The sequence below is a fragment of the Cervus canadensis genome, chromosome 11 (genome assembly GCF_019320065.1).
Source record: "Cervus canadensis isolate Bull #8, Minnesota chromosome 11, ASM1932006v1, whole genome shotgun sequence".
Classification (NCBI taxonomy): Eukaryota; Metazoa; Chordata; class Mammalia; order Artiodactyla; family Cervidae; genus Cervus; species Cervus canadensis.
In genome coordinates, this window is record NC_057396.1 from 44,121,655 (window position 1) to 44,264,305 (window position 142,651).

The following is a 142,651-nucleotide window of genomic DNA, read 5'->3' on the forward strand; positions in this document are numbered from 1 at the left end:
TCAAATGCCTGACACCCTGAACTACAGAGTAGGACGCCACCCAGGGTGCCCCTTTAAGTGCTTGATGTGTCGATCTACAGAGTAGAAAGCCCAGAAATAAACCCATGAACCTATGGTTATCTTCTTTTTGACAAAGGGGGCAGGAATATGCACTGGGGCAAAACAGTCTCTTCAATAAACTGTGCTGAGAAAACTAGACAGCTACATGTAAAAGAATGAAATTAGAATACTTCCTAACACCAAACACAAAAATAAAATTGATTAAAGACCTAAATATAAGACCAGAAACTATAAAATTCTTAGAAGAAAGCATAGGCAGGACACCTGATGGCATAAATAAAGCAAGATCCTCTATGACCCACCTCCTAGACTAAAAGAAATTAACACAAAAGGAAACAAGTGGGACCTTATTAAACTTAAAAGATTTTTCACAGCAATGGAAACTATAAGCAAGGTGAAAAGACAAGTCTCAGAATGGGAGAAAACAACAGTAAATGAAACAATTGCCAAAGGATTAATTTCCAAAATATACAAGCAACAAGCAAAATATACAACTCAATGCCAGAAAAACAAAAAACCCAATCAAAAAATGGGAAAAAGACCTAAACAGACATTTCTCCAAAGAAGACAAACAGATGGCTAACAAACACATGAAAAGATGCTCAACACCTCTGATTATTAGAAAAATGCAAATCAAAATTACAATGAGATATCACCTCACATAGGTCAGAATGGCCCTCATCAAAAAGTCTAAAACAATAAATGCTGGAGAGGGTGTGGAGAAAAAGCAATGCTCCTGCAATGTTGGTGGGAATGTAAATTGATACAGCCACTATGGAAGACGGTATGGAGATTCCTTAAAAAACTAGGATTAAAACCACCATATGACCCAGGAATCCCACTCCGAGGCATATACCCTGAGGAAACCAAAATAAAAAAAGACACATGTATCCCATTGCTCCTGCAGCACGATTTACAATAGCCTAATTGTCTATTGACGGATGAATGGATAAACAAGTTGTGGTATATATTAGTTCAGTTCAGTTCAGTTCAGTTGCTCAGTCATGTGCGACATTTTGTGAACCCATGGACTGCAGCACGCCAGTCCTCCCTGTCTATCACCAACTCTGGGAGCTTACTTAAACTCAAGTCCATTGAGTTGGTGATGACATCCAACCATCTCATCCTCTGTCATCCCTTTCTCCTCCTGCCTTCAATCTTTCCCAGCATCAGGGTCTTTTTTAATGAGAAGTACTTCGCAGCAGGTGGCCAAAGTATTGGAGGTTCAGCTCCAGCATTAGTCCTTCTAATGAATATTCAGAACTGATTTCCTTTAGGATGGACTGGTTGGATCTCTTTGCAGTCCAAGGGATTCTAAGAGTGTTCTCCAACACAGTTCAAAAGCATCAATTCTTCGGCACTCAGCTTTCTTTATGGTCCAACACTCACATCCATACATGACTATGGGAAAAACCATAGCTTTGACTAGATGGCCCTTTGTTGGCAAAGTAATGTTTCTTCTTTTTAATATGCTGTCTAGGTCATAACTTTTCTTCTGAGGACTAAGAGTCTTTTAATTTCATGGCTGCAATCACCATCTGCAGTGATTTTGAGCCAAGAAAAATAAAATCTGTCACTGTTTCCATTGTTTCCCCATCTATTTGCCATGAAGTCATGGGACCAGATGACATGATCTAAGTTTTCTGAATGTTGAGCTTTAAGTCAACTTTTTCACTCTCCTCTTTCACTGTCATCAAGAGGCTCTTTAGTTTTTCTTTGCTTTCTGCCATAAGGGTGGTGTCATCTGCATATTTGAGGTTATTGATATTTCTCCCAGCAATCTTGATTCCAGCTTGTTCTTCATCCAGCCATTTGCTTCTCATGATGTACTCTGTGTATAAATTAAATAAGCAGGGTGACAATGTACAGCCTTGCTGCTGCTGCTGCTGCTAAGTCGGTTCAGTTGTGTCCAGCTCTGTGTGACACCATAGACCACAGCCTACCAGGCTCCCCTATCCCTGGGATTCTCCAAGCAAGAACACTGGAGTGGGTTGCCATTTCATTCTCCAATGTAGGAAAGTGAAAACTGAGAATGAAGTTGGTCAGTCACGTCCAACTCTTGTGACCCCATGGACTGCAGCCTACCAGGCTTCTCCGTCCATGGGATTTTCCTGGCAGGAGTACTGGAGTGGATTGCCATTGCCTTCTCCATGTACAGCCTTGATGTACTCCTTTTCCCATGTGGAACCAGTCTGTTGTTCCATGTCCAGTTCTAACTATTGCTTCCTGACCTGCATGCAGATTTCTCGAGAGGCTGCCAGGTGGTCTGGTATTCCCATCTGTTTCAGATTTTTCCACAGTTTGTTGTGATCCACACAGTCAAAGGCTTTGGCATAGTCAATAAAGCAGAAATAGATGTTCTTCTGGAACACTCTTGCTCTTTTCAATGATCCAATGGATGTTGGCAATCTCTGGTTCCTCTGCCTGTTCTAAATCCAGCTTGAACATCTGGAAGTTCATGGTTCATGTACTGTTGAAGCATGGCTCAGAGAATTTTGAGCATTACTTTATTAGCATGTGAGATAAGTGCAATTGTGTGGTAGTTTGAGCATTCTTTGGCATTGCCTTTCTTTGGGATTGGAATGAAAACTGACCATTTCCAGTCCAGTGGCCAATGCCGAGTTTTCCAAATTTGCTGGCATATTGAGTGCAGCACGTTTATATACACAGTGGAATATTACTCAGCCTTAAAAAGGAACACGTTTGAGTCGGTTCTGATGAAGTAGATGAAACTAAAACCTATCATACAGAGTGAAATGACTCAGAAAGAGAAAGATAAATATTGTATTCTAACATATATATGCAATCTAGAAAAATGGTACCAAATAATTTATTTACAGGGCAACAATGGAGATACAGTCACGGAGAAAAGGCTTCTGGACACAGCGAGAGAGGAGGAGAGGGTGAGATGTGTGTAAAGAGTAACACAGAAGCTTACATGACCATATGTAAAATAGATAGCCAATGGGAATTTGCTGTATGGCTCAGGAAACTCAAACAGTGGCTCTGTAGAGGGGTGGGATGGGGAGGGAAATGGGAGGGAGGTTCCAAAGGGAGGGGCTAAATGTACACCTGTGGCTGATTCCTGTTGTGGTTTGACAGAGAACAAAAAATTCTGTAAAGCAAGTATCCTTCAAAAAAAAAATTAATTAAAAAAATATGTGCTAGTAGGACAAAGCAAATTTCGTGTTAACTTATCAGAAAATAAAAATTCATAATTATATGTAAGCTTTATAATTAGATTAGCCATATTACATAATTTTAGCTCTCTAGTCCTATGCCTTTGATAATGCCTAATTATCCTGTAAAAATAAAGAGTATTAAATACACAGAAAAATAATTAATATACCCTGAAGTTGTGTTAGCTCACAGGTCCCATCACGTTTAGTGTAATCTTTATAGTCTTCTCTTTAGGATAAAAAGAGAGGGTGTTAGAGTCCCTCAGGCCCTAATTATTTACCTCTTCTTGGCATTGAACAACGGCCCCTGGGGGGTGGGTGGTGGGCGTGTGGGGAAAGAACAGGGAATCAGCCTATCAGTCTTTTTCTTCCATCTCCCCTTTTTTTCTTGGGTTTATATGTCTGGTCCTCTTGCAGATTTTTTGTGTGTCTATCACCATAATCTCTGTGCTCTGCACTTGGCCCAGTAACCAAACTAGGTGAGTGCTGGTTATTTGAAGAGGTTTGGTTGTAAATATGATTTTGAGAGAAAGAGAGAGTGAATGAAAAACTCAAGGCTCCATTTTCTAGGAGCCATGGACTGAGTGCTACAACTTTTTCCCTGAACAACTCAGATTTTTAAGCTGAATTGATGGTCTCCTGTACTTGGATACATGCTTCAAGTGATTAGAAAGATAAACTGCTGGATTAAGGATGGCCAAGGTAAGTATTGTTCTGGTCATTTCTGTTAGATGTGTGGCAAGAACCCATAGCCTTAACTTGAAGAGTGGGCTTAAGTATGTGGACATTCTTGTTTTGAGAGTCTACTGCTACCATCCTTCTCTTGATCTCAAATGAACAGCTCATGTTTATTCCCACCTGGGAAGTGAATCATTTTTTAATACAATTTTCAATGGTTACACTTCATTTACAGTCATTACAAAATATTGGCTGTATTCCCCCTGTAGTACAATATATCCTTGTAGCCTCTTACACACAATAATTTGTACCTCCTACTCCCCGACCGCTGTATTGCTCCTTACCCCTTCTCCCCCCTGGTAATCACTAGTGAAATCTCTATATCTGTGAGCTAGCTTCTTTTTCGTTATATTCAGTAGTATGTTGGCTTTTTCTTTTTTTTTTTTTTAATATTCCACATATAATTTATATCCTACAGAATTTGTCTCTCTCTGAATTATTTCACCAACTTAACACCCACCAAGTCCATTTATGTTGCTGCAAATGGCAAAATATTGAGGACATAGTCTTTAAAAAATTAACTCAAGGGTATATATTTTGGGAAATTACAAAGAAAATGGCAATGAGACAATTCTGTCATGAAATACTTTGTGTTTTTCGTAGTGTATGTGTGTATGACGTGCGCCTTCATGGGTGAGAGCAAAAAGGGGGTTTGTGTAAGATTGTGCTCAGTCTCTCAGTCCTGTCTGACTCTTTGTGACCCGATGGACTGTAGCCCGCCAAGCTCTTCTGTCCATGGGATTCTCCAGTCCTTGGGGATGCTCCAGGCAAGAACACTGGTGTGGGTTGTCATGCCCTTCTCCAGGGGATCCTCCCAACCTTGGCTTGAACCCAGGTCTCCCACATTGCTGGTGGATTCTTTACTGTTTGAACCACCAATGAAGCCCAAATCAAACACAACCCTAATGCACTGGCTGGAAATCAAACTGGGATCTCCTGCGTGGGAGGCAAGAATTCTACCACTGAACCACCAATGCCCGTATTGTGTAAGATTGCGTGTGGGTAAAAATAGGATGGTAAAATGTATGAAAGAATGAAGTATAGATCAAGGGATGCTTGAGAGTTTAAGAACTAAAATCTCGTCTGTGTGTATGTAAGAGTCATTATCCTGGAGCCCATGTGTTTATCCAATAGAATATGTATTTGCAAAGAAATAATTGTACATTTGGACAGAAATCTTGACCAAAATTGTTAAGTGTAAAGCATTAGGATACCACACAACTATATAGTTTACAGAGTGCTGGAAAAAAGTATTTTGGAGGAGCAAAATTTAAATTTAAGTTATACCTGCTTACCAGTATAGCATGGGACTCAGGCAGTACTGGCTAAATTGAATTAGGTTTTTGAATGGCAAAAAAGTGTATGGACCTCACAAATAGAAGAACAGCAGTCATCATGAAATTGAAAAAGGGTGAATAATTGCTGGGGGCAGAGACTGATATTCAACAGTGACAGAGGAAGCCAATATTAACTACTGATGTCCATAATATCATGTGTACTGTAATCCACCAACCCACAGAAAAATATGTCCTGGAAATTGGTAGTTTGTAACAACAGTATACTGTGGATAAAAAGTGATTCATGTCAGTATGGAATACTGCTTGGAAAAGCTGTGTAAACCATCAGAGGCAACCAGAGTGAATAAGATAAACTCTTTAAGGGAATGACTGTACTTTCCAACATATATGAGACAACCTGGCTCCTGCTGGTACCCGCTATCTTCATAACAATCTTTCTTCATACAAAAGTGTCTCACTTTGAATTATAATTAGACAGCCACTTTATTTTGGGGGATATATAATAAGCTGTTGGAAGTGAGAGTGACTCAAGCGAGCCTAACATTTATCCCCCTCTGTCCTCAGGAACTAGGACTTGTGCCATCCTGGTCTGCTATGGTCCTTTTCAACCTGAGCAGTGACAACCCAGGACCCTTCATTCTGGTGGGGATCCCAGGCCTGGAGCACGCCCATGTGTGGATTGGGATTCCCTTCTGTATCATCTATATTGTAGCCATTGTGGGAAACTGCATCCTTCTCTACCTAATCTTGGTGGAGCGCAGCCTTCATGAACCCATGTTCTTCTTTCTCTCCATGCTGGCCATGACTGACCTCACCTTGTCCACAGCTGGTGTTCCTAAAACACTCAGTATCTTTTGGCTTGGGGCTCGAGAGATCACATTCCCAGGGTGCCTCACACAAATGTTCTTCCTCCACTACAGCTTTGTCCTGGATTCAGCCATCCTGATGGCCATGGCATTTGACCGCTATGTGGCCATCTGTTCTCCCTTGAGATACAACACTATCTTGACCCCCAAGACCATCATCAAGATTGTGGTGGGAATCTCCTTTCGTAGTTTCTGCATCATCCTGCCAGTTGTATTCTTGCTCACACGCCTACCTTTCTGTAGGACACGCATCATACCACACACATACTGTGAGCACATAGGTGTTGCCCGGCTCGCCTGTGTGGACATCTCCATCAATATCTGGTATGGCTTTTGTGTTCCCATCATGACAGTCATCTCAGATGTGATCCTCATTGCTGTTTCTTACACACTCATCCTCTGTGCTGTCTTCCGCCTCCCCTCCCAAGAAGCCCGCCAGAAGGCCCTGGGCACCTGTGGTTCCCATGTCTGTGTCATCCTCATGTTTTATACACCTGCCTTTTTCTCCATCCTTGCCCACCGTTTTGGACACAATGTCTCCCACACTTTCCACATCATGTTTGCCAACCTCTACATTGTTATCCCACCTGCCCTCAACCCCATTGTTTATGGAGTGAAGACCAAGCAGATCAGAGAAAAGGTCATCATTTTATTTTCTATAAAGGGTACATTATAGTGTTCCACTGTGCAATGGAAAAGTTAGGAGAAGTTTTTAATGTATATTAATGTGTAAGAATTTTTTAAAAGGTAAATGTTATTTAAAGTAAGAGCAGATTTTGTGTTTTATGAATATGTTATGATTTATATGAAAGAAAGATTTTTATGTATTAAAATACTCCTTAATGACCTGATTGTTTTTGGAATATGAAATTGCACAGGATACAATCTGGAAGAAGGAGGGGAAAGCAGAGTGCTGAGTTAGTTTAAATAGAAAATAGCAATAACGATTTAGAAATTGAAATTTGTAGTTATGGAGAGAGAAAAATATGTGAAATGGAACAAAGACTCTGAAGAAAAGAGATTAAAACTGAAAATATAAAATTGAACTTTGTTGCTTAGGGGGTTATTAGATGGATTTAGGACATTTTTAATAATACAAATTCTAATTATTGTCCATGTTATGTTTATGTAGTTCACTTTAAATGCCCAATCCTTAGATACCAAAGACCTTCTAGTACAAGTCTGTTATAAATAATGAGTTCTATCAACATTGCTATAATAGGAATAAGAGAAAATACTTATCAATGCCATGGTTTTTGGGAAGGGAGAGTAGCTTTTAGGCTCCAAGACATACTAATAAAGTGAACTTCAGAAATAGTGCTCAGGAAAAATGACTCCCTAAAATAACTGGAGATCTGAGAAGAGGGCTGGACTTCTTACAACATTCCTACAATACATAGGTGAGAACTCAAGCCAATATGAAAGTAAAACAAAACAAAAAAACAACAACATTGGCTGGAAGACTTGTGGAGTTCTTATCTACAGAGTCTATTTCCTTGATCAAAAGACTCAATAGCAAAATACATTTCTTTGGTGAGGTGTCGGGATGAGAATGGGAAAGCTACAGTAAAGTAATACATTCAAGGTAAGATGCACCCAAATGTCGTAAGTATTAGAATTGAGAAGGTATATGTTGTAATCAAAGAAAGATGTGGAGTTCTTTCCATCTGTTTTTTTGAAAATTGTCTTTTCAACCAGGAGAATCCCAGGAACAGAGGAGCCTGGTGGGCTTCTGTCTATGGGGTCGCACAGGGTTGGACACGACTGAAGCGAGTTAGCAGCAGCATTCAACCAGGAATTGCTTATTTAGTACCTAATATAGTTCAAGTTTTGTCCTAAGCATTCAGGATTAATAATATGGAAGAGGCTCTGCTTTGCTTCTCTGGAGCTTATTTTCCAGGGAGAGTAACAAATAAGGAGCAAGAAAATAAATGTGTTACTTTCAAATAGTAATATAATCAATAGAAAAACAAAATCAAATACAATGATAGACTAAAACTTGATGAGAAAGACAATGGCAGAGAGAACAGAACATGCAAAGACATGCAAAGGCCCTGGGGCTGAAAACAGCTTGACATGATCTGAGGCTAAAAACAAGGTCTGTGTGGTCACAACAGAGTGAGGTGGGATATGAGGTGAGGGATTAGGGGCAGGACCATATCCCGTGGGACTGGAATCGTCCAGACCTCATTTTTAGAAGAGGAAACTGAAGCTCTTAGAGGAAAATGACTTTTCCAAAGCACATGGCAAGGGAGTCATAAATATGGAGCTAGAAAAGAATCTGCTAAGTCCTACTGATAGTCTCACTGAACATAACATAACCTGACTCATGTGAAAGCAGACTCCAGAGGAAGGTAAAAAAAAAAAATTATCTAGGAGAATCAGAGCCGATTTTTGTTGTTTTTGTATGCTAAGTTGTGTTCGACTCTTTGAGACCCCATGGACTGGAGCCCTGTCAGGGTCTTTTGTTCATGGGACTTCCCAGGCAAGAATACTGGAGTGGGTTGCCATTTCCTTCTCTCGGGATTGAGCCCTGGTCTCCTACATTATCAGGCAGATTCTTCACCACTGCGCTGCCTGGGAAACCCATTATTGTTTTTGTGAACTATATTTATCTTCAATTAAGCCACAGTTGACTGAGTATTCTGTATTTTTGTGCCAGCTTGCTAAAACTGCTGTTGGATATCAAAAGAGATGATCTCTTATTCTTCTGGTTATTTACATCTCACTGAGAACATGGATTTTTCCAAGAGATGATATTTTAAAAAGTTTACTGATGGAAAACTAAATAAATAGAGACTGAGCTGGGATCATTTAAAAATACATACTTCTTTCATCCTGGAATCTGCGGTTATTCACTGACATGCACAAATGGCTCCCTTGGAAGCTTAATGACCTAGAAAAAACAACAAAGGAAGCGACTGTCTCCCCTTCCTTCTCCAGCCCTCTATCTTTGGGCTAGTTATCTATTATAATTTTTCTAGCCTTCTCAGGAGAGTTTATTTCTATGACTTTATGGCCTCTTTGCTGATAACTCTATATCTTAGTTTTCATGTGTAATCTTTCTGATAAATTTCAGTGCTTTCTTACCTCATAGGGTCAATACCAATATTAAAAGCAAAATGTAAGTAAGTGTGCTTTGCAGATTGTAAAACATCATTCTAATGTTAGCTGTTATGTTAGTATTTTCACTAATTACCACTAAGATTCTCATGTCAGACTCATCCTATTCAAACCCAAGCTCATCATTGTTATTTAAAATCCTTCCCTTTACTGTTCATAAGAGGAGAAAACTGGCTAAACCCTGATTTGCTCTTCCTTTAAGTTTAAATAGCTGCTAATGTCTCTTTCTGGTGAGGTTGATTATGAATATTCTATTCCATGTCAGACCATGAATGAAATTACATGTTCTGGTTTTAATGAAAAAAGAATAATTATACAAAAATCATCAGTGACTGTCTCACACATAAGTTGCCTTGTCCTATATCTATTCCTTTTTGCAAATTCCCATCTCTTATATTAAAGATATCTGAAACTAGCACAACATTGTAATGCAACTATACTCCAATAAAAATATTTTAAAATGACATTACCAATAGAGGCATTAGTTATTTTATCTTCCTACACTCAGAATTTAGAACTGGACTCTACAAATTGTTTAGTTGTTAGGCTATATCCGACTCTTTTGCGACCCCATGGACTGTAGACCACCAAAACTCCTTGTCTGCGGGATTTTCCAGGCAAGAATACTGGAGTGAGTTACCATGCCCTCTTCCTGACCCAGGGATCAAACCCACAGTTCCTGCATTGGCAGGCAGATTCTTTATGGCTGAGCTACCAAGGAAGCCCACTCCACAAATAGTAGGAATTGATAAATGTGTCCCTGACACCTTTAATAACTTAAATTATTAAGTAAATTTACAAATGATTTATGTCATATTTTCAATAGCATTCACAAAGTACATGTTATGTGAAAGGAAATACATATAAACTGGGAGTAGAGACACTGACCAAGTACACAACCTGCTAAAATCAAGAAGCTTATAATTTAGTAAAAGGAGTAAATCACATAAATAGGCAATTTACTCAGATAATCTTATGTATCACAAGGTACTGCAATGATTAGGTTAAAGTGCTAAGGAAGCATAAAGAAGCAAACTCAGTTAATTGGAGTCAAAGACAGCTTCCTGGAAGATTTCTGTAACTGTCTTAAAGGAGAGTTCATTTCTGTGATTGCCTTAAAGAACACAAAGAAAGTGAACCTCAAGGATAATGGGAATTGGATGTGCCTGACAGAAGGGATGGTCTGAGCCTACATGGGAAGCCATGTGTTCCAAAGATCTGAAAGTGTAAATTGATGGAGGCATCATCCCTAGTGGTGATGCACTGCTCAGGGGCTGTAGGGGTTGTGCAGTGAGAAATGTGGGAGCTCATAAACTAGTCTTCAGTGAATGTAGGGGACTGATCGGAGTACCAGCAAATGAAGAACAGTCCTGTAGCTTGATGCTATAATCGGTATTTGAAAATTAAAAATCAGTCATACATTTGCTACTTCCTTTTGCAACCTAGTTGATAGATAAGCATAGGAGTCAGATGGATATAGAAGTGTGAGCTTTATTTTTGGTAGTGTTGGATTCAAGAATATGGTGTGACTATATATTCAGACTGGCTTTTACTGTTTTATCTCCAAGTCTAAACTTGGGAGGACACACCATGAATGAGTCAGAATTCACAGAACAATAATTCTAGCTCAGTTGGCTGCAGAATCATGAATGTGGATGTACATATATGAAGACACATGTAGAGAAAGACCTCTAGATCAGCTCTTCTCAAAATGTCAGTGAGGAGTCACCACTTTTTTAATGCCCCCAAACTGTAGATTAATACTTTTGTTAAGTACAGTAAAATTAATTAGTAGAAAAATTTTAAATGTGTTGAATATAGAAGCCTTGTTTTTATTATTATATTCAAAAGGCATAAAATATATTACAATGCATAAAACCAGAAAAAAATAAAGAACTTACAGAAATTGTACACACTGTTTCTTGAAAGCATGCATACAGGTGACTAATGTAGAGAACTTAAATTATTTCATGAGATTTTGCCATTCTGCAACTATAGTTAAATGAAAGTTATAAGTGAAAACTGAAAGCCTCATACTTGTCAAGTATATCAATATTTAAATTTTTAATGTATTAAATGAGCTTACATTGATTTTGTTAATTTATCTAACAGGTTTGATTGATGACAATACTACTTCTAGGAAATAATTTCTGTTTAAATCATATTTTGTGTGTTGGTTTGATTAGTTTTTTTTGCTAATGTGAGTAGTCAGAAAACCTATCTGACAAAGGTTTATTAAGTAAAATGGCAGAGATAATTTTATAGCAATGACACCACTATAATTACATTTGCTTATCTTTTATTTATTTATTCAAGCAAAGCTATGCTTTCATTATTTTATCTTCAGTTTTATTAGTAGTCAGTTTCAATAATTTATCCTATACTTTACAGTTGAATTCAAATGATCTTTCAGTAGAAAGAGTAAATTCTGAATCCTGGAATTTCCTATGTTCCTGGAGTTTCCTATGTTGGATTTTGTTTTGATAAAAAAATAAAATTCAAAACATTCTATTAAATGTGTAAGGTATTCAGTGATAGTCTTTGTAGATGTGCAATATATAGCTCATAACTTATTGAAAATTATTGTTACTTTAATGATTATGTTGCAACATTCTGGAGACACTTTGACCTCCCAAATTTCTAACTTCCATATTTGCCTCTAAAACTTACCTACTATTGGAAAGTATGTTGCATAAAAGTATTAGAATGTTAATATTGCCATAGAGAGTCAAGTTAAAAAAAATCTGTCTGTCCAGTTTACTTCCTTAAGAAGTTGGACCAAAAGGTCATCTTATGGTAACGACGACCCTATATGTGAGACAGCAAAAGAGGCACAGATATAAAGAACAGACTTTTGGACTCTGTGGGAGAAGGCGAGGGTGGGATGATTTGAAAGAATAGCATTGAAACATGCATATTACCATATGTGAAACAGATGACCAGTCCAAGTTTGATGCATGAAACAAGGCACTCAAAGCTGGTGCCCTGGGACAACCCAGAGGAATGGGGTGGGGAGGGATGTGGGAGGGGGGTTCGGGATGGGGGACACATGTACACCCGTGGCTGATTCATGTCAATGTATGGCAAAAATTACCACAATATTATAAAGTAATTAGCCTCCAATTAAAATAAATATTTTTTTTAAAAAAAGGTCATCTTCTTTTGCAGAAACAATGAAAGTTCATTCCATAGTTCAAACATCTCAATAGAGCTTTTCACTACAATAGCCATCATTCCTCATAGGCAGAAACTTGTTTTTGATCAGCTTCCATACTATCACACAATAAAGAGAATAACCTTGAATTTAACACAGTAAGTTTTATACAGTTCCCTATTTTGATTATCTAAACACATCATTCAGTTTAGCTTTTATTTTCCCTAGCAAGCCTTTAGGTTTACATTCTGATGTAATTAAGCTCCTTAATCTTGCTAGCTACTCCAGTGTGTTTGCCCATACCTATCACTGTTTCTATCAGTCAGTTCAGTCTCTCAGTCATATCTGACTCTTTGTGGCCCCATGGACTGCAGCACGCCAGGCTTCTCTGTCCATCACCAACTCCTTGAGCTTGCCCAAACTCATGTCCACCCAAGTCGGTGATGCCATCCAACCATCTCATCCCCTGTTGTCCCCTTTTCCTCCCTTCAATCTTTCCCAGCATCGGGGTCTTTTCCAATGAGTCAGTTCTTCGCATCAGGTGGCCAAAGAACTGGAGTTTCAGCTTCAATGTCAGTCCTTCCAATGAATATTCAGTACTGATTTCCTTTAGGATGGACTGGTTGGATCTCCTTGCAGTCCAAGGGCCTCTCAAGAGTCTTCTCCAACACCACAGTTCAAAAGCATCAATTCTTTGGTGCTCAGCTTTCTTTATAGTCCAACTCTCACATCCATACATGACTACTGGAAAAACAGAGACAGACATTTGTTGGCAAAGTAATGGCATCACCGACCCGATGGACACGAGTTTGAGTAAACTCCGGGAGTTTGTGATGGACAGGGAGGACTGGCGTGCTGCGATTCATGGGGTCGCAAAGAGTCGGACATGACTGAGTGACTGAACTGAACTGAACTGAATGTCTCTTCTTTTTAATATGCTGTCTGTCTAGGTAGGTCATAGCTTTTCTTCCAAGGAGCAAGTGTCTTTTAATTTCATGGTTGCAATCACCATCTGCAGTAATTTTGGAGCCCAAAAAATAAAGTCTGACACTATTTCCACTCTTTCCCCATCTATTTGCCTTGAAGTGATGGGGCCGGATGCCATGATCTTAGTTTCCTGAATGTTGAGGTTTTTTTTAAGCCAAGTTTTTTGCTCTCGTCTTTCACTTTTATCAAGAGGCTTTTTAGTTCCTCTTCACTTTCTGCCATAAGGGTGGTGTCATCTGCATATCTGAGGTTATTGATATTTCTCCTGGCAATCTTGATTACAGTTTGTTCTTCATCTAGCCCAGCGTTTCTCATGATGTACTCTGCATATAAGTTAAATAATCAGGGTGACAATATATAGCCTTGACATACTCCTTTCCCTATTTGGAACCCTATTTAGAACTCCAGTTCTAACTGTTGCTTCTTGACCTGCATACAGATTTCTCAGGAGGCAGGTTTCTATCAGGACATATTTTTACACCAAGCTTAAACCCTAAACTACATATTGTATCCTTTGTTCATAGCTTTATATACAGGTCTAAGTTGGTTGTGTTTGTCAACAAGAATGCTAAAAAATGATTATTCCTTCACATCACTTTCATATTTAAATCATGCATAAAATAATTATCATGCTGGTAATATCTGTATATTCAAGTTGCAATTACAGAAGAAAAATTTTCTGGCTTTATTTGTCCTGTGATTTGGACTTCCATATCATTAAACTCTTAAATATACAAGATGATGTCTGACAAAAGGGGAACCTGCTTAGAGCAGGTGCTCTCACAAGAAGTAGTGAAGTTTGGATTCCTCACTCAGAAGTCATGTCTCCTTTGCACAGCGGGCTTGTTGTTTATGGTTTCCGGGCCATAACTTAGTAACTGCTTTCAGACACTCCAGGTTAGAATGTGTATGAACATGCTCCACAAGGAAAAGACCCAACATGAAATGATTTTTCTGGAATAACAAAGAACACAAGTACAATAGTATATAATATTTTGTATTATTGATAAACTGAATTTTTTCTTTAATTGTATAAACACAAAATAATTTTATGTAAACTAAAAACAAATATAAACTGTATGTGAGATATTGTGAAATACCTTTCATTACTACATTCTATTGGGGTTTCCTAGGTGGAGCTAGTGGTAAAGAACCTGACTGCCCGTGCAGGAGACATAAGAGACACTGGTTCCATCCCTGGGTTGGAAAGATCCCCTGGAAGAGGGCATGACAACCCACTCAAGTATTCTTGCCTGGAAAATTCCACAGACAGAGGATCCTGGCAGGCTACAATCCATAGGGTCGCAAAGAGTTGGACACAACTGAAGTGACTTAGCATGTGCTGCAGTCTATTATGTACCTCTGAATGGAAGGATGCGTTTTTTTGAGGAGGGGAAACATTATGAAACTAATAATGTTTATTATTAGAGTCCAAAAGTGATGTGGATCCAACAGAGTTTTTCCTCAGGATGACTCTAAGCCACACAGCCTTGAGTAATGCTGTATTAATTCTCCTTAATTAAATCACCCTACTAGGTGATTTACTCCTGTTACTATTATCTTCACAACCACTTCTTTGGGAAGATACACCAACCATCACAGCACAAAGGAAAAAAATCAAGATCAGAAGATTTAAGAAACTTGTTCAAGGCTACTTAGCCATGGAATTTTATTCAAACCAGGTCTGCCTGATTCAAAATCCCAAGCTCTTTACACCCAGCTGGTTTGTTTGTCTCTTTATAAGGGTAAGGCAGAAACAATGCTAAATTCAAAATGACTGTCCTTGTCCATTTCTAGATGATAACTAGGTTTGTCATTTTTGTAGAGCATTTTCGTATAGCTCATCTCCATCTGAGTTTGCTGCTGCCCATCCAGTGGATTTTCAGAGACCTCTCTGCTCAGTCTCTACCTATGCCCAGGTTCTGAATGTGCGGGGCATATAAATCTGGGGACCAGGAGAGTCAGCGGAGGTGATTACAGATCTCTGCTAATTCCTCATTAACACCTCACAGCTGTGACTAGCAGGTTCTCAATCCCTGTAGGGGCTCAGGGTCCATGGCCCTCTGAGGGGCACAGAGAAGAAATTCATAAATCCTTCTCATCCCCACCTGCTCTCTCCCAGGCTGACCATAGGAGCATCTTTGGAATCTCCTAGGTTCTGAGTGTGCTGACTGCTGAATGGACAAGCTGGAGCAGCAGGGACTGAAGAAGCGTTGGGTAGAGGGAGGCTGGATGCCTGGTCCTAATCTTTAACCACTGTTTCACAACAAAGAGGTAAGAGAGTCCTGTTCCATCAGTAGCATGAATTCATCAGCCAAGATCAGTCACATCCTAGAAAGAGTTTGGGGGCTCTTGAAAAGGTGTCTTTATCCCCTATCCAGATTTACTACATATTAAGCCCAATACTGAAAAGTCCCACTAAAGTGCCCATCCTGGAGGAGATGCTCCCAGAAGCCCCTTAGTTTTGATGGGAATGAGGTGTTCAGACTTTTTCTCAGAAAACAACTTTGGGATGCACAGGAGAGTACCCCACAGCAGAAGGCCAGTGTGGACGTCAAGTTTGAGGACTGGGACTAAGGGACCACCACTCCCTTTCTCCCGCGCACCATTCCTGAGCCAGAATAAAGTGAAAATGGGGAGGTGAGGGACGAGGAGTTGGATTAGAAGACAATGCTGTCATATTCCTCATTTTATTTAGAAATGGTCTTATATTCAACCTCTTTTGCTTGGGTCTGCTACTGGCAAAGGAAATTTTTTTTCCTTTGGTCTAATCAGATCTAATCTGAATCTTTCAGTCTTCTTTTAGCCATCCGCCCCGCCCCCCCCCCCGCCCCGCCCCACACCGCCCCGCCTTTTTTTTCTAGATTTAAGACCATTCTACTTTCAAATAGCCTTAGTTCAGTCCCTGCTCACCTTATTTTTTTAAGATTTGATAAAGGACTTTTTGTCAGATTGTGAAATTAAGAACTAAGAATGCAGTAGAAAGGACCATGAGAAGAATGGATTCCAAGAATTACAAGAGGGTTAAGGATAAAAATACCAGTACTGCTTAACATAATGCTGGGTATTTACTGTGTTTCAGCTACTACTGTACCTTATGTTATTTCTTTATATATGCTAATTTTTATCCCTGATTTAGAAACAAAGAAACTGAAGCATAGAGAAGTTGAGTATTTTGTTTAAAGTCACAGAGCTTTCGTGTGGCAGTACAAGGATTGGAGACTGGGTAATCTGGCCTCAGGGTAATTAATCACTGTGCTCAAGTGGGAATAAAGAGAAGCAAGGAAAATGTGTTTTCCTCTCACTCTTATCTCCTCACAAATCAGGAAGGGGATTACAAACTGTTTAAAGGAAGTTTCAAAGTGATTAATCAATTCACTCCCAAATCATATAAGAAACCTGTTGTTTGAGTTCACTTCTTGAACTCTTTTGCACTCTGCCTTCTTTTTTTCTTAATGCTTCCTGCTACATTTTATGTTTTTTGATGTTCTACCCTTTGCTGGAGGGAATACCCTGTTATAACTTGGAGATGAGGAGCAGGACTTGGCAGGCAAAGCAGAGCAGTCAGACGGAGGATAAGAAGGGTGGAGCTGTGCCCACAGAGAACCCGACACAGTGCAGAGGATGAGGCTAGAGGGAGTCCCCGGCTTCCTCCTCTTCCCCTTCACTTAGCCCATTAAAGGACATTAAAAGGGTAGAAGTGTGGGCTGCAGACGTGGAGGGAATGGCGTCTTTGGGATTTTTTCCAAGAGGAAGTGGGCTAGTAGGGCCCACAGATCCTAAGTATAGGACTTTCTTATAGGGCCCCCATCTGGGAATGGATTGTGCTTGCTCTGTGGTTTTGTGAGAGATGTTCTCAGGCCCTGAGGGAGTTGACATCCTCCTTCCCTTGTCAAGGCTGAGAATGCCCTGTGGGTCCTGGCAGAAGTTTTCCAGGATCTAAAGGAGCCTGCAGGGACCCCACCATATCAGTTCAGTTCAATTCAGCTTGGAGTTTCAGCTACAACATCAGTCCTTCCAATGAACATTCAGGACTGATTTCCTTTAGGATGGACTGGTTGGATCTCCTTGCAGTCCAAGGGACTCTCAAGACTTCTCCAACACCACAGTTCAAAAGCATCAATTCTTCGGTGCTCAGCTTTCTTTATAGTCTAACTCTCGCATCCATACATGACTATCGGAAAAAACAGCTTTGACTAGACAGACCTTTGTTGGCAAAGTAATGTCTCTGCTTTTAATATGCTGTCTAGGTTGGTCATGGCTTTTCTTCCAGGGAGCAAGTGTCTTTTAATTTCATGGCTGCAGTCACCATCTGCACGGATTTTGGAGCCCCTCAAAATAAAGTATGTCACTGTTTCCATTGTTTCCCCATCTATTTGCCATGACGTAATGGGCCTGCTCCATGGTGAGAAGTGAAACAAGTCCCCTTGACTTGGCAAAGCCTCATCTTTCAGGAGAAATCTCTGGTTTATACACAGCCAAGACTTCCATGTGGGAAAGCCTAGCCTGGTTTCTCACCTGCCTCTAATCTGCAGGAGTCAGTGTGGGGATGTGAGAGAATGTCCAAGAGGCATATTGCAGAGAAAGTTAGAGCAAACACAAATGGTGTGGAGCTTGACAGCTTCGCCCAGGGTCAAACTTTGTTCTCTGCTAACCTGACTGAAACTCCTCAGTCACAGGAGCAGGTTAAGATACCAGTCACTATGTCTCATAAAATTCAAGGGTAAAACTTGGCCTCAGTCAGAACACGCAAAACCCAAGCTTGGCTCCTTCTTCCAGATTGTTCTTTACCCACTTAAACCCCAGTAAGTAAAATCCTCCTCCCTCCACTATTTTAATGTGACTACTAGTTGCCTTGTGGCATCTGATCCCGGTCCCTTCCACTGCAGCCCAAACTTGATGCTCTGCCGTGTCCTCAGTCAGATCAGAATTCCTCCAACTGAGTTTCTGTAGAACCAGAGGATGTTCCCCTGGACAAGGGACAGAAGAAAGAAGAACCACAAAGCAGAATCAGGGCATGGATATCTGCCCTGGTCAAAGAAGAAATTAAGTTCCATGAGCCAGGTATACACAGTTATGGTACATCAGAGTTGGGAGTGGGCGGAGGCATGCCAAAGACCTTGGGCAGCTGGGAAAAAGTACTAGACAGACTGGGAGGAGTGTGATGTTGGGAGAGTGGGTCTGAGCTAATTAAGTGTCCTCTGGAAAAGGATCTAGGAAGATGAGTTTTATCTAAGCATTTGTCACAGAATGGAGCAGAAAATGGCCATTCCATATTTCCTTCCTTCTGATTAATATCTCCCTCAGGGTGGAAGGAACATGATGCTTAATCCCTTTAACATCAGTTAATATTAAAGGGATTAGGGTTAGATGGCTTCCCTAGTGGCTCAGACAATAAAGTGTCTGTCTGCAATGCTGGAGACCTGGGTTCGATCCCTGGGTCGGGAAGATCCCCTGGAAAAGGAAATGGCAACCCACTCCAGTACTCTTGCCTGGAAAATCCCATGGACAGAGGAGCCTGGTCGGCTACAGTCCATGGGGTTGCAAAGAGTCGGACACGACTGAGCGACTTTACTTACTTACTTACTTACTTAGGGTTAGAGAACAGAAATGACTTTTTCTGGGACAGGTGATCAGGAAAAGCATATTCCAACATCTCCCTGAGCCTGGGCTGATGAGGAGACATTTGATCCAGAGAAGACTGTTGGAAGAGCATCATCTTTAGTCAGATGCGTTTTGATTCAAATTCCAGTTCTTTTATGTACCAGATGTATGACTTGGAATAAGTTTTTTAGCTTCTCAGAAACCAATTCCTTGATCCGTCACACAGAGGGGAACATTGAAAAACTCACAATTAGGGAATTTGTAGGTCAGTGTATGCCAAAGCCCTAGAACAGTGCCTGACACAAAGATAGCTCTCAGCAAATGCTGTAGCATCCTCAGTCCCCATCCTCACCTCCACCTGTCTAAAATCTCTGTAGACCTGGTGATTACCTCGGAAAGATCTCTTTTGTTTCCTGCAGTGACAGAGCGAAGTGGAACCAGGAGATGGGGCTGGATCCCACACTGCCTGCTCTCAACCAGACCTGGCTCAGCTCGGGGCCTGGGACCTTTGTCCTGCTGGGGGTACCCGGAATGGAGGCCTTGCATGCCTGGCTTTCTGTGCCTGTGTGCCTGCTGCACATGGCAGCTCTGGTGGGCAACGCCCTTCTTCTGGGGCTGGTGGCAGCTGCCCAGGCACTTCGGAGACCCATGTACCAGCTACTGGGGCTTCTGGCAGCAGCTGACTTGGTTCTGGCTACATCCACAGTGCCCAAAGTTCTGGCTGTGCTGTGGGGCCTGTCAGGCGAGATCTCCTTCCAGGCCTGCCTAGCCCAGCTCTTTGTTGCCCACGTGGCCTTCATTGCTGAGTCCTCCGTGCTGCTGGCCATGGCCGTGGACCGCTACGTGGCCATATGCCAGCCTCTGCGCTATGCGGAGCTGCTGACTCAGCGCGTGGTGGGCATCGTGGCGGTAGCTGCTGTGACCCGTGGGGCCTGTGTCATGGCACCCCCGGTGGCCCTGCTCTGGAGACTGCCTTACTGCGGGCAGCGGGCCCTGCCCCACACCTACTGCGAGCACATGGGCGTGGCTCGGCTGGCCTGTGGCGACACGCGCCCCAACGTCTGGTACGAACTGGCCACCACGCTGCTCACTCCAGTCCTGGACCTAGGGCTCATAGGTGCTTCCTACGCCCTCATCCTCCGCGCGGTCTGTCACCTGCCCTCCCAAGGCGGCCGGCGCAAGGCCCTGGGCACCTGTGGGGCCCACGCCAGTGTCATCACCCTCTTCTACACACCCGCCCTCTTCTCCTTCCTGGCTCACCGCTTCGGCCGCCACACGGTGCCCAGCCACGTCCATATCCTCCTGGCTAACCTCTACGTGGTGGTGCCCCCTGCCCTCAATCCCGTGGTCTACGGAGTGCGGACCCAGCAGATCGCGCAGAGGCTCAGGAGCTTGTTTCGGCTCTGCTGGGCAGGACCGGTGAGGGATGTGGGCCCTGAGAGGGCCTCCCCCAGGAACAAATGAGCACCCTGTTTTCTGCAGCATTTTCCCTCAGTTGGTCAAACTGGCCTGCAGAGCCCATCAGGGCCGAGCTCTAAGCAAGGTGTCTCCATCATCTGCCACTACGGGGCGCTATGCCCACCCCAGCCCTCTTCCCATAAAGGGAGAGCGGATGGTACTGAGGGCAATTGAACGGACCTCTCCCGGCCTGAGGCTTCCGCGCCAAGACTGTTCCTCCTCTTTCTAACCCTGTGTGGTCTCCATAGATGCATGGCGCACATTGGGCCTGGATTGTGGCAGACAGGGAGGCCCAGGACTCAGGCTGGTCATCGGGTCTTGTCTTTTTCTATCACTCTGTCCATCCAGAACCAGATGAGTGAAAGGTGGCTCTGAATGGGGCCTGTGTACAAGGTGTGACGCTGAGCAGGAACTCTGTGTTGGCTGAAGGGATGAAGTTGGGGGAAGCTGGGGAAATGTCACAACAGGAATAAAATAGACCTCAACTCAAAACTGACACAGTTTCTGACCTGGGTGATTCATATCTAAATCTTGAGAGACATTGTCTCTGGGGGCAGAAGGGAATGGACAATATTGTGGCTGTCTCCCTAAGGTGTTTCTTCACTTTACTCAGAGGCTTCTTCTGCTTTTCTATCTAGTACCACACATCAGCTTTAATTGACTAAATATAGGGAGATGACCCAGCGGCACAAGTTGTCCTATTTCACATGCGATTTCTTCTTCCACTTTTCCTTCCTCCCCAAAGCTCTATTAACTTAGACACTGATTCTGGGTAGGTTTCCCACTCCGTGTAACTTAGAGCTTTCAACTCATTTCTCTTTTATCTTCCTAACCTCTATGGTCCCTCTGGACCCCATGGTTATAGCAAGGCCCAGCCAGGGGAGTTGATGGAAGATGGATCCCTGGCCTTGATCAGAGAACCAGAGGATGATAATCTGTAAGTGAGATTGAGGGTATGATCCCTCATTGAAGATTTCCCAGCAGAATCCTGGGCGTATCTTTCTGGAGTTATACATTCACCTAAGCTCTTAGATCCTTTCCTTAAAAGGGGAAGTGGTTTCTCCATAAGCTAAAACAGTCTTCCCAGACATGCAGCTTGGCCCTCATCCAAGAGTGCATGGCTAAGTAAATGAAGTCAATAGGAAGACCATAATCTCCTCTGAAAAGAACCCATCTCAAGGCCCCCACAGGATGTCTCAGGTTTGCCTTAATCTGTTTGGGCAGGAGGGCCCAGCAGGACTGGGCAGATCTCAGCTTGGAATGGATGAGAAAGACTATGTTTTTAGTGAGAAACTCACTCCCACCCTATCTATGGAGGCACCTGTCTGGCTGTCACAGCCCTATTCTTCCACACCCTACCCCCAGACCCTCCCCACACCCTCACTTACTCTCAGTGCCTTCAGATGCCCAAACCTGGACCCCTCCTTCTGGAGGGGTTTACTGTTTCCTCGGACCAGAGATAGAGTCTGGGGAAGTTCGAAGGTCTTACTCCACTCCTACACCTAGTGCAAGATGCAGCCTATCCCAGCCCTCCTGACCATGATGCTGTAGCTGCCCCAGGTGTCCCCAGGACAGCCTCAGGTATAGGTGGAGGGGAGAACGTCATGAGCAAGTAGAGACAGGGCTGTGTTTTGGGATCGCTTTCTTCATTGCTCTGAACCTTTTCAAGAAGCTTTGTGGGAGAAAGTGAAGGCAGAGAGACCTAGGGACAGGTGGAAGGGATATGAGATACCCTGCCTCCTCTGACTGTCCCTTGGTTTGGGTGGGCACAGGGTGAGAGAGGGAAACAAGAGGGAGGGGACGGAGAGAAGGATTCTGCTGTGTACCCCTGCCATTTTCTGAGGCCCTGTCTTGCAGAGGTCTGCCACCCCTTCCCTGAGCTCAGGATGCTGGACATAAAGGAGGCTCCCTGGGCTATTGTAGGCTATGTAACCTCTGCTTCATTATCTGAAAAAGCCAAGCTCCTGGGCTAGGGTTATAAGCTGAAGACATAGCCAGATTAACTACCAGGACCATAGAAGCTTTGGGTGTGACTATTCAGAGAGCAGTGGCCACACATGTTAATTTTTAAAGATTCTGTAAGGAAGCTCCAGCTGGCACCACAGGCCTAACCAACAATTTGGGAAGGAGTCTTCCATCCAGTGCTGGTCCATCTAGCTTCAAAGTGAGACTGGAGAGATGAACATAGGGAATTATAATAACTAACATAAATGACTTCAGAGACTTTTTTAAAATTGGAGTATACCTGCTTTACATTGCTGTTAGCTTCTGCTGTCCAACAAAGTGAATCAGCTATATGTATACATGTATACTCTCCATCTGAGATGGCCCCCCTCCCCACCCCACCCTTCTAGATCATCACAGAGCACAGAGCTGAGCTCTTTGGGCTATGTAGCAGGTTCCCACTAGCTATTTATTTTACAGAAGGTAGTGTATTTTCTCGATCCCAATCTCTTAATTTGTCCCACCCTCCCCTTCCCCCATTGTCTCCACATGTCTATGTCTCTATTCCTGCCCTGGAAATAGGTTCATCTGTACCATTCTTCTAAATTCCATATATGTATGTGTCAATATATGATATTTGTTTTCCTCTTTCTGACTTACTTCATTCTGTATGACAGTCTCTAGGTTCATCCATGTCTCTGCAAATGGCACAACATTGTTCCTTTTTATGGCTAAGTAGTATTGATTGTATATATGTACCACACCTTCTTTATCCATTCATCTGTCAATGGACATTTAGGTTGTTCCCATGTCCTGGCTATTGCAAACAGTGCTGCAGTGAACATTGGAGTAAATGTGTCTTTTGGCGTTATGGTTTTCTCAGGGTATATGTTCAGTAGAGAAACTGCTGGGTCATATGGCAGTTCAACAAACATAGTCTTACATACATTTATAATTCTGAAAATAAAAGTAATCATCCTCATTTACACACAAGGACTGGAGCATAGAGAAACTAAGTGATTCACACAGTGTCATGGAGCCAGATGTGGAACCCAGTTGAACTGGCTCTGGAGTCAGTGGGTTTGGACTCTTAGTGACAATGTAAGTAAGATCATAGGCAAGGGAGAGAAGACCTCTAGATATGCATCTCTCATCACTAGAAACTTCTCCTCTCTCCCTTTTCTGCTGAGGCAAGAGAGCTGCCTCCCACACTCACCATGTCTGCTACATCACACACCTCCCTTAACAGAGGTTGGGGCTCTGCTCCTCAGGAGTAAAAGTACAGGGCCTAGACCTGGGGGCACCTGTAGGCTTGTCACCTACTAATCATGTGGTTTAGTAAAGCTGCTTTTTAGATTCTCAGCACCTCAGTTCATTCAGCTATATAACGTCAATTACAAGTCATACCTCGTCACCTTCTTGTGAATGCTAAGTGTTGCACAGACTCTGGGGCCCCATGGTGCTGTTAATATTCACTTTCCTGCTTTGACAATATAGAACTCCTGCCATCTTCAAGACAAAGTGAAGTTGTGGAAGTGTACTAAAACTCTATAATGGGGTTGCTGGAGCCCTTACACTTGATAACTTTCAGTGAATGGTGTTGGATTCATGATCTTTGAAGAAGAAGATTTAGATTTAGCTTCAGGACCAGGGACCAGACTTGGTCACTCAAGAGCTTTTGTGTAGCAGAGTTTTATTAAAGTATGAAAAGAGACAGAGAAAGCTTCTGACATAGACATAAAAAGGGGGCCAGAGAGTGCCCCCCTTGCTAGTCTTAGTAAGGGAGCTATATACTTTTTAAAATTGGTTTTTACAGTAAATCAAGACTGTCTTAAGTTTGCAAAGGTTTTACCAGACCCACTCACACAATATAAATTTTAAGATAATGGGATTAGAACTAACAATAGAAAGACCTTACCAGACCCCCTCACACAACATACACTTTAAGATGACAGGATTATTCAGAAGGTTCTTAAGAAGAAGAAAAATGTCCTCGAGCAGGATACATTGTTGTCATATAATCATTGGTACAGAGTTTAAGGGAAAACATATCCTTGAGCAAGGTGAGTTGTTTTGTTGTGCAATCACCAGCTCTGGACTTACCTTTCCCTTTCTCCTCCTTGAGAACTCCAGACCCCTATCTCCTCCCTGAGAGCCCCAGACCCCTTTCTCCACCTTGGGGACCCCAGATTTCTTATCAACCTGTCTAGGAATTGACTCTCTCATACTGGTCCCCTAAAACTTTTCTTTAGACCAGTTTTCCACTCAACTACAGAGCATCAGGAAAAAGTCTGCTTCCATTATGTGAAGATCCAGCCAGTACATGAAGTAGGGTGTGGGTTGCCCTACCAATAAAATCTGGAAGGGAACTGCACTTTAATTCCAAGAAATCAAGGCAAGGACCTCTCAAACCCATGACAGAAGGATGCCTAGATAGTCAAGAGCAACTTCCTATGCAGAGAAAGTTCTCAGGCACTTCAGAGCAGGGTCAGCCTTCTCTCCCACTTTTTTATGTTTAATGCACTAGTGGCCATGTTTTACAATGGCTGAGTAGTATACCAGTCTGTGTGGATGAGGATGGCTTATGCCATGGTGTGGTTTAGCTGCCGAACTACCCCATTCATCTGCAGCAGCTGGAGCAGCTACAAAGTACAGCCCAGAATCTATAGGCATGTATGAGCAGGCGCTGTCCAAGGTGAGTGCTGGAGCTTTGAGCTGGGGCTGCCAAACTGTAAGTTATACAAGCACAGCCTCTCCTGCATGGATCTTCTGCATCCAGCATGGGTATGAGCCTGGATGATAGAGGAAGAGCTGAGGATGGATCCTGAGTACTGTTTTGGGATCCTCACTGGTCATATTTTATAGAAAGGCTTATGCAACAAGTACTTTCTATGTTAATGAATAAATTAATGGCTAGAATCCACTGGGAAATGGAAAGAGCTTATAGAACAAGAAGAGACTTGGAAATGGAAGGACCGGTACAAAGCAGGGGCTTCCCTGATGGCTCAGATGGTAAAGAATCTGCCTGTAATGCAGGAGACATGGGAGACAAGAAAGTTTGAGCTGAAAAGTAAAAATAGGGGCAATATGTCAAGAGACTTGTGAGCCAGGCCAGTGAGCTTGGAATTGATGCTGTGAGGATGGGTGAATAAAAATATTGCATCAGCAGTGTGATATTGGCAGTCGCTTTCTGTAATGGTTACTTGTGGACCTTCTGGGAAAGGCTGCTGGAATAGGATCAGATTGCAAGCTACGAGTCAGTGCATTCCTGAGAGTGGGGCTATAACCAGATAAAAGAAGAGACAATGTGGGTGGTGCAGGAGCAAGAGCTTTTTTTTTTTCTTTTTTTTTCAGTGAAAAGAATATGAGTGTCCTCAGCTATGAGATGGGGATAGCACCTTGGGCTCACCTCAAGGGCTCTTATTGGAAGCAAATTAGGTGGCAGATATAAGGGTATTTTGTAGACTGTGTGGCACCAGGAGGATGAGCCACAGTGTTCATCCCCCCATGTCCAGGTCAGTGAGCATGCATTTGCCACTGAAGATCAGAGTAACCAGGTCTTGGAGATGAACCACATCCTAGAACCCAGGAATCCTGTTGCCCTTGCTGCTTGCTGTGAGACTCCAGCTTTCATTCTGCTGTGCCTGGAGCTGGAGGGAGCTCAGGAGTTGGTGATCCAGCTTAAAGTCAGGGGAGAAGTGGGTGGGACTAGGGATCTCCTCTATCATCTGGAGAGCCAAGTATGTGGATGGATGAATAAATGTTTGTTGCCTCTACAGCCTTCCATTTTATCTAATCTCAAGAATCTGCCAATTTCCAAAATCTCTTCTTTCTGGGGAAGAAAACCCTGAGCTGAGAAAGAAGGGAAACTGAGTTCAGTTCTGAGTTAACACTCTGTGACCCACATCCTTGGCTTTGCATTTCTACAGGTAGCTAATGTCAACTTCACACTCAGGCTTCTGGCTGACTCTGACCAGTGAACCTTTCATGCTGTCCACCAAGACATGGATGTCCTTGAGAGCCAGCTAAGGGAGTGTGAGAGTGAGAAGGAACAAGAAAAGACCTCCAGACACCTTGGTTCACCCCTGCACCCTAGCGAGGCCTCAGACTGAATTTCCCAAGGTCTCCTGACCCCAAGAGCAGAGTTGGGGATGCCAGGTTCACTATGGTGTACTGAGGGGGCTGAAAGGTGGGCAGTAAAGATCCTGACGGAGAATAAAGCTTTCATTTCCTTGTTTGGTATGTCTCAAAAGGATGCAGACTGAGACAGATGCACTCTTGAACGTAGGCATACCCATACACAGACATATAAACACACCCATAATTAAGAGTTGGACACAACTGAGTGACTAAGCACAGTACAGCAATCAGACATACACACTAAACTTTATTCTTGCAAATCTTTTCTCTTATACACATGTAAATGCATTCAAGTATATGGACACTCACTCAAATGCACACGTAGTTTTGATACTTTCATAGTCTGATTCCAGTGTGCTATATACTTCACTCCTAGTTCATACCTTACCTGAACTCTTCTCTAGGTTCCTGTGCCCACAGAGGCCTCCAGAAAGTCAGCAAACCCCTTGTGGTAGTGGTTTAGTCACTAGGTCGTGTCTGACTCTTGTGACCCCATGGACCTTAACCTGCCAGGTTCCTCTGCTCATGGGATTCTCCAGGCAAGACTACTGGAGTGGGCTGCCATTTCCTGCTCCAGGGGATCTTCCTGACCCAGGAATTGAACCCGGGTCTCCTGCATTGCAGGCATATTCTTTACCAACTGAACTATGAGAGAAGTCTGTCAAACCCCTTGTGGTACAGCTTAATTGGAGCGATTTCTTGTACAAGTGCCTGGGGCCGAGACTCAACACCCAGCCCAAACTCTTCCTTCTACTGGGTGGCCCCTCTGGGTGCAGATGCCAGGTGAGTCCAGGATAATTTCTCTTCTGCAATCAGGTTTATTCCAAAGGAGTCCTACTATACCCTAACAGGTTTCTTTGTAGCCCCAGTTCAGCTTCCTCTTTCTATTTTAAGTATGCCCCTGGATAGTCTTGGCCAAGACCTGACAGGTCACCTCCTAAAGCTCCTTTCATGGGTTATGGATGGTGCAGACTGCCCCAAGCTTCCTTTATAAACCCACTGTGTGGAATTTCTAATCCCATCATAATCCAAAGCAGTTGTATCCCCAGCCTGGTCTTATCTCAAGAACAAATTTTTCTATACCCAGGGCTCTTTAAACTTTCCTTACAGTGCTTTTACTATAATTAAATGAGATAATGCATGTATAGTGCCCACTGGGCATCATTGCAGTTGATTTTACTATTATTACTGTTACATTTCTTTCTTTTTTTTTTTTTTTTTACAGATATATGTTGTCATAATATATTGTAAGTAAAAGAAGAGAGATTATAAGTCAATTCTGGTTGACTCCCAAAGCCCCGACTGTTAGGACACTCACTTGGTCTTTTTATTTTTAGTATTTTATTTATTTATTTAGTTGCATTGAGTCTTATTTGGGATCTTTCATTGTGGCGCTTGTGCTCAGAAGTTGTGGTGCACAGGCTTAGCTGCCTTGGGGTAGGTGGAATCATAGTTCCCTGACCAGGGATCAAACCCATGTTCCCTGCATTAAAAGGCAGATTCTTAACCACTCGACCACCAGGTAAGTCCCCAGCTTCTCTATCTCTCTCTCTTTTTTTAAAAACCTTTTTTAACCCTGATGATCTTGGTGTGAGGCTTGGCCTAGGTGCTTTGACTACTATTGGCTATACAAATCCTACGAAGATCTGATGCTGCTGCAGAACTATGAGGAGAGGAAGATGGGCTCCGGCGATGGCAGTGGCAATACTTTGTACAAGAACTTCACGTACTTTAACTCCTATGGCACAGCCGACATGGCCAAGGTGGGCCTTTCTTCTAACATCCTGGAGCTACCGTGTCTGCTGTCCGGTGCCACCTACAACAGCCACTTCTCCTACGCGGGTGTGCCCTGGAAGGATTTATATTTTGCTAGTGATGATAAGGGGCTGTGGGTGCCCTATGCCACCGAGGTGGCCGCAGGTTACCTGGTGTGAGTCATTTCAATGCCAGCACTCTGCAGGTAGAGAAAACCTGGCATGCCAGCCAGTACAAGCCAGCCACGTCAGGGACCTTCGTGGCCTGCAGGGTGCGAAATGCCTTACGCCCACTGAGCACCGGCCAGGAGGAGATTTTTTATGCTTTTGGTACCACCACGGAGTGGGAGTGCCGTCTCAGCATCATGCTGGATAAAATTCTGGAAACACCTTAAGGCATTAATTACTAACCTTCTGGTCACAGGTTCTATGTCTACAATGATGGTTTCCTGATTATTTATGACCTCGGCTTCCTGGAACTGCAGCATAGGTTACCAAGACCACCAACCCAAAGGCCCTTTGGGGCTTGGGCCCCTCCCAAAGCTGTCAAACTGACAAAACCCTCCAGTCCCTGAGACCTCAGGGCAGAGGATTTATAGAAGTATGGCCTTCTCCTCACCCTCCAGGTGGACCATTCCTCAAAATGGTCATCAGCTCTAATGATTGGGATATATTGATTATATCTAGTTAGTTCTTGACAATAAATATCTCAATCAGCATATTAAAGTTCTCTTTAATAGTGATCTGGGGCGATCTGATTGAAGTTTCATTGGGAAATGAAATGTTAGTTGGGCAATGTTACCCCTCTTTACCAGAAACCTAGTGTAGGAGCTGGATTCATAGTTTTTAAAATAAGTTTTCATAGTTTTGAAAACTGTGATTCCAACTCTTTCAGTTGTAGGAGTCTGTTGAGCTAGGTTTAGAATTCTTTATGTCTGAGGCTGAGATCCTCTGGTTCCAGTGCTGAAGATACAAGGGAGTTGATCATTAAAGTGAGATGTGGAAGTTTCTTATCTTACCCCCAACCTCCTATGGTGTACCTGGGGAGAAAAAAAGCAGTATCTTTGTGTGAAAATTAATGTTTCACTGCCCTGATCAATTTCACTTTGAATGCAGTTGAGCGAGGGCCTTAGACCTGAATCCTGCTCTAGGAATTAAGCAATGGAAGGCTGAGACATGAAGAACTCTGACATGGATTGGGCTAAAGGTCCAGACCTCCTTTATCAGGAATCATTTGATATGATAGCAGAAAGTCTGCTGGCTGACTGTCATTAGTTTCTTTGCTCAGGCCAAGACTGTCTGCTTGTACTTATCTGATGTATATTATCTGATGATGATATGATGTACCTCCTGTCCATGCAGGTACATGGAATGTTCAAGATTTTAGACCCTGAAGTCTTCTCAATCAACAGAGCATACCAGAATACTTCACACACAGTCTCATGCTTACACTTTCACATATACATACATTTACAAATATTATATCCAAATTAGACATGCATTCCCACTCTTCATATACAATATTTCCATCCATACCCAAATATCAATAAACATAAAAATGTTTTAATATGTCCTTTAACAGAAAATTCATCTGCTAGCCAAATAAAAAATAAAAGATGTTGGCTTTTAGATGCCTAATCCTGCCCTGTTAGGAATTTCACTGCTAAGTCAACTCTATGCTCACCTCTTGATTTACAGACAAATTTCCCCCTTAATGAGAGCCTCAGATGGTAAAGCGTCTACCTACAATGTGGGAGACCTGGTTTTACTCCCTGGGTTGGGAAGATCTCCTGGAGAAGGAAATGGCAACCCACTCCAGTATCTTGCCTGGAAAATCCCATGGATGGAGAAACCTGGTAGACTACACAGTCCATGGGGTTGCAAAGAGTCAGACACGACTGAGCGACCATGACTAAGCAGTCTGTACTTTTAATAGTTGTATTCTGAGAACTTTGCCCTCTATTTCCTGTAAAAGCATCTTATTTTCTTTTATTATGAAGACCCAGACTCCCCAGATAGGTTTCCTTTCCCAACTAGTTCAGCCAGAGACTGTGAGGCTTGGGTTGACATCACAATATCTCTTTTCTCAAGAGCTGTGCTTTTGGTGGGTGGGGCAGGGGGAGGGGGACCCTGGCATGAGTGATTGCCACTTAGCCTACCTTATATCAAGTATGAATTAGTAGCCACTATGGGCCTCAGCTGGGCCATATCTGGAGAACTGGGGTGGGGGTACAACATCACAAAACACCTGGCCCCAGTCTGGTCACCCATCCCCTTTGGGGCAACAAGGAAACCAGCCTGTGGCCTGAGAACTCGACACCTGAAACGGAGGCCAGAGGAAGAATTTGCCTGCCCTCACCCCTCTGCCCCTGCTTCCACCCCATCTGCCCACCCTCTAAGATCCATGCCGCATGTCATCGCTCGAACACCCAGGATGGCCCAGTGTGGGCATCATTCAGGGCTGCCTGCAGAGAAGATCTCTCCAGGTGTCACTCGGGTGATAGTGCAGACACCAGGCAAGCAGGAAGACTTTGTGATAGCCAGTGATACCTCAGTGAGGCAGTTCAAGGAGAAGCTATCGGCTCACTTTAAATGCCAAATGGACCAACTAGTGCTTGTCTGCATGGGCCACCTTCTCAAAGACCATGATGTGCTGAGCCAGAGGGGCATCCTGAACGGTCACACCATCCACGTGGTCATCAAGTCTAAAAACGGCTCCAGATCCCTAGCCCATTTCTCCCGGGACCTGTCAACCAATAAACCCTGCCACCAGGACAAAAACACCAAAGGAAACAGCAGTGGGGAATACCAATCTGCTGGTGTGGGTTACACCCCAGTGGAGTCAGCTCTCTCAGAGGATGCACCCAAGGTGCATACCCAGGACTTGAAAGTGGGTAGTCTAGAGCACATATCACAGATACTGGAGAATCCTAGCATCCAGCAACTGCTGTCCAACGCAGACTTCATGAGACAGTTCATCTCAGAACACCTAGACATGCAGCAATTGATGCAGCAGAACCCAGAGGTCTCACACATCCTTGACAATTCTGAGATCCTGTGGCAGACTCTGGAGCTGGCCAGGAACCTGGCAGTGATTCAAGAGATAATGCAGATCCAGCAACCTGCACAGAATCTTGAGAGCCCACCGAACCCACAGTCATATGTAGGCTTAGAGAGTGTCCCAGGATGGGACAATGCCTCGGGTCAGAGTTCTGCTGATTTCAATCATCAGATGCTCAACAGCGCACAAGATCCATTTGGGGGCAACATTTTCACAGGTCTCCTGGGAGGACAAGTGCCAGAGCAAGTCCAGTTTTCACTCCCGTCTCCACCACCATCCCAGGAATGGCAGGAACATCTCCCACAACCCCCTACAGCCAGAGTCATCCATGCTAGTTCTCGAGGTGTATCTTCAATCACTTCAGCCAATTCTACCCCCAACATGGCAAATCATACTTCCAGGGCCAGTACTTCTAACTCCACTAATGGTCAGAGTCATACTTGTGCAGTGGAGCAGCCAATTGGGATACCAGACTTACCTAGCAGAGAGCTCAACCAGCTGCCCCAGGCAGAAGACAAAGATGCCACCATTTCTATAGATAGCTCTAACCAGAAATTAGATGATCTCCAGCAGTCAAATGAGCAGACCAGCTCCCAGATCACAGGAAGCATGATGCAACTGCTTTTGAACAACCCTTCCCTGGCAGCCCAGATGATAATGTTCATGAGTGCGCCCCAGCTGAGTGAACAGTGGAGGCAGCAACTGCCTGCATTTCTGCAGCAGACTCAGTTTTCCGATATGCTTATAGCTCTAGCCAACCCTAAAGCATCACAAGCAATACTGCAGATTGAGCAGAGTCTGCAGCTGTTGGCCACTGAGGCTCCTATTCTTCTACCCTGGGTTGCCTCCTACTTATGGGGCCTGGGCTGGCTTCCTGCACCCAGCTGCAGCTACCCTGACACAGTGCCCTGGGCCTGGGATGTGCCCAATATGGCTGAGCCTAAAGGACCTGAGTCCTGTCCAAAATCGGGAACAGTCCTACAGAGGCTACAGTCCCTAGCTGGAGACCCTTCCCACCTTCTACAAACCCCTGAGACTCGTTTCAGCAAGCAAATGGAGTATCTCCAGGCCCTGGGATTTGCAAACCATCATGCCAATCTTCAGGCCCTCATTGCCACCGAGGGAGACACCAGTGCTGCCATCCAGAAGCTCAGGAGATCCCAGGGATCCTAACCACTGGGTCTACATATTTGCTTGGCTACCTGCCTGCCAACCCGTTTGACTACCTCATCTGCCTTCATCTTTTCTGGTGCTTCTGGTGCTTCAGGAGAAGTCCTAGAATGGGGAAAACCAAACAGTGCTTTCTTTACTGAATAACAGACCATTGGCCATAGCTGAGAGATCTGTCAATAAAATGGCTACATCAACTTGACCCCATCTGAAGTTTGGCCATTTTTTTCCCCCCAGAAAAGGCAATTGTCAATGTGTAATAACACTACTTCATGTACCATACATGCATGAGCACACACACACACACAATCACATGCATATATTAAAATAGAAAAGCATATTTGCACCCATAGAATTACATGTACAGACATCATGCCATGCTCATATATTCAAGAACATGCACATATAATCTCAAACACATATGCACACATGGCTAACAGCCAAAGATTCATATATATAGGCATATAAAGTCACCACACAGTACACACAATCATGTGTATAGACAGCTGCACACCAATACTTAGAGACCCAAAACAGACCCACATGTAGGGAAGACAGTCATAACATATGAAAAGAGGGAACTACATGTATGTGTGTTCAGTGGTGTCCAACTCTTTGCAACCTCATGGACTACAATTTGCCAGGCTCCTCTGTCCATGGAATTCTTAAGGTAAGAATATTGGAGTGGATTGCCATTTCCTACTCTAGGAAATTCAGCTGAATGTATAGCTACATGAGGTGTTGATAAGTGCTATAAAGAAAAATGTGGTGGATAAGCTGTTCTGAGTGGGGCATCATCAAGGAAGGCCTCTCTGAAAGGAGACAGTTGAGTAGAAATCACAAGGACTTGGGAGAGCAAAACATACAATTCCAGGCAATGTTCCAGGCAGAGAAGGCTGCATAAGAGGAAAAGCTGTGAGATAACAGTACTCTTGTTGTGTTTGAAGAACGTGGGATGGTGTAGCTGGAGAGGAGTGAACTTAAAAATGAAGGGGGAAAGAGAATTATTAGAAATCATGAAAAGCTTTGTAGATCTGGTGATCACTTTGGATTTTACTATGAATACACAAGAAAATTATTGCTAGATTTTAGCAAAGGGATAGAGTAGTTCAATGTGTCAGTCTGGCTGCTGAGAGGGGAATACCGTTGGAGAAGAGAAAGCTGGAAGCAGGAACACTAGTTCTAGCATGTGAGAGACAGTGGTGTCTGGGGCAGGAGCAGAGGATGAAGTGAGAGATATTCAGATTTGTGTTGTCCTCACAGGTCACCCATCTTTCAGCCCCGATGTAACCATCAGCAAGACTAACGGAAGCTCCATTAAGCTCCCAGTGCTTCAGTAAATCTGCTGACAAAGATCCCACTCCACCACCATGACCTATCAAAAAGAAACAGGTCAAAGAAATGAAGTGAAGTGATAGACACTCAGTCATGTCTGATTCTTTGTGACCCATGGACTGTGGCCAGCCAGGCTCCTCTGTTCATAGAATTCTCCAGGAAAGAATACTGGAGTGGGTAGCCGTTCCCTTCTCCAGGGGATCTTCCTGACCCAGGGTTTCCATCATTGCAGGAGGATTCTTTTTTTTTTTTTTATTTAATTGCAATGTTTATTGTACCAAAAGGATTCACAAAGGTGCAATGTCTCTCATTTTCTTTTTCTCTCATCTTTAAACCAACGATAAATTATCTCAAAGGCAAATCTGAACCTTGGATGAAAAAAGATAAGGTATACACCTGGAACTGAATTTAGCAAGGAGCTGTATGAATCAATGGATAATTATTATGAAATTATGCATTATAATAAGCCCTTTGTTATAAACAAACATTAAAGTATGAAAGAAACAAACATCCCAAGAGCCTTTATTTTATTTTTTTTTGCAGGAGGATTCTTTAACTATCTGGGCCATCAGGGAAACCTGACTCAGTTGGTAAAGAATCTGCCTGCAATGCAAGAGACACAGGAGATGCAGGTTCAATCCATGGGTAGGGAAGATCCCCTGGAGAAGGAAATGGCAACCCACTCCAGTAACCTTGCTTGAAAAATCCCCTGGACAGAGGAACCTGGTGGACTTTAGTCCAAAGGGTCACAAAGAGTCAGACACAACTGAGTGACAAAGATTCAGAGTTGGAGAAACGCAGGGCAAGTTCTAATCTAACTGAGAATACTGGAACGGATTGCCATTTCCTTCTCCCAGAGATGAAACCCGGGTCTCTTGCATTACAGGCAGATTCTTTACCATCTGAGCCACAGAGAAGTTCCCTCAAGAAAGAAAACTATAGCTAGAAACAGATTTTTCACCTCCCCATTAAGATCTCTCTATTAATCCAATTAAATCTTTTATCCTCAGTTTACATAAGGAGCCCAAATTCTCCAGATTATCGTCCTGATTCTCTCAATATGCTCTGAAATTCCCTCATCTGACTCAGTTTCCACTTGTCAGTTTTTCCCACCCTACCGTTTAGGATGCAATGTAGCAACAGTGAAACTCATACCTACAACCTTCTCTCAATGTTCCCTCACCTTTTTGCTGTGACTAATATCTGGATGTTCACTAAGAAGACTGCTTCTCCAGCAGTGATGACTCTTTCTTTCATTCTCTGTGGACTTAGAATCAGGGTACATGTCCTCCATGTACCTACTTTAGGTTCCCAAACACAGTTTTCTAGCTTCAACACTACTCAGTCTATAATAATTATTCTGATATAACACCCACCTGGCAAACTCACAAAGGTTATAACAGTTATATCCAACCCTGCCTAATCTCTGTGTAGGCACAGAAAATCATATAACAGTGCTGATTAGTCTTCTTTAAATTTATTACCAAGGCTTTAGTTGGTCCATTTGTATGCCTAATACATTTTCTTATTTTAATGCTTTTTTCTAGAATCTGCATCAGAAACCACCTGGAGGGTGTGTTAAAACCCCGATTTCTGAGCCTCATTCCAAGGGTTTCCAATTCTGTGGATCTACAGGAAGGCCCCAAATTCTGCATAGCTGACAATTTCCAGGTGATGCTGATGATACTGATCTAAGGACCACACTTGGAGAACCAATGCTCTAGCCTTATTCTTTGAGATGATTCTTTCATACCTTTTATGCTCTTCTAAAACCTTCAACAGACCTTTAATATCTATTCTCAGTCTCAGATGATATTTTCCTTATGCCAACAAAAAATAAAAGTTTATTTCATCCTGAACCTCTCTTTTATACTCTACATCTTACTTATCAGAAAGTCAATATGTTGATTGATGTATCATGGCTAACGATGAATCAGAGAGGACATAGGAATATAACAATGCCAAGAAGAGGCTCAACTAGCAAGTAGCTGAATTGGGGTCTTCGTGGGGACATAAGGGCTCAAGAAGCCTTTCTTAATTGTCCAACCCCTGTCTGAGTATCCACATACCACCTACCAGGTTGTGTGAAAGCAGAACACTTGGCTTGTGAGGGAAGGGTCAGCCCAGAACTCTCACTATAAAGATGGCAATTGAGATAAAGGAAGCAGAAGAGTTGAAGGGTGGGGGGAGATGAAGCCCCCAGGAATCCCAAGTACCTTGGAGAAGTCTCAAGAATCCATTGTATGAGGCCATGATGTCAGTGCTGAGGTCACAGAGGTGACCCGGTAGAGTGGGTTCTGGTGTAGAAGGCTTCAGGGGTGGCTGTTCAGCAAGATGAGGGCAGTTTGGAGTCCTATTTAAGAGGAAGGACGGGGCCACAGCTGATCGGTATGTATTCCCCAAACCAGGTCCTTCAGGCTGCCCTTGCCCTTCATTCATCAACTCTCAACCTCTTTCCTAGGGCCTCAGATTTCCCTCCCATGATCATCAACATTTCTCCAACCCTGAATCCTCCCAAGGCATCCTATCCCATGCCCTCAGAGCCCCTTCTGTGTGGACTCTCTGGTTCCCCCAACCTGAGCCTGCAGATCCTCCCCCTGCTCACCTTTCCTTTCACCATTGCCCAGAAGGATGATTTCTGTCTCCCCTCCCCCTCCCCCCAGCTGTGTCCCCACAGACCTGGGCCTGCTGCTGCCCACTATGGCCAAAAGTGGAGAGGCCCTGCCGCAGGGCAGCCCAGCGCTGGTCCAGGATCCCCACCTCATCAAGGTGACAGTGAAGACGCCTAAGGACAAGGAGGATTTCTCAGTTACAGACACTTGCACCATCCAGCAGCTGAAGGAAGAGATATCCCAGCGCTTTAAGGCCCACCCTGATCAGCTGATCCTAATCTTTGCCGGCAAAATCCTCAAGGACCCTGACTCGCTGGCACAGTGTGGGGTCCGGGATGGCCTCACTGTCCACCTAGTCATCAAGATGCAGCGTCGCACCATGGTCAACGAGTGCCCAGCTGCTTCAGTCCCTACCCCAGCCCCGAGCCCTGGGTCCCTCCCTCAGCCAAGCTCCATTTACCCAGCAGATGGGCCACCTACCTTCAGCTTGGGTGTCCTCACAGGCCTCAATGGGCTAGGCCTGACCTTGGGTGGTTTCCCTGACCAGCCAAGCTCCCTGGTGTGGCAGCACGTATCCGTGCCTGAATTTGTGGCTCAGATCATTGACGACCCCTTCATCCAGGGTCTGCTGTCTAACACGGGCCTGGTGCGCCAGTTGGTTCTTGACAATCCCCGTATGCAGCAACTGATCCAGCACAACCCTGAGATTGGGCACATTCTCAACAATCCTGAAATCATGCGGCAGACACTGGAGTTTCTACGTAACCCTGCCATGATGCAAGAGATGATGCGCAGCCAGGACCGGGCACTCAGCAACCTGGAGAGCATCCCGGGTGGTTACAATGTGCTCCGAGCCATGTATACAGATATTATGGACCCCATGCTTAATGCAGTCCAGGAGCAGTTTGGGGGCAATCCCTTTGCCACCACTACTACTGCTAATGCTACCAGCAGCAGCAGCCAACCCTCAAGGACAGAGAATTGTGACCCTCTCCCCAACCCCTGGACTTCCACATATGCAGGCTCAGCTGGCAGGAGGGGCCGGAGGCCTGGGGATCAGGATATATCTGAACTTAGAAATAGGGGTCCCAATATTCTGGGGAATATAGGCCTCTATGACTACCTCCAACAATTGCTTGAGATCCCCCAGTCCCTGGGAACCTATCTGCAGGGGATGGCATCTACCCTCAGTCCAAGCCAAGAACCACCTCCACCACCAGGAAGCCAAGTTCCTCCAGCTTCACCCTCATCCCAGGAACCTGAGTCAGGCCAGGCTCTCCCCAAGGAGTCAGTTGCAATCAAGGGAAAGCCCTCTTGCCCAGCCTTCCTGAGGTATCCCACGGAGAGCAGTGCTAGAAAAGACGGAGGTCAAGATGGTGCAGGGAACGGCTCCACTGGCCATAGCACCCACATGCCTGATCTTGTCTCTGGGTTGGGGCCTGCTGCCAATAGGACCCCACTCGTCCCTTCCCCACCTTTGCCCACAGCAGCTACTGCTGGAATCCCTGAGCATGTCTGGCTGCCGCCACCAGCTTATCCAAGATCTCAGAGGCCCACCAGCATGAATCAGGCCCCACAGCTGCAGGATGAGACGCGCTGGCAACTGCCACTGCTGCTGCACCTTCAGGCAGCCATGGTAAACCCACGTGCCGTGCATGCCCTGCTGCAGATTGAGCAGGGTCTGCAGATCCTGGCTACTGAAGCCCCTCGCCTCTTCCTCTGGTTCATGCCTTGTCTAACAGGGCTGGGAAGTATGGCGGGAGATACAGAGCCTCGAGAGAGTCCCCTTGTGCCTGGGGATCCTTCGCCTCCCCCAGCTCCTGAGGTTCCCTCAGCACAGAGCTCTATGGAGCTGGGCCTCCATTCCACCCCCTTCCTCCAGATGTTGCAAGCCTTGACTGGCACCAATCCCCAGCAGCCAACGCCCGAGACTCACTTCCGGGTGCAGCTAGAGCAACTGCGGGCCATGGGCTTCCTGAACCCTGAAGCCAATCTCCAGGCCCTCATTGCCACAGGAGGCGACGTGGATGCTGCTGTGGAGAAGCTGAGGCAGTTGTAGGAGCCGTAGTTGTTCAGACCGTATCTTACCCTCTGTGCCTTTCCCCCCATAGCTCCCTTCCCTAACTACCCCCACCCCCAGTCATTCTTGAATGCAGCTGCACTATGAAGCAAATTTACTATGATACTCTTTACTGCAGAGACAATGTTGTTCCAGAGTCAATGAGGAAGAATGAGAGCCAGAACAGGGTGGGGGTGCTATAAGTGACCCAACCACCCCTGTCACTGTACCATCCTGGGGTCACGGTCTGAGTTCTGCTAATGCCTAATGTGAGATGTAATTACATCCAATCTCCAATGCTGTCTGCTGCTTGAGTCTGATTCTTTGTGGGCTATGGGAAAAGAGGGACTGTATAGGAGGAAAGGTGATGATAAGAGCTATCTCTGCATGGATGGGAGGGCTTGGAGGGGAAATTGAAAGGTATGAGGTTAAAAGCAAAAGAGTCACAGGGAACACAGGAGGGTGAGCTGAGAACTGCAGCCTTCCATGTGTCCTTCCAAAGGTTCCCCAGATTTGGTGTCCTGTTGGAGCTGCCACCACAAACTCTGTGTTCTTTGGGGCTCTCTACCACCAACCAGACTGAAAAGTGGGCACAGCTTCTTATTTTTAATGTCTCTGAACCCTATCCCACAGTTGGCTCTCAATTTTTGGATTTGATCCTGATCCCTGAGACAGCGATAGAGCAGGAATCAGGCTGAGTTCTAAGACTCCCTGATCTCATTGAGTTTACAAAGCTACTGTCTTTGGTAGCCAGATCTGTAGTTGATTCCACTGCCATGGATCTAGCTTGTCCTGGGTTTTGTCTTTCTTATACTATTGCACTCAGAAATTGATTACCTAACCTATGCTAGGCATTCTGCTAGGGATTGGGAATTAAATGTGAGTAAAAGAGGCATGATACTGCCTTCATGAATTTATGATGGTAGCTGGAACTATTCAAACAGTACTCATTATATATAATCACAAGCTATGATAAGTGTTATAAAAGATGGGGATCTGTGAAATAGCAAAACAGAGGCTTGATCTACTCTATGAAGACCGGCAAGGCTTGTGAGTATGAACTCTAAGCTAAAAATCTAAAAGAGTGGTAAGAGTTAAGTAGGTAAAGTTTTGAGGATGGAGGGAAGAGTATTCCAGTAAAAAAGTCATTATGTACAAAGGAGCTGAGGGAGGGTGTGCACACAGGAGGTGCCTTCGGCCTCTCAGACCCATTTGCATTCAGGGATGCTTCCCAATACCCACATGCTTCTGGGGCAGAAGTGTTACAATTCACTTATCAAGTGGATGAACCGTGGCTTCTAGCCCATAAATGTGCCTGTGGGTTCACACGGGTAAATACATCATGGAGTAATGCACTAACACAAAATGCATATTCACACTTTAGTACACTTTCACATGGTCAAACTTTTGTGCATGTGTCTGAGCATACACACAAAACACAGTCTGTTAGAGTTTTATCATAGATGTGTTAAAAAAAAAAAGATAATGCTATATTCCTGTCAGGGCTTACCAGGTGGTGCTAGTGGTAAAGAACCCTCCTGCCAATGCAGGAGACATAAGAGATGCAGGTTCCATCCCCACATCAGGAGTATATCCTAGAGTAGGGCATGGCAAACCACTCCAGTATTCTTGCCTGAAGAATCCTATGGACAGAGGCACCTGGCAGGCTACAATCTGTAGTGTCTCAAAGAGTTGGACACAGCTGAGTGACTTAGCAAGCACACATGCATAATTCAGTCAAGGAAAGGAAAGGGTCTTTGAAAGAGAATATCACTATAGTAGAAAGTGGCCATGGTGTGTATATGTGTTTAAATGTCAGAGACTCAGTATTGGGAGTCTTTTTAGGGAGAAACAAAAACTCTGCCTGGAACCTAGGATACTTGGATCAACCTGCCTTTACCTGTTAGCTACTATAACGTGACTTAGAGATAAAATGAGTTTTGGGGGCAACTTTCTCCCTTTGTTTCAGGTTTCAATCTCCAGTGGAGCACAAGGCTTCAAGACTCCTTTCTACTCCCTCTCCACTCCCCATCAGTGGGGGGGTGGGGGTGTTTCTTGTCCACATCCAATGAACTGTTGTTTATGGTGGGACTGGGTGAAAGGCAGAGGAAAGTCTTGCTTCTTCATTTTCTGTAACTAAGAAGGCTCCAGGCTGCTTTTGACTGCCAGAGTTATACATTGTAATCTCTAATTTCAACCCTTGAAAGTCAGATAGGTCTGAGAAAAAACTCAGGGAGAGAAATGTTGCTTTTATCTGCCTTTCATATGGGCCAAGAAAAGCCTGAGGGTTCATGTGACATAAATTCCAGCTTACCAGAGAAGGCTGTAGGTGGAAATCTGGGTCTAAAAGTTCTGGGTAGGGAAGAGAGTTCTCATTTATTAGATTGTTTTCTTTTCCTGCACTATGGAGAGCCCTTTTCAGTTCACTGGGTGTTTGGAATCTTTGCTCGGGACTCATCAGAGACTGAACTCATCAGCCCTATGTTCTGCTCCATGGTGAGTCCAAAGAAAGCAGATTCCTGGGGTGGGGAAGGTCACTGTCCACCCAGCAGCTGATATTGGACTTAGTACATGGGAAACATTCAGTAAATGATTGAATAAATGAATGTTGAATGATGAGTGAAGAAGTGAATGACCAAATGATAAAGTGATTGAGGAGGTTAGGTAGATACGAATCAAATAAACAATCTTAGAGGATTTTCCCAGGCCTTCTGCTTGGGAAAAATAAAATTTTGGAGTTTAAGACAGAGGAGATGCCTGTAGGCTGAGGTTACTGAACGGGCAGGCCTCCAGAGATGTCATATTTATAGTCCCTGCTCTGACTCTCATGCTGCATCAGCTGCGCCTTGGAAGGACCCTACCTAAGAGGTTGGGTAGATGGAAGAGAAGCAGACTCATAGTTTTGGTTATACTGGGCCTAGTATGACCTGAATAGTCCCAAAGAAAAGGTACCCCTTCCTCAGACCAAGAGGTTTTCTAGGTCAAAGAGCAGTGAACCTTGAAACGCTGATCTGCATCATAAATAGCCAGCCAGATAGCTGGACAGCAATTTAAGAGAGAAGTATTAAAAACCAGAAAGTGTTTTTATGTATTTATGTTTTTTATTATTTGATGATGTTTCCCTAATATCTCTGTTATAAATAAATGGGTACATTTTTTTTCTGGATATCATAGGGTTTTACTACTTACAATTAATTTTAAATCACAGTTAATATTATTGAGGCTTTCCTCTAGCCAGCCCCTCTTCCAAGCTCTTTACATCTGAATCCACACAATTATCTTTTATTCTGAACTTCAGATGAGAAAAACGGAGGCATAGAGAGAGAGGAAGTACATTGCTTAAAATTGTACAGTTCTAAAAAAAAAAAAAAAAATGGTACAGTTCTTGCATAATAGAGCCAGGATTTGAAATTAGACAATGTACTTCCAGAGTCTACAATCTTAGCTGCTGCAGTAAATCAAGTTACTTAATACTTTAATTCTTACCCACGGAAAGTAAAAAGGGGCAGGATTTGTGGTCTTTGTTTGGAAATTTTACACCCCTGACTCCTGCAACTATCTACACTGGATTGAAATATTTTCATTACCGTATCCTGTGTATGTGTACATGTGTATTTCTGGTATAAAAAAAAAAATGAACAGCATGAGAGTTGCAAGATATCAAGGGACACAGCATTTCAGATGTTTATCACTCTGAGAAAATGCTCCAAAGAGGTAGGGGGAAGGCAAGTGTATATAGGTGATTTTGGTCAATGGGTGAATGGTGAATTTGGTGAATGGTACATGCAAAATCAAGAACATATTTGTACAGAAAGTCTCATAAGGGTTACTGCTAGTCATGAGGAGCAGACATCATCGTGAAGAAATTTAGTCCTTTTCTAGGTACGAGGAGATGCAAGAATTGGGCTAATTGGCTCCGGAAAATAGTTATCTGAAGACATGTCCTGCCGCTTTTTCCAGAGCACAGAGTGCCTCATTTCTGCTCTCCACCCTGAACTCCCTTCAGGGGCCATTGAAGGTTAGCAGCAGCACACAATTTAATCCTTGTAGAGGTAAATGACATGTGCCAATGGCAAGTGTCCATTTGTAGTTGAGTATTTTTGTTTTTAATTTAATCTGCTAGTTCTACATGAAAGCGTTAAAGTTTAAGCAGGCAGTCCAAGGCCCTTTAAGGAGGAGGTGAACATTCTCACTCATGCTTTCCCAGCTGTGTGAAGCAATGTATCTTACCCAAGAACTGGCCTTTCTTTAGCTAAGGTCACACAGCACACTAATGATCACACAGAACAATGTCTTACTCAGGGAAATGCTTCTCTTAGTCTCCATGCTAATGATTATAATTGTAACAACCCTTGCCTGGCAACCTGTTTCTTAAGACTTGTACCCATGATTACACAGCAACTGTATATCTAGCCCCGAAACATTGCCTGGACCCGTTCTCCTTGGCTAATCTTGTGCCAAAGTTATCTCAGGATGTATACCTTGGGAAAGGGTCTGGTGGAACTCTTACAGTCTTGAGGTATTCTTTTTATCTATTCTCAGCAGCTAATTGAAAAGCATAAAAGGGCCCGCTTAAACTAGTGAGGCAGGTACTCTCCTGCCCACTTCTGATGTCTATGTCAGAAGCTTTCTCGGTCCTGCCACTCTAAACAAAATTTTGCACACAAAGCTCTCAGTGACTGAGACCTGTCTTTGGTCTCGGAATTATATCTTCTTCAGAGATCATGAATCCAGTGGCATTTTCACTATTCACCATAAGCTATCATCTTGGGGACTCATCCAGGATCTTCAAGACAAGGTAAGACCACTCAGAGCTGGGACTCTTTTGCTCTTTTACTGCAAAGTCTCTACTAACTCAGAAGCATATAAACTGAACTTCTTTTACCCATCAGTTTTTCCTGGTTTCTCTGACCATTTCATAACTGCTTGGGGAATTAAAGTTACTGACCTAATGTGCCAGATTATAGACTTTCAGGGGACTTGCAATCCATGCTGTTATTGTGTTTTTCTAGCAAGACCCTCATTCCAAGTTTTATAGGACACTGAAGGCAGGAACACATTAGGGATCTAGCTGGAGCTCTAGTTCCAGGGACATCTCTCAGACCTGAAATCATCATCCTGACCCCAGAGACCCAGAGGCAAATTCTTGTCATGGCTATGCCTCCGGACTGTGTGGATGGAGACATTACTGGTGGGCATGAGATTCCTGAGGACACAGATCAGGGAACCCCAGATTTGGGCAGATTGGAAATGCAGCAGGCTTGTTCCCTTGGTAGCAGTAGCTCTTAGAGGACCACAGAAAGCCCTCCAGTGGCTCTTGTTTTAGCTCCTTAGGTATTCTTTTTGTACAATCTGCTGGACAGGAATAGAAAGATTGGCCTTGACACTTCATGAGCACGAAAGATTACTTTTTCCTCACAGGCTGGCCCTCTATCACCTCCTCTGTTATCACATAGACTCATGTGGCAACCCTCTCAGAAGGGACATCTTGGGTTTTCTCTTCTTCCCTTTGTAACTACCTTTTTGACTTTCAGCTTCTCCTGTGGTCAGGAATATGTTCAAAGATGTGCGTAGGCACATAAAAGACGGATGCTTCCCCTAGTGGTCTTAGCTTGGGAGACATTCCAGAAGGCTACTCTGTTCCACCCTGGGTGGCACCAGAGGAAAAGGGGAAATCAAGGCAAGGTTTTAATGGTGAGAAACTGGACATCAGTTTCAGTAAGAGGTAGGTTAACTTCGGCCAGGGAAGGGAGCTTAGGTGGAAGACCTGTCTCCACACCCATCTAGAGCAGGGAGGGACGCCTCTGGTAGAAAAAAGCCATGGCACTGAGCACCGCTTTTTTCTCTCATACAGATTGCAGCTAACAGTTCCAGAACCACCTCTTTGAATTGTATCTTAGAAAAACTGGGATAAGTTTGATCCCCAGAGCCTAAAAAGCCCCTTATATACAGGCTTTCTTTGCTATAAGAGAAGACCTCACCAGCCCAGAGAGACAATCCCTGCAGGTACAACATCTCATCAGTCAGTCTACCCCTGTCATCAGAGCCAAATTGAACACTCTCTGGTTTAAAAATTTTAGATATGAAATTATGACTACAAAAAGGAGGGATGACATTTTTGACATTGAATGGCCATGATATTCTTTAGCCTCTGGAGAAAACTGGTTAAAATGAAATCTTTTTGAAATTGAAAAGCTGGTTCTTTTTGCACATGCAATTAGGAAAAAACTGGCTTATTAAAATACTTTTTTTGGAGCTCCAACCCTGCCTGAGAAACAGAAACATACCTGGGAAAAAACCTGAAGTTAACTCTTATCATGTCCTTGAGATACACAGCCCACTCTCTCTGGGACTCCTGCCATGACCAAATTGGTAGAACTTCAAGCCAATGGGGAAAAAAAGGGGGTGGGAGGTGGTGCAAAGAGACATTTTAAATTTCAAGCAGAAAATTGTGAGGTCTCTGTCCAGATTTATTTGTGTCTTAGTGTGTCTCCATCCTTGGACAAAATTGCTAAGGGCTAATTGATCAGTGAGCTGTATTTAATTGGCCCAAAGAGAAGAGCTTAGAAAGCAAACAGTTATAAAATCAAGAAAACTAAACAAAATGAGTTTCAGTGTTATGTAAACTGGGAAATATTCACTATTGAATTGATACCTGGTATTGATATCTGTTTATTGATCTAATTAACACAGACATTGTAAAGATACTTTTATAAATGATATAACTTTGGGTAATTTATATTTACCAATCTACAAAATGACAATATAAAGTGCAGTTCATGGTTGCTAAAGGAAAGTAAGATGTGTGTTTTTAATAAAAAGGTATAAGGAATGGAATTACATTCTATTAAGGAAAAAGAAAGTAAGTCTAAACCTACAGGTGACTCATCTCTAAAATTGGCAAAGGATGTGATAAGTGCAGAAGGCATAAAAAAAGGTTTGTGACAAGTGGAAGAGTGTTCTGTGCATGGTCCATGTTTCTTAAGACGTTAACCTGAGCTTTGAACTCCTTTACTATTACTTTGACTAAGTGAATAACTATTGTTTCACAGTGAATGTAAGCTGGTACCAAAGTGGAATTTGGTTTTCTCTCCCTGTTAAAAGAACAAAGTTTTCTTGGAATAAGGCTTTTGGTAACAGACTATGGCACACATAGAAAAAACTCACTCTGCTTTTACAAAAATTAACCCCTCATCAGGGAGTTTAAAATGGATAAACAATGGCTATAAACCAAACAGCTGGGGCTATGGGAAATCCAAGACAGCCCCTTGGCTTTTCCCAGCTCCCTGACAAACTCACTTTTATTTGATGAGAAAAAGCCTTTCCTGGCTTCAGGGTTAATGTCTCACAATGGAGAAGACATGGTTAAAATGTGTTTTCTATAATCTCCAGTGATTGGAGCACCCACTTTGCTGGACAGGTCATACTGACATTGGCAAAAAAATCTTCACAAGTTTCTGGTAGACTATTGCTTTCACTGGCATACTCTGTCACTTGGGTTTGAGACACTTGGGTTCTGAACAGCCTCATCAAGGTAAAAAAGACTGTCTCCCAACATATACGGAAATCTCAAAGTATACTGGGAACCTCTAAAAGAAAAATCCACTCAACTGATGTCAGGCCAATAGCATCTATTAGTTTCACTGAATATTAAGTTCTAGTTTTATGAATCAAGGACAGCATTTACTAAGATTCACTTCTGAGTTCCTTGTGGTTCTGTTACATTGCTAAGAGGTTTAATTCAGTTGTTAAAAAGGACACTCTGAGTTTGTTTCTAAAGCTTATTTCAGTAACCAGTCTTTGAATAAAGGTCAGATACTCCAGGATCTACAACCAGGAGAATAACAGCAGGCTATAGTCATTTAACAAACTAAGTCAGATGACCTGGAGATGTCACTAGCCTGTACCTAAGTTCTTACTTTTGATTTTACTATTGCTGCTAATATATTGTTTTCTATATTGTTTGTTTCAAAATGTTGTCCCTTACATTATCAAGTATGTGACTGAGCCATTGATACAATGATGGTATACAGTTCCATATGAAATCCATAGCTATAATGGTGTGACTCTGTATATGAGAAGAAACAACAAGAGGGAATATTTTCCTGGACCAAGAGACTAGTGAGACAAGTGCTACCCAGAGACTTTTGCTACTCACAGGGCCTAGTCCAGTAACAGGACATTGAGTGGCCTATCAGTGAAATCTGTGATAGACTTGGGAATGAGCCTTCCCAGCACCAGATGGGACAGATGGTCATGAGATGCCCCCCAACCATGGTCAAACTCATGGCCATAAAGGGGCCCTGTGACTGGAAACTGGCACTTGCCATCTGCCTCTGCAAAGATTAACCATGGACACTACAGCTGCTGACCATCAACATCCCCTGAAAGGAGTTCAGGGTGAAAATCAGAAATTAGGCACTCGCTCTGTGTTCTGGAAAAAAATGGGCAAAGCAGGCCTTTGGATAGTTAGGTATTTTCAGATAAAGATTTTCTTGAACCCAAATTCTTCCATCTTCTCAAACTTAGAAATACACTAAATTGTTAATGGTGACAGCTACTTTGGCTAATACGTTAATACCACAATAAGAGGCTAAAGCCTACTTGAACAAACTTAGACAACTGGCTACCTGGCTATAAGTCTCCTTAAAACAGCTCTGCACATTGTGGTTCAGATTCATTCTCCTAAAAAGAAATGGTAAGATTTATTTTGTCTGTTAAGGCTCAGGTTGTCACTCTTTCAACTACTAACTGGGTTTGTTATACCTACATTCAAAATGTATATGAACATGCCAAATGGCTCCATTCTTATAAACAGGGTAGCCCAAGTGTTGACTGTATCTAGACCAAGATCAAAGTTACTATCAAATGTAACCTGATTCCTATTCTTGCTTGGACTGCTGATTACAATAATTCTGTTACTGATTTTTGGTCTTTGCCTTTTAATCTACTTGTCTAGTTTGTTCCTTATAAAGCATACAATGACTTCAAAGACAAAGTAATGGTGATGCAGAGATTCGGGTCACTCTTCAGAATGGACTCCCTTGATGTCCCATTCTGGTCACAGATGCAATCATGGTTTACAAGCTCTCCTTGGTGGAAAACTATCTTGAGTGTAGTAATTGTAATCATCTTATTCTTGCTGTTTGCCCCTTATATCTGTAATTGTATAATAAATTTTTATCTAAGCAGCATGAGGCATTTAAGTTACAAATAACTGTTAAGCTCTTACGATTGTCACAGGCTCCTCCAGCTATTACCTGGGGCTCCTGGATCAGAGATCCTCAATATAAGGGTAAGGAGAATATGCTGCCTCAACAATTTATTGTCTGTGTCCCTTACCAGCAGGAAGAAGTTATAGAATGATTTCTCTGCCTCTTTCCCTGGCAACCATATTCTCCTAAATAAAAAAAGGAGGGGGGCATGAAAGAGTTAAAGCCTAGGGAGGCAGTCCAAGGCCCTTTAAGGAGGAGGTGAAGATTCTCACTCAGGCTTTCCTTAAGCCTTGTGCAACAATGTATCTTACCCAAGAACTGGCCCTTCTTTCCCTAAGGAACTAATGATCACACAGCACAACCTCTTACTCACAGAAATGCTTTTCTTAGGCTCCATGCTAATGACTATAATTGTAACAAACCTTGTCTGGGAATCTGTTTCTCAAGAAGTGTACCCCTGATTACACAGCAACAGTGTATCTCACCCAGAGATGTTGACAGAACCTTTCTCCCTGGCTAATCTTGTGCCAAAGTTATTTCAGGATGTATGCCTTGGGAAAGGGTCTGGTGGAACTCTTACAACCTTCAAGTATTCTTTTTATCTCTTCTCAGCAGCTAGTTGAAAAGTATAGACCTTAAATTAGTGAGGCGGGTACTCTCCTGCCCCCTTCTGATGTCTATGTCAGAGGCTTTCTCCGTCCTGTCACTCTATACAAAATTTTGCACACAAAGCTCTCAGTGACTGAGACCTGTCTTTGGTCTTGGAGTTAAATCTTCTCCTTTGGAGAACATGAATCCAGTGGCATTGTTCACCGTTCACCATAAACTATCACAGACTTTAGTTTTAATTTTGAAATATTTAGTGACAAAATACTCAATGCTTAACTCATTATTCCTTTGCAAAATGCCATTGTCCAATTTTATTTTTGTAAATATACTCTATAGTAGCTGTCAAATTCCATATAAGACCAAAGGAGATCTTCACTGGCTTTTAATTACATATGAATAAATGAATATTAGAGAAGAATTGAGGGATTTGCAATAGACAATCTTTCCTTTTAAAATAAAGAATGTTTCCATTCAAGTTTCACTTGTTTCTCTTTAAAGAACTGTAATTTCTTCACATAAGTCTAGCTTGGGTATAAGCACTACATATTTGCAGTTTATTTTCAGAACAGATATTAGTGTGGTGAAACTACGCTGTAACCAGTACACTATAAATTATTATTTTAGTTTCTTTGATTCTTGTGCAAACATGTGCATCCTTGAAAAATAAAATTTCTACTCTTTTAATAATTAAACCTCTTTACTAGATTCATGACTTGTTTTCTCAGTTTAAAAGATATATATATATATATATATATATATATGTATATATGTGTGTGTGTGTGTGTGTGTGTGTGTGTGTGTGATAGAATGTATTATGCATAATATATATGCATATAGAGAAGGAAATGGCAACCCACTCCAGTATTCTTGCCTGGGAAATTCCATGGACAGAGGAGCCTTGTAGGCTACAGTTCATGGGGTCGCAAAGAGTCGGACACGACTGAGTGACTTCACTTTCACTTTCATATGCATATTAGATAATACAGATAAGTAAAATAAGAATATAAAAGTCAGCAATAATTCCACTACCCAGATAACACTGTTAACACCATGATGGTTGTCTTTCCACTTATTGTACAAAATTGTGATTGTATTGTGCATAATAATCTGCCTTTCCAACATGATACTATGTCATGAAATTTCTTTTCAAGTTATTAAGTAGCCTTTTGGAATTCATAAGTTTAATAAATACTCCCTAAACATTTCTTTTATGCCAAGAGTAGTAGAAATACAATAGTGAACAAGATATGTTTCCTGCTTTAAGGAGCTTACAATATAGTGGAGATAACAGACCTCCAAGAAAAAAGGAAGAGAGAAATAAAAGTAATACCTAGCACAGAGCACTCACTGAGAACTAGGCACTTTTCTATAGACTTTTATTTTATTTTTTTATTTTTAATGGGAGATAGTTGCTTTACAGTGTTGTTTTGCTTTCTTATATAGGCTTTATGCCTATTAACTCATTTAACTCCTACAGCGCTATAAAGCAGGTGTTATTATTAAACCTATTTGACAGATGAGTAAAGCAAGAAATAGCTATGTGGGTTTAGTCCAAAGTTGCACAGCTCGTAAATGATGGAGCTGGAGCTGGGATCTGAATCAGTGTTTCTAGAGACAACATCTTTTATCTCTATTCTACATCGATTTCTACTGAATAAATAATTATTAAATAACAATTAAAATTCATTTCATGAAGGGAATAAACAAGGCATATTGCTAGTGTATATAAGGGGGAAGGGATATATTTTTAGAAGGATGGTCAGAGCCTATCTCTCTGGTGGAAGTATTTATGCAGAGACTTGAAGGGTAGGAGGAAGTCAGACATCCAGAGAGCTGGGAGAAGAAAGTTTTAGGCAGAGGGGAAACTATAAAAGTTCCCTGAGTTTGGTTAGAGCCTGATACACCTGAAGAAAAAGGAAAGAAAGCCAGGGGTCCAGAGTAGAGACAATGAGAAGGCAAGTGTTTCAAGGTGAGGTGAGAAAGAGAGGTGAGTGCCAAATTCCCCAGGGCTTTGTTTCGAGTGTGGATTTTACTCTCATCTTATGTGGCACATGATCGAGAGGGTGGCTGGGGTGTCAGCTGAGTCAAGGCAGAAGACTCCTGCAGTCATTCAGCTGAGAGATGGTATTGGCTTAGATTAGTGTTCTCCACAAGGGCAGACGGCAAGAAGTGAACAACTGAAAACATGTTTTGGAGACTGAATTTATCATATTTTCTGATAAGATGGGGTCAGCTTCCTGGTGGCTCAGTCAGTAAAGAATCCACCTGCATCAGGTGACCTGGGTTCAGTCCTTGGGTTGGGAAGATCTCCTGGAGGAGGACTCGAAAACCCACTCCAGTAATCTTGCCTGGAGAATCCCCATGGACAGAGGAGCCTGGTGGGCTACAGTCCATGAGGTCACAAAGATTCAGACACAGCTTCGAGACTAAGTACACACAGCACAATAGTAATTAAACTCCCTCTCTATGGTGGAGTCCTGTCCTGTGTCTCGGTGATAAGAGGTGTTCTAGATCACAAAACCCTGCCTTCACAAAGCCAACAGAGAGGGGACAGTCGCCAAGTTCATATAATTTGAGCAAAAGGGAGACCCTAAGAAGAAACACAGGGTAAAGAGGAAAACTGACAATGAACTCTTCTAGGTTCTAAACAGGGAGACCATCACCCAAGAGAGCATTTAAGCAGAGATGTGAGTTAGCCAAAGCAAGAGCTCCCAGGGAATAGGGTCAACAATTAAAAAGCCAGCAGGAACAAAAATATAAGCAGGCTCCTGTGACTGGAGAAGGGTGCTCAAGGTGTGGGGTCAGGGAGACAGACATGAACCAGATTATTAGGGCATTTAGATTTAATTCAAATATAATAGGAAAACCTTTGGTGGTTTTGGGTAAAGAGTTGAGGTTAATTGATCTGTATTTTTAAAAGATCACATTGGCTACTTGTATTGTCAGCCCAACCAGGTTTTTTCTTTTACATTTTTAGTAATGCAAGTGCCTAATTGGGATTTTGGTTGCCCAGGCATCTAAATACAAGAGACGTCCACTTCAAATAAGGCTATTTCCCCCAAAACACATTGTTAGCTGCAGGACTACATAAAAGGCCAGGGTACATGCCCTCTGATATTCCTTTGTTTTAGATGTCATGGCTAAGGTGTAACATGGCATGTTACAAGATTTCTGTAACTGATCATTTGTGCCACTTATTTTTTCTCTTCCCATTATTTAATTTTTCTTAAGTTTTAAATCTACCAATAGTGAGCCCATTATGGTTGATTCATGTTGTTGTATGGCAAAAACAAACACAACCTTATAAAGCAATTATCCTCTAATTAAAAAAACAACAACAACAAAGAGTGAACCCTCGAAACCCTCTGTGCCCACCCTTGAGCCTAATAAAAGAAAAGCCCCATACTCATTTGCTCTCTCTCTCCCCTTGACCTTTTTTTATGGCCCCAAGTGTGCACATAACCTCCAGGACTTGTAAGAAACTTTGTCTCTTTCAAAACTCCCTGATGGCTATTGCTGAGGGCCTCTTGCAATCATAATAAGAACCACAAGGCCAAGTCCAGCCTCAACATCAGTGATAAATTGAGACTAGCACAAAACACTGCTGTGGGAATTAGTAAAAATGGACCAAGAAAGGAAGTAGGGAAACCAGCCAGGAGGCTGTGCTACTGCAGTATGGGAAGTATTAAGGTGAACAGATTCAGGATATACTTTGAAGAAAAAACTCATAGTACTTGGTGATACATAACTTCAATGTGAAAAGAAAGAAACTGAAGGTGATTCCTGTGTCTGGATGAATGAAAATTTTATGAGAAGAACAAAGAGAACTTGAGCAAATGGCAAGTTTGAGATCCTGTTCTGAAATAAACTGTCTTGGTTGTAAAGTTAATTGACATGAGAGAGACTAGGAAAAACAGGTTTGTGGAGAGAAATTCAAGGCTATATATTATTACTAAGTATTAGAAAGTCAATGCTATTCATTGCTATGTATTATTCCCCTTACTGTGAGAGCAAAGAATTCTAATATAGACCAGCTCCAGATTCATCTCATAGGAGAATAAAATTTGCCACCCAAAAATGTGTCTTTAACATGAGGATTAATTTAGCCTGATTATTTTTAAGAGACATGACTCAAGAATTTTTTCTTGTTACCTCCTCCTCAATTGCCCCAAATATTTAGATAAAGGGCCTGCTCCAGGAAGAAGAACTAGCAGCATAAATAACTAAAGGATAATATGAACTAGGTGTGGTAAACTTATGAACTGGTATACCTGGTACAATATGAACTAGATGGGGGAAACTTAGCAAGTCTTATTTGATCAAAACACCCACCTTGAGACACAAGTGTGTAACTGAGCTGGGGAAGGCTGTCAGCTTGAGCCAGAGATATTTAGGCACTGAAAATGGAGACTGTAGAAGAGAAAGGAAGAAGGACAGTTCACCTCAAGAGTATGAGGGAAAAAATCTCTCTGGAGCCATGAGATGCACAAATGTGATTCTGGACAATTGTTACCTGGCATGTTCTTCAACCTCAGATATACATTAATGTACTAGCTATGCTAGCGAAGGAAAAGCCATAAATGTTAGCTTGAATATCTGATTCTGCTGAGGGAAATACAAATGGAATCCCCAGTAGAAACTGGGTTTGGTACTAATATTTGTATAATAGAAATTTTCTTAAGGTCTGGACATTACCAGAGGAGGCCCACTAGGCTGTTGCTTCCAGCCAGCCATAAGGATCACTCTGTAAAATTTATTGGGACTGAAAATCTTTTTCAAAATGGCAACTTATCAGAGGCTTGATATGGGTTGGACGTCGAAAACATTCATTCATACTAACTGAAGCTTAAGAATACACCTTAATATATCGTAAGCAATGTAGTTTTAGGAGGATCTAAGTGTTCATGTTGCCCACATCTAACAACCTTCTAGAGGTGGGAGTCTAGGCAACCAAATCCTACCTTTGTAGTCGTTTGAAACTCTAGAATCAGAAAAAATGGTCAAGTATATAGTGGAAAAAGCCTCAGACAACTTGATGTAGCCATCTTTACAGTGAAAAAACATAATTATTCCAGGTATTAGACAGAATTTACTCTTGGGGCTCACCTGACTGTAACAAACAAAACAGTGTCTTAGACAGTCACCGTTACCTGCTTTTACAGCTGAAATATGTACCCTCCCCAGGCACAATTCTATTCGTCATATATACCTCAAATTACATAACTGTTAAGTCAAAGAGGAGGATACATCCAGTCCATCCTAAGGAAATCAGTCCTGAACATCCATTGGAAGGACTGATGTTGATGCTGCAACTCCAATACGTTGGCCACCTGAAGTGAAAAACTGACTCATTTGAAAAGACCCTGATGCTGGGAAAAATTGAAGGCGAGGGGAGAAGGGGACGACAGAGGATGAGGTAGTTGGATGGCATCACCAACTCAATGGACATGAGTCTGAGTAAACTCTGGGAGTTGGTGACAGACAGGGAGGCCTGGCGTGCTGCAGTCCGTGTGGTCACAAAGAGTTGGACATGACTGAGTGACTGAACTGAAATGAACTGAACTGAAGTAAAAAAGACCTAAAGTCAAATCATTACTTTTTCATTAATTTCTCTTGTTTTAGCTCTGATCCTCTGGAAGTTGAGATCATAGTTTATCTCTCTGGGAACAACTGCATTTCCAAGTTCTTTGCAAACATTATGCCGTCTTACTTAAAACCGTGTATAATAGATGGGTTACCCAGCCTGGGAAGCCTCAGAGATGCAAGCTGCCTCAAGACCCCTTTGAGGCTGGGTGGGTTAATTATACATATTTTGAGTCTCTTCATATAGAAACAGAAACTTTATGCCTGCCTAGGGCACAGGTAGTATATAGTGACTTAGTAGAAGATATGTGTGTGTGTGTGTGTGTGTGTGCACATGTGCATGTATGCTGAGTCTTGTACAACTCTTTACAACCCCATGGACTCTGTAGTCCATCAGGCTCCTCTGTCCCAGGGATTTTCCAGGCAAGAACAGTGGTTTGTGGGTTGTCATTTCCTATTCCCGGATATCTTCCTGACTCAGGGACTGAAGCCGCATCTCTTTTGTCTCCAGTATTGGCAGGTGAATTCTTTACTACTGTGCTACCTGGGAAGCCCTAGTACAAGATAGGTAACTAGGACTTCCTAAGTTAGTAATTAGACTAGTACCTTTTTGGCTGAGCTTTATTCATCTATCCAACTCCAGGTGTATGATTTTCAACAGTGAGATAGGCTGGCACAAAATATGTTTTTAGATGTGCTGCATGCTAAGTCACTTCAGTTGTGTTTGACTCTTTCCAGCCCTATGGACCATAGCCCTCCAGGCTCTTCGGTCCATGGGATCTTTCCAGGCAAGAATACTGGTGTGGGTTGCCATTTCCTCCTCCAGGGGATCTTCCCCACACCAGGGATGGAACGCACATCTCTTATGTCTCCTGCATTGGCAGGAAGGTTCTTTACCACTTGTGCCACCTGGGAAGTCCTGTTTTTAGACAGGAACATTTAAATTTTTTCTACTGTTTTTTAGATAAAATCTGATAGAAAGTCAACTTTAGACAGGTGGTAGAGACTACCACCCTTCCCCCATTCAGGTCCACCTCCCAACTGTGACCTCATTGCTGACATCATCTGCCCTGAGGCTGGCTCCGGAGAGGGCAGCTGCCACCGGGACTACACTTGGAGGTGGTGCCCACAGGACTTGGGTGAGAGGACATCACGGGCCACCTACTGGTCCCTGCGCTCAGGCGTGCTCAGTGCTACATCTAGATTTCTTAAGGTCCGCAGGGGGCCCTGAATTCTGCTCTCGAGGAAATATGTCACGGGCTAGGGAAGAAGCAGGGGACAGTCGGCTGGTGTCTGGTCGGGAGCCACCTTCACGTATCATCAGAGTGTCTGTCAAGACCCCACAAGACAGCCAGGAATTCATGCTGGCAGAAAATAGCAGCATCCGAGACTTTAAGAAGCAGATCTCCAAACGCCTTCACTGTGATACTGACCGACTAGTGCTCATCTTCACTGGAAAGATCCTCCGGGATCAAGACATACTGAGCCAGCGAGGCATCCTTGATGGCACCACAGTCCACCTGATGGTGAGGAGCCATGGGAAAGGCATTCTGCCCGGCCCCAGCACTCTGCCCAGCCCTGCTGGCCACTGCACCCATCGTCCAGATCCATCCACCTCAAAGAGTGCTAGGATGCTAGCCAGGCTGGGCCAGCTGGCCCGGACCTCTCCTGAATTAGCTGACTTCTTTGGCCAGCTGGCTCAACTCCTCATGGTTGTGCCTGAGTCCATGGGGCCATCATTGGGAGAGCCTGTGGTTCAAGGTCTGGCGAGTGAGAAACCAGCCAATGCCGGCTATGTTCCTGAATCCTCAAGGCCAGTACCGAAACCTGAGCCAGCTCTTAAGGCTCTGGAAAACTTGCAGACCCCAGCCCGGCAACAGGAACTCCTGCAGGTGGACAAGCGGGGGCTGGAAGCCTTGAAGGCAGTGCCAGGTGGTGACAATGCTATGCGTCCGGTCTGCTCTGATATCCAGCATCTCATGCTGTCCACTCTGGCCCCTCTGGTTGCCTCCGAAGGTCACAGCCCAGATTCAGAGCCTGGCAGAGGGGGCATCAATCCTCAAAGTTGTACTAACATCACCACCACGGCACCCACAGTTTCTGCACCTACCAGGCCATTGGCACAAGAAGTCATTGCAGGAGCAGCTGCTCAAGCCAGGGGTATAATTTCAAACCAGCCCAATGCAGTCTGTAGGACTGGACTATCAGACTTATACTCAGGCCAGGATCTTCCCTCCCAGGAGAGCCAGCAGCCCATCGGGAAAGCCACTCCAGCGAGTCAGCTGAGACCATCAACCTCTGTCTTGCGCAGAGCCTTACATGTCCTGCAGCAGAATCCAGCTCTGCTACACCAGCTGGCAACAGGCAGCCCCCTGCGACATCACATGCCACTCCTTCCCATTCTCACCAACCCCCGGGCACTGCAGGCATTGATCCAGATAGATAAGGGCCTGCAGGTACTGTCCAGGGAGGTACCTGGTTTGGGACCGTGTTTATGGTGTCCAGGTAGACCACACGGGGCCAGAGGAGTTTCTGAAACTAGGGGCAGAGGACAGGGTCACAGAGCAGACCCTGGGCAGCCCACCCTGGCTGTTCTTCAGCTCCTCCATGCTCTGGCCAATGCCTGCCCTCAGTTTACCCAGTCCTCATCGTCCTCATGTCCCCTCGCTGAAGACCGCTACCCGCAAGAACTGGAGCATCTGGAGGCCATGGGCTTTGCTAATCGCGATGCCAGTCTTCAGGCCCTCATGGCCACAGGAGGAGACATTTGTGCTGCCATTGAGAGGCTTCTGGGGAAACCGGAGGCCTAGGTGCCTCCAGCTGATGCGCCAATGCACCATCCCATGGAGAGGTGGGGGGAAAGGAAAGGGAAAGAGAGGGAGGGGGAGTAGCTTATTTTGGGAATTTCTCCTCCTCAGATCACGTGCATATTATACAGCCTCCCCTCACCTCCCAAGCCTGTTCTACATTAAAAAGGATTGCATGGATCTTGTGTGTTGTGTCAATTTTGGAGCAGGTGGGCTAAGAGAATGTTGTTTGAGGGAGGGATGGATCTGGGTCTGGGCTTCGCCTATTCTCATAACTGTAACCTCAGAGTAGGGGGAAATCCTGAGTTCTTTTTAGTATCTACTCCTGTTCAATGGGCAATGCAGTTTTCCACCAATATTACTATCATCACCACAATTCCAATTCCGTGGTGACTCTGAAGGAATCCTGACGTTTGCTCTCCTGGGAAGCCATGGGTTTCTTCACAGACTCTGAAAGCCACCTATTCTTTGACAGTGTTTCTCTGTCTTGAGGTCGTCTCCTGATATTGCAGAAAAGTTGTTTAACTTGCCTTTCAGTTAGGGCTTCTCCTTTGCTATCCACCTCAATGGAATGACAGGCCTTAATAGTAATGTTGGCAGTTCTCCTGGGAGCTGGACCTTGCTACCTCCAGGCTGGTAGCAGCTGCTGGTTTCTATAAATTAATTTCTCCCTCTAGGAACTGTTGCATTCTATCATTAGAATACTATTAAAACAACAGATTCCACGCCCCCCCCCCCCCCCCCCCCCCCCCCGCCAACAAATGCCTAAAAGCCTAAAAGAACTTCCAGGAGTAGAGTTTGCACCCAGGGCTGCAGAATCCTCCATCTGTTACATATTGTCTGTGAAAGCTGAACTTTGGTCAGAGATAGGAGACTATGGAGAACAGTCCTGTGCTACATCCACAAGACATCAGCCCAGAGTAAAGGCCATAGCTAGATCCCTGTCAGTCAGTTCAGTTCAGTCGCTCAGTCTTGTCCGACTCTTTGCAACCCCGTGAATCGCAGCATGCCAGGCCTCCCTGTCCATCACCAACTCCTGGAGTTTACTCAAACTCATGTACCCAACTATTAACAAGTGTGTGGTCCTTGCATCTCATATTATTTCTGTAGGTAAAACACGGGGAGGTGAGATGCTCCTGAAAAAGCCACAACTGGAGAAGAGGGTTGGATGGAGGGTCTTTGCTAAAACAATTCCTCCTTTCTGTAATATCAGTGTTGGAGTGAGATTAAAGATTTAGGGAAGGAGGAAGGATGGTGGGCAGAATGGGTGGATCAATTCCCACAATGTTCACATAAGCATATATCAATCCCCAGAATAACACAAGGAAAAATAAAGTTCATGAGATGTATAGTTGAATCCTAAAGTCAGACTAGAACACTTGGAGGATATCACATAGTCCTACCATCATAATACAGTAGAAAATAAGCATGATAGCCCTAAGCATAAATTTTCAGTCAGACATGAGAATTAGAGGCACAGAGATAAGTGATCTGTGCTCAGTACCAACTATTGATTGGATGTCTACCAGTTGTAGATGTGTATCACAAAATCACACACAATTTCAATCAGAGACACACAGCCAACACACAGACCTCTATTCACACACAGAAATGTAAAGAGAATTGAAAACCACAAATTAAGATAAACTGACTTTTCAGTTTTTCCAGGAAATGAAACTAAAATTATTGACTGTATTGCTTAATATAATACAGTTAAGGACTTAAATGTCAGTGTTAGCTTTCACTGGGAGTAAAATTTGAGAATTTCAGAAGTTACTCCTTGGATTTCTTTCAATGTAGAGTACTTGAGGGAGTACTCAAAACCCAGGGAGTTGGGGGATAAAAATAAAACTAGCAACCACTCTGTCAGAATGAGATGCCATTCACTTTTGAGAGAGTATAGCTATTCCTTTGAAATTCCTGAAAGATATGAAAGCTATTTTCATTTTAAAGCTAGAGAAACAGACTCCAAGGGGTAAAGTAACTTCCCACACACCTGTGGTTGAAATTCTAAGCTGATTTTCCTGATTCCAGCATCCTTATTCTGTGCACAGCATATAGTCAGATGATGAGAGTGTGGGATTCAGAGTGACCATTAAGAGAAAAAAGATCTGGTCAGATTGGAAAGGCTTGAATGTATTTTATTATTTTTAAATTAATATTAATTTTTATTTTATATTGGAGCATAGTTGATTTGCAATGTTATGTTAGTTTCAAGTCCACAGCAAGTGATTCAGTTATACATAAACATACATCCATTACTTTCAGATTCTTTTCCCAAATAGGTTATTACAGAGTATTGAGTAGAGTTCCCTGGGCTATAGAGGAGATCCTTGTTGAATATCTGTTTATATATATAGTAGAGTGTATATATCAATCCTAAACCCCTAATTTATCCCTCCCTGCCACATTTCTCCTTTAGCAGCCATAAGTTTGTCTTCAAAGTCTATGAGTCTATTTCTATTTTGTAAATAATTTCATTTGTATCACTTTAATCAGGGCGATGGAAAGACTTAAGTTTTTGCCCAGAGTGTGGAATCTTATGGCTGGTAAAATCAGTGGATCAGAGTTGTGGTCTGTGGAGTAACTTCTTTAGAAGGATCACTAGAAACAAGACAAAGGGTTGAGCAAAGAAGGACAGGTCTATCAAAGGAATGATGCAGAAGGCTGGAGTGGGTCAGCTACAGAAGGGAGCTGAGGAAAAAGTAAGAGATATATGTTGAACTTATTTAAAAGTATGTAGATATAGAAGTGAGAGAATATAATCCAAGAATAAAAGTGTAGTGATTAAAGAATTAAGATGTGTCTATCTCCCTGCTGTTCACTTCTATCTGCTCTATGTGGAGAATAATATATAGCCAGATATCTTCCAACTTGACTGTTTATATATAAAAAAAAAAGTCTACAGGGGCTATGCAACATTGGATAACAGAAGTAGACAGGAATGAAGCTCCAGATCACTGCCACTGGAGCAGATATACCTTATACAATTCACTCAATTTCTTGGATTCCACTGAAGTCAAAAGCATCCAGTTCCCATTCTACTGAGCTGCTGATTTTGCAGAAAATACAGTTTAATGATCACTATTTGTATCTCAAGCACTGCCTAAACATTTTAATATAGTTATATAGTATAATTATCACAGTAAGCCTGAGAAGTGATATAAAAAGTCTTAACTATGTAGCTTGCAATATTAGAGAGATTGCATAGTTTTCTCATATTTATTTAGCGAGCATTTTACATGTTAGACACTGTCTTAACTTTTCAACATTCATTGATTTCTCTATTCCTCACTGCAACATTGAAGTGAAGTGAGGTGAAAGTCCCTCAGTCATGTCCAACTCTTTGTGATCCCATGGACTATACAGTCCATGGAATTCTCCAGGCCAGAATACTAGAGTGGGTAGCCTTTCCCTTCTCCAGAGGATCTTCCCAACCCAGGGATTGAACCCAGGTCTCCAGTATTGCAGGCAGATTCTTTACCAGCTGAGCCACAAGGGAAACCCAAGAATACTGGAGTGGGGAGCCTATCCCTTCTCCAGCAGATCTTCCTGACCTGGGAATCAAACTGGGGTCTCCTGCACTGCAGGCGGATTCTTTTCCAACTGAGCTATCAGGTAGATGTTAACGTTATTCTCCACTTAATCGTTGCCCAAACTGAGGCACAGAGATTTAGCAGCATGCTCAAAGGTCACAAAACTAGTAAGTGGAGAAGGAGGATGTAAACCCAGGTATTCTAATGTAATTTATTTATTTTTTTGTGTGTGTATGCACACACATTTTTTAAAATCAAATTACACTTGATTTACAATATTTCAGGTATATGGCAAAGTGGCACAAGCATTTTTTTTTCACGTTCAAAGAATTTAATTTTTATTCTTTCCATTCTTTTTCAAATTCTTTTCCTATTTAGGTTACTAAAGAATATTGAGCAGAGCTCCCTGTGTTATACAGTAGGTCCCTGTTGATTATCTGTTTAAAAAGAGCAGTGTATATATGTCGATCCCAAACTCCTATCTATTGCCACCTCCAATCTGTCCCCTCTGGTAGCCATAAGTTTATTCTCTAAGTCTGGGAGTCTATTTCTCTTTGTAGATACGTTCATTTGTATAAAGTTTTAAGATTCTGCATACAAGTGATATTATATAATATCTGTCTTTCTCTGTGTGACTTACTTCACTTAATATGATAATCTCCACATCCATCCATGTTGCTGCAAATGGCATTATTTCACACTTTTTTTATGGCTGAGTATTATTCCATTGTATATAAGTCAGATACTCTGACTTTAGACCATGTAATCACTGCCCAAATTTCTTGGATTTGGATTAGATATACTTTAAATGTTCTTGTCATTTTCTACTTGGACTCACAGAAGATAGTCCCACCGTGGCACTTAGATGCTTTTTAAGAACAGGAACTGCTTTGCTTTCTAGTAATAATAGACAGATATTAAACCACAGATGCATTTGAAGCAAAAGTAGAAATATTAGGAGTTTTGTGCAGTAGCAGTATCATAGCCAATGAGGTTTATGATTTTCACTATTTAAAAGCTTCTTCTAAAAGTAAAAGTATTATTACCTTTCTGGGTTATTCATAATTGCTCAAGGAGCCTCAGAAGTAAGGTATCTTCAATGTGATTATCAATAACTTCAGTTCATCCCACCTCTCCTTAGCCTTCCAAGGCTTCCTCCAATGGAAACACATTCCACTTATATCAGAGGTCTCCATCCAGGAAAATGCATTCAGATAGCCATCATACATACTTTTTCCCCCTCATTTCTGATCTCTGCTCAGAATTCATATTGAAATTTTCCCCAAGTGAAGCAGTCTTGGAAGCCGACTCCGAATCTCCTTGGTCCGAGCCCCATAGATGATGGGGTTGAGCACGGGAGGCACCAGCACATAGAGATTAGCCAGAAAGATGTGCACGTGCCTGGGGACTCGGTGTTGGCCAAAGCGGTGGGTGAGGAAGGAGAAGAAGGCAGGGATGTAGAAGACCAGGATAACCCCAAGGTGGGAGCCACAGGTACTCAGAGCCTTGTACTGAGCATCACGGGATGGAAGGTGAAAGACAGCATGGAGGATGAAGCCATAGGAGATAGAAATGAGAATAGAATCCAGACCCATGGCCAGAAGAGCCACAGTTAGCCCATAGACTATATTGACGGTGATGTTGGCACAGGCCAGCCGAGCAATGCCCATGTGCTCACAGTATGTGTGTGCCATGACATGGTGCTGACAGTAGGGCAGTCGCCTCAACAGGAAGATGAAGGGGGAGACAATGGCCACACTACGAAGTATCCCAACAAGGCTGATCCTACCTATAACGGCATGGTTGAGGATGGTTGTGTATCTCAGTGGGTTGCAGATAGCCACGTATCGATCAAAGGCCATGGCAAGAAGAACCGAGGACTCTAGGGCATAAATAGAATGGACACAAAACATCTGGGCCAGGCACCCATCAAAGGAAATCTCACCTGCTTGGAACCACAAAATGGCCAGCATTTTTGGCACAGTGGTGGAGCTGAGAGCAAGGTCAGTGAGTGAGAGGAGGCCAAGGAAGAGGTACATGGGCGCATGAAGGGCACTGTCTGTCACTATGACCAGGATGAGGGTGGCATTCCCAGCCAGTGCTATCAGATACATGGCACAAAAGGGGATGGCAATCCAGACGTGAGCCCACTCCAACCCTGGGATGCCTGTCAGGAAGAGAGTGTCTGGGAGATCTTTATCACTGATGTTGGAAGCTGGCATTCTGCTTGGCAATTAAAAGGGGTGATGGTACACCTATTATCCTGTAGCATGAGAGATTTGGTTCATTCACATAAAATGATGACCTTTCTGTGAAGTAGTCTTTCTTAGGCTGAGAAAAATATTTGTTATTAACTTGCTTAAGAATCTTAAAATACTCCTCTACATATTATCTGCTTCCCTTTCTTCTGCTGATTCCTATACTCATCAGTCATATTTTGAATTCTATATCCCAAGCAGCAAGCTAAGTATTTAAGCATCTGTTCAACCTGATGCTTCAGGGGTCATCTCCTACACATCATTTATGAACATTTAGTCAACCCACATGTAGGGATAGCCCTTGTTTTCTTTCACCCATGTCCTTTTCCCATGCCTACAGAGACTTATTTATTTTCCTTTTTTCTATGTTTTTTAAATTTCAGTGAAAGTTTCCCTGTCTTCCTGACACCCTTCTATTTTTTATGTCCATAGTTGTCTCATTCTTTTTTCCATTCTTCTGCTAACAAAATTCCATTGAGTGAGAGTCTGTCTTTGCTATGGTATCTTCCACACTGACTGTGACAGTGTATCTAGTCATTTTGGTCACTGTTCATTAAGCCTCAATTTTGACAACTTAATAACATTGCATTGCTTTTTTAACTTAATGATATAATAATGTGTTCAGTTGTTTTTTTGTGTGTGTGCTTGTAATGCACCTTCCCAGATATATACCCAAAGAATCTCTTTGTATATCTCACTTGAAATGCCTAGAAAAAATATAGGAAATTATGAATATGCTTATATATCTCATGATCGAATATGTACAGCAATTTGAATATTCAAGAAGCATAATAGAAGATAGCAAAATATACATCAACACGCTAGTTGGCGAGACAGCACTCCCTACTATGGCAAAGCCAGGCAAAGTCCAGCATGCCCACCAGTGTAACGTCTGGATATTCTGGCTAGATCAGAATACCAAGTACTCACAGAGGCTGACTAAGGGATAAAATCTGTGGTCCCAAGTTTGCTAACAGTGAAGATATCCTGGAAAGAGGATCTGTTTCTGACTGTTGAAGGCTAGCGAGTATTTACAGACACTGTTCCTTGACAGCATACTGTTGACCCTTGAACAATGAGGGTGTTATGGATGCCAATCATCTGGGCAGCTGAAGATTCTTATATAATTTATTACCTGCCCTCCATATAAGAGGTTTCTCGTAAAGTGGCTCATCATATCCACTATTTGGCATTCATGGATTCAATCAACCACTGATCAGTAAGTAGTACTGTAGTATTTACTATTGAAAAATCCACTCATAAGTGAATCTGCACAGTTCAAACCCTGTTATTTAAGTGTTGACTGTATTCTGTCCTTAAATCTGTGTAGAATTTGGAGAAGCTTGAATTTTAACCCTGCTTCTGAAACAAAGTTAATATGTGAGTGGAAACAAATCTCTCTCTCTCCCAGCCAGTCTTCATTTGGAAAGAGCAATGGCTCTGCAGTCATTCTCTCTTTTCTATCTGCTCATGTTGCTGCATTGGAAAAAATGCCATACTTTTTGCCTTCAGTTTTTTGTCTCTAAATTGGAAATGGCATCACTTGATCTACCAGCTTCACAAGATTTTGTGGTAGAGCTTAAAATAGTATTTATGTGATTAAAAATTTGGACATCCCAAATAATCTTCTCTTCCTTCCTTCCTTTCTTTGTTTCTTTAACAAACACTTTCAGTATACTACAAAGATAATAGACTATACTAATCATTTGAACCCCTTATCACTGGGGAGACCAAGTCCAGAGAGGTGAATATATGTAGTCCAGATTACAAAGCATGTTAATTGCAAAACTAAAATTAGATTTTATGTGTTCTGATTCAGAGTTGCAAGCTTTTACTTCACCCAAATGTCCATTAATGTGAACAATATCTGAATTCCTATGTTTTTTGATCAAGGCACTATGTCAATAATTCAAAACCCTGCAATCAGTTTATTACTTATCTGAATTCCAAAGTGATAAAGAGAATTAGGAAGCCCACCCTATTTATGTAGAGGCTTCCACCGAAGACACCAGCTGCTCTTGGGCTCCGTACACAGGACTGAGACGCCAGGGGAGAGAAGCTTGGATGGTGGAGGGCAGAGGACTGGAATCACTACCGTCTTCCTTCCTCCTTTCTTCCCAGCTTATTAATGGCCCCTAAGGAAGATATCAAGTGGTTACAGTAAGACAGCCACTACTCTGCGTCCATCTGTGGGTCTGAGGATGAAAAAGATTGAGGTAAAAATTCAGCTGGATTTTTCCTCCTTGGGAAACAATGGGATAAGAATATTGGACTGGAGCTTCACTCTAGCCCATAGTGCGAGCATCCTTCCCAGATTGTCCCAGAATCTGGTTCTTTGAGGTTCCTTTCTCTGATAAGACCTCAATAATTATACTCTGTGTCTTTCTGCTACACACAGACATCGGGCAATCTGATTTCAAGAACTGTGTGGTAGGTGTGCATTTGCAGGTAGACCACACTGAGTTTGAATTCTATGAGCGTGTGTACTATGTGAGTGTGAGGCTGTATGGATAGGATGCCAGGTTGTGGAGGAGGTGTGTATGTGAATACAAAATGTTACTTAAGGGTATAAAAGCTGTTTCTGTGCAGGTGCAAGTGGGAGCAGTAAGGAAGCAAAGGGCTCTGAATGTGCAATCTGGGCTGAGATGTGTGATCTTTTATCTGACGCTAAGTGTCTGGGCTCAGTATATGTCTTCAGCTCATCTCTGTGTTCCCACCTCCTTTGATCCAGGGATTTATAAGTAAGGTTATTTATTGATTCTCTTCATGATGCTCAGGTGTGAAACCAAAGAGGACTCCTCTAGGGATTTGATGCACCTTTTGAGAGACAGAAAGAAAAGGAAGATAGATAAAGTAACTGAGGTAAGAAAGGGAAATTTTCCTTCATGACTTTTCAAAGAAAGTGGAAATTAAGCATCTAGTGTATGATGGATTATATTTTATCCTCCCTTCTAATTTCTTCCTCCCCCCCTCCCCCATCCTCTCATTCTCTTCTCTTTGCTTTATTTCTGTGTGTCTCCTCGAACTCCCTCTCTTGTGGGTACACCAGAATTCTGTGCTTATGAGGCGTGGTGAGATAATCATGAGAAAAGGACAGCAGGTAATGGTAGTGGACCTGCGCACACATCACTGTGCCATCAGATTTCACTTACAAACACAAGTTCAAAGGTAAAATTATCATGAATTTCATGATGATGAGAGCAGAGTGGTAAGGAAAGCCAGAGGCCATTCTGAGCATGGATGCTATGTAATTACCCGGGTCATGTGCCCATGAAGCCCGTCCTGGTAGGGAGTGACATCAGTGCTGAGGGTAGATCACCTAAGAGCCCTTGACATCAACCATCTATCATGTCCTGCACAAGCATCGGTTCCATCAACCCCTTCCAAGACTAATTATTCTCTCCTCCATAACTTCAGAATACTGTACTCACTTTCCTTCTAATAGACCTCTCTTGAATAACTTCAAACTGTGGTCTTCATTGGAGTATCTAAAAGAATATTCAAAATGCTATATGCCTCCTTCAAAACTTTGACAACTAAAAATTATCATTCAAAGTTTAAAAGGTAGAAATAGACATAATTTTCAGTATATTGTGCATACTGACATTTAAGACTCCCGTATGATCATTTAAAGTCGGACACGACTGAGCGACTTCACTTTCACTTTTCACTTTCATACATTGGAGAAGGAAGTGGCAACCCACTCCAGTGTTCTCATCTTGAGAATCCCAGGGATGGGGGAGCCTGGTGGGCTGCCATCTGTGGGGTCACACAGAGTCAGACACGACTGAAGCGGCTTAGCAGCAGCAGCAGCACAAACTATTTATGCCCTAGAAATTGTTAACTCACCATGATTTATTTCAAAGTAAATAAAGAAGCTTTTCTTAAGTGTCAGGAATTTAACATACTGCTTTGTTTCCTTGACTCTGCTCCATTTTCCCACATATATTTTTACTTGAATATTTCATGATAATTACTTTTTTATTCATGTAACAATAATTTTTATGTGTGTTGGAATTTCTGCTTCCTTTAACATTAGGCTCAAATGTTTAGCCACGTTGCTCAGTCATGTCTGACTCTTTGCAACCCCATGGACTATACAGTCCATGGAACTCTCCAGACCAGAATACTATAGTGGGTAGCCTTTCCCTTCTTGAGAGAATCTTCCTAACCCAGGGATCAAACCCAGGTCTCCTTCATTGCAGGTGGATTCTCTACCATCTGAGCTACCAGGGAAGCCCTCAAATGTTTAAAATGTTATTAATTAAAAAAAAAATAGGATCAGAGAAATGCAAATCAAAACCTCAATGAGGTACCATTACACGCCAGTCAGGATGGCTGCTATCCAAAAGTCTATAAGCAATAAATGCTGGAGAGGGTGTGGAGAAAAGGGAACCCTCTTACACTGTTGGTGGGAATGCAAACTAGTACAGCCACTATGCAGAACAACATGGAGATTCCTTAAAAAACTGGAAATAGAACTGCCATATGACCTAGCAAACCCACTCCTGGGCATACACACTGAGGAAACCAGATCTGAAAGAGACACGTGTAGCCCAGTGTTCATCACAGCACTGTTTATAATAGCCAGGACATGGAAGCAACCTAGATGCCCATCAGCAGACGAATGGATAAGAAAGCTATGGTACAGATATTACTCAGCCATTAAAAAGAATACATCTGAATCAGTTCTAATGAGATGGGTAAAACTGGAGCCCATTATACAGAGTGAAGTAAGCCAGAAAGATAAACACTAACACAGTATACTAACTCATATATATGGAATTTAGAAAGATGGTAACGATACCCTTATACGCAAGACAGAAAAAGAGACACAGAAGTATAGAACAGACTTTTGGACTCTATAGGAGAAGGTGAGGGTGAGATGATCTGAGAGAACAGCATCGAAACATGTATATTATCAAGTGTGAAACAGATCACCAGTCCAGGTTGGACGCATGAGACAAGTGCTCGGGGCTGATGCGACTGGGATGACCCAGAGGGATGGGATGGGGAGGAAGGTGGGAGGGGGGTTCAGGATGGGGAACACATGTAAATTCATGGTTGATTCATGTCAGTGTATGACAAAAACCACTACAATATTGTAATTAGCCTCCAACTAATAAAAATAATTGGGAAAAAATAGGATATCATTGATTTATAACCTATATAAGTTTCATGTGTACAACATTATATTTCAACTTCTGTTTACACTACAGCTTGCTCAACATCAAAATTTAGTTTCCATCTGTCAGCCTACCTTTCTCAGTTGCTTTCCTCTTTGGTAACCACTACTCTTTTCTCTCTATATATGTGTTTGTTTCTTTTTTTATTGGTTTGCTTCTCTGGTTTTTATTTATTTATGTATTTCACATGTGAGTGAAATCATATGGTATTTATTTTTCTCCATTTGGCTTATTCCACTTAGCATGATACCCTCAAGGTCCATCCATGTTGTCACAAATGGAAAGATATCATGTTTTTTTTATGACTTGGTAGTATTCCAGTCTACATACACACTGCACCGTCTTTATCCATTCATCCGTCTATCGGAACTTAGTTTCCATATCTCAGCTGTTGTAAATAATACCGCAGTGAACTTAGTGGACTATATATCTTTTGGTCACTCAGACAGTAAAGAATCTGCCTGTAATGTGGGAGACCCAGGTTTGATCCCTGGGTCAGGAAGATTCCCTGGAGAAGGGAATGGCAAACCACTCCAGTATTCTTGCCTGGAGAATTCCGTGGACAGAGGAGCCTGGTGGGGTATAGTCTGTGGGGTCTCAGACAGTCAGACACAACTGAGTGACTAGCATACACATATCTTTTCAAATGAATGTTTTTGTATTTTTTGATAAATACCCAAATTTGAAAAGTTGGATCATACGGCCTTCCTATTCTTAAGTTTTTGAAGAATTTCCATACTGTGTTCCATAGTGACTGCACCAATATACATTCTTAGGAACAATGCCCCAGGGTTCCCCCTTTTCCTGAATCCTCACCATGTTTATCTTGTCTATTTTAGTTTTTAGCTTTAACAACTTGTTACCTTATTCATCCTGAAGCTTTTTATAAAGGTAAAAATAATTTTAAGGATAAATATTCTCATTTTATTTGATCTCTTTTGATTTTCTATGAGCCTTGGGAAAACAGAATCAGTGTTTTTTTCAAAAAAAATTATTTAGATATAGTTGATTTACAATCTTGTGTTAGTTTCATGTGTAGAGCAAAGTGAATCTGTTATATATATACATACACAATACATATACCCACTCTTTTTAAGAATCTTTTCCCAAAGAGAGCATTGCAGAGTATTGAACAGAGTTCCCTGTGGTACATAGCAGGTCCTCATTAGTTATCTATTTTATATGTAATAGTGTCTTGTCGTTTTTTATATTAATCATCCTAACAAGTGTGAGCAATATCTCATTGTGTTTCTAACTTTCATTTCCCTAGTAATTAAATGACATTGAACTCTTTTTGTATACCTGTAGGCCATCTAATCTCTTCCTTGGAAAAATGCCCATTCAGAACCCATGTCCATTTTTAATATGGTCGTTTGTTTTTCTGCTGTTGAGTTGTATGAGTTATTTATATAGTTTCAATATTAACCCCTTATTGGATATATGATTTGCAAATATCTTCTCATTTTGTAGGCTATCTTTTTGTCATATGTTCTTTGCTGTGCCGAAGCTTTTTAGAGAAGCTTTTAATCATTTATTTATTTATTGAGCATTTTCAGGCACTGTTCTACATTTTGTACATACATTCAGTAATTTACTTAATCCTCACCATAATTCAAAAGTTAGCTATAATTAATCATTGTCCCAACTTTACAGTTCACCAAAATAGACATAGAAATGTTTAATACCATGCTCAAAGTAGAAAACCAACAATAATGGAGAGAGCATTCAAACTCAGGCCCTCTGATTTCAGATCTTGTGCTTTTAACCACTGTCCAAAATTTTGGAGTTCAGATTCAAATTCACTCCAGATGTTTCATCTTTGGTTTTCTTTTTTTTTTTCACTTAACATCCCAATAGAAAAACCCACCATGAGATGCAGTGTCCACTCCAGAACAGAACTGACTAGCATTTTGGAAAGCTACTGTCCCTTCTGAGATGACACAGGAACTACCTTATTACCTTGTTCTGAGCAATTCAGAATTGCTCAAGGAGCATATTCAGTGTGATCCTTAACATGTCCCATTTATCTGATCATTCTTCAGAAAGTGCTTCCTCCCATATCACCATCTCTCTCACATCATAGGCTTTATCTATGTACATGTATCTGGATAATTATCCTTCCCATTTACCTTTCATTCTCATCTCCAACTGCTGCAAGCACTCATACTGAGACCTTCCACAAGTGAGGCAGTCTTGGAAGCCGACTCCGAATCTCCTTGGTCCGAGCCCCATAGATGATGGGGTTGAGCACGGGAGGCACCAGCACATAGAGATTAGCCAGAAAGATGTGCACGTGCCTGGGGACTCGGTGTTGGCCAAAGCGGTGGGTGAGGAAGGAGAAGAAGGCAGGGATGTAGAAGACCAGGATAACCCCAAGGTGGGAGCCACAGGTACTCAGAGCCTTGCGCCTGGCATCTTGAGATGGAAGACGAAAGACAGCATGGAGAATAAAGCCATAGGAAACAGCAATGAGGACGGAATCCAGACCCACAGCCAGAAGGGCCACAGTTAGCCCATAGACTATATTGACAGTGATGTTGGCACAGGCCAGCCGAGCAATGCCCATGTGCTCACAGTATGTGTGTGCCATGACATGGTGCTGACAGTAGGGCAGTCGCCTCAACAGGAAGATGAAGGGGGAGACAACAGCTATACTCCTGAATATACCCACAAGGCCGATTCTACCTATAACGGCATGGTTGAGGATGGTTGTGTATCTCAGTGGGTTGCAGATAGCCACGTATCGATCAAAGGCCATGGCAAGAAGAACCGAGGACTCTAGAGCATAAACAGAATGGACACAAAACATTTGGGCCAGGCACCCATCAAAGGAAATCTCACCTGCTTGGAACCACAAAATAGCCAACGTTTTGGGCACAGTGGTGGAGCTGAGAGTCAGGTCAGTGAGTGAGAGGAGGCCAAGAAAGAGGTACATGGGTGCATGAAGGGCACTGTCTGTCACTATGACCAGGATGAGGGTGGAATTCCCAGCCAGTGCTATCAGATACATGGCAGAAAAGGGGATGGCAATCCAGACATGAGCCCACTCCAGCCCTGGGATGCCCGTCAGGAAGAGAGTGGTTGGAAGATGGTCTTCGCTGATGTTGGGTGCCGGCATTCTTTGTGGCAAATAAAGGGCTCTGTCCAAGGGGTGATGGTACACTTGTCCTGCAACATGAGAGATTTGGTTCATTCACATAAAACGATGGCTTTTCTGTGAAGTCAACTTTTTTAAGCTGAGAAAAATATTTATTGTTATATCTTGCTTAAGAATCTTAAAAACTTCTATAACATAAATCAATTTTTCATCTGCTAATTCCCATACTCATCAATCACGCTTTGAGTTCTATATCCCAAGTGCCATGATAAGAATTTAAGCATTTGCCCTGTCTAACCCTTCTAGACTTATCTCCTACCACATTCTGCACATCATTCAGTTGTTTTTCTGTCCCAATGATCCAGGAATATTTACTCTCTCTCTCTTCTTTATAAAGTTTACAGTATCAGTATTCCCTTTGCCCAAGGAGACTTTTTCCTTTTCCTTCTCTCTAAATTTTAAACTCTGGGCAAGTCTCTTTGCCTTCCAAAAGCTTTTCCTCTCTAACTTAGTCCTTAGTTGTCTATTTCTGTTTATCCATCACTTTCCAAAATCCTATTGAGCTGAGACTGCATCTTTATGCAATTGCAACATCCAGACAACATGACTGTGTCTGTACCTAGAAAGTTTGATCAATATTCACCTAAAGACTTAATCCTAGTAACATCTTAGCAACATAGTATTGACTTCTTGCCTTAATGCTACAATATTTTGCTTACTTACTCTGTTTGTAAGGTAACTGCCCAAATACACACCAAATGACTTATTTTTATGTCTCACCTGAAGTGCCTATAAAGAGAGTAGGCAGCCTGAATATATGCAATACTCCATAACCGAATATCTACATTATTTGAGTACATGTGTGAGTTCAGTGGAAGAAAGCAAGAGGTGTCGTCGACATGCTATCTAGGAAGACAGCACTTCAAACTTGGCAAAGTCAGACCAAAGTCTTATAGTTCCACCAGTTAATGGTTGCATGTAACAGCCAGATCAGAATGCCAAGTGCTGAGAGAAGCAGATTGAGGGAGGGAGTGGAGTGTCCTAGAATTCACCAACAGTAGACATCCTGGATGAGTGAATACATGGCTGTTGTAGACTGGCAGTATTATATACAACTTCCCTCAATAACACTGTGTACCTAAAAGGATCCTTTGTAAAAGGTCTGGAATCCTGAGTATTAGTTCTGAGTTTGTCACAAGAGTGTTACTTAACCTTGAGAAAATCCCTCCCCTTCTCTGGGAAGTCTCAGTGTATAAAAGCAACAATTCTGGAATCCTCATCTCAGCTTTTCTGCCTATTCACTACTTAGCATTAAAAAGTGCCACAACCTTTTTGAGACTCAATTTTTGTATTTATAAATTAGAAATGGAAACACCTGGCTTACTTTCTTTATGGGTGATGAAGAATAAAGCATATAGTCTTTCTTTAAAATTTATTTATTTTTAATTGAAGAATAATGCATATAGTCTTATTAAGTTTGTACACCAAAAGCAATGTGTTCCCCATTTTTCACAAGCTCTTGGTCCCATAGCCACATATAGGAGTGATACAGAATAGAGTAATTGTATCTCTGTCTTAACAAAATGAAACCCAAGTTCAGAGAAATGAACTGACGTAATTCAGATCATAACATATCTTACTGTTCGAACTGAAATTAAGTCTTAGGTCTGCTGATTCAAAGTATGGTGTTTTTCCCTCACTTAACTGTCCATTTATATAGCCAATAGTTTAATTTCTATCTTTTTCTTTCAAGGCACTCCAGTGTCTGCATTGCTATGATACTGTTATTCATTATCTGGACTACAAAGCGTCACATAAATATGGAAAACCTGTCTTATCTGCTTTGAGAATTTCACCGATGGCCCCAGCCACTAAAGGAAAGACACTTGGGTACCAAACAAGGGAGCTAGAGTCTCTTCTCTTCCTCTCTTTACCTAGTCTATTCTTGCCCACAGAGGAAGATTTCAAATAGTTATTATAAGGCAGCTGCTACTTTGTGAGCATGTATAGATAGGAGGACCAGAGGGATTAGGTATAATCAAGATTGCTTTCCAGGGCAAGTCATAGAAAAAAGACACTGTGCCAGAGGACCACTCTGGGAGGAATGGGGGAATTGTCTCCAGCTTTTCCCACTCAGCCTTGTTTCTGGGTCACTATGATTGCTACGTGTTTGAGGTCTCCTTCTAAGATATAAACTTCAATCACTGAACTTGGAGTTCTTTCTCAGAACATAGTATTTTCAATTCAAAAACATACCTGTGTGACTGGCATGCATTGACAAGTGAAGCGCACCGCGGTTGAGCTCTGTAGTGCGTGTCAAATATGAGTGTGAGGCTCTGTGGGAGGGTGTGTGGAGGCTTGTGCAGGTACTGTGTTGCCAAATGTAATTTTTTTTTTTTTTTTTGAGATGTGAAAGTTGTGATTCCATGCATGTGTGCAAGTGTGATTTAGAGGATGATGGGATCTGAGCGTGACATCTGAAGTCTGATCTCTTCTCAGTTTTAAGTCTTATCTGTCCTCAGTGAGTGTTTTCTTCTTAGCTTGTGGTTCCAACCTCCTCATGTCAACAGCCTTGGTAAGTGCAGTTATTTATTAACTCTCTGTGACTCTCAGGTATGAAAACCCAAGGGGATTGCTCTAGGGATTTGGAAGAAGCAGGAAAAATTGGATATCCACATGCAAATGACTGAAATTGGGCTCCTCTCTCAAACTTAACTCTAAATGAATCAAATATCTAAATGTAAGACAAATCTACACCATCTTTAGAAAAAACCTTAAGTGTAAAGTCTTTGTGTGGCTGTGTTAGACGATGGTTTTATGACACACCAAAAGCACAAGGGACCAAAGCGGGGAGAAAAAAAGATAAATTGGACTTTCTAAAAAATATACTTTTAGTATTTCTAGGTCAGTGTCAAGAAAGTGGAAAAGACAAACCACAGTATGGGAGAGAAGTTTTACAAATCATATACCTGATAAGTACCATGGCTGATTCATGTCAGTGGATGGCAAAAAACCACTACAATATTGTAAAGCAATTAGCCTCCAATTAAAATAAATTAATTAATAAAAAAAGAGTTTAATATCCAAAATATATGAAGAGCTCTTATAACTCAACAAAAAGATAAATCAATTAAAAATAGGCAAATGATTTGAACATACATTTCTGCAAAGCGAGATAGACAAATAGTCAATAAGCACATAGGACATGTTCAGCTTCACTAGTCATTAACGAAATACAACTCAAATCCACTATGAGATATCACTCCACACATTAAATGGGTTATAAACAAAAATAAAATAAAAAACAAAATCAGAAAATAACAAATGCTAGAAACATATGGAGAAAATGGTTTCTTCAACTTTGCAAGTGGGAATGTAAATTTTGGTGAAGCCACTTTGGACAACAGTTAGGCTGTCTTTCAAACAGTTATACACAGAGTTACTAGTGACTCAGCACTTTTATTGCTAGGTATTAATAAATACTCTAAAAAACTAAAAACCTGTTTTCACATAAAAGTTTATTTACAAATATTTAAAGAAGAATTATTTTTAATAAACACATAATTTACATTTAAATAAAATTTTCAGAATAGACAGGTCTATAAAAACTGAAAGTAAATTAGCTATTGCCAGGGTCTGGGATAAATGAGAATGAGGAGTGACTGCTAATGGTAATGGGATTTCATTTCAAAGTGATTAAAAATGTTCTGCAAACTGTAAATATGCTAAGAAAAACAGTGAATTTATAACTTTGATGATATATAAATTATATACTAATAATAAAATTTTAAAAAATCATAGAATTGTGTTAATCACTGAAACTCGAAAGCTCAACTGCCTAGGGTCCATTTACCCATGTGACACCACAGACAAGGCAAGCCCTGGGTCTGGGTAGAGGGTACAGAGCAAGGGGCCAGGTTTGTATCCCAGATCTTAGCTGGTAGCCTTGTGGAAAGCCAGAAGTTTATGGTCATGAGAATGAGAAAGATTGATTTAGCTTCTTTTATTCCTTTCCTTTGTAGTTTCCTCTATTTTTGAGGGATGTTGCAGAGAGAGGCAGAAGCAGAAAGACAATCAATTAAGTAGGAAAAAAAGGATAAAAAGGAAAAAAGGCAGAGATGGTAATGATTAACAGGTAGATGAAACATGGTCCAAGGTCTTTATGGATACAAATTTGTATTAGGTTTTCTGAGAATGTTAAGTGATTAATGAGTGACCTATGTCTGAATGCGGCTCTGCTCGTGCTCAGTCACTTCAGTCGCGTCTGACTCTGCGACACCATGTACTGTAGTTCCCCAGGCTCCTCAGTCCGTGAGATTCTCCAGGCAAGAATACTGGAGCGGGTTGACATTTCCTTCTCCAGCAGCTCTGTTACTCAGCGGTGTGATAACTTTGAACCTAATTTGACCTCCTGGGCAATTCATTTCTCTCACCAGTAAAATGGGAAGATACCATTTCTCTCCAAATTTGGTTGTTAAGACTGAAAATGACAATGCTTAAGAACTTCTTGATGGAGTCTAAGGAAAATTATAAACACAGAGTATTATTGATGATTATTGTATTTCTATTGCTAACAACTCTAACCTACTCTACATTCTGGCTTCTGAAAATTCCTTAAGAAGAGAAGGGGGACTTGGCATGGAGGAAAGAAACCCCAGAGCTGAAGGTCAGGAAGAATTCGTTATATTCTTGGCACTCACACTCTTCATTCAGAGCCCTTGGAACCCGTCCTGGAGAAGATCTAAGGGGTCATGGGGACCTGGTGTGGGGGCAGCTAAGCCCGCTCAGCTGGGAGGAGAGAAGGTATTACTGAAGGTAAACTTAAGTTCACTTGCCTACAGGCAGCAAAGCCAATCCACTGACACCTACTGACACTGGCTGCTGGTAAAGATGCCGCATTTATTGTTGAGGAAGGCGCCAGGCAGGAGTCTGGGGCAGCTGGTGCTCAAAACCCAGAACTCCCCAACAGGTTTCAGCAAAGCATTTGTAAAGGCAAGGTGAGGGAGGAGGATTGCAGGGTCTGTGATCAGCTTGTGCACAATTCTCTGACTGGTTGATGGTGAGGTATCAGACGGTGTCACAGGGTTAACATTATCAATCTTGGGGCTCCAGCCAGACCAGGGGTCCATGCTCATGGTAATCCAGTAGTTCACTTCCATTTGGTGGGGGGTTTAGCATCTGTTTAACCACTCAGGAAATGTGCATCAGATACAATTGACTCTGTATTTCAGGGAGAAACTACAGATTCTGTAACTGCCATAGGACTGATTGAATTGTTACCAGTTCTCCCGGCCCAACTGCTACTTTTGTCACTGCATGCTCATATCAGTTATTATTAATTCCTGAGCCGAATATTTTGTGACTCAGGGGAGTCCTGGGACACTACAGCTTTTGTACCAAAAAGAGGCAGGCAGAGCACATGGGGGAGGAGTCAGCCCTAGGAAGGTCCCTAGGGTCCTGCACAGGCACAGTCGTGTTGCCTTGGCCTCTGCAGACAGATCTGAAACAACCATGGGAATACAGCAAGAGGTGTCTACTGGGATCCCACTGTGAGGAGCCTATTCCCAAATGGGTTTACCTGGGAGACATTATGGCTTTACCATAGCTCTTCCATGGCTCAGAGCCTGAGAGGCAACTCCTGTAAAATATGGTGTGTGTAGCATCTTCTGCAGCCTTGCCCTCACTTGGAGAAAACATAGCCCAATCCTCTTGGAGCACCAGGGTCCAGATGGGGCGTTTCCCTGTCACTGTTCTTCTGTCTTCTTTTTTCTTTTCTCTTCTTTCTCCATCTCCAGGTTTAATTTTCCAGCCACTGTCTCCCTAAAATCCCTTCTTTGGTCTTACACTTCCTTTCTCACACCAACCTGTCCCTTTTCCATGTTACTTCTCCTATATTTATCCCCTTTTCTCTTCCTCTTCCTCACTCTCTGTCTTTCCTCCTGACCTTCAATCCTTCTCTCTCTATCACTTCTCTCTCCATTTCCCCCCCCACTTTCTATTTGGCATGAACATTGAGAAAAAAATAGTAAGGAACAGAGAAGAGCACTTGCTGAACTCAAGCAATATCTCTAATAGGACAGGAAAGAGGTACTAAAACGGGCCATATCCTGGAGCAGAAGATTTTTAGTTAAGGCAATTCTAGACTTCCTTATAGTAGAACATGTGACATGATAAGTGGAACTCAGGAGTGGGGTGCTCAAGAAGTGGGTGACCCATGCATGTCCTTAAGACTGTCTCCTCTGAAGTCCTCAGTGACAGTTTCTCTATATGTACTAATGAGAGGTCAGGACATTGTACAGGTTTCCCAGGGCTTATCTGGCTCATCCTCCCTACCTCTTCAAACACAGTGCTGCTACGCAGCATCCCCATTCTTCAGCAGTAATTCCCTGAATATTTTGTCCCCGACACTTATCGCACTGATAGAGAATTTCTCTCTGATTTTGAATCTGATTGTTCACTGATGTGATACTGAGCTTCTGGTAGAGAAAAAGCAAAATTTCCCCCAGGGTCACTTAAAATAATAAAGTAATCAGTGGTGGGTAATTACACATAAGTGTTAGAAATTATCCATGAGAGGCAAAGGGGAACTAACAAGTTCCAAAATGGATAGCCAGTCACTTATCACAGTGTATTAAAGGATTTTGGACATGTCACAGAAATATTATAAAATATTCCTAAATATAGTTTCTACCCCAGATATTTGAAACTCCCCTGTTTGAGAGAGCAAAGGAAAAGATGCAAGATGCATTGATTACCCTTTTAGTACCTCTTCTTAAAACCTCTTTTGGTCCAGTGTCAAGGAATCATTTCTCATCATCTACTCCTGTCGAAGTTTGAAAGTCTGTGAGATGAAAAACTGAGATCTATTGTGGAAATTAAAGAATGCTGTTTTTAACCACTCATAGGAAAAATAAGGTAATGGATAGTATGTTTCTAATGTTATAATTTTTTCTCTCTTAATTTTTCTTAAACTTTTACAATTCACTTTTGCTTGACTCTACCATAATTTATTATGTGATAAAATGTGATTTAAAATGCATATTTAAGTTTAATGTAAATATATTCCATGACTTTTGTCAAAGAAAACATACTATATAATTTATTTTCCATCTAAAAATGATTTTAAATGATAATAATAGCAGTACTTCTAGAATTCTTACTATGGATGGGAAATGTTCCAAGTTCAAGTTTGTTTTTTTTTTTTTCCCCTCTCTCTCCTTTTATCCTATGTAGCATGCATGCATATGCCTAGGGCAACTCTATTTTATCTTTATCTAAAAAATAAAGAAACACAAGAAGAGAGTTTAAGAAATCTACCTAATGTCATACAGCTATTAACTGAAAGCGCAGAAATCAAACCCAGTGTGTTCTGATTCTATATGCTTTACTAACAAAACTATGATGCCTTTTGAGACATGCTGACTTCCCAGGCTTCCCTCATGTATGCTTCGAGGGTGAAATGTGGGACTCTGGATCACAAAGTCACCTCAGGATGGGAACCGAATTACTAAGTTACAGCTCTAGCCACGTAACTGCTTCCCAAGAAAACCTGGAGTAATTCCTTTTCCTGCCTTGCACCCTTGGTTCCTTGTCTGTCAGGCTGGATATAAGGGTTTACATCACTTGGAGGTACCTAAGATCATGACTATGAAATTTGGGGACATTTTCAGGGGAGCTGTGATAATGATCATAAGGAAGTCAACTAAAAGACTACCAGTAAGACTTAAAGAGCTAGTCAACCACCCTGAGTACTTAATGACTCTTTTCTGAAAGAGTCTAAGAAAGACCTCTTTACCTCAGCTACTAGCATTTCATGACCTCCTGGTCATCCTCCTAGTGTATTTTAAGAAGAAAATCTATGTATAAGCATAACTTATGAATCTAAGTGTTTCTTTTCCTCCCTGGGAACTGTAGTAGTATTAGACATATGATGTAATTTCTCCAAAAAGTCATACTGGCTAATGACAGTTGTCCCCAGCCTCTCATGGCCAACTTCAAGATCAATGTCTCTGATGCTCCCATCTTTATCTTGACGGGCTTCCCAGGAATGAAGCTGTGGAGCCCTGGCTATTTTTCCCTCTCCTTCTGCTCTATGCCATCGCCATTGTGGGAAACACCCTGATCCTCCTCATTGTTAAGGAGGAGCCGAGTCTGCACCTGCCCATGTACTACTTCTTGGCCCTATTGTCTGTCAACGACTTGGGGGTGTCATTTTCCACACTGCCAACTGTGCTGACTGCCCTCTGCTTCCGGGCCCGGGTGATTGCCTTTAATGTCTGCTTAGCCCAGATGTTTTTCATCCACTTCTTCTCTTGGACAGAGTCTGGCATCCTTCTGGCCATGAGCTTTGATCGCTACGTGGCTATCTGCAATCCACTGCACTATACCACTGTGCTCACCCATGCCCGCATTGTGGCCATGGGCCTGTGTACTGTCCTCCGAAGCTTTGCCCTCATCCTGGTCTTCCCACTGCTGCTGCACAGACTACCTTTCTGCCACCCCTGGAACATCCTTTCCCATGCCTACTGCCTTCACGTGGATATGATCAAGCTGGCATGCACTGATGTCTCCCTCAATAGCCACTATGGACTGTCCATTGTGCTTTTCACCTTTGGCCTGGACTGTGCCCTCGTTCTTCTCTCCTGTGTACTTATCTTTTGGTCTGTGCTAGCCATCGCCTCCCTAGGGGATCGCCTCAAGACGCTCAACACATGTGTGTCCCATGTCCTAGCTGTGCTCATCTTCTACGTGCCTATGGTGAGTGTGTCCATCGTGCACCGCTTTGGTGCTGGCCTGCCCCATGCTGTCCACACCCTCATGTCTCTTATCTACCTCTTTGTGCCTCCCATGCTCAATCCCATCATCTACTCCATTAGGACAAAGGAGATTCAGCGCAGGCTTTTCAAGATGCTCTTCAGGGTCAGGTCCTGACTGGTTTGTCTAGAAGCCCTGAAGGATTTGATATTGGGGGCAGAATCATTTGGGCACCCGAAGAGAAGAGGGTCACTCTTGAGGATGCTAGTGCTGCCCTTCACACACTATGATCAAACCTGTAGTATAGTGGGCCAGTTCTTGTCTGGACCATCTTGGGTTTTATCCAGCAATCAATTATATCAATGTTCCCTAGAGACATAAAAGTGGTCTCTTTTTAAGAATAAACTAGAGAATTACAAACACCACTACAAGGTGGGAGATATTTTCCAGGAAACTCATTTCAGGACACTTGGTGACATGGCTGGGACTTCTGGTTATGGGCCTGAACAATTCTGAAAAGGACAGAGGCACAGCTGGAATAATTATGGACTGTTTATCATATCATTACCAGTTTGCAACTTAAGCTTGGGTGATTGATTTTCAATGTTGTCAGAAACCAGAGACCTTGTTATGGTGCTGTTTGAAACATTTTAGAGTACAACAGTTGTGATGGTTAATTTTATGTGTCAATTTGACTGGGCCTCAAGGTTAGGTATTTGGTTGAACATTATTTCTGGGTGTTTCAGTGAGGGTATTTCTATATGAGCTTAATATTTGAATTGGTAAACTGAGTAAAGCATACTGCCCTCCCCAGTATGGGTGGGCCTTGTGCAAAACGCTGAATTCCTGAATAGAATGAAAAGCAGAGTATATAGGAAAGGAATCTCTGTCTCAATGTTTTTGAGTTGGGACATTAGTCTTCTGTCTTCAGTCTCAGATTTGAACTGAAACTTACACCACTGGCTTTCCGGATTCTCAAACCTTCAAATTTGGACAGGAACTATGCCACTGACTTTCCTGGGTCTGGACTTCTTGGTCTCTGTAATTGTGATAGCCAATTCATTATAATAAATTTAAGATATCTAGTTACACACATATTCTATTGGTTCTGGTTATCTGGAGCACCCTAATACAATGTTACAATATTTAAGTAGTGAAAATTAGATTTTAGGATTCCTGGGCATGTTCTTTTCACATGGGAGACCCTGAAATATGGAGGCACTTGACCCTGCCAAAGTCCATTGAACTTAATGACCCTTTGTTTATATCTCTTCTGAAACTTTCCCTTACTCTTTAATATCTATCTGCTTCCCCTCAAGAAATCTGCTCCTTAACGGAGCAACTGTGTCAAAAACTTTGTCCATCCTCATTGGACAACTATAGAGCCTTCATTAAAATAGTGTCTAATGTTGTGATAGCAGTATAAAAGAATAAATGAAAAAAAAATGGATGAATAAACAATAATGAATGAATAACAGAAGGAAATCAAGAGTGAAAAAGTAATAGATGAAGATATGATTTATTAATGAATTTCCTTAAGTCAGAATCTCATATTAGGAAATGTTTCCTCTCCTTCTGTGCTCCATAATTCCCTGCATAGAGAGAAATGCAAATGAAAGGTGACATATTTTCCCCTGATTCTTGTATTCCCCCAGGTTTATTGAGATATAATTGACATATACCTCCTGTAAGTTCAAGGTGTAAAACGTGATGATTTGCTCTACATACATATTATGAAATCTTCACCACAGTAAGGTTACTTAACCAATCCATAGAGGTGACTCCTTGAATAAGTGAACTAAACTCAGTCTTAATTTCCTCATCTATAAAATGGGATCTCTGATTCATCTACCTTACATGTTTGTTTTAAGAAGTACATAAAATGAACTGCTTTAAAATTTTTCTAATAATACATGTGACTTATTGATTCTTTATTTTTATTCAGCAAGAATCAATGTAAAATTCAATGTTTGGCTTCAAAATGTCATGTCCATCAGCCATAGTCTGAAGAAGTATTTTGTCTAAGATTTTCTTGAATCCTGAGTAGAACTATTCTATACTTGCTTTCTGTCTCCATTGTACTTGAAGTGTACTTTAGTCATATCAGCTAGTCTGGGTACTTTGTCTCCTCAACTACATTGTAAGCAATTTCTGGGCAGGGACTGTTTTATTTATCTTTCTACCCTTCAGTCTCTAACAAAGGGCTTGGAACATACCTAACATATATGGTAGATGAGGAATCAGTTAATAAATGATTATATTTGCATACCAACCATCTCTTTATGTGTCACTGAATTACCACATGGTACAATGTTTTACCCTAAAACTCATCATAATCTCATTAAAGTATAATTTTATATAAAGATCATATTGTTTATTATCTAAATACTATATGCATTATAATCTCAATAGAGTGAATAAAACAAATTGTACTTGAAATTTTCAAGCATGTCATAAATGTATTATATATTTTTATATTGCTCAGACTTTACACACTATAGAGAGTATACCCATAGATTCAGTTCAGTTCAGTTCAGTCGCTCAGTCGAGTCCGACTCTTTGCGACCCCATGAATCGCAGCACGCCAGGCCTCCCTGTCCATCACAAATTCCCGGAGTTTACTCAAACTCATGCCCATCGAGTCGGTGATGCCATCCAGCCATCTCATCCTCTGTCGCCCCCTTATCCTCCTGCCCCCAATCCCTCCCAGCATCAGGGTCTTTTCCAGTGAGTCAGCTCTTCGCATGAGGTGGCCAAAGTACTGGACTTTTAGCTTCAGAATCAGTCCTTTCAATGAACACCCAGGACTTATCTCCTTTAAGATGGACTGGTTGGATCTCCTTGCAGTCCAAGGGACTCTCAAATGTGGTCGTCTCCAACACCACAGTTCAAAAGCATCAGTTCTTTGGTGTTCAGCTTTCTTCACAGTCCAACTCTCACTGCTAAGACTGTGTTTCACCTTTAATAGGTGCTTCAATAAATATTCTTTGAAAGATTGTTGCTGTATGGTGATTTTGGCTCTGTTACAAATATGACTTATAAAGAAGTTGCTGCCATAAGAAGTGGACGGCATGTTTTCAGTGCCAGTGTTTTTCTTGCTTCTTTAAATCCGAAGGACTTGAAAGCAACAATTTGGCTCATTTAGGTAGGTATGAAAAGCTGTCTGGGAACTTCTGGGCTAATATTTTCCACATCACATTCTATAAATTAAAATACTCAGTATCCTTCTCTTGACTTTAGAAATCTGCATAATCTGAAAGAGGAACAACAGATGGTTGCTGGTGACAGTCTTTATCTATTTAGCACATTAAGTAGGAAGTTCATGGCTCTGCCTGGATTTGTAACTTTCCAGCATGGAGAAAAGGCTCAGGCTCTGTTCCAGTTTCGCTGGTGTGAACTGTGATTACAGTGATAGGCTCACCATCACAGGGCTCTGCTGAGCCAGGTCGTCAGATACATCTGAAGAGAGCTTTGGGCTTCTTCGCAGCTGCTGCTTAGTCACTCAGTCATGTCTGACTCTGTGACCTCATGGACTGTAGCCCAGCAGGCTCCTCTGTCCATGGATTCTCCAGGCAAGGATACTGGAGCGGGTGGCATTTCCCTCTCCAGGGGATCTTCCTGACCCAGGGATCAAACCCAGGTCTCCCACATTGCAGGCAGATTCTTTATCATCTGAGCTATCAGCGGAAGCCCTTGGGCTTCTTTAGCCTCTTCCTATTGTTTAACTTCCACTGTTCATGGAGTTTTATTGGTTCAATATTCCATTCTTTTAAAGCTATAAAATGAATTTACCTAGTCTCTTTAAGCAAGATTAGGGTCAGCCATCTTTTATGAGCTGGAATGGGTCCAGGGTCCATCTTGTCTATGTGTCTGCTTGAGCCACTGGAAGCAAATGCCAGAATATTAACTTTATGGAGCAGAAAGAGAAGACATTTTCTCCATTGGTGCTGGTTGTTGGACAGCCTTCTGGACCCTCATATTGGAGGAGTATAGGGCATAGGAGGTTTTACTATATTGGATCTGGGTCCTGTGGAGGGTTATTTAACCTCTTGCCTTTTTGAATGCATAGCTACACAATTCTACACCCACTCTTCTCCGGTGTTTCCTTTTAAGGTCTCATACCTGTGTTCATGCTTTTACATCTGCCATGTTTTGACATCCTTTGATATTCCTCCTACTGCGTTTACTTTAAAAATATTTGCCCATTCTTTGAAAATCAAGAGAACTATTAAATGCACCTAAAAATCTCTTCTGATTGCCCTAGAATATTGCAGATTCCCTTCCTTTGTTCTTCCCTAAAATCTCCTTGTATCTATTATTATTGCTTTCACTGAGATATTATAAATGTTTCCTTAGGAGTCTCCCAGACCTGACTATGAGTTATTATAATGATTTTCTATACATTCCCAGGAATATATTTGTGTCTAATGCTAAACGAATGACTTGATTTACAGTTACTTTTGTTAACATATACCTACTGTAGACCTGTAGGGTAGGGATTGTGACCTTGTCATAAATAAAATGAAGTATCTTTTGTTTTTATATAAGAAAATTAAAAATAAAAAAGACCAGTGAAAAACGAACAATAGAGAATTCACATAAATCCATGCCTATTGATTAGGGTTTGGGTGGTTCCTGACCTTTTTCCATGACAATCAGTGTGACTATGAGAAAATCTAGGGATATATTAGGTGATGTGCTAAGTCCCTTGATCTGACTTATGTATGAGTGGGATTATTGAGAAGCTATTGCATTTCCACCTGTTTAGTTTCAGATCAGTATTAAGTATATGAGAAGTTCTTTCTAATCCCAATCCCTTAACACCCTCCCTGATCTGGTTCAAGTATGCATTTCCTGGTACTAATCACTATTACTTCTAGGTATATCTGCCAGTATCCTCCTAGAACTGAGATATTTAAGCTATTCAATAACTTATTGTTTGATATACTTAGATTAATACCCACTCCCAGTGGTTTTACTTTCAGAACATAATGTTTGAGTTTCTTTTTATATTGTATTTTATTTTTAAGACTTTTATTTTGTGTTGCAGTATAGCCAATTAACAATGTTGTGATAGTTTCAGGTGGGTAGAAAAGGGACTCAGCCTTACATATACATGTATCCATTCTCCCCCAAACTCCCCTCTCATCCAGCCTGCAACATAACATTGACCAGAGTTCCGTGTACTATACAGTAGGCCCATATTGGTTATCCATTTTAAATAGAGTAGTGTGTACATGCCCATCCCAAACTCCCTAATTATCCCTTTCCCCCTGGCCACCGTAAGTTTGTTCCCTAAGTCTGTCTCTTTCTATTTTGTAAGTTCATGTGTATCACTGTGTAGATTCCACATACAAGGAATGTCATATGATATTTCTCCTTCTCTGTCTGACATACTTCACTCAGTATGACACACTCTGGGTCAATCCGTGTTGCTGCAAATGGCATTAGCTTGTTCTTTTTTATGGCTGAGTAGTATTCCATTGTGTATATGTACCACATCTCCTTTAAAATGTTTAGGATGTAAATAACCACATGTTGTTCAGTCACCTAGCCATGTCCAACTCTGTGACCCCATGGACTGTAGCACACCAGGTGATTTTGTCCCTCACCATCTCCTGAAGTTTGCCTAAGTTTATGTCCATTGTATTGGTGATGCCATCCAAATATCTCATCCTCTGATATCCTCTTCTTTTGCATTTAGCCTTTCCCAGCATCAGGGACTTTTCCAGTGAGTCAGCTGTTTGCATCAGGTGACCAAAATACTGGAGCTTCAGTATTTTGGTCACCATCTATTAAGTGTTATATGGCAAGCAATAGGTTAAATGCCTTTGCCTATTTTCTGTTGCTTATTCATCCTAATCAGTCTGTGACTAAAGGATAATTATAATCTATTTTACAGGTGAAGAAATGAGGCTGCATGTCTGTTGGAAACTTTCTCAAGGTAAGTGGACTGAAGCTCAGGTACAGTGAACTCAAAACCTTATCAGTTAATCCTCATTACCTGTGTTGTCACCCTAGTAGGTGTCCAATAAATATTTGTGAAGAAGGCAGCTGTATACATTAACACTTCCTTAATTAAGCCAAATACTTTTTATAATTTGACCTGTAATTATGCAATGTGTGTGTGCAGCCACAGTGAACCAGTGCCTCTTATTATGCTTGGGGTCAATTTCAAGGATAATCGAGGACAGAATTTCACAAGATCTAATAAATCCAAATGCCTAACTTCCATGGGTTTTAAGTACTTTTTATAGGATATAGCATTTCTTGTATGTATTGATCATAGTGAAGAAGGAATTCATAGGGCCTGGACTCCATCTCAGGCCTGTCTGTGCTGATCGTGCTCGGCCACCTCTCCAGTGGACTCTGAACTCTCTGCTTAGTGCCTGTGGGAACGAAAATGGAAGGATAAGACCCCCTCCGGACAGGGGAACCTTGAAGATCATATCCAGGTTACTCATCACCTAAGAGAAAACAGACACTAATCACCCCTGCCTCCGGACACTATCTATCAGAATGTAAGCACAGGCTTATCGGTTATTAACTATTTGGAATGTAACTGTGGGCTTATTGATTATTGACTGTTTGGACACGTACACATGGGGTAGGTGGTGGGTTTGGACACGTACACATGGGGTAGGTGGTGGGTTTGGACACGTACACGTGGGGTAGGTGGTGGGTTTGGACACGTACACATGGGGTAGGTGGTGGGTTTGGACAGGTACACATGGGGTATAAAAGATTTTCACAAATGCTAGACGGGGTCCTTGGCTAAGAAGAGACTCTGCCTTGGGCCCGCCGGTGTAATAAACTGCACTCCATTATCTGCATTGTCCTTCTGAGTGGGTCTGTTTCTCGGAAAGCATGACTATAACATTTGGTGCGTTGGCCGGGAAACTCCTCACTTTGAGGAGACAGGTCTCATTTGAGGCCACCCCGAGGCTTTGTGGCTTGAATCTCCTAGAGGGGGGAAGGCGCCTCGCCCCTCTGGAAGAATTCAGCCTTTTAAAGCCCGGTTTCTTCGCTTTGGCAGTTAGCGAATGACAGCAGGGGAACTGAGCGCTCAGGTGAGGAGGAACCCACCCAGCAGGGTGGAAGAGGGGGCCTGATCACCTCCCTGGGAGGGACTTGAAGGAGTGGGGACCCACAGGAGCCTGGAATAGGCAGGTGGCGATTGCTTGGTACACAGGTCGACGAGCGTGCTAGGGTTTAGGAAAGAAATTTGTGAAGGACATTTAGGAGGTGTGTCCATGCCGTCTCGGGGAAAATTATTACCAAGCGATTGCCAGGGGATTTTTAGGATAAGAAACTGGTCCTTGTATGCTCGTATTCTGCCCTCCCCCAGGAGGTGTCCCATCTGCTGTGAAATTCTTGACCCCCTCGGAATTGTTAGGCTAGAAGGAGGGGGATACAGAAGTGAGTATGAATTGGCTTTTCCGGAGATGGCCTGGGACATGAGATATTTAACCCATCTGTGTTTTCATCCGCACCTGATGAAGCCCACCAAGGCAGAATGGACTTTAAGGGAGAAACAGTCTTGGACCATGTGATGTTCTGGTTCAGCTGTGCTGACTAGCAGGTGAAGACACGCTGATCCCCCTTCTCCCTCTGGGATATGGCAGGTAAGGCTCTTCTCACCCCAATTAGGAAGGAGGCAGAATGGCAATTTAAGTGTCACTGAGTGGAAATATCAGAAGTACATAGGGTACTGAGAACTTCGTAGACAGAATGAAAAGGAAAAGTACAAGAAGGTCTGAGAAGGTAAGCAAGATGGGGGGAAGTGACTCTAAGGCAACTGTATTGGAGTGAAAATTTTAAAGAAGGGATTAGGAGGAGACTATGGGGTGAAGATGAAGCCTAACTGCCTCCACATACTCTGTGAGGTCGAATGGCCCCCTGTGGGAGCAGGATGGCCACCAGAGAACACCATGAACTTAAAAATAGTGGAAGCAATCTACACAGAAGTCACAGGAGAGCCAGGACACCTGGATCAATATCCATCTATTGACTCATGGCTAGGGTTAGCTTGAGACCCTCCTACTTGGACAAGGTTCTGTATCCAGAAGGGAAAGGGAAAAATATTAAGGGCACAAAAATTGACTGATGATAAAAAAGGAAATTCTACAGGCTTTGGACGGGGATGACCTGACCCCTCCCCCATGCTGGATAATGACACGCCTGCCTCCCAGGGCTTCACCAGGACCGGAGGCCACCTTAATGCCCAATCCAGGACCAGGTGAAGTTTCTGCAACAGCCGCTACTCCTCCGCCAGCTTTCCCGGAGTTTGTAGAGCCGCCATTTGGGCAGGCTCCGATCCCAGTGACAGAAGCCTCTGGCCAACACTTCCAGGATCCCGCTCCAACCGAACCGCCCAAGCTATACCCGCCTCTCCCGGTGAGTACTGACAAGAGGGGGAGGGAGACGTTGGAATTAAGCAGAGACCGCGCTCTGCCAGAGAGCTGGAGGGAACGAAAGAGAACAGACAAGAGACTTCCAGGGCAAGCTGCTGCTCTGGGAAAGTCTATCTCAGGCCCTCCAGAAAACCTCATCTGCCCCAGGGACAGGACAGTCCTTCAGCCAGTCCCAAGGGAGGCCCTGGGCCCGTTACAGCCAAACCAGTGTGCCTGGCGCAGAGCTTTTGGCCACTGGAAGAATGAATGCCCTAAGGCAAGGAAGGAAGAGGAAGCTCCCGCAGTTGTGGGGCTTGCTGACTTGGAAATTAACTAGGGCTGCTAGGGCTCAGAGATATCAGGTCCCTGAGAGCCCATGGTAACCGTAAAAGTGGGGGACCAAAACATTGACTTCATGGTGGATACAGGAGAACTGTCGGTAGTAACAAAACCTGTGGCACCACTGTCCAAAAAGACTACAGCTGTAACTGGCGTATCGGGAGAAGAGATGATTAAATCGTTTTGCCAGCCCAAAAAATGTCAGATGGGGGTCATGCACCAAGTGATTCATGAATTCCTCTACATTCCTGAGTGCCTAGTACCCCAGTTGGGAAGAGACTTGCTCTCCAAACTAGGAGCACAAGTGACTTTCTCCCCTGAGGAGAGGCCCACCTTCTGGACGGACTCTATGACTTATTTGCCTTCTCTCTCAGTACCAACCCAAGATGAGTGGAGGTTGCATGAGCCTCTGACGGCAGACCCGTGTGGGCCAGAAGTGCATGAGGGAGCTAACTCAATTATTCCCTGAGGTCTGGGTGGAAGACAACTCCCCCTCCCCCTAGGCTGGCTAAACATCAGGCCCCAGTGATAATGGAACTCAAACCAGGTACCATCCCGGTTAGAGGGCGCCGGTACCTGCTATGGATGGAGCCTGAACCGGCATACTGCCCCACATCAATAGATTGAAACAAGCAGGCATTCTAGTAGAGTGCCAGTCGGCTTGGAATACGCCAATCCTGCCAGTCAGAAGGGAAGGAGGACAGGACTGTAGGCCTGTACAAGATCTCAGGCTAGTCAACCAGGCTACTGTGACTTTACACCCCACTGTTCCAAACCCCTATACCTTGCTTAGCCTCCTCCCACCGAGGACTAAAGTTTACACTTGCCTAGATCTCAAGGATGCCTTTTTCTGCATACACCTCGCCCCAGCATCACAGCCCATCATTGCCTTTGAATGGGAAGATTCAGTCGGGAGCACCAGATAACAAAGGCTAACTCCACAGCCATCTTTGGGGAAGCCTTGGCTTCTGATCTGGACTCATTCCATCCAGAAGAGTATGGATGTCAGCTCCTACAATACGGGGATGAACTGCTGCTGGCTGCCTGAGACCAAGGAAAAATGCTGGAAAGGGACAAATGCACTGCTCCAGCTGTTGATGGAAGCAGGTTACTGGGTGTTGAAAAAGAAGGCACAATCTACAAAGAGGAGGTAAGGTATCTGGGGTTTGTTTTAAAGAAGGGCTCAAGGTTCCAGACCCTAATTGGGTCCTGTATACTGATGGCACTAGCCTGATAAAACAAGGACAACAGCTGTTGGGTTAGCCAGAGCAGAAGGGGCCATCAAGACTGAAAAGAGATGGTGGGAATTGTCAAGTGACAAATTATTGGTACCGGAGGAGCTGGCACACACTCTGGTAAGCCAAACACACCAAGCGACCCACCTAGGCCATGCTGTCTGCTCTCAGGTTAATGCTGCCTCTCGGTTATTCAGACAAAAACCTCGGGTATTCAACTGAAAGGCACACTGCCCCTTGAACACCTGGGAGTGGACTTCACTGAAATGAAACCTCACCGACACTACCATTACCTGCTGGTCATGGTATGTACGTTCCCGAGATGGCTAAAAGCTTTTCCTACCTGGACTGAAAGAGCATCAGAAGTAGCCCGGTGCCTGCTTAGGGAAATGGTTCCCAGATTTGGATTTCCTACCAGCATTGGATCATGCAATGGCCCGGCTTTTGCAGCTGATTTAGTACAACAAGTAAGCAAAACTTTAAACATCAAATAGAAACTGCACACTGCATATAGGCCCAGAGTCCTGAGATGGTGGAATGAACCAACCGGACACTTAAAGAGACTCTCCAAGTGGATCAGAGAGACTGACTGCTCCTGAGTGGACTTGCTTCCGATGGCTCTGCTCAGACTCAGGATGACCCCACAGTCCCAAGGCTATTCTCCATATGAAATTGTGTATGGGAGGCCTCCTCCCATAATAAAACAGGTGTCAACAAATTTGCCTCAGGTAAGGGGGGATAGGATTTCACAGCAGATGGAACTGGGTAAGGTAATAAATCGGGTAACTAAGTTTGTACAAGAAAGGGTGCCGTTCCCCCTTGGGGAACAGATTCATGAGTTTACACTTGGTGACCAAGTATGGGTCAAAGATTGGGAACATGATTTGCTAGCCCTTTGGTGAAAGGGCTCTTATGTTATTCTAACTACCCCTACTGCAGTTAAAGTTGCAGGTATTGTTCCTTGATCCATCACACCAGAGCAAAGAAGGCATACCACGCTGACCCGGAGGACACCAAGTGGACCACCCAGAAGGACCCCACCAACCCATGGGAAACCAAGATCATTCTGAGGAGGAAGAAGAAAACGAGGTCCCGGACGAGCCCTCTACAGGATGGAGCTGGGTAAACGACTCCTGCAGCTCGGCCTCACCAATACAATTCTGAACCTGACCACTGCTCCTGCACAGGACAACGTCTTCATCTCGTGGGCCACAACTCTGCCAACTGTTGGGTATGTGGGGCTATGCCCGTCAGTAATGGACGGACTCCCCTGCTGGGTATCGCCACTCTGTTCCTCTCTCTCACCAACCATAACCTTTCTTTGCTCTCCTGGTGTAAGAAAAAGCCATCAATGGGCCAGGGACATAGGGTTACATTTAACATGAACACCAGCCTTATGGAGATAACAAAGGCTTATACCTCATATATGAAAATTAAAGAGGAAAAGGGCTCCCTTAACAAAAGGGGGACAGGCCTCCCGGTACCTTGAGCAATACTACCAGGTCTGGGATGAATATTTCTGGATGACTCCTGAGAAAGGACTGTTGATTACCCCTGCTACTATTTGCTGGGAACAAAAAGAACAGAAAGTTGGTTTTGGAGACCACCCCCTAGACCCAAAAGAAATAAATATATGAGTTATTTGTCCCTTGAACAATGTAAACAAATCTTGGAAGTTACCTATCACCCCAATCAGTCTGTTCAGTGGCCCGGTTCTGACTGGAAATATAATCCTGGAATCTGCTGGGTAGCCCCCAATGGGACCCAGTGGCTCTGTGGGCTTAGCTTATGGCCATGGTTACCAGTTGGCTGGGTGGGGCGTTGCACATTAGGATTTGCTTTCGCCCATGGCAGAATTAAGCCTAGCCTACACCAGCCTCCAGTAAACCTGCCTTATCTGCATGCAAGATGGACATGATCTGTGTTCCAATGGTATGACTATCTTGCTGCCTTGTTTGTACCCTCTGTAGGGACAACGGATATCATGGTTAAGGTAGAGGCCTTAACTAATTTCACTAAACAGGCTCTCTTAGACAGTACAAAAGCCATTTAAGCTTTGAACGAAGAACAAATTCAGATGAGGAAGGCAATAATTCAAAATAGGTTGGCATTAGACATACTCACAGCAGCCCGGGGGGGGACTTGTGCCCTAATTAAAGTTGAATGTTGTGTGTACATCCCTGACCTGTCTGGAAATGTATCTACTGCCTTGGAGGATATGCAAAATCAAGTGAAAGCCATGTCTAATGAAAATATTCCCTTTTGGACTTCAGTTCTCTCCTGGGTAAAGAGAGACTGGTGGAAAACCATTGTAACTGTTGTTATAGTAATCTTAATCATACTGCTTTGTGGGCCCTGCTTCCTACAATGCCTTGTGAATTTTGTGATGCAGAGGTTGATAGCATTCTCTCATGTGGGTGGCAGGAGGGCTAAGGTACAATATATCTCAATGAATGATGCTCGTTACGGAAACTAAGAGCATCAAGAGGGGGGACTGAAGAAGGAATTCATAGGGCCTGGACTCCATCTCAGGCCTGTCTGTGCTGATCATGCTCGGCCACCTCTCCAGTGGACTCTGAACTCTCTGCTTAGTGCCTGTGGGAACGAAAATGGAAGGATAAGACCCCCTCCGGACAGGGGAACCTTGAAGATCATATCCAGGTTACTCATCACCTAAGAGAAAACAGACACTAATCACCCCTGCCTCCGGACACTATCTATCAGAATGTAAGCACAGGCTTATCGGTTATTAACTATTTGGAATGTAACTGTGGGCTTATTGATTATTGACTGTTTGGACACGTACACATGGGGTAGGTGGTGGGTTTGGACACGTACACATGGGGTAGGTGGTGGGTTTGGACACGTACACATGGGGTATAAAAGATTTTCACAAATGCTGGATGGGGTCCTTGGCTAAGAGGAGACTCTACCTTGGGCCCGCCGGTGTAATAAACTGCACTCCACTATCTGCATTGTCCTTCTGAGTGAGTCTGTTTCCCGGAAAGCGTGACTATAACAGACTCTGAACTCCCTGCTTAGTGCCTGTGGGAACGAAAATGGAAGGATAAGACCCCCTCCCGACAAGGGAACCTTGAAGATCATATCCAGGTTACTCATCACCGAAGAGAAAACAGACACTAATCACCCCTGCCTCCGGACAGTATCTATCGGAATGTAACCACAGGCTTATTGGTTATTAACTGGTTGGAATGTAACCGCGGGCTTATTGATTATTAACTGTTTGAACACATAACACATGAATGATGGGGTTATTGTGATTGTATTTACCCTTCCTTTGTAAGCCTCAAGGGATTTGGGGTGGTGGGTTTGGACACGTACACATTGGGTATAAAAGATTTTCATAAATGCTGATCGGGGTCCTTGGCTAAGAGGAGACTCTGCCTTGGGCCCGCCGGTGTAATAAACTGCACTCCACTATCTGCATTGTCCTTCTGAGTGAGTTTGTTTCCTGGAAAGCCTGGCTATAACAATAGCTGTAAAGTGGAAAGGCCATAAACTAACCTAGAAGACCTCGTTTTACATGTTCTGCCACTAACAAGCTGTATAAAATTGAGATTCCTCTTTTCCTTTCTAGGCTCTAATGATCTCTTTTATAAAATGAGCAACTAGATACAATATCCTCGCCATGTCATTTCCAGTTCTGATCATTCCTATTGCTACATACCTATGTAAGCAACAAACTATTAAGTCAGAGAGGGAAGAACACAGGAGATGCTCCATATTCCCAGCAGTCCATGAGCTCCTGAGCTGATAAATACTCAAGGGACTTCCTGGATGCAGCCTTATATTGCCCAGCCCAGGGAGTAGGCAGAGGAGGCAGGGGCTATGGGCAGGGCCCCCACAACTGCTCTTGCTTCCTCTGCCCCTCCACAAACTCTCTCAGGTAGGTAACGTGGAGTATCAGACACTCCAGACTCAGGCACTAAGGCACTCTGACTCAGCTTAGAAATCCTGAGTGTTATGACAATCTGAAGACAGAAAGGCTGTCCCTATAGGAGTCAGGTGTTTCTGTTTTTTTTTTTTTTTTTTTAATTTTTCTGCATATTTTTACTTTCCTGGTTCTATATTTTCTATTTAGTGCTCTTGTTCTCTGAAATCTTCTGATGCTCTCAGATTCAGACATTCATTTAACTGAAGGGATACTCCAATGGGCTGTAGTTTGGAGGTAGATGTTCTGCAATAAACAAGCACTCTTACCCAAGTCTCAGAATAAACTGGTATGGGATTGGGGTCGGGGGGGAGTCTATAAAAAGACACTGGCTGCTTTGGAAGTCACTTGGCAAGACTCTATTTAGTGCTTAAAAAAAATCTCCAAATCAGGGATATTGCATATTGTATACAGAGGCAAACAGAAATGTTTAGGAAGAACTTGCATATAGGAAAAACAAAGAGATTTTAAGGATGCAGAATGGAGGGAAAAATGCGCCCTGAGATAAAAGGATAGAGGAGTCCTAAAACAGGTGGAGGAACAAAGCCAGATGAACGCCTGTAGGTATGGATTTAGAGCTGGTCTTAAGGCTTATCACAGCAGTTTACTTTTGGAGCTTCACTACCCCATTAGCAAAGTTTCTCAGCCCTTCCAATTTACAAACAAAGAGAATCAAAATCCTGTGGGATCAGTGACTTAGTGAGTGGGTCTCCTGTGTTTGACTTTGCACTGAGCACAGCAGGGACTGAAGCAATGAATGAGTGTCAGTGTGGATCTCTTGGAGCTGGTGATTCAGAAGGGGAGATAAGTTTCATAATTCAACAGGAAATATCCTAACTCCATAATAGGAAGCTCTACTGTAGAACAGGCAGAAAAATAGGCCCAAAAAGAGATGCAAACCTACAGCTCATGAGAGTGGCAAAGAGAGGAGAGAAGTTATCGCCACTGCAACGACCATTCAGATTTTCGTGGAGGAGGAGGGCATCACTGATCCTCAGCCCCAGAAGATGGGTTAAATAGATATGTTCAGACATTCTGGGAAACTCCAGAGACTGGGGAGCTGCAGTTAATGTTTGAATAATAGCAAAGAATATTGCTATATTAATATGGATAATCAGTCTGGGTGCTTGAGGTACAAGTAGGAAATTCTGAGAATTGAGACCAAAAATATTGATTTAGAACTGGACCACACAGGGCCTTTAACTCGAGACTTGTGAGTTTGCTTTTGACTCTTTGGTGTCAAACTTTCTAACCAGAATGGTCCCATTTGCAGAGCTGCCCTTAGAAAATATTAGACCTATTCCAGATTAGAGAATGATATAGAAGCAAGAGATTCATTAAGAGGACATTATTATGGGCATACAAATGTGATGTCTTGGATGCAAAGTATAAGAATGTTAAGTGGAAGGAACTGCAGAAAAGTGCTGGCAGATGTACTTAGGGTTCAGTATTTTCATTGACTGTGCTCTAATTTAATGTAGTAGGTAAAGGAAAGACAGAAACAATATAAAGTTTGGGTTTCTGAGTCTTAGTCTCAGGCACAATTACAGCATTATTCAAAGAACTGGAGAACACAGATAAGAACCAGATCCACGATATAGAGAACTGATTATTAATCCTGTGGTTTTCAGGAGCTGGATACAATTCAGTTTGAAAGAAATTTTTAAGAAAAGACTTCCAGTATGCTAAGTTATTCATGCAGAAAATTTAATGCCATAGGATAAATGGATAGAAGGATGAAAAGATAAAGAGGAGGCATCTAATGCATCTTGATGAAAGTCTGGAAGGTTACTGCTATGGACAGGTATCTTTCTTATTCATCTACATTCTAACTGAACGGATGGAAGGAAGAACTGAGAGACTAAATATGAGTAAGAGATCTGGGGAGTCATGATAAGCAGCAGATATTCAGTAGAGTGTGAGAGTGGAAAGAGAAAAAATTTACAGCTTGATAAGTAATTGGAATGTTCAGAACAGTCAAGGAAGTAGTCATCAGGAGAATGATGCCTTAGGTCTTGAACAAAGTGATGCCTGTAGATTGATAACAAGTTCCTAGCTTTGAATGTGAGGAAGATCATGGTGGAGATAGGCAAAGGTACAGAGGAAGGTAATGTGACCTGTTGAGCCAGCTGGATCACCTGCAAACACTTAGACAATTCCAGAAACCATGGGGAGCAGGAGGGGCAAGGAGTGATGTGGTAAACAAACTTGATTAAGCTATAGAGTAGCGGTCTGGATTGCATAAGGGAGACAAAAGGTGATGAATAAACTGTACCTCTGTCTTCTCTGAAGGTGGTGTTGCTCCAGTACAAGTCCTCCCAGCATGGGAGGTGTCCTCTACAACAGCTCAGAGTTGCCAACTTTCACCCTCCCAGGGCTCCCAGAGCTGGAGAACTCCCAACACTGGATGTTCTTGTTCCTCGGTACCCTCTACATTGTCTCCATTGTGGGCAATGGCCTTATCCTTTTCATTGTCAAGGAGGAGCAGAGTTTGCATCAGCCTATGTACTACTTCCTGTCCCTGCTCTCAGTTAATGATCTAGGTGTGTCTTTCTCCACACTGCCCACTGTGCTCGCCACATTTTGCTTCCAATTAAGGAAGATCAGCTTTGATTCCTGCATGGCTCAAATGTTCTTTATCCACTTCTTCTCTTTGATGGAGTCTGGGGTCCTGCTGGTTATGAGTTTTGACCGCTATGTGGCCATCTGTAAGCCTCTGTGCTACACCACCATGCTCAGAGTTTCCCGTGTTGTATGCATGGGCTTGTGGGTAATCACCCGCAGTTTCTGCATGGTTTTTCCTCTGCCTTTCCTTCTGAAGAGATTGACCTTCTGCAAGGCGAATGTACTGTCCCATGCCTACTGCCTTCATTCAGATCTCATCCACCTTCCCTGTGGTGACATCACCATCAACAATATTTTTGGTCTCTTCACTGTCATGTCTACCTTTGGCCTGGACTCTGCACTCATTCTCTTCTCCTATGTGCTCATCCTGCGCTCTGTACTTGCCATTGAATCTCGGGAGGAACGGTTCAAGACACTCAACACTTGTGTGTCACATCTGTGTGCTGTGATCATCTTCTATATTCCCATGGTTGGTGTCTCCATGACTGCCCGCTATGGAAGGCATGCCCCCCGGTTTGTGCACACAGTCTTGTCCCTCATTTATCTCTTTATGCCTCCCAAGCTCAACCCTGTCATCTATTCCATCAAAACCAAAGAGATTAGAAGGCAGCTTGGTCGAATGCTAGTGGGAACCAAGTGTTAAACCAGAAACATATAGAGAGTTCAAACCTCAAAGAATATTTACTATTACTCCATAAATTGGAGTTTCCATAACCTCTTTTGACAACTTTTTAAACTTCCTTTTCATATTTCTGCCACCAGGTATATGGTGACCTTGTACTAATTAAGACCTGCCAAAAAGTTTTGGTGAGGTACACTGAGTTGTAAGTTAGAAAAATAGTTTTTCAGTTTTCTTTTTTAATCCCAACATGCACATCCTGACAATTACTCCTTCATTCTATCACAATGTGTTTCTATTATCCATGGTTAGAGGGAAGCATCACAGAAAAAATTACTAACTACAATGGGACCAGTGTTATAATGGTTAGTGAGTCTTTTCCCCCAAGTCTGTGTCAAAAATAGTTCTATTTTTAGTTCTTTGTAGAATCTTCATACTCCTTTCCATACAGTTGCATTATTTTGCATTTCCAACAACACTTGGAAAGGCCTGACATCCTCATCAACACCTCTTGTCTTCTGTTGTTGTTTTTAATAACCCTTGTGCTTTCACAGGGGCTTCCCTGGAGGCTCTGCAGTAAGAATCCGCCCGTAATGCAGGAACAGCAAGAGATGTTGGTTCAGTTCCTGGATGGGGAAAATCCCCTGGAGGGGAAATGGCAACCCACTCCAGTACTCTTGCCTGGAGAATCCCATGGACCAAAGAGCCTGGTGGGCTACAGTGCATAGGGCCACAAAGAGTCAGACACGACTGCAGTGACTGAGCACAGATGCAGACATGCAGGCACGTGCTTTAAATATGCATTTTCCTGGTGATCAGTGACGCTGAGTGTTTCCTTTCCTATACTTTCCTCTATGTTGCCCTTTGTATGTTTTCTTTGGAGAAATTTCCATTCAGCTCCTCAGTGCATAGTAAAACGTGATTACCAGGTGTGTTTCTGTTTTTGTTTTTGCTACTATAGGAGTTCATCACATGTTTGGCAGGTGAACCCCTTATCAGATGCTTACTTAGAAGTAAAACTGAATGAATGGATACAAAAGGATGTGCCTTGGTGGAAAGATATTGAAAGTGCAATATCCGCCCCCAGTAAATTTGACTTAAATCTGAATAATCTGGGCACTACAACACGATTTAAACATTAATTTAGAACTCTTATAAAATAGGTATTACATACCACCACCATTTCTAAAAAAGAAGAATAAGAGAAAATGAGACAGAATTAAGGTAGATTTCCCAAATGGGCTTTCTTTGTGGCTCAGCTGGTAAAGAATCTGCCTGCAATGCAGACCTGGGTTCAGTTCCTGGGCTAGGAGGATCCCCTGGAGAAGGGAAAGGATGCCCACTCCAGTAATCTGTCCTGGAGAATTCCATAGACTATATAGTCCATGGGATTTGAAAGAGTCAGACACAGCTGAAGCGACTTTCATTTTCACCTCCCAAATGTTAAAACATGAAGAAAAAAAAAAAAAGCATTACTAATCAAAAAGGGAGATCTGGCTGCAACAGTAGTTTTAGGATAGGATAGCTTAGAAGAATGTATAAACCACTGTAAAGTGATATTTTAAATAAAATATGAGAATTTTTATATTGTAATGTCAAGATATTTTGTTGGTAAAAATTCTAATATATAATATTGTTGTTAAACATTTATATATTTCCATCAAAAAAGGATTTGGAACATGTAAAAAAATTATTAATAGTTGTTTCTGGTTAGTGAGCATTGAGAAGATTTATTATTTATTAATCTGTGTTTTCTACTTTGCCATAGAATGTACACATGTTTTGGTAAAATCAGAGCCAGAGTGAAGGGGTAAGGAGAGAGGGAGAGAGGGAAGGAGGCAAATAAAAATACCCTGAGAATTATAGAAGGTGAACCTCGTAAGGGAAAACTCTGAGGGTTTGTGCCCCTGCTGACATCCTACCAAGGTGCTTGCCACATGCTCCTCCCAAGTGATAAATGGTTCTATCCTGGGAGAGCTACTCCTTTTCAGATGTGACTGTGGGTTGTGACGGGCCCATGTCTCTATCTATGGGGCCTGATTCTGGGCCCCAAGAGACTCATCTTCCCTGGTGCATAGTGGAAACACCTCAAACTTTGGCTCCATTTATCCAAATTCACCAGAAACCTACTCTGCAGTCAAAGGATAATATAAGGTAATTAGCTTAAAACAAAATGACAGTACATCTATCTGTTGCAGGCCTCATTGTCAGGCCTCAGGGCACAGGGTCTCTTTATTCAACTGCACTAACTCCACCAGTCATTTAAAGTAGCCTAAGCACAGCACAGACCATGCTCATTTTACCAGCTGCAATGTATAAAAGGATAACCTTTCTTGATAGCTTATTATGTGGCAGTCAAGGTACAAAGGTTATTTTATCACATATTTTACTATTAATACTCATTAAGTCTTATCCTCAAGCCTACGAAGTAGTTAAATTATTCTTCTTGCTTTCGAGGTGAAGACCCTGAGATGCACAGTATAGATTGATCGACCAGGATCACATAGCTAGTCAGTGAAGGACAGGAGGTGAACTCAGGCAGTCTGATTCCCAAATCCAAGTTGTCGTGATTTCAATCAGTGGTGCTACTTTGAAAAATGTTGCAATTCTTGTCCTTTATGTGTATTGCCTTCTCTGGCTAAATGTGTGTAACAGATGGTCTTAGTTTGACTGGAGATCTGGGAGATATCAAGTGACAAAGAAGTCAGGTCTGCTCATTCAGTGGCTGTTTACAGAGCACCCCTGGTGTGCCAGTCCCATGTTAAGCTAAGAAGGAATCCACGGAGAAGGAAACAGAGGCATGTCCCGTCTGAACTCACAGTATGGCCATACAACATAATGGTTCAGAGCACCTATGTTCAAATGCTAGTCCTGCCACTTATATATTCTGTGACTTTGAAAAATTTACTTAATTCACTGTGCCTCAGTTTCCTTGTGTGCAAAATATAGATAATTATGATATCTGCCTGGAACACAGATAGGACACAGCATTTCTTGTGGGTAATAGTCATAGTTATAGGGTAGAAAGGCCATCAACTGACTTAGAAGATGTAGGTTTAAATATTCTGCCACTAACAAGCTGTATAAAATTGCAATACCTCTTTTTCTTTCTAAGTTTTAATGACCTCTTCTATAAAATGAGGGACTGGATACAATATTCTTGCATGTCACTTCTACTTCTGATCATTCTGTTGCTAAATATCGCTCTGAGAAATCAACTACCAAGTCAGAGAGGGAGGAGCACTGCAGATGCTCCATATTCCCAGCAGTCCTGGGCTGCTGAGCTGATCAATGCTCAAGGGACGTCCTGCATGCAGCCTTATCCTGCTCAGGCCAGGGAGTTGGCACAGGAGGCGGGGGTTATGGGCAGGGCCCCCACAACTGCCCTTCCTTCTTCTGCACCCTCTGTGCACACAGATCCTTCAGGTAGGTAAAGTGAAGTGTCAGACACTCCAGGCTCAGGCTCTGAGGCACTCTGACTAGCTTAGAAATTCTGAGTGTTATATAGTATGACCATATAAATAGAGAAAGGTTGTGCCTAGAAGAGTCAGGCTCTTAAATTATTTTTCTGCGTATTTTCACTTTAAATAATCACTTTATGGTTCTCTCTTTTCCATTTGTTACTCTTGTTTTCTGAAATCTTGCCATGGTTTCCATGTCATATATTCCTTTCTCTGCATGGATTCTTCCTTATTAGGCTGTAGTTTGGATGTAGATGTCTTCATATGAATAATCACCCCTCACTCTCCTGCTCCTTTCTCAGAATAAATGAGTATGGGCAGAGGGTTATAAAAAGACACTGATTGCTTTGGAAGACACTTGGCAAGACCCTAAGTAGTGCTAAAAAGCAAAAACAAAAACAAAAAACCCCTCCAAATCAAGGACATCGGCATATTGCATGCAGAGGCAAACAGAAATATTTAGGATGAGCTTGCAGATAGGAAAAGCAAACAATTTTATGAATGTGGAATGAGGGAAAAAGAAGGCATCCTGAGAAGAAAGGATAGAGGAGTCCTAATGCAGGTGGAGGAACAAAAGCAAAATAAAGGCAAGAGGAGCAGATTTAGAGCAGGTCTAGAACTCAGATTTGCAAAGTATTTTGTCCTAAGGTTTTTCACAACGGCTTACTTTTGGATCTTCACTACCCTGTTTGCAAAGTTCCTTAGCCCCTCAGATTTGCAAACAAAGAGAATCAATATCCTGTGGGATCAGTGACTTTCTGAGTGCATCTCCTGTGTTGGGGCTTGTACTGAGCACAGCAGGGACTGAAACAGTGTATAAGTGTCACTGTTGGTCTCTTGGACCTGGTGAGTCAGAAGGGGAGATACATTTCATAATTCAACAGGAACTATCGTAACTCTGTAATAGGAAGCTCTAATGCAGAACAGGCAGAGAAACAGGCACAAAAGGAGATGTAAATCTACCGCTTATGACAGTGTGAGGAGAGGAGAGCAGTTACCTCCACTGCAGTGACCAGTCAGAATTTCATGGAGGAGGAGGGCATCATTGATCCTGGAACCTGGAAGATGGAATGAATGGGTATGTTGACACATTCTGGGAAACTCTGGGATTTGAGGAGCTGTAGTTGATGTTTGAGTAACAGCAAGTAGACTAATATGGGTATTTGAGGTACAAGGAAGGATAATGTTGAGATCTGAGAACAGAAATATTTATTTAGTACTGATCACAGAAGACCTTTATTTCTAGGCTTGTGAGTTTGGATTGAACTGTTTGGTAATGAGGGGGCATTCAAGGTTTCTACTCAAAAAAGTGCCATTTTCAGATCAGCCCTCTGGAAATACTATCCTAACCAGAATAGAGAATGAAAGTTATTCATGGTGAAAATGAATGCCATAAGGTAGATTGAAGAATGAATAGATGAGTGGATATAAGGGAGTCCTAGTGCATTTTGATGTATGTCTGGAAGATTGTCTCTGTGGACTTATATCTTCCTGTCCATCAATCCTCTGTTTGGATAAATGCCAGACAGAACTGGGAGACTGTGTAAAAGTAAGAAAGCTGGAGAGTCATGATAATGAGCAGATGTTACTTATCAGTAGAGACAGTAGAGTGAGAGAATGGAAAAAGGAAAAGTTTACGGCTTGAGGAATAATTGGAATGCTCAGAACAGTCCAGGAAGTAGTCATCAAGAGAATGATATCTTAGGTCTTGAACAAAGTGATGCCTGTAGATTGATAACAAGTTCATAGCTTTGAATGTGAAGAAGAGCATGGTGGAGATAGGCACAGATATAGAGTAAGGTAATGTGACCTGGTGAGCCAGCCAAATAACCTGAAAACACTTAGACAATTCCAAAAATCATGGGGAGCATGAGGGGCAAGGAGTGATGTGGTAAAAAATTGATTAAGCTATAAAGTAAGGGTTTGGATGGCATAAGTGAGAAAATAGGTCATGAATAAACTGTACGTCTATCTTCTCTACAGGTGGTGGTCCTACAGTTCAAGTCCTCCCAGCATGGGTGGTATCCTCTACAACAGCTCAGAGTTGACAACTTTCACCCTGACAGGGCTCCCAGGGCTGGAGAACTCCCAACACTGGCTGTTCTTGCTCCTCGGTACCCTCTACATTGTCTCCATTGTGGGCAATGCCCTTATCCTTTTCATTGTCAAGGAGGAGCAGAGTTTGCATCAGCCTATGTACTACTTCCTGTCCCTGCTCTCAGTTAATGATCTAGGTGTGTCTTTCTCCACACTGCCCACTGTACTCGCTACATTTTGCTTCCACTTAAGGACAATCAGCTTTGATTCTTGCATGGCTCAAATGTTCTTTATCCACTTCTTCTCTTTGATGGAATCAGGGGTCTTGCTGGTTATGAGTTTTGACCGATATGTGGCCATTTGTAACCCTCTGCACTATACCACCATGCTCACAGATACCCATGTTGTATGCATGGGCTTATGGGCCATCATCCGCAGCTTCTGTATGGTTTTCCCACTGCCTTTCCTTCTGAAGAGGTTGCCCTTCTGCAAGGCCAATGTACTGTCCCATGCCTACTGCCTTCATCCAGGTCTCATCCACCTTCCTTGTGGTGACATCACCATCAACAGTATTTTCGGTCTCATCATTGTCATGTTTACCTTTGGTCTGGACTCTGCACTCATTCTCTTCTCATATGTGCTCATCCTGTGCTCTGTACTTACCACTGCATCCCGGGAGGAATGATTAAACACACTCAACATGTGTGTATCACATCTGTGTGCTGTGCTCATCTTCTATGTGCCCAAGATTGCTGTGTGCATGACTGCCCGTTTTGGTAGGCACGTCCCCCGATTGGTGTACACAGTCATGTCTCTCATTTTTCTCTTTATGCCTCCCATGCTCAATCCTGTCATCTATTCAATCAAAATCAAACAGATTAGATGGAGGCTTGGCAGAATGCTAGTGTGAACCAAGATTTAAGTCAGAAGCTCAAGGAAAGAAAAGAAGTCACTGGATATTTACTATTACTCCACAAATTGGGGTTTTCAATACCTGCTTTGACAACTTTTTAAACTTCCTTTTGGGTAGGAATAAACCCTTAGGATTTCTTCCACCAGATATTTGATGACAGCCTGGCACTAGTTAAGACCAAAGACAACAGGTTTTGGCAAGTTACACTGAGCTGTAGTTTAGCCAAAAAATAAATAAATAAATAAAAGCTCATTTTTTTTTTTTTAAATCCACAAATGTGTCTCCTAAAATCAATCGCTCATTTTGTTACATGTGTTTCTTTTATCCATTTTTAAATTGAATTATCATATAAAAATTTACTTAATACCTTGTGAACACTGTGACAATGGTCAAATAATTCTTTTCCCCAAGACTATATGAAAAGTAGTTCTACTTTTAATTTTGTAGAATTTTTTTCAATTTTGCAAAATTTCTACAAAATTTTAATTTTGTAGCAACTCCATACTGCTTTCCATCCCAATTGCACTATTTTACATTCCATAAATCTGTGCGAGTAAATGATACCCTTCTCAACACTTATTGTCTTTTGTTGTTATTGTTTTTTTATTATTATTTAACAGCCATCTTGACAGATGTATCGTGATATCTCATTGTGTTTCCAATATGGATTTTCCTGATGGTTAATGACATTGATCATTTTTTTTTCATATACCCGTTGGCCATTTGTATATCCTCTCTGGAGAAACTTCCATTTAACTGCTTAGCACATTGTAAAATGAGATTATCAGACATGATTTTATTTTTGTTTCTAGCTACTGTAGGAGCTCCTTACATGATTTGGGGATAAACCCCTTATCAGATACTTACTTAGAAGTCAGCTTGAATGAATGGACACAAATAGCACATGCCTTGGTGGAAAGATTAAACAAATATCGAATATGTTGCTTTTCACCCCAGTTCACTTGACTTAATTGTGAATAATCTGAGGAATGCAACAACATGATTTAAAAATTGGTTTAGAATCCTTGTACAATTGAGATTACTCTCCCTCAAAGTTACTTCAAAAAAAGAAAACAATGGACAGGCGTAGAGTAAACCTCCCAAATGTTAAAATATGAAGAAAAAGACAACAAAATCTAAGCTAGTCAAAAGATATATGGCTGCAACAATAGATTTCTAGGCTAAGATAGCTTAGAAGAATGTAGGAACCACTATAAAATAGTAGTTCAAATAAAAGTTTTTACAAAAATTATTTATAGCATGGTTGTGGTGTGTGTGCTCAGTCATGTCCAAGTCTTTGTGACCCAGTGGACTGCATAGCCTGCCAGGCTCCTCTGTTCATGTGATTCTCCAGGCAAGAATACTGGAGTGGGTTCCCACTTCCTCCTTCAGGGAATCTTCTCAGCCTAATGATTGAGCCTGCAACTCCCATGTCTCCTGCATTAGCAAGCAGATTCTTTATCACTGAGCCATCTGAGAAGCCCCCTATTTATAGGATACTGTGATGTATACTCTGGATAAAATTATAATATATAATATTATTGTTCAACATTCATACATTTGCACACAATAAGTATTTGGAGGAAGTAATAAAAATTTGGGCTTCCCTGGTAGCTCCTGATTAGATTCCTGGGTCAGGAAGATCCCATGGGGAAGGCATAGGCTACCCATTCCAGTGTTCTTGGGCTTTCCTGGTGGCTTAGATGGTGTAGAATCTGCCTGCAATGCAGGAGATCTGGATTTGAACCCTGGGTTGGGATGATCCCCTGGCCAAGGGAACAGCTACCCACTCCAGTATTCTGGTCAGGAGAATTCCATGGACAGAGGAGCCTGGCATGCCATATTCCATGGGGCCACAAAGAGTTGGACATGACTGAGCGACTTTCACTTAAAAAAAATGTGTTAGTAGTTGTTTTTGCCTAGTGAGAATTGAGGAGATTTATTATTTATCTGTGTTGTCTACTTTTCTGTAAAATATACACATTATATTTTAGTAAAATGGGAGAGATTGAGAGAGAAGGGAGAGACAGGGAGGCAAATAACAATAATGAAAGTTGGAGGAAGTGAGCCTCAGTATTGATGCCTCCAAGGTGCTTTCCAAATGCTCCTCTCTGCCCCTCTCAAGGGATAAGGAGTACTTTTCCTGGGAGAGTTATTCCCTTCTAGATGTGACTATGGGCTATGGCAGGCCTATGATACTATCCATGGGGGGCCTGATTCTAGGCCCTAAGAGACTTAGCTCCCCTGGTGCACAGGGGAAATCACATCACACTTTTGCTCTCTTTATCCCAATTCAGAAGTCTGTGCTATCCAGAATGTTCACTCTTCAGTCAAAGGCTAATATAGCATAAGTAGTCTAAAACGAGATGACAGAATATTTATTTTTTGCAGGCCTAATTGTCAGGAGCAACTGCACAGGATCTCTTTATTCAACTGGATTAAGTACACCAGTCACTGGAAATGGCCAATACTGATTTCCCCAGCTGTAAAGTAATACTAAGGATAACATTTCTTCATAGCTTATTACATGACAGTCAAGGTTCAAAGTTTATTTTAGTATATATTTTATTATTAAAGCAATCATTAGGCCCTATCAGCAAGACTAGGATACAGATAAAATTATTATTCTGGTTTTAAAGGTGCAGACACTGAGGCACATAGAATAGATTAATCATTTAGGATCACAAAGCTAGCCAGTGGAGAGGCAGGAGGTGAGTGCACGTAATCTGACTCCTGAGTCCAAGTTAGTATGATTGAATCAGTGATGCTGCTTTGAGAAATGTTGCAGTTCTTGTCCTTTATGTGTATTGCCTTCTATGGTTAAACATATTCAACACTGATAGTCTTAGTTTGGGCTGGAGACCTGCAAGATACCAAATGACAAAGAAGCGTCATATGATTGTTCAGGGGCTGTTTACTGAGCACCCATTATGTGCCAGGCCTCATATTAGGCATAGAAGGAATCTGTGAAGAGCAAAGCAGAGCGACACTTACCTTGTGAACTCACAGTAGGGCCTTACAGCTTAATGGTTCAGAGCAGCTAGATTTAAGTGTTAGTTCTGCCACTTATATTTTTTTGTAACTTTGAAAAAGTTATTTAATTCACTGTGCCTCAGTTTCCTTATGTGGAAATATAGATAATAGTGATGTCTGTTTGATAAGGCTGTGGTGAGGGTTAGCTGAATTAAAGTTGACCAGCACATAAAATGCTCAGTAAGTAAACATAAATGTTAGCACTGAGTAAGGATAGCTCAGATGGTAAAGACTCTACCTGAATGTAGGAGACCAGGGATCGATCCCTGGGTCGGGAAGAGCCCTTGGAGATGGGAATGGCGACCCACTCCAGTATGCTTGACTGGAGAATTCCATGGACAGAGGAGCCTGGCGGGCTACAGTCTATGGGGTCACAAAGAGTCAGACATGATTGAGTGACTAACGCACACACAGGGAGATAAGATGCCATGATTACTGTTTGTGGTCACCCAGAAAAGGGGCATGTAGCACAGCCTTTAGATTTCTCTGGTGCACGTTGTTTTAAGTTAGTTAACGTAAAAAATAATGTAGAAAATACTGTAGAAAATCAGATACTTTACAAAGATTCTACTCAGGAATGAAAAGAGGGGTTTGATTGGGAACAGCTTTGTTTAAAAAATATGAAGTAGTGACTCAGGTTTGATGCATTCTCTAGGACGGCACTTTGGGGCTGATAGGTAACTAGGCAATTGACAAAACAACGGAGTTAAATAGATATGTGTATGTCATATGTTCTTGAACAGGTGTTTCACTAAGTAGCATGGTAATCCATTTTGCAGAAACGTGGAAGAATGACTGATGGTTTTATGCTGGTAGTGTAATTGTGGTAAAGACATTAGGTTACTATTTGCTAATCATTAGGCTCCCAGATGGCACAGTAGTAAAGAATCTCCTGCCAATGCAGAAGACACCGATTTGATCCCTGGGTTGGGAAGATCCCCTGGAGAAGGAAATGGCAACCCACTCCAGTATTCTTGCCTGGGAAATTCCATGGACAGAGGTGCCTGACAGGCTACAGTCCATGGGGTTACAAAAGAGTTGGAAATGATTTAGCAACTAAACAACAACAACAAACATGGTACTGGATGTTTTGAATATATTAAAAAATAAGAAGGCAGAGACATCTTTCACGGAACATACGTATTAATGTAGGAAAGAAGCATGTAATAAATAATTTACTGTTTATTTTAAATCAGTTAATCACAACCCTGCAAGGTCCTAGAAAAGATCAACAGAGATTGTAATATAACGTTTATTAGGTTAGGAGGCTAGGGGGATCTTCCACAGGACAGTTTAAGCTAGAAGATGGTGGTAGGGATCCAGTCAAATGAATGGAAGGTGAGTAGTTAAAAGCATCTAAGAGTTTGGAAAGGGCACTTGTGAAGGCCGCATGGAAGGAGTACCTTTGCACATGCAAGAAACTGGAAGATCACTTTAGTTGTAACACAAAGAACGTAAGAAAAGTGGCTCAAAATAAAGTTTGGAAGGAAGGCATTTATCATATCACACAGGGTCATTTAAAGTTTGGACTTGATGATAATGTGATGGAATTTTACTTAAATATATTTCTGCAACTTAGAAAGTGAATTGGAAGAGGGCTGAATAATGTAGGGGAATGATTTAAGACACTTGTAATTATCTAGGATTGACATGTTGATATGCTGACTAGAGAGTGCGAATGGAAATAAGTCAATTAAATAGTTATTTAGGAGGTAGAACACCATATTTCTGTAAGTAAAGTTCATAAGTCCAAGACATTTATTGAGCTCTCTTCTCTCTTCCCCTGAATATCCCTTATTTACCCTTCAGGATTCAATCTAAACTAACCTTTTTAATGATTCCTCTTCATAGCACTCTAAACTTTTTGCTAAAGATGATTAACACTTGAAATTATTTGTTTAGTCTATTGTCCTAATCACTGTGAGAGGAGAGAGAAGGCTCATCCTCTTCACTGTTATATCTCAGACTCCCTTGGTGTGGTTCTCTCTCTTAGTGATGAACTCATACTAACCAAGCCAATGGCATAGATTCATAATGTTATCAATTAACAATGAGAAATAGAATTACTACACAGGCAGAAATTATCTTCTTGACTAGCATATCCTACCTGGTGAGAGTCATCATGATTACATTTGAGGTGAACAAAGGATAAGGGGCATAACCATAAAATTCAAGGGGCACAATCATAAAACTTCCTGTTTTAAGTTCAGATGGACAAGTATCCTTCTCCAACATCCCCAACCTTAACCTCTCAGTCCCAGCACCTAGTAGGCAGTATGGTCTTCTTATAACTGCTTGATTGATGCTGTCCTTCAAGTCCCTTTTTCCTTTGTTTTCATCTCTTCTTCCACTTGATGATTGTGCTTGTGTGAATGGCTGTGTGTGAGTATGTTTATTTATAATTGTGCTTTGGAACCCAGATTGGTATCTTGGCTACTCCAATAACGTTACGACTTTGACAAGTATTGTAAAATCCCTAGTCTCATTTGTAAAAAGAAGAAGACAAAAAATATAATTGATAAGGATCCTGTGAATATGAAATATTAACTATATGTTAATAATAAATAAGCAATGTATACATAGATTCTAGTAATTTATAGCATATAGTAGATGGTCAATTAATGATAACTATTTTTCACAGTCTATATTTTCATTTATGTCAAGTCTGTCAAATCTTAAATGTCTGATAATCACTATTGTTTCTAAGCTTATCATATTTTTATGTCTCTTTTTGATTTCTTGTGACTGATTTATTGATTAATTATAAAAGATCTATTTTTCTCCTTTCTAAAGAATTGGAGGTACATTTCTTTGCCTCCTCTTTCTCCATTCTCATACACACATTTGCACACACTGTCACACATGCATACACAAAAACAGACTTTACAGACAGACATTAACAGCAACCTTTAGAGATACTGAATCCTAAAGAACTTTGGTGTTCTGTATACATTAAATTCTTTTTAAAATGAGACCCTAAGATAAGTGTACTAAAATCCAATACATTTTTGTGAGGAAACATTGATGCTTTGATATTTTAAAAATTATCTAAATATAAAATACATAGCTTTTTAGCATTTTATTCCTCCACAGCTCTAATTCTGTTTGTTTAGTCTGTCTACTGAAAAATCCAGTACTGACTTTAGGCATAATAAAAGGCATCCTTCAGGTTTTCTCTGTTGATTAAATGAACTAATCTAAAGCAAACAAAAAACTAGTATTGCCCCTAAAACTATGCAGGTCCTCAAGAAATATCAGTATTTCTCTTCTCCTTTCCTCAGTCCTGGTAATTGAGATTGCATGGACAATGGAGATAGACTTTGGGGACTAAATCCGGATAATTATTTTCAAGTCCTGACTTTATAAATGATTTCACAGTGGATGGCAACAGGCCTCTTGCCCCTTAAAGTCTTCATTTCTTCATTATGACAGTTTGGGTGTGATACAAGATGATCCAAAGGCTCTCATAATTTTAAGGTCCTTTAATAAGCATCCTGGGAATCAACCTTCTTTCACAGCCCTCAGAGCTCTCAGAGCTAATTGCCTGTCCCATCTTCTCAAATTCTTTTCTGGACAATGGAAAATTTGCAAGTCATTGTTATAGTTCTTGATTTATAATCATTTACCATGGTGATATGAAGTTGCATAGTCAACTGGATTTATAGACATTTGTGTTCCAAGTTTCGAAATGAGGAATTTGGAATTTGAGCAAACTAAATAATTTTATTAAGGATAGTCACTTAGACAGGGAAGTGGTTGTTTTTTAGTCTGGACAGACTGACAAACTGTCTGAGTTTGCAGCTTCAGAGAGGTTGTCCCCAGTGCAGGATCTTCATTGTTAAACCCAGTACAGTTCCAGGCAACCCAGGCTTGTCACTGCGTTCTCTGACTATGATTTCTGAAGCTTTTGGTGGTTATATTTATTGTTTCTTGAAATCTACTTGGGTTGTGACACAATTGGTGGAAAGATCACTAACCTGGGAATCAGTGAGAGTCAAAGGGTCTGAGGTTCAGTCTAACCGTTTTTGACGAACTGAATGGATTCTTTCACGAAGGACAACAGAGTTACAACTTGATGTTTTTTGATGTCTGTAAGCGGGGGAAACACCAGTGCACAGAGGAGCCATCATTCAAGATTTTTCATATCCCCTGCTGCTCCAGCCATCTCTTTGTGCCCCAGGACTTACCAGGCCCAGGGGACACTGAAGAGGCAGTTTCATCGCTCAGGGCAGGGAGGTTGGCTGGGAGGTTGTGTACGGAGGAGTGCTCAGAGTTCCTCCTTAGGAGACACTTCACCTGTCCTCTTCTCACTAGAGCTGCCCTGAGGAGGTGAGTTGGGACTTCCGCCCTTCCCTCACAGAAGTCTGTAGGAACCTCGTTCATAGCTTCAAAATTCTAAAGCAATCATAATACACATATCTGAAGAAAAGTTTTTGTGATCTAATTTTAGAGCTTTTCTGTGTACTCCACTTCTGCCCTACACCAATAATCCTCAACAGTAGCCCCTGATGCCTGAAATCCCAAAGCTTCTGTTTGGAGTGAATGCTTCAGTGTTACTAACTACACTCCAGTATTCTCGCTGGGAAGTGGACACATGGCAACGCAAAAGGAGAGAGCCTTTGTTTGGGAACTGGAAGAGTCAGGCAGTAGGGAAAGCGGACCTGGGAACCTCGGCTCCAGATGTCCCTCTTCATCCCCTTTCTTGGGTGCCGTTTATTTGGTACATATCTTGCACAACAGTGCTGAATATCAATTCTATGTTTTTGCTCCCTGTTTTTTCTATACTATAGCTGTAAACATAAGGTGTAATTAAGTAAACTAAATCCATAGCTGATGTGTGCTAAAGCTGAGGTTAAAAGTTCGCTGTTTTAGATGTTAGGAGAGTATTTAACTTTACTAAATTTAAGTTACACTTCAAAACTGGGTCATAATACATTCTTCTTAAGATAGATTATCTATTTAATCAATATTTACTGGGTAGAATTAGAACTGGTAATCTGAATCCTTATCCAGGACTCATTGTCCAGCAACTTGGATAAGCATTGAGACAACTATAGGATCTTATAATTCTTTGGGGAACAAAGATACTAATCAAATGACCAAACAGATATAATAATTCACTATAATTCTAAAGTGTGATAAAAGTCATGAAGAAATGTATGTGTGAGGATACATAATAAGGGCATACAATGATATGTAGGGAACTAATGACTGGTTAGATAATAGGAAGGTAACAAGTTCTCAAGTGGTTCATATGCTGCCTCATGCCCAGGTAAGACTGAATTCATTCTCTAATCCTTATTTTAAGAGTGAAGGGAAGCCACTGAGAGGTTTTCCATAGAAGTGTAACATCATTTTGTTGATATTATCGAGAGATAATCTGACTTATCTGTAAAAAATGGTTTAGAGAGGATCATGACACGGAGCTGGGTGATCAGCAAGAAAGGGCCTGTGGACATCCTGATTGAAAATGCTGAGGGACAGATCAGTGCGATAGACTGGATAGTGGGTTAATTGGAAGTGAGAGAGACAGGAGTGCCAGTGTTAAACATATTTTGGAAAGGTAGTAATAAAATTAGATCTGGAAATGGGAGAGGGTGAACAATTTTTCCTAGGTTTTTCTGGCTTTAGTGTGTGGATAAATGCTGATGGACTTTTACATGAGGAAAATATTGCAGAGGGTCAAGTACAATGATTAACAAAAGTTCAGATTGGCATAGATTTATGTTGGGCTGATGAGCCATTACAGTTGATACTCCACTAGGGAGTTGGATGCTTGACTCTCTAGCTAGAAGAGACATCTGAGCTAGAGACATGAATTTGGGATAATTGACATACAGAGAAGAGGTAAGAAGGACATTATGAGTAGAAAATAATTTTGAACATACTGTGAAAGAGAGCAAAGAAGTGAGTGATTACTGGAAGAATATGTGGGGGCAATAAAGCGATTTTTGTTGTTGTTATTTATTTTCTTTGTCTGTATATCCTGAAACTGATCCTCAATAATAAAGAAGTTGGTTTTGGATGGGACATAATCTAAACCTCTGATTCTCAAACTTGACTTTGCATTGGAATTTCCTGGGTAGTGTTTTTTTTTTTTTTTTTTTTTTTTTTTAATGTATTGATTCTTTTTTTTTTTTTCATTTATTTTTATTAGTTGGAGGCTAATTACTTTACAATATTGTAGTGGTTTTTGTCATACATTGACATGAATCAGCCTTCCAACTGCTACTGCTAGAGATTTGGATTGAATTGGTATTATTGGGGTCCAGACAAAGGAGTTTTTTTAAAGCTCCTTTGGTGAATCTAGCATACACACAGTTTGAGAATCCTTAATCTAAACAGAGAGAAACACATAAATATGCAAGATAGAAAAACTCAGAGCAATCAGGAATAGAGGAGCATAAGACTCTGGATCCTGAGTAAGAGGAGAGCACTAAGATAAGGCCTTGGGGGGGGAATACTGTACTTCACTTCTTGAAGAAGTTAGTGGCTAGAACTGGTAGAGAGTAAGGGCTAAATCATTTTCTGCTACTGGAGAAAGATTTTAATATTTCTGCAAAGCATACAGAAACAGGAAGAATAAGATACAGTGTTCAAAATAGACTCAAACGATTTTTGTGGGGAAGGAAGTGGAACCCATGACCCAACTGTAGAAATGATCAGATGGCAGAAGGCCTGAGATGTGAGCAATGATCCCTAGCTTGCTTCCTCCTAATTTTTCATGATCTTTGGTGTGCAATCTAAGTAGCCTTTTCTCTTCCATCCTGGACAGTGACCATTCTTTCTATTGTCTGACCTCACTTTACTCTGATTGTGTTTCTCCAAAAGATACTGAGGGGCCCCATGGGAAATTTTGAAACTAACATCTCGAGCATGACCAGCTTCACCCTAACAGGCTTCCTAGAGATGGAGGGACTGGAGCATTGGTTAGCAGCCCTCCTCTTGCTGTTGTATGCTGTCTCCATCCTGGGCAACAGCCTCATTTTCTTCGTCATAAAGGAGGAGCAGAGCTTGCACCAGCCAATGTACTACTTCCTATCTCTGCTATCTGTCAATGACCTGGGTGTGTCTTTTTCTACCTTGCCCACTATACTGGCTACCTTGTGCTTTCACGCACCAGAGACTGCCTTTGATGCCTGCCTGATTCAGATGTTCTTCATCCACTTTTTCTCCTGGACAGAGTCTGGAATCTTGCTGGCCATGAGTTTTGACCGCTATGTGGCCATCTGTAATCCTTTGCATTATTCTACAGCGCTCACTGATACCCGTGTGGCTCACATGGGCATATCTATCATCATCCGCAGCTTCTGCATGGTCTTCCCACTGACTTTCCTTCTGAAGAGGTTGCCTTTCTGTAAAGACAACATACTGACCCACTCCTACTGCTTGCACCCAGACCTGATCCGCCTGCCGTGTGGAGATACCGCCATCAACAGCATGTATGGCTTGTTCATTGTCGTCTCTGCCTTTGAGACTCAGTGCTCATCCTCCTTTCCTATGTGCTCATATTACACTCTGTGCTGGCCATCGCCTCCCGGGAAGAGAGACTTAAGTCATCAACACATGTGTGTCACACATCTGTGCTGTGCTCATTTTCTATGTGCTCATGGTTAGTGTCTCCATGGTTCATCGATTTGGGAAGCATGCTCCTGAGTATGTGCACAAGTCCATGTCCCTAGGATATCTCCTTGTGCCTCCAATGCTCAATCCAATCATCTATTCCATTAAGACTAAGGAGATTCGTAGGAGGCTACATAAGATACTGATATCTAAGCACTGATCAGAGAGACACCTTCTAAAAACCCAGGTCCCCTAAGAGTCTGTTGTTATTGCTGATGTTTGGGTTTACAGGCTGGTCAGTTGAACTGTGTCATCTCCTTCTATACATAGACCTCTGGTTGGGGACTCTCAAGAGTCTTCTCCAACACCACAGTTCAAAAGCATCAATTCTTCAGCACTCAGCTATCTTTATATTCCAACTCTGACATTCATACATGACTACTGGAAAAACTATAGGTTTGACTATACAGACCTTTTTTTGGCAACTCCATACACAGTTCTGAGCAAAACGAAAGGAAAAACAAAACCAGGGCAAAGATTAACCTATGGCCCGAGATTCCCATGCTTACAATGGAGATCTTCCTTCTTTAAAGAAAAATATTTGTATCCGAATGATTTTTTTTTTTTTTTGACAGCAGTCAAAACACTAAAATCATGGCAAATGATCCCATCACTTCATGGCAAATAGACAGCGAGACAATGAAATCAGTGACAGATTTTATTTTCTTGGACTCCAAAAATTCTGCAGATGGCGACTGCAACCATGAAATTAAAAGATGCTTGATCTTTGGAAGAAAAGCTATGATAAACCTAGACAGCATATTAAAAAGCAGAAACCTTACTTTGTCAACAAAGGTCTGTACCGTTAAAGCTATGGTTTTTCCAGTAGCCATGTATGGATATGAGAGTTGAACCATAAAGAAGACTGAGTGCTGAAGAATTGATGTTTTTTAACTGTGGTTTTGGAGAAGACTCTTGAGAGTCCCTTGGACTGCAAGGACATCCAACCAGTCCTTCCTAAAGGAAATCAGTCCTGAATATTCATTGGAAGGACTGAGGCTGAAGCTGAAGCTCCAGTACTCTGGACACCTGACGGGAAGAATTGTCTCATCAGAAAAGACCCTGATGCTAGGACAGATTGAAGGCAGGAGGAGAAGGGGCTGACAGAGGATGAGATCTTTGGATGGCATCACCAACTTGATGGACATAAGCTTGAGCAATCTCTGGGAGATGGTGAAGGATAAGGAAGCTTGGCATGCTGCAGTCCATGGGGTTGCAAAGAGTCAGACACGACTGAGTGACTGAACAGCAACAACATCCTAATGCTTTGTATCTATTAATTGACCAGGCTATAGAAACTGCATTGATTTCAGTATTTTTTGTTTCTTTTTTAAAAACACTTCCTAATCTCAACTACAAAATTGAACAATCAGAGAATAAGGCATGAGAATAGGAAGAGTGGGTACTACGTAACTATGAACGTTTCTCTCATCCTTTGTGCGGTGACTCCTTCTTTATTCATTGAACACACCCACATGGAGTGACTTCTCTGGGTCTCGCTCTGGGCTAAGCAGCAGGGAGATGGAGCTGGATTGTGCTTGATAACAACAACAACAACAACAAAAAAACTTGAGACATTGGGAGATGTGTCCTTGCCTGTGTCTCATCAGTTGCATACTAACAGGCTAAGTTCTGAACAAATAAGGGGTCAGTGCATCAAATGGAGATAGAAATTTCTTTCTATGTTACAGAAGCACTCAATTTCCAGTCTTTGTTGGATAAGAACCACTGGGATACATGCACACACACACACATAACCTGTTTATAGTGACTATAGATTTTAGAAACATTTGTTTAGGAGGCATAAAATTAAAAGCTCTTGTTTTTTTAATAGAGAAAAAATCCAGTATATATATGTATATGTATTTATGTAAGTATGTATATGTGTTTACGTTTTACTGCTGTATAATAAATATTGACCAGTTCCCTAAACAGCAGACTTGTGGGTAAATCTTTTTCTCTGAGATAAATTGTATTTGTTTACACTACTAAAATAAGTGTTCAGTTCAGTTCAGTCACTCAGTCATTTCTGACTCTTTGTGACCCCATGGACTGTAGCACACTAGGCTTCCCTGTCCATTACCAACTCCCCGAGCTTGCTCACACTAGTGCCTGTCGATTTGGTGATGCCATCCAACCATCTCATCCTCTGTCATCCCCTTCTCCTCCCGCCTTCATCTTTCCCAGCATCAGGGTCTTTTCCAAGCAGTCAGTTCTTTGCATCAGGTGACCAACGTATTTGGAGTTTCAGCTTTAGCATCAGTCTTTCCAATGAATATTCAGGACTGCTTTCCTTTAGGATGGACTGGTTGGATCTCCCTGCAGTCCAAGAGACTCTCAAGAGTTTTCTCAAACACCATAGTTAAAAAGCATCAATTCTTTGGCGCTCAGCTTTCTTCATATTCCAACTCTCACATCCATACATGATTACTGGAAAATCCATGGCTTTGATTAGATGGACCTTTGTTGGCAAAGTAATGTGTCTGCTTTTTAATATGCAGTCTAGGTTGATCATAACTTTTCTTCCAAGGAGTAAGCGTCTTTTAATTTCATGACTGCAATCACCATCTGCAGTGATTTTGGAGTCCAAAAAAATAAAGCCTGCCACTGTTTCCATCGTTTCCCCATCTATTTGCCATGGAGTGATGGGACCGGATGTCATGATCTTAGTTTCCTGAATGTTAAGTTTTATGACAGTTTCTTCACTCTCCTCTTTCACTTTCATAATGAGATTCTGTAGTTCTTCACTTCCTGCCATAAGGGTGGTGTCATCTGCATATCTGAGGTTATTGATATTTCTCCCAGCAATCTTGATTTCAGCTTGTGCTTCATCCAGCCTGGATGAAGTTTAATAAGCAGAGTGACAATATACAAACTTGATGTACTCTTTCCCAATTTGGAACCAGTCTGTTGTTCCATGTCCAGTTCTAACTGTTGCTTCTTGACCTGCATACAGATTTCTCAGGAGGCAGGTCAGGTACTCTGATATTCCCATCTCTTTGCTATCTAAATAAATTATAAATTCTGAACCTGTTTATAATATTTTTGTGTAAACTAAATGTAAATAGGGTTCTTTAAGAAATTATAATGAAAACTTCTCAGAATGAGTTTAAAATAATAACCAATTGTCCAGTTTATACCTGAGTTCTGTCTTATAAATCTGTTTTCCACTAATAAACAAAATCTGTTTTTTTCTACAATACTTGTAAAAATGTTCTTGCAGTTATTGAGTTTCCAAATGTTGAATGGTATTTCTTATTAAATGTAGCCATTAATCTCTATACCTACCTGAGTATTTTACATGAGCAATATTTCCAATCTACTGTCTATATAAAAAGGTTTCAATATAATTGTTTAACAGGAATGTCTTTGAGTTTCAGGTTTATTTATTAGTCTCTTCTACATTAATCAAATTTTGAAATTTGCTGACTCTCAAATTTTTGTGTTAATATATACAATAGCTTTTGTTTTCACACAATTTCATGTCAAATACAGAAAAAGTCACTTAGCACTCTATCAACTCTAATCTGTTTAATATTTACAAAAGGATTTAACTCAGAGACATTGGACAGGTTTGACAGTAGTTTATCAGTTTGACAAACTTGACTCTAATCCATGGCTGCCTAGAATCTGTCTTTCATGTAAACACACAGACTGTCACCCTGGAAGTTTGCCTCTCCCAGTTAATAATATGGGATATTTGCCTTAGTCACATACATAGCCTTGGCACAGTTCACATGGACACTGACCACATTTCCACCAAAAACACTTCTCCCTCACACTGCAACCATTCACACATGGTGAGGCTTTGTAAGAGGGTATTTAAAAAGGGATATATAGTTAGTAAACACATCCCAGGAGACTTTGACATCACCCTTCCCTCTCTCTCTGGGTAGGTTTCTCACACAAATCATTACGAGTAAATCATGTAATCCCTGAGCCCTCAAAACTAACACCATGCTCACCACATTGTAGGTTTCAATAATTATTGTAGATTGGATGAATACATGAATGAGCTATTATGTCTGGTATGAGCAAAAAGACAAAGCTTGTAAGAAAAATAGCATGCCACCAGAGTTATTTTCATTTCCCCCCAAGTCACCACAATTTTATTAGACTTGGCATTGAGCAAAGGACAGTAAAAATATCTCTGCTAGGAGGAATGGAATTTGAGAATCACTCTAGGGAGAAATTCTTCTGAGGAATGTGACTGGCAGTAAATGCTGAAAGATCAAAATTTTTAAAAACACTTCTGGGGTTTTTTTTTTTTGTTTTTTTTTTGGTATTTCTATGAGTTGAGATTTTTTTGTCATCTAAATTTTTAATAGAGTCTGATACACATCAGTGATTTGGGTGATTGATACATGAATCCAGAAATTTATAGAAAGTTGTGGCTGGCAGTCACACTTCTCACTTGAAGATATTGGAGGCTTTTAAAATGCAGTGAAATATGAAATGTTTAGATAATTCACTTGATTCATGAGTTATTTATGTTCAAAACAAACATATTAATTTAATTAATTGTTTAATGGATAATTTACTTCTATTTTATTGCCTATATTTGATGAACATGTTTTCCAAGGGAAATAGAACAGAAAAAGGAAAATATTTTATATTGTAAATACATATACCCAATTCTGGTATGAGAAATCCATGGAATCAAACCTTAGTTTCTGACATTTGTGTAGATTTACTACCTGTTTAGCACTCCTCCACTTTCCTGCAGAGGGCAATCCCTTGGCAGTGAATTCTGATTAACTGCTTGAGGTCAGGGAGATGATAATTCACAAAATAATGGCTGACTCTATAAACTGTTTGCTGTTTCTATGAAATCTGAAAGGTTTTAGGAGCACATAGTTGACTCAGTTGTCTGGAAGACATCTGAATGCCTGTGTTTAAGTGGACAACCACCTCCAAATAGATCCTTCCTTACTGGAAAATTAAACACAACAATAATGAATCTTGCGCCCACATTGCATCAGCATAATTAGAAAATATGTCCAGCTTATAATGAAATATTAGATAGTCTCCTGTTGAGGAAACGTCCTTGTAGAAACTTCTAGCTATTAATAGGAAGACAGACCCTCTGAACCCTTGATCCTGTTTATTTGTAAAACAGCTTCTGAGGGGAGAGCATGTCTCATCTAACTGAAGTGCAATTGTGCTACACAGCAGTCTCTTCCTAGCAGAGCATGGGTGGAGATGGCATTGATGAGGTCAGGCAGGACCTCTATGCGGTACCCAGGAGGTGAAGCTGCTGGTAAGTCATGCCCAGGGCCCCATCCATGGCTCTCTTTTTGCCACACTCTGCTTTCTGAAAGTTTTCCTCTTCTTAGGAGAAAAGGAGAGTTCTCCTGTTCCTAGGCTCACAAAGAAATTAATTCCATACAAGCTCACGCAATGTAGATTTTTTTTTTTCCAGTTCTGTATGCAGTTCTAGTCAAGCTAACTTTCTATGAGACTATATGAGGCACAGAGATCAAGGATCCTATCCTACCATAACTCTTGTTCTTGTCTCTTCTCTCTTTTTCTCTCTATGTAAACCACCCAGCCCTGGCCCTGGAGGAAGAGATAAGTACCCATGACAAGGCAATACAAAAATATGACCTTTATTACTCAGAAAAGTTTTCCACAAACTTCAAAATAGCACCTCACCAGCTTAGCTGCATCATATTCAGTATTTAATTTTCTTTTTTTTTTTTTTTAGTATTTAATTTTCTTAAAGGGAGACCTAACAGGCCCTAAATAAAAAGAGTATAAGAATTCATTTTCTCTTTTCTATTCGGCTGGAATCCAAGTATTTTCAATAGGAAAAAAATAGCTGAATTAAATGAAAATCTTGTTTAAAAAAAGAGATGAAAGGGAATTTCTACATAAAGGCAAACAGCAGGGCTTATTGTAGGTCCTCTCAGGATGGAAGCTGAGGTTGTGGTCATATGATATTCTTACGGTGGCACCATCCTCATAAGAGGAGATGAAGCCTAAAAACGCATTTTTCCGTATATCATGCAAACAAGATTCTAGCTGAGCTATTTCAAATCCTAAAAGATGATGCTGGTAAAGTGATACACTCAATATGCCAGTAAATTTAGAAAACTCAGCAGTGGCCTCAGGACTGGAAAAGGTCAGTTTGCATTCCAGTCCCAAAGACAGGCAATGCCAAAGAATGTTCAAAATACCTTACAGCTGTGCCCATTTCACATGCTAGCAAGGCAACACTCAAAATCCTTCAAGCTATGCTTTGGCAGTATGTCAACCAAGAACTTCCAGATGTACAAGCTATGGTTAGAAAAGGCAGAGGAACTAGAGATCAAATTGCCAACATCCATTGGATCATAATAAAACCAATAGATTTCCAGAAAAAAAACACCTACTTCTGCTTCATTGACTGTGCTAAACCTTCGATTGTGTGGATCACAACAAAATGTGGAACATTCTTAAGGAGATGGGAATACCAGACCACCTTACATGCCTTCTGAGAAACCTGTATGCAGGTCAAGAAGCAACAGTTAGAACAATGGACTGTTTCAAAATTGGGAAAGGAGTATATCAAGGTTGTATCTTGTTGCTATGCTTATTTAACTTATTTGCAGAGTACACCATGTGAAGTTCCGGGCTGGATGAAACACAAGCTGGAATCAAGATTTCCAGGAGAAATATCAACAATCTCAGATATATGGATGATACCACCCTAATGTGAGAAAGCAAAGAGGAACTAAAGAGCTTCTTGATGAGAGTGAAAGAGGAGAGTGCAAAAGCTGGCTGAAAAGTCAGCATTCAAGAAGCTAAGATCACGGCAACTAGAAGGGAAAAATGGAAGCAGTGACAGACTTCATTGTCTTGGATCCCAAAATCACTGAGGACAATGACTGCAGCCATGAAAATAAAAGATAGATGCTTGCTTCTTGGAAGAAAAGCTATGACAAAGCTAGACAGCATATTAAAAAGCAGAGACACATAATTCTTTCAAACTATGGTGTTGGAGAAGACTCTTGAGAGTCCCTTTGACTGCAAGGAGATCAAACCAGTCAATTCTAAAGGATATCAACCTTGAATATTCATTGAAAAGACTGATGCTGAAGCTGAAGCTCCAATACTGTGGCCACCTGATGAGAAAAGCGAACTCACTGGGAAAAATCCTGATGCTGGGAAAGACTGAAGGCAGGAGGAGATAGAGACAACAGAGAATGAAATGGTTGGATGGCATTGCTGACTCAAGGGACATGAGTCTGAGCAAATTCCAGTATATGGTGAAGGACAGGGAAGCCTAGCATGCTGCAGTCCATGGGGTAGCAAAGAATCAGACATGACTTTGTGACTGAACAGCCCCTGAAGAAAAGAACATGTCTCATTGCTGATGAAGAACAGGAGAGGAAATAAAGTGGAGAGGAGCCCCAGGCTCTTTCAGGAGGTTTGCATTTGCATTCCCTGTTCCTTGTCCTTTCCCTTGGTCCACCAGTGGGTTTCAAATTTAGGCATGTGGTCAAAGGATGCCTTCATCTCTGCCTGGGGTGAGACTAAGGGAGTGTTTACTGCATTTTCATATCTAGTGATTTCTCTGAACCCTGTCTTTGTATGTATATATAGTTACTTAAAGGGCTTCCCTGGCAGCTCAGCTGGTAAAGAATCTGCCTGCAATGCAGGAGACCCTGGTTCGATTCCTGGGTTGGGAAGATCCTCTGAAGAAGGGATAGGCTACCCACTCCAGTATTCTTGGGCTTCCCTGGTGGCTCAGATGGTAAAGAATCTGCCTGCAATGCTGGAGCCCTGGGTTTGATCCCTGGGTTGGGAAGATTCCCTGGAGGAGGGCATGGCAATCCACTCTGGTATTCTTCCCTAGAGAGTCCCATGGACAGAGGAGCTTGGTGAGCTACAGTTCATGGGGTCACAAAGAGTCGGACATGACTAAGCACAGCACAGCACACCTATTTAAAACTAAACTCTCAAGGCATTGTGGATTACCATTATCATTATTATCTGATGTTGAAATAAAGAACTTCCTTTACAAATCAGAAAGGTCATAATTTGACTGATGACCATAATCTGACTCTGAACCACTCAATACCATTTTGTTTTCCAAAAAATTATTTTCCATTTTAAATCATACTGTGCTATTTATTCAATCATGCCCCTAAAATAATTTATTTAGTGGAAAAGGGCACAGATATTATGAGTCTCTTGTACTTATAGACATTTTTGGAGACTTGGATTTTATTACATTCTCTCAAATCAGAAATATTTTTCTCTCTCTGGAACCTAATACACTTCACCTCTAAAGACTGTACAGAGGAAAAAAGTAAAAAGCTCTAATAACTGCATTCAATGCTGCTTTGAGGTCTCCATCCCCGTTTCCTTGGTGAGTAGATTAGTCTCTGTTGAGCATCCCCTTAAATATGGTATAGGTGTATGTCCAACTTAGTCTATAAGCACTAAAATGAGGCTAACAGATTTTATATTACATCTTATCTCCCTTGTATGAAGGAAGGAATAGGTTAAAAAAAACTCTATGAGAGAAGTTCCAAAAATAATTTCTAGTGAATAACTCATAAAAACTCTATTCTGCCTATGCTAGGAATTTTGGAGCTAGAAATTCTAGAGGAAATAATTTCTGATATGTCATTTTGTGGAAGAAATGTATAACCTTTAAAAATTATGAATCACTATGCTGTACAACTGAAACTTAAAAAATATAGTAAATCAATTATATTTCATTAAAAAATCCAAGAAGACAGGAGAAATAAAAATTTTACACTTAGTAAAATTTTCTTAAAAAAAACTTATGGCTCAGATATTAAACATTACTTTCCTTGTTGGGGGTGGGGGTTGATTGAATGGTAGACAGATAAAAGAAGCAGAAAGGAATCTGGGCTTTCTTTTCAAAGTCAATCTTTATCATTTTTCCTGGGTCATACACATACATCTTATGGCAAGTTCTGAAAATATCAAAACTCATTCTGTGAAGTTAAAACAACTCATGATTATTTGAGGATGACAATGGTGGTAAAAGTTGCAATGTTAATAGTGATGCCAATTAGAAATGTAGTATCTGTATGACGGAGTACAAATCCTGGAAACCAACCAGTATTGAAGATCATCTGGATCCCATATTATCTGTGTTACTCTGAACAATTTACTTAATTCTATATATCTCATAAGATTGTTACAAAGATTAAATGAATTTCTACAAAAATAATTTAGAACAAAACCTGGCATGTTTCAGGACTCAATGTATTCATTAGAATTATATTAGTAATACGTACCATTATAGAAAATGATTTCTAGCTTAGATCAATTCCCTTTGTAAAGTTTTGTCTAATCATTCATAGGCTGGGCTACTGTTTCTCTCTGTTTTATGGGATAAGGGAGATATCGACAAATGTTTAAATACATCAATTAGTTTGCTATGTTTATATCAAACATATATAGTTTTGTCCACAATTTTCATGTGCTTTAAAAGAATCATTGAATAAAATTATGTTAACCAGAATTCATAGATAGCTATTATAAAAGAACAGTGAGGGTTTGAGTTATCATTAGCTTTTTGAAGTGTTTACATTGTCCCTTGAAAATGCTGTTTAATTCAGACGTGTCACTGAGTAATGAAAGCATTCCCCAGAGCTAGTTTGAACTATAATATGTGTTTGCTGAGAGAGGGGAAGAGGCAGTGGGACCTGGATGAAAATGATTGCCTCTTTACAGGAGGCAGAATTGCTGCAAAAGATCAATAAAGAAACCGTTTACTTGTGCAAAGGCACCAAGCAGTTCCTGTTTTTAGAAAAATAATGAATTCTTCCCTAAATCTGCTACAGGTAGAGTGTCATTCAGTCTTTGGGAAAGCATTGTTCCAAACAGAAATTTTCCACACCCTTAGTCATATATACTCTCAAAATATGCTTATTCTCATAGACACATTCCTGTACTTTCGCAAGAGTTTCATCGTGGATCCCATTCAGGCTCTTTATAAAAACACTCACACCTCTCTTTTTCTCTCCAACTTATTCTTATTACACTGATATATATTTGATATTCCCTCTTGATCTTTATAATTTTTAATGCATGTACCCTCTCAGGCTCATTCCTTCAGTCCATGTTGACATACATGCAGTATTAATACCTGAATAGCATTCAGGTGTATATGTAGATTTGTGTACTCATACTACAAACGCTTTGATCTACTTGCTCATATACTCCTTCTTACCCACTAGTGTTCATCCCCTAATCCACCTAGACTCTCTTTTTACCCTCACACATTGCATTTACTCAAAATTTTTCTTACAATAGCATTTATGTCAGAGAAAGCAATGGTACTCTTGCCTGGAAAATCCCATGGCTGGAGGAGCCTGGTAGGCTGCAGTCCATGGGGTCGCTAAGAGTCGGACATGATGAGCGACTTCACTTTCACTTTTCCCTTTCCTGCATTGGAGAAGGAAACGGCAACCCACTCCAGTGTTCTTCCCTGGAGAATCTCAGGGACGGCGGAACCTGGTGGGCTGCCGTCTATGGGGTCACACAGAGTCAGACATGACTGAAGCGACTTAGCAGCAGCAGCATTTATGTATTACTTACCTAATTCCTAGAGACTAACCCACAACTACTTCTCTGTAACAGTAATTATTTTTTTATTTGTCTTTATTCTCATGTTTTCGAAATTCTTCCAGGTTCATTATTTCATGACATATGAAGAAAGAAAGTTAGAAATCTTTTCACCTGGTGGACATGTTTCAGGCTTCCAAGGCATCCTCCTTTGGGGGAAGAGCTCCAGAAATATGTGCCACTATTTTCCCTTGACCTTCCTCTCTAGCCTCTAACAAAGCAAGGCCAGAAAGTAATGGCAGTGTCCCTTCTGATGGGAATGGAGAAGAAAGGGAGCCCTAGGTGCCTGAAAGCCACAGAGATTCTGGGATAGTTTGCAATGCAGTATTAACACCTTGGGGAAAACTCCAGAATTTTCTCTGGCAGGCTAGAACTCAGACCTTCCTGTGGTTCCCAGGAAGTTAGGGGCCACTTCTCTGTGTGATTGGTTACATCCCTCTGGTCTTAGGGATCAGTTCATGCATCCTTATCTCCCCTTCAGAACTGTGATTCCTTGGGATATGGGACTGACTAAACTTCTCCATATCTTTTTTCTGTTCTATGACTCTAATTCTCATGCTTTTTATGCAGCCCTATAGAAGGTAATCAGAAAAAAAGTCAAGAACTGAGCTAATGTGAAGAAAGAAAAAGAGAAGAAAACAGGCTTATTTTGTGCAGGGCAGAGACAAAGCCATTCTGGGTCTGGCTATCCTAGCTCTAGTGTTTATGGGAAAAAGACTTCCTGACCTTCCCAGGACCCCATTCTTTACTATATCCAGCAGCCACTGAATTTGTGGGTGGTGTAGATGCAGCTGAAGACAAAAAATGTAGTGAGAGAAAAACCAATATTTATGGAGCATATGCTATGAGCCAGATACTCTGCAAAGAAATTTACAACTATTTACTCATTAATTCTTGACAGAAGTGGAAACTAAGGCTCACTGATGATGATGGACAGGGAAGCCTGATGTGCTAGTCCATGGGGTCTCAAAGAATTGGACATGACCGAGCGACTGAACTGACTGACTGAAGGCTCAATGAGGTGAGCTTGCCTCACAGAGTATGCAAGGAGCTGATAAAACCTCAAGTAAAGGTATGTAAGACTCTAAGATTGTACTCTGCATATAGGTAAACAGCAGAGTGATGGTATACAGCCTTGACGTACTCCTTGATGTACTTGTGTATATTGTCACCCTGCTTATTTTACTTGTGTGAGAAATGCCAGGCTGGATGAAGCATAAGCTGGAATCGAGATAGCCAGGAGAAATATCAATAACCTCAGATATGCAGATGACACCACCCTTATGGCAGGAAGCAAAGAAGAACTAAAGAGCCTCTTGATGAAAGTGAAAGAGGAGAGTGAAAAAGCTGGTCCTCCATAATGAGGAAGATCCCAGAAAGATGTGATTTAAATCACTTATATGGGGCAGTTCTCCCCAGTCTTTGTTTGGAAATGAATGTGTTAATCGCTCAGTCATGTCCAACTCTTTGTGGCCCCATGAACTGTAGTCCACCAGGCTCCTCTGTCCATGGAATTCTCCAGGCAAGATTACTGGAATGGGTAGCCATTCTGTTCTCCAGGGAATCTTCCTGAACCAGGACTGAACCTGTGTCTCCTGCACTGCAGGCAGATATTTTTTTACCACCTGAGGCACCAGGGAAGTCCAGTCTTTGTCTCAGTTCAGTTCAGTTCAGTCGCTCAGTTGTGTCCAACTCTTTGCAACCCCACGAACCGCAGCATGCCAGGCCTCCCTGTCCATCATCAACTCCCGGAGTCCAGCCAAACCCATGTCTCAGTGACACCATCCAACCATCTCATCCCCTGTTGTCCCCTTCTCTTCCTGCCTTCAATCCTTCCCAGCATCAGGATCTTTTCAAATAGGTCAGCACTTCGCATGAGGTGGCCAAAGTACTGGAGTTTCAGCTTCAGCATCAGTCCTTCCAATGAACACCCAGGACTTATCTCCTTCACAATGGACTGGTTGGATCTCCTTGCAGTCCAAGGGACTCTCAAGAGTCTTCTCCAACACCATAGTTGAAAAGCATCAACTCTTCAGCACTCGGCTTTCTTCACAGTCCAACTCTCACACCCATACATGACCACTGGAAAAACCACATCCTTGACTAGATGGACCTTTGTTGGCAAAGTAATGTCTCTGCTTTTTAATATGCTGTCTAGGTTGGTCATAACTTTCCTTCCAAGGAGTAAGTGTCTTTTAATTTCATGTCTGCAGTCACCATCCGCAGTGATTTTGGAGCTCAGAAAAATAAAGTCAGCCACTGTTTCCACTGTTTCCCCATCTATTTGCCATGAATTGATGGGACTGGATGCCATGATCTTAGTTTTCTGAATGTTGAGCTTTAAGCCAAATTTTTCACTCTCCTCTTTCAATTTCATCAAGAGGCTTTTTAGTTCCTCTTCACTTTCTGCCATAAGGGTGGTGTCGTCTGCATATCTGAGGTTATTGATATTTCTCCCAGCAATCTTGATTCCAGCTTGTGCTTCCTCCAGCCCAGCATTTCTCATGATGTACTCTGCATATAAGTTAAATAAGCAGGGTGACAATATATAGCCTTGACGTACTCCTTTTCCTATTTGGAACCAGTCTGTTCCATGTCTAGTTCTAACTGTTGCTTCCTTTGCCCAAAAATCTTGTTTTCATTTTCACACCTGTCCTGCCCTAGGACCCTCCCCACTATGCTTGTGCAACTTTTGCCTAAGAGGGATTCCACCACACAGCCCTGTGGGGGTTGGCAACACGTATCATGGGGCAGCAACGCCCCCCCCACCGCCCCCGCTTTCTGTACCTGTTGCTGTCAGGGAAGTTTCCTTGATCTCAGGAAACTTCTGCATGTTATCTCTTTACTCCAGCAAAGCTCAGCTTTTGCCACTAGCTTCATCCTTGGAATCTCTGAGGGAAAACAAAGCTTCAATTGTACGCCAATTGACAAGCACCAGTTGTCCAGCCCAGGGGTCCATCTATTTCCTACATCAATCTTAACTAATATATTTTTATATGATTGCTTTTGACTCTGTCCACAACCCAGATCCCCTTTACATTCTTTTTGTCAGGATGTATAACCACATCATGCCAGCTCTCTCTAACATGTAGCCACCCAGAAATGGGCAGCCTTCCTGTGTGAAACAAATGTCCTACCTCAAAACAGCAATAGTCTGCTACTCAATCCTGCTATCAGAACAGCAAGGTAACTTTCATTGCTCCATTTAAATTTCCAGGGGTAATAAGGAACTGGTCTGCTGTGTCTCTTTCTCCCCACAACTCAGGGGACCTATGATTTCTGAGTAGAAACCTTCAGGAAACTCTCTTTTCATTCAAGGACAGTGGGATGCACCTCTGTATTCCTTTCTCAGTATGAGGGGTGGGGGATGGGAGACTTAGCTCTTTCCAATGGGTCTCTTCAGAAACCTTTATTTAAATCATCTAATTCATAACTCTTTTAAATCTTTGATTAGGGCAGAGCTTCTTAACCTCAGCAGTGCTAACAGCTGAATACAAATGTGCTGATCTGAGTTCTGAATAAGTAAGGCATCACTGAACAAAATAGTGATTGTAATTCCTTTCAGTGTTTGAAAGTACTCACTTTCCAGCTCTTGCTTGGTTAGGGACCTATGGGGCATGTGCAGGTGTGTACACACACAGCCTGTTTATAGTGACCATAGATTATAGAGACATTTGCTGAGGAGGTTGAAAATGATAAGCCCTTATATTCTTAGTAGAGGAAAAAATACTCTATTATATATGACTATGTGTGTAAATTTGTGTATGTATTGCATTGTTTTAATTTTACTGTTGTTTAGTCACTCAGATATGTCTGACTCTTATGACCCCATTGACTATAGCCCACCAGGCTTCTCTCTCCACGGGATTTCCCAGGCCAGAATACTGGAGTGGGTTACCATTTCATTCACCAATGTATATGTATTATTTCTGAGTAACAAATATTGACCAATTTCCTAATTAACAGACTTGTGGGTAGAAAGAAGTGTTTTTTTCTGAGATAAGTTATATTTGTTTAAGCTATTAAAATAAGTATTTAAGTAAGCTACTGATATCTAAGTAAATTATAAACTATAACCTTGTATATGATATTTATTGGAAATTAAAAGACACTTCTTCCTTGGAAGAAAAGCTATGAAACCTAGATAACCTATTAAAAAGCAGAGACATCACTTTGCCAACAAAAATCCATGTAGTCAGAGCTATGTCTTTTCCACTGGTCATGTACAGATGGGAGAGCAGGACCATAAAGAAGGCTGCCTGCTGAAGAATTGATACTTTTGAACTGTAATGCTGGAGAATACTCTTGAGAGTGCCTTGGACAGCAAGGAGATCAAACCTAAACGAAATCAACCCTGAATATTCATTGGAAGGACTGATGCTGAAGCTGAAGCTCCAATAGTCTGGCCAACTGATTTGAAGAACCCACTCATTGGATAAGACCCTGATGCCATGAGAGACAGAGGGCAGGAGGAGAAGGGGATGACAGGGGATGAGACGGCTGGGTGGCATAACCCACTGAAAGGACACAAGTTTGAGCAAGCTCTAGCAGATTGTGAAAGACAGGGAGGCCTGGCGTGCTGCAGTCCATGGGGTCACAAAGAGTGGGACCTGACTTAGCAACTGAACAATGAACAGCAAATTTTTCTCTAGAGTCCACATTTAAGCAATATCATATGATATCTATCTTTCCCAGTCTGGCATACCTCAAGAAGTTGTAATGTTAATAGTGATGTCAGTTAGGGAGGCAATATTTGCAGTGGTTGGGTACAAACATTGGAGACAGACAAGTATTGAATCTCACTTGGATCACACTTTATGTGAGTTACTCTGAACAATTCATTTCATTCTCTATACTTCATAAGATTGTTAGACATATTAAATGAATTAATGCAAAAATAATTTAGAACTGAATCTGACACTTAAGAAACAGATACTATTATTATTATGTTAGTAATATTTATTATTATAGAAAATGACTCCTAGCTTAATGTTCCTCTGCAAAGTTTTGTCTAATCACTCAGTTGACTCTAATAGTTATCTTTCTATGAATGAAATTGATTTTTGTGAGCTGTATTGTTACACATTTTTTTCTGTCCTATAAGTTTTGAATCTCCGTTCCTGATCTTTAATCTCCACCACCTCACCCCAGTGAATCTACCTTTGTGATGATAATTATGATGTTTAGGATAACAACATCAACAATGATGATAATAATGACACTGTGGATGATAGTCTATTGCTACAATGATCATTATATTTTAAAGCCAAATGTGGAAGTCACGTTTTAATGCGGTGAAACACGTGAACAATGGCTCGGCGGATCTCCTTTGTCTTGGCGCTATAAATGAGAGGGTTAAGCACAGGAGGCACGAAGAGGTAGATGTTGGACAAAAGGACATGGATGAATCCTGGCACATTTTTCCCAAAGCGGTGCACCATGGAGACCCCAATCATTGGTACATAAAATGCAAGTACAGCCAAGATATGTGACACACATGTGTTGAGAGCTTTGAGGCGTTCTTCATGGGAGGCAATGGCCATGACTGAGCGCAGAATGAGCACATAGGACAGGAAGATAAATAACAAGTCCATGCCAAATGTGGAAATAAGAACAAAGAGTCCATAGACGATATTGATTGTGATATCAGCACAGGCCAGCTTCATCATGTCTGGGTGGAGGCAGTAGGAGTGGGAAAGGACATTGGATCTGCAGATAGGAAGCCTCTGGATGAGGAAGGGAAGAGGAAAAAGCATGATGAAGCTCCGAGCAGTCACAGCTAAACCCATTCCAGCAATGACTTCATTAGTGAGCACAGTGGCATAGCGCAAGGGATCACAAATGGCCACATAGCGGTCAAAGCTCATGGCCAGCAGAATGCCTGACTCCATCATGGAGAAAGAATGAATGAGGAACATCTGGATTAGGCAGGCATGAAAATCAATGGTGCGGGCATTGAGGCAGAAGGTTCTGAGCACAGTAGGCAGTGTGGCCATGGACATGGCCATGTCACTGAGAGACAGCATGGACAGGAAGTAGCACATGGGCTGATGCAGGCTGGGCTCCGCTCTCACAGCCTGCAGGATCACCGAGTTGCCCCCGAGAGCCACAGCGTACATCACACAGAGGGGTCCCGCTAGCCAGAGTTGAGTGCTCTCCAGGCCAGGGATCCCAGTCAGAAGGAAGAAGGCAGGGCGAGTGACATTGAACGACCCCATGGCAGGAGGAAGCCAGAGAGCTTTCCAGGGTCAGACCTTCTGATTTAGTGATTTCTGAGAGCTGCACTTACTGGAAGAGGAGGGACCAGGGAGTAAAAGACAGAGCAGATGGTGTCTACACAATTTAAACTGACTCATTCATGAAATCACTTATTTTGTAAAGATACAGGTAAACTTCTTTTCTTCATACTTTATGATCATCAAGTCATAGGCTGGGCTACATATTCCCTCTGTTTTATGAAAGAAGGACAATATTGACAAATGCTTAGATGTGTCAGTTAGTTACAAAGAAACTGTTCGCACTATGGTATCTGCAATTCTAATCACTTCTTTGAAAGGAAATAGGTTAATTAAACTTCTTAGAGAACTATTACAAAGGACATTTGGTGTTTGACTCATCAGTAACTGTACAAGTATTTAAATTTTTCCTTCACAATGTTGTTTGATTCAGTCATGTCACTAATTAATGATAGCATAACACAGAGCTAGTCTGAATTATGATGTATGTTTGGTTAGGGAGGAGAAGGGGCTGTGGGACTTCAATGAAATCTACCGCCAGTGAATATCAGCTTTTTACTGGCTGAGTTGCTGCAAAAAAGCAACAAAGAAACCTTTTATTTGTGCAAAGGTATGAAGTTGTTCCTGTCTGGAGAAAATTTATGAATTCTCCTCTAAATCTGGTATAAGTATACTAACATTCAGGTTGTCTAAAGACCATAGTTTTTCCTTTATTTTTTAATTGAAACATAGCTGATGTAAGGACGATACTTTAAAATCTATGTCATAGTCATCCATGTTTAGATATGCTCATCTATTTATGGTTACAGTTTATGACTAACTGATTTCTTTTTCTCTGGGGGACTTTTGTATACTTTTTTATATATCCTGAGAACTTTTATATATCTTTTTCTCAGAATTAATAAAATGAGAACAAATTTGGATCATGTGTGCTGGATTACCTGTTAGTCTGAGTTGTGGAATTGGCAGTGACCACTTTGCTCCTATTTTTCTGAAGCTTTCTTGTGCCCAAGTCCTGCTTTTCTTCCTCAACTTGCAGCAATGTTAGTGAATCATAGAAACATTGATCTCAAGGAATCTGACTCTGGAAAGTGACAATCTAGAGAAGTATGGTGAATCACTCAGAGTTACACAAGCAGATAGTGGCTGTTCCAGGATTAGAACCCCAAGGCCAAGGACAGTCCCACTTATTCTGTTCACTCAGCTGAGATACTGCCATCTGATGACCTCCCTCCACTCAGTCTCTCTCTTCTTCACCCTACCCTTTTCCCAGTATAACCCTTTCTCGGGGCAGGGTTAAACCTCTCAGGACAGTCAGCTAGTTCACCCCTACTGGGTTTGAGAACTCACCAGAGAACAGACTGACGAGAGACATCCAAGGCCAACACATTCTTCTATCTGCTCAAGTGCATTCATGCCTGCCTCTTTTATATCTCACTCTAAGCCCCAAGAGGAGAGCAGTGGGGCTGACTTTGTGCCTGAAAACTCGTTAGGAAGATCTTATTCTCTTGAGGACTTTCATGACTACTGACAAGAAGCACTTTTAGCTGAAAAAGAACTCTGCAATCTGCCACACCAGTTCTCTCCCCAGTGCAAGACACTGCTTGGTGAAGGCTGGGCAGGCATGTAAGACAGGAGCTCGTTATCTTTAAAGAATCCCAGAATTACGTGACATATTGAACTAGCCCAACAAATAAGGTATAATCAGAAAATAACTGAGTTTTCTTATCCTGGTGAATTTATTGAAAATGCTTAGTTCTTTTTTAAAGTAATTTTTATTGGACTATAATTGACTTACGATATTGTGTTGGTTTCTACTGCAATATATATATATATATATATATTGCCTCTTCTTTGAGTTTCCTTCCCGTTTAGGTCGCCACAGAGCACTGAGTAGGGGTCCCTGAGCTCTACAGTAGGTTCTCATTAGTTATCTACTTCATACAAAGTATCAATAGTTCTTTGCCTTCACCTTTGTAGAACCATATATTCTTCTGATCAGAAGCAACAACACCATGACAGCTCTCTCTAACATGCAGCCACCCAGGAAATGGTTAACCTTCTTGGGCATAGCTAATGCCTTACCTCAAAATGGCAATAGTCTTCTATTTATTCCTGCTATCTGAAGAGCAAGATGGCTTTTATCACACTCCTTAAATTTTATTATTATTATTATTAATTAAATATAATATATTTTATAATTATATTTTATTTATATTTTATATTATTTTATTTTTATATTATTTATATTATATTATATATATTCATAAATATATGCTATATATTCATAAATATATATTATTATTTATAAATATATTATATATTTACATTATATTATATTTATATATTATATATATTATTTATATAATTGTATTTTATATATATTTTACTTTATTTACATAATTATATAAAATATAATTATAATAATATAATTAAATATAATCAAATATAATTAAATAATATTATTATTGAATATCAAATTAAATTTATATCAATTAAATATTAATTAAATTATTAATTAAAAATTAAATATCACACTACTTAAATTTTCAAGTGTAACAAGAAACCTGTCTGCTATGTCTCTTTTCCCCTACAACTCAGAGGACAAAAGCTCCTGAGTAGAATCCTTGAGGAAACTCTCTTTTTATTCAAGAACAGTGGGATGTACCTCCATATCGCTTTCTCTTGCATGTAGGATGTGGGATGGGAGACAGCTCTTTCCAATTATTCTCTTCAGAAATCTTTATTTAGACCCTCTAATTCATAACTCTTTACACCTTTGATTAGGGCAGAGTTTCTCAACCTCAGCAGTGTTAACAATTTGTTTTGAATAGTTCTTTGTTGTGATGTGATGTCTTGTGCATGGTAAGAATTCTAGCAGTGTAACTGGTCTTTATCTAACAGATGCTCTACCCCTACTATGATAATAAAAAATGCCACCAGACATTGACACGTGTGCCATGCAGTACAAAAGAATGTTTGGTTGAGAACCACTGAATTTTGCAAATGACTGTATAAGTCAGCTAACTGGTTCTATGAAAATCAAAATTTCCCATGGTTGATCATTAAAAAGATAAAAGCCATTATCTTCACATATCAACCAGTCTAAGATACACAGGATCCATTTTAAAATTCTGTTTCATGTACAAAGCATTTCAAATTCTTAGAACATTAGAATTTCTCATCTCAAATGTGTGGTCTGTGCATGAATTAGGAAAGAATTTCCTGACATGTGGCAGAATGAGAGGTGAATAGAGCTTATTAGAGAGAGAGATGATCTTAGAATAGTGGGCCAGCTCAAAGGAAAGCGGACCCCTTTCAAAGGCTACTAGCCAATTTTTATAGCTTCAAGACAAAATTCCTGCAGGAACAGTGGCATTAGGTGGTTGGTTAGGATGCTATAGGGTGGGCATATTATCTAATATGGGATCAGAGAGTTGGCTGGGGTAAGTCAGGGGACTTGGTAACAGTTGCTACGGGGCTTGGTCAGTTCTGGAGAATTTTGTCCTGTGACTTTGGTAAAGGGTTCCACATCTGTGACCTTAGTACAAGGTTCCCCACCTGTGACCTTGGTGTAGGGCTCAACAATGATCTCTCAGCTCAAATCCCTGTTACATTTCTTTCTTTCTTTTTTAACTGAACCTCTTGCAGATTCTCAAATATGCCATTTCATGACTGGGTGCTTCTGTATTTGGTTTTTATCATGTCCTATGCTGGGAATTTTTGCCACCTAAAATATTTCCTAGTGAATCCTACAGATGTAAGAACCTTCCCTGGTTATTTAATTATTTTTCTAATCTCTTGTGCTTTTTTGTGATTGTTTGTGAACTTGACATTCCCCTATTTCTGGTTTTATCAAATGCTGCCAAAACTTTACATAAATCACCCATTTTGTGTCTTACTCATTATATTATCCTCAATACGTAGCTCAGTGCCTGTGGCTTTTTTGACCCTTAGAAAGAATGAATAGAGAAAATTATTTTCAGCTTCATAGTCACAGAAACCATGTCTTATCCAGAGTCTGGCTTGACGTCACATGATGTAGGCATTTCAAAACTGATTTTGGAATGGAGGCAGTCCATGTCAGTGTACATAATCACAGAAATAGCTAAAGGTTTTCTCACAAATAAGCAATTTTAACATGTAGCCTAAGATAGAGTCATCCACATTCAGTGCCATTCATGAGTTTTCAAAATTTCTCTAAAAAGAAATTGAGGGAAATATCTAAGGTGAGGAAATAAGTTGGAATAAACAACTAACCATTTTCAGGATATTAAGTGTTATTTGGCTTCTTTTAACCCAGAGTTTGACTCTTCTTCTGGTCCCAGTTATCTCCTCCCAAATACTGCCTACTTCTTAACCACACCAGGAATGTTCTAGGTATTGTCAATGAATTTATTCACAATTTCCTCAGACTATCATCACAAAACTCAATATGGGGACTATAAAAAAGGAACGAGTCTGGTTACTCTTGTTTCCCCACAGTATATATGGGGTACTCAATGTATTTGTAAATTATAAAATTAAAGAATAAATAAATTAGCTAAATACCAGTTTTAAGTAGCAAGAATATGCTTAGACTTGATTAAATTTTCAGATTATGATGTTTGAAGCCTGTGTCTATATTAGTTATCAATTGATATGTAACAAATTACCAAAAAAGTAGCTTAATACTCATTAACTCATTAAGTGATGAACTTTGTGTCTTATTTAGGAAGGACCAGTAATTGGCTTGGTTGAGTGGTTCCAGCTAAGATTCTCTCTTGAGGTTGCAGTCAAACTGCTGATTAGGGCTGCAGTTCATGAAGAATTGACTAGGTCTGGATGACCCTCCCCCAAGTTAACATGGGTGTTGGCAGGAGACTTCAGTACTTGGTTGCTTAACCCTCTCCACAGGACTGTCTGTGATACACCTTCCTCCAGAAGGAGACAAGATGGATGGTGCAATCTCTCATCTCTCTCTAGGCTGAAAGATGGATGATGCAATGTTCCACCACCTCATTTAAAATAAAAAATCTAGTCTTTGTTTCACACATGATCATTTACTTCTTGTTTTGTTACTTATAAGTGTCCCTAAGTTCACCCATACACAATAGGACAATATTGCACAGGGGTATTGCCTACCTGTATACTGCTTCCCAGGTGGGTAAAAGGTAAAGAATCCACCAGCAATGGCAGAGCCACAGGAGACATGGATTCGATCCCTGTCTGAGTTGGGAAATCTTCTGGAGGAGGAAATGACAACCCACTCCAATATTCTTGCCTGGATAATCCCATGGACAGAGGAGCCTGGTGGGCTACAGCTCATGGGGTCACAAAGAGTTGGACATGACTGAGCACACACACACATATATGCATGTCTGTAGCTGGGTATCTTTGGGGGCAGGAGAAAATTAATGTTAAATCATGTGTTGATGATTATAAGAATAATTTCTAAGATTTAAAATATTTACCTCAAAGCAAAAAAGAAAAGAATATAGGAAAGTTCCATGGATTAACTGGTTGTAAATAATTTGGCGTTCAAATCACTACCATCTTCCCATAATTTTTCTTTTTTTTTGTTTCTCATTTATTCTCTTCTTTTTGCTTTTGATTCTACTCCCCTTTCTTCTAGATATTTCTCTTATTATTTTTTTTTCTGACTGCTCAGCACAGCTTGTGGGATCTTAATTCCCTCACAGGAGACAGAAACTCAGTCTCCAGCAGTGGAAGTGCAGAGTCCTAATCACTGGACACCTAGGGAATTCCCCTCTTATTTCTTGTTTTCTCATGTCTTCTTCTTTCCCAGCTCTCTTCTTTTTTCTTCTTTTTCCTATGTTCTGGTCCATTTATCCTTCTTTATCTTCTTCCACAGCAACAGCTGTGGTAGAATCGGTGCCTTCAGCTTGGCATCATCAAACCATAGGTTTCAGCTCATGCTGTTCCGTACCTCCTTCACACTGAAGAAAACAAAGCCAAACAAACCAAAATAAACAAAAGAAAACAAAACTCTAATTTTGCATTGCCCAAGTCATTTGACACCATCTCTATTTATTCAATCAATATATAGAGAGCTTTGACTAAGTGCCAAAGGGCTTCCCAGGTGACCCTAGTGATAAAGAGCCCACTGCCAAAACAGGAGACATAAGAGATGTGGGCTCTATCCCTGGGTCAGGACGATCCCTTGGAGGAGGGGATGGTGACCCACTCCAGTATTCTTGCCTGGAGAATCTCATGGACAGAAGAGCCTGGAGGGCTACAGTCCATAGGGTGGCAAAGAGTTGGACATGACTGAAGCAACTTGGCAGGCACACAGGCATGTATAGCTTAATATGTCAACATTACCAAGCCTTAGAATATGACAATATATTCTTAGTTTTAATTTTATTTTCTTCAACCCTCTCTTCCTTCTCTGAAATTCCTGGTTATTGTCTATCATCTCTATAAATACTATCCAAATGGGCCTTGACTGTTTTGTTCACAGTTGTGTCTACATTATTTTAAATATTGTAGGACACCTGTTGTGTTTTTAATAAGCATCTGTTGACTAAATGAACTTATGCTCCTTGTTCTTTTAGATGAAAAGAGCAGTGAAAGACACATTTTATATATATGTGTCTCTTGCTTAAACATCTTTGAAATTTTAGGGTCTTCTCTGTTCAAATGTTTCTAATTACTTGCATAATGTATACTCAGGTACTCCCATAATATTCCTTACTTTCTTGGTAACTCTCCTTTCACATGGATTGTGATGAACTCACTTGTTACATTTTCAACTGGACAATAAGCTCTCTTAGAGAAGGATCACGCCTGTCTTGATATTGTTACATCTCCAGGTCCTAGGAATGCAGGAAAGTGCTTGGTTGAAATGTAGCATATAGTGATGTCTATTGAATTCACGTGTTAGTTGTGATCTAACCCAGGAAACAAAAACTATGGTCTAGTTATGGTTCAGTCAGAATATAAGGACCATGTCAGTTTCTTTAATTAAGAAAAATTAATGTAAAAGCTTCTGAACCAATTATTAAATAATGCATAAGACCAAAAGAGATTATGATGATGTCATTGGAGGTAACTTCAGGTAGCAGCTTCTAATCACAGGACTTAAAGAACAAGGTCAGAGTTTTGAAATTATTAATTCTTACAATCTTGAGGGAATAGTGGTGAAGAGCTGAAACTCAGAGTCCTGAGAAGAAGGTACTGATTAGGTGATGCTGGGATATCGAGTTCAGACAAGAGGCCTTATATAACTAAGATTTACTCCTCTGAAATGAGAGGGACAGGGAACTTCTCCTGCTTGTTCAGAGGCCTTTAAGAGGTCACATTAGACCCCTTCCGGAGTTTTGTTGCTGTTTAGTCACTAAGTCATGTCTGATTCGTCGTGACCCCATAAACAATAGCCTACCAGGCTCCTCTGTCTTTGGGATTTTCCAGACAAGAATACTGGAGTGGGTTGCCATTTCCTTCTTCAGGGGATCTTCTCAACTAAGGGATTGAATCCAGGTATCCTGCTTTGGCAGGCAGATTCTTTACCACTGAGCCACCAGGGAAGTTCTTGGAAAGCTATAAAATGGAACCAGCTAATGCATTGGAAAGAATCATTGTTGCTCAAGTGCAGAAGTGTGGCTGGGGTAACACTGAAAGCAACAAAAAGCAATCCTCCTTCTTGCTTGAGTATCCAAGCACATCCTATTTGCAGATCTGGGGAACTGATTGGAAAATGAGAAATGGAGATTACAGAGACCCAGTATCACAAGGAAAAATGTAAATGTGTAATTGAGACTGAGAGACAATAATAAAATGACTAGGACAATAAAACAGAGTGAACTTAATCTTGGAAATTGTTTACACAGATTTCAAAAGATCCAAGAAATGGACCTGCTGTTGATAATTCAAGTTAGAGATGTGCCACTATGATCCGCAGTCTGAAGCCTCAAGGTGGGATCACCAGAACTGAAGCCAGAGTGATTACAACTGGCAAAAGCTGGAGCTGTGGAAGAAATGAAACACTCGCCACAGACTTCTTTAGGCAGGAAAATGGACGAGTGACATAATCTCTGTGTGCCAGTGCTTCCTAACCACTGAATGTATCTGGAAGCTAGCTGACATTCAGTTCAGTCGCTCATTCGTGTCCGACTCTGTTCAATCTCATGGATTGCAGCATGCCAGGCTTCCCTGTCCATCACCAACTCCCGGAACTTGCTCAAACACATGTCCATTGAGTCAGTGATGCCATCCAACCATCTCATCCTCTGTCATCCCCTTCTTTTCCTGCCTTCAATCTTTCCCAGCTTCAAGATTTTTCCCAATGAGACAGTTCTTTGCATCAGGTGGCCAAAGTACTGGAGCTCAACTTCAGCATCAGTCCTTCCAATGAATATTCAGGACTGGTTTCCTTTAGGATGGACTGGTTTGATCTCCTTGCAGTCGAAGGGACTCCCAAGTATCTTTTCCAACACCACAGTTCAAAAGCACCAATTCTTTGGCACTCAGCTTTCTTCATAGTTCAACTCAAACATCCATGCATGACTACTGGAAAAACCATAGCTTTGACTAAATGGACCTTGGTTAGCAAAGAAATACCTCTGCTTTTTTAAAAAATAATTTATTTTTTATTGAAGGATAATTGCTTTCCAAGGTTCTGTTTGTGGCCTTAAAGAGTCAGTTTCCCAGTTCTGTGTAAGTTCTAGTAGCTCTATGGTGGGGTTAATGACGACCTCCTCCAAGAGGGCTTATGCCATACCCAAGTCTGGTGCACCCAGCCATACCCAAGTCTGCTCCACCCAGAGCCCCTGGCCCTGATCCATCTACTGTTGACCCGTACCTCCACAGGAGATACTCAAACACAGTTTTGTCTCAGTCTCTGTGGGGTCTCTGGGTCCTGGTGCACATGAAGTTTGTTTGAGCCCTCTGAGCATCTCTGACAGGTATGAGGTTTGATTCAAAATGCAATTTTGCCCCTCCTACCATCTTGCTGGGGCTTCTCCTTTGCCCTTGGAATGTGGGGTATCTCATCACAGTTGCCCCAGCTCCTACTGTTTCACTGGGGTTTCTCTGACCTTGGATGTGGGGTATCTCCTCATGGCCGCTGCTCCTGACCTTGACTGTGCAGCCGCTGCTCCAGCTGCCATCGCATCACTTCATGGCAAATAGACAGCGAAACAGTGGAAACAGTGGCAGACTTTATTTGGGGGGGCTCCTAAATGACTGCAGACGGTGACTATAGCCATGAAATTAAAAGATGCTTGCTCCTTGGGAGAAAAGTTATGACCAACGTAGACAGCATATTAAAAACAGCAGAGGCATTACTGTATCAACAAAGGTCCATCTAGTCAAAGCTATGGTTTTTCCAGTAGTCATGCATGGATGTGAGAGTTGGACTATAAAGAAAGCTGAGTGCCAAAGAATTGATGCTTTGAACTGTGCTGTTGGAGAAGACTCTTGAGAGTCCCTTGGTCTGCAAGGAGATCCAACCAGTCCATCCTAAAGGAAATCAGTCCTGAGTAGTCATTGAAAGGACTGATGCTGAAGCTGAAACTCCAATACTTTGGCCACCTGATGTGAAGAATTGACTCATTGGAAAAGACCCTGATGCTAGGAAAGACTGAAGGCAGGAGGAGAGGGGATAACAGAGGATGAGATAGTTGGATGGCATTATCAACTCAATGGACATGAGTTTGAGTAAACTCCAAGAGTTGGTGATAGACAGGGAGGCTTGGCGTGCTGTAGTCCATGGGTCTGCAAAGAGTCAGACATGACTGAACTGAACTGAATTGCTTTACAGAATTTTGCTGTTTTCTGTCAAACCTCAACATGAGTCAGGCATAGGTATACATATACCCCCTCCCTTTTGACCTCCCTCCCATCTCCTTCCCCATCCCACCCCTCTAGGTTGATACAGAGCCCCTGGTTGACTTTCCTGAGCCATACAGCAAATTCCCATTGGCTATCTATTTTCCATATGGTAATGTAAGCTTCCATGCTGCTCTTTCCATACATCTCACCCTCTCCTCCCCTCTCCCCATGTCCATAAGTCTATTCTCCTTGTGTCTCCTTTGGTGCCCTGTAAATAAATTCTTCAGTAACATTTTTCTAGATTCTCTATATATGCATTAGAATACGATATTTATCTTTCTCTTTCTGACTTACTTCACACTGTATTATGGGTTCTGGGTTCATCCACCTCATTAGAACTGACTCAGATGTATTCTTTTTTGTGTCTGAGTAATATTGCATTGTGTATATGTACCACTACTTCTTTATCCATTCATCTGTTGATGGATATCTAGGTTTCTTCCATATTCTAGCTATTGTAAATAGTGCTGCAATGAACAATGGGACACATGTGTCTCTTTCAATTTTGGTTTCCTCAGGGTATATGCATAGGAGTGGGATTGCTGGGTCATATTACGGTTTTATTCCTAGTTTTTTGTTTTTTTTTTAAGGAATCTCCATACCATCTTCCATAGTGGCTGTATCAATTTACATTCCCACCAACAGTGTAAGAGCATTCCCTTTTTCTCCACGTTTTCTCTGGAATTTATTGTTTGTAGACTTTTTGATGTTGGCCATTCTGACTGGTGTGAGGTAATATCTCATTCCAGTTTTGACTTGCATTTCTTTAGTAATGAGCGATGTTGAGCATATTTTCATGTGTCTGTTAGCCATCTCCATGTCTTCTTTGGAGAAATGTCTGATTAGCTTTTTTCCCCACTTTTTGACTGGGTTGTTTGTTTTTCTGGTATTAAGTTGTATGAGCTGCTTGTATATTTTGGAGATTCATCCTTTGTCAATTGTTTCATTTCTATTATTTTCTCCCATTCTGAGGGTTGTTTTTTCACCTTGCTTATAGTTTCCTTTGTTGTTCAAAAGTGTTTACGGTTAATCAGGTCCCACTTGTTTACTTTTGTTTTTATTTCCATTACTCTGGGAGGTGGGTCATAGAGGATCTTGCTTTGATTTTCATCATCAAGTGTTCTGCCTATGTTTTCCTCTAAGAGTTTTATAGAGTCTGATCTTACATTTAGATCTTTAATCCATTTTGAGTTTATCTTTGTGTATGGTGTTAGGAAGTGCTCTAATTTCATTCTTTTACATATAGCTGTCCAGTTTTCCCAGCATCATTTATTAAAGAGGTTGTCTTTGGGAAAAGGAGGCCTCAAACACAAGAAGTTAAAAAAAAAAAAATAAGGCAGAGAAATACTACACAAATGAAGGAACAAACTACAAACTCAGAAGTCCAAATAAATGAAGAGCAAATAGGCAAACTCCCTAAAAAAGAATTCAGAATAATGTTAGTAAAGATGATCAAAAACCTTGAAAACAGAATGGGGGAAATGCAAGAATCAATCAACAACAACCTAGGAGAATTAAAGAATAAACATACAGAGACAAACAACACAATTACTGAAATTAAGAATCCTTTAGAAGGAATCAATAGCAGGATATCTGAAGCAGAAGAATCAGTGAGCTGGAAGATAAAATGGTGGAAATAACTTCTGAAGAGCAGAATAAAGTAGAAAGATTGAAAAGAACTGAGGACCATCTCAGAGACTTCCGGGACAATATCAAATGCACCAGCATTAAAATTATATTGGTCTCAGAAGAAGAAGAGAAAAAGAAAGCATATAAGAAATTTTTTGAAGAGATTATAGGTGAGAATTTCCACTCTATGGAAAAGGAAATAGTCAACCAAGTCCAAGAGGCAAAAAGAGTCCCATACAGGATAAACCCAAGGAGAAATATGCCAAGACACATCCTAATCAAACTAACAAAGACTAAACACAAAGAAAGGATATTAAAAGCAGCAAGGGAGAAGTAACAAGTAACATACACATAAAACTGATTTTCAGCAGAAACTGCAGGCCAGAAGGGAATTGCAGGATATATTTAAAATACTGAAATGGAAAATCTACAACCAAGATTCCTATAACTGGCAAGTATCTCATTCAAAATTGATGGAGAAAAAAAAAAAACAAAAAACTTTTCAGACAAGTAAATGTTAAGAGAATCCAGTACCACCAAAT

The 142,651-nt window shown here is 41.6% G+C and overlaps 8 protein-coding genes and 4 pseudogenes across 9 annotated transcripts; 9 read left to right on the forward strand and 3 right to left on the reverse strand.

The window, feature by feature from the left end:
• Window positions 1–5,831: 5,831 nt before the first annotated feature.
• On the forward strand, window positions 5,832–6,902 carry LOC122449883 (olfactory receptor 52H1). Its single transcript, XM_043481940.1, has one exon. The coding sequence runs from the start codon at window positions 5,870–5,872 to the stop codon at window positions 6,815–6,817; it is 948 nt and encodes a 315-aa protein (XP_043337875.1). The 5' UTR covers window positions 5,832–5,869; the 3' UTR covers window positions 6,818–6,902.
• Window positions 6,903–19,453: 12,551 nt separating this feature from the next.
• On the forward strand, window positions 19,454–20,473 carry LOC122449274 (annotated as a pseudogene).
• Window positions 20,474–30,683: 10,210 nt separating this feature from the next.
• UBQLNL (ubiquilin like) lies at window positions 30,684–32,539 on the forward strand. Its single transcript, XM_043480813.1, has one exon. The coding sequence runs from the start codon at window positions 30,710–30,712 to the stop codon at window positions 32,537–32,539; it is 1,830 nt and encodes a 609-aa protein (XP_043336748.1). The 5' UTR covers window positions 30,684–30,709.
• A 3,622-nt stretch (window positions 32,540–36,161) lies between these two features.
• UBQLN3 (ubiquilin 3) lies at window positions 36,162–38,841 on the forward strand. The gene is made up of 2 exons (XM_043482460.1): window positions 36,162–36,259; window positions 36,535–38,841. Exon 2 carries the CDS (start codon window positions 36,572–36,574, stop codon window positions 38,540–38,542), a length of 1,971 nt encoding a protein of 656 aa, XP_043338395.1. The 5' UTR covers window positions 36,162–36,259; window positions 36,535–36,571; the 3' UTR covers window positions 38,543–38,841.
• A 16,215-nt stretch (window positions 38,842–55,056) lies between these two features.
• LOC122450410 (ubiquilin-1-like) lies at window positions 55,057–56,759 on the forward strand. Its single transcript, XM_043482743.1, has one exon. The coding sequence runs from the start codon at window positions 55,200–55,202 to the stop codon at window positions 56,757–56,759; it is 1,560 nt and encodes a 519-aa protein (XP_043338678.1). The 5' UTR covers window positions 55,057–55,199.
• Window positions 56,760–61,557: 4,798 nt separating this feature from the next.
• LOC122450412 (olfactory receptor 52D1) lies at window positions 61,558–63,134 on the reverse strand. 2 transcript variants are annotated; one of them, XM_043482745.1, is made up of 2 exons: window positions 63,122–63,134; window positions 61,558–62,507 (listed from the first exon to the last, which is right to left on the reverse strand). In XM_043482745.1, exons 1-2 carry the CDS (start codon window positions 63,132–63,134, stop codon window positions 61,558–61,560), a joined length of 963 nt encoding a protein of 320 aa, XP_043338680.1. The 2 variants fall into 2 exon arrangements, with proteins under 2 accessions (XP_043338680.1, XP_043338679.1); XM_043482744.1 differs by lacking the exon at window positions 63,122–63,134 and having other exon boundaries at window positions 61,558–62,514.
• A 6,763-nt stretch (window positions 63,135–69,897) lies between these two features.
• LOC122450416 (olfactory receptor 52D1-like) lies at window positions 69,898–70,866 on the reverse strand. Its single transcript, XM_043482747.1, has one exon. The coding sequence runs from the start codon at window positions 70,852–70,854 to the stop codon at window positions 69,898–69,900; it is 957 nt and encodes a 318-aa protein (XP_043338682.1). The 5' UTR covers window positions 70,855–70,866.
• A 7,951-nt stretch (window positions 70,867–78,817) lies between these two features.
• Window positions 78,818–79,764, forward strand: LOC122450413 (annotated as a pseudogene).
• Window positions 79,765–95,829: 16,065 nt separating this feature from the next.
• On the forward strand, window positions 95,830–96,774 carry LOC122450414 (olfactory receptor 51I2-like). Its single transcript, XM_043482746.1, has one exon. It carries the CDS (start codon window positions 95,830–95,832, stop codon window positions 96,772–96,774), a length of 945 nt encoding a protein of 314 aa, XP_043338681.1.
• A 5,213-nt stretch (window positions 96,775–101,987) lies between these two features.
• LOC122450411 lies at window positions 101,988–103,158 on the forward strand (annotated as a pseudogene).
• A 9,882-nt stretch (window positions 103,159–113,040) lies between these two features.
• On the forward strand, window positions 113,041–113,925 carry LOC122450175 (annotated as a pseudogene).
• A 15,764-nt stretch (window positions 113,926–129,689) lies between these two features.
• Window positions 129,690–130,628, reverse strand: LOC122450160 (olfactory receptor 51I2). The gene has a single exon (XM_043482359.1). It carries the CDS (start codon window positions 130,626–130,628, stop codon window positions 129,690–129,692), a length of 939 nt encoding a protein of 312 aa, XP_043338294.1.
• Between the last annotated feature and the right edge of the window lie 12,023 nt (window positions 130,629–142,651).

Coding starts and splice junctions, on each gene's coding strand:
- LOC122449883 (XM_043481940.1), top strand. CDS start 5,870: ATGGTCCTTTTCAACCTGAGCAGTGACAACCCAGGACCCTTCATTCTG.
- UBQLNL (XM_043480813.1), top strand. CDS start 30,710: ATGCCGCATGTCATCGCTCGAACACCCAGGATGGCCCAGTGTGGGCAT.
- UBQLN3 (XM_043482460.1), top strand. CDS start 36,572: ATGGCCAAAAGTGGAGAGGCCCTGCCGCAGGGCAGCCCAGCGCTGGTC.
- LOC122450410 (XM_043482743.1), top strand. CDS start 55,200: ATGTCACGGGCTAGGGAAGAAGCAGGGGACAGTCGGCTGGTGTCTGGT.
- LOC122450416 (XM_043482747.1), bottom strand. CDS start 70,854: ATGCCGGCACCCAACATCAGCGAAGACCATCTTCCAACCACTCTCTTC.
- LOC122450414 (XM_043482746.1), top strand. CDS start 95,830: ATGGGAGGTGTCCTCTACAACAGCTCAGAGTTGCCAACTTTCACCCTC.
- LOC122450160 (XM_043482359.1), bottom strand. CDS start 130,628: ATGGGGTCGTTCAATGTCACTCGCCCTGCCTTCTTCCTTCTGACTGGG.